This window comes from Erythrolamprus reginae, chromosome 2 (assembly GCF_031021105.1).
Source record: "Erythrolamprus reginae isolate rEryReg1 chromosome 2, rEryReg1.hap1, whole genome shotgun sequence".
Classification (NCBI taxonomy): domain Eukaryota; kingdom Metazoa; phylum Chordata; class Lepidosauria; order Squamata; family Dipsadidae; genus Erythrolamprus; species Erythrolamprus reginae.
The window spans coordinates 73684520-73828698 of record NC_091951.1 but is presented as its reverse complement, the minus strand read 5'-3'; the positions used below and the strand labels follow the sequence as shown (position 1 = coordinate 73828698).

At 39.7% G+C, this 144179-nt stretch overlaps 3 protein-coding genes across 11 annotated transcripts; 1 reads left to right on the top strand and 2 right to left on the bottom strand.

Annotated features, from left to right (window-relative positions):
* Positions 1 to 13751: 13751 nt before the first annotated feature.
* On the bottom strand, positions 13752 to 43359 carry KLF15 (KLF transcription factor 15). 5 transcript variants are annotated; one of them, XR_011557947.1, is made up of 4 exons: positions 42993 to 43352; positions 28208 to 29299; positions 25832 to 25947; positions 13752 to 17546 (listed from the first exon to the last, which is right to left on the bottom strand). XR_011557947.1 is itself a non-coding variant. In XM_070738356.1 (3 exons), exons 2-3 carry the CDS (start codon positions 29242 to 29244, stop codon positions 17378 to 17380), a joined length of 1206 nt encoding a protein of 401 aa, XP_070594457.1. In that variant the 5' UTR covers positions 29245 to 29299; positions 42993 to 43359; the 3' UTR covers positions 13752 to 17377. The 5 variants fall into 5 exon arrangements, 3 of the variants coding, with proteins under 3 accessions (XP_070594457.1, XP_070594456.1, XP_070594458.1); XR_011557948.1 differs by having other exon boundaries at positions 17471 to 17546; positions 25819 to 25947; XM_070738356.1 differs by lacking the exon at positions 25832 to 25947 and having other exon boundaries at positions 42993 to 43359.
* A 40317-nt stretch (positions 43360 to 83676) lies between these two features.
* On the top strand, positions 83677 to 118376 carry CFAP100 (cilia and flagella associated protein 100). Of its 4 annotated transcripts, none has more exons than XM_070738350.1 (17): positions 83677 to 84045; positions 87430 to 87530; positions 90752 to 90903; positions 92866 to 92949; positions 95425 to 95531; positions 97293 to 97485; positions 99090 to 99157; positions 101034 to 101197; positions 104361 to 104441; positions 106239 to 106408; positions 107457 to 107658; positions 108566 to 108632; positions 109963 to 110114; positions 111177 to 111312; positions 112340 to 112542; positions 114130 to 114223; positions 116277 to 118376. In XM_070738350.1, exons 3-17 carry the CDS (start codon positions 90837 to 90839, stop codon positions 116388 to 116390), a joined length of 1902 nt encoding a protein of 633 aa, XP_070594451.1. In that variant the 5' UTR covers positions 83677 to 84045; positions 87430 to 87530; positions 90752 to 90836; the 3' UTR covers positions 116391 to 118376. The 4 variants fall into 4 exon arrangements, with proteins under 4 accessions (XP_070594451.1, XP_070594454.1, XP_070594455.1 ...); XM_070738352.1 differs by having other exon boundaries at positions 83682 to 84063; XM_070738353.1 differs by lacking the exon at positions 87430 to 87530.
* Positions 116765 to 138958, bottom strand: ZXDC (ZXD family zinc finger C). Of its 2 annotated transcripts, XM_070738348.1 has the most exons (10): positions 137735 to 138954; positions 133387 to 133539; positions 133036 to 133114; positions 132597 to 132727; positions 131712 to 131882; positions 129245 to 129930; positions 127497 to 127581; positions 123853 to 124007; positions 119622 to 119723; positions 116765 to 119301 (listed from the first exon to the last, which is right to left on the bottom strand). In XM_070738348.1, exons 1-10 carry the CDS (start codon positions 138894 to 138896, stop codon positions 119215 to 119217), a joined length of 2811 nt encoding a protein of 936 aa, XP_070594449.1. In that variant the 5' UTR covers positions 138897 to 138954; the 3' UTR covers positions 116765 to 119214. The 2 variants fall into 2 exon arrangements, with proteins under 2 accessions (XP_070594449.1, XP_070594450.1); XM_070738349.1 differs by lacking the exons at positions 116765 to 119301; positions 119622 to 119723 and adding an exon at positions 119938 to 120029 and having other exon boundaries at positions 137735 to 138958.
* Positions 138959 to 144179: the final 5221 nt, after the last annotated feature.

Here is a 144179-nt window from a genome sequence, read left to right as displayed (position 1 = left end):
CTTTCAAGTCTTTCAAGATAATGGTGTCATTGTGGTATTTGTTATTTGCAAGCTGGTATAGAAAACACAGCTGTCAACAAGAGATTTTTATATTCCAAAATCTAAGAGTTATGCAAAGGAATGTTCTGCCCACTGAACACATGTTCATCTCAGATGCCAGTAAAATAATGTCCAAGATTTTGCAATTCAAGCTTCAACAATAGATACAACAAGAAGTGCCAGACATGCAAACTGCATTCTAAAGAGGCAAATGGCAATAGCACGTAGATTTATATACCACTTCATAGTGCTTTACAGCCCACTCTAAGTGGTTTACAGAATCAGCCTATTGCCCCCAACAATCTGATTGATTGATTGATTGATTGATTGATTTTGTCCAATACACAATGAGGGTTTTAGTGGGTATACACATAGTAAAATACATAATGAAGGTTATAGAGGATATACTCACGGTAAAATATATCTAAGAAAGAATAAAAGAGAAGATATAGGAATAAAACATATCAATGAAAGAATAGAAGAAGAGATATAGGAATAGAAGAAAGGTATAGGAGATATAGGAGAGCAATAGGACAGGGGAAAGAAGGCACATGACCTCTTAGGAATCTGGAGAGGTCAACCGTGGATAATCTAAGGGTAAAGTGTTGGGGGTTTGGGGATGACACTATGGAGTCTGGTGATGAGTTCCACGCTTCGACAACTCGGTTACTGAAGTCATATTTTTTACAGTCAAGTTTGGAGCGGTTAATATTAACTTTAAATCTGTTGTGTGCTCTTGTGTTGTTGTGGTTGAAGCTGAAGTAGTCGCCGACAGGCAGGACGTTGCAGCATATGATCTTGTGGGCAATACTTAGATCATGTTTAAGGTTTCTTAGTTCTAAGCTTTCTAGGCCCAGGATTGTTAGTCTATTTTTGTAGGGTATTCTGTTTCAAGTGGAGGAATGAAGGGCTCTTCTGGTGAAGGATCTTTGGACATTTTCAAGGGTGTTAATGTCTGAGATGCGATATGGGTTCCAAACAGATGAGATGTATTCGAGGATGGTAGCTTGATAGTCTCGTGTCGCAGAATAGACTGATTTGCTTGAAATCTGGGCTATTTTACACTGGATTTTACACTGGGTCCAAATTTTACCCACTTCGTAAGGGTGGAAGGCTGAGTCAACCTTGAGCCGCTCAGAATTAAACTGCTGGAGGGAGCAGTCTGTTAGCCCTGTAGTACTGCATTTTAACCAGGATCACATTGATTACATCCAAAGGAAAGGGAACCCCAGAAAGATGTCTGGTTCCACTTTATTGATTATAGTACAGCTTTTGACAGAAAAAATCCCTTAAAAGCATGGATGTACCAGGCTACCTCACTTGCCTAGTGAGGTAATGCCAATGATTAAGAAATATTTGTTAAAATATAATGCAGAGCAACTAAATGTTCAATATACGATCACCTTACAAGTAGTCCTTAATTACAACCATTTGTTTAGTGTCCGTTCAAAGTTACAACTGCACTGAAAAAAGTGACTTATGACTGTTTTTCACAATTATGATTGTTGCAGCGTTCCCATGGTCACATGATCAAAATTCGGATGCTTGGTAATTTGTCCATATTTATTATGTCTGCAGTGTAATTTGGATCATGCAAGCTTCCACGGACCATGTGATCAGAAGATATCGCTCTGATAGTTAGAAATGAGGACATTAGAACTGTAACATCTGAATCCTTGGCCTCAAATCTTTCAACAAAAGAGGAAGCATATATTTCAACAAAACAGAAAGGTATTATTTTATGTATTTGGTGTTAACATATCTAAGTTTGACTCTATTACCATATTTTGTGATAATCGGTTCCCTCAACCTTTTGTCAAGGTATACCTAAATTACAGAATTACAAGTCACCATGTGGATTTCAACATGAATATCAAACTCATTCCTGTAGCATTTAAGAGCATCATTGATCTTTCAAATGACTATTAATGAACCCAATTCTAGACCTTCCTACTGTCTTCTCCACTGTCTTCTCGTAAGCCTTATATTTTTAACCTAAAGTACAATTGACTGTACTTTTCACCTTACTTACAAGATAAATACTTTGGCCAGTTTTATAGCCATTTGCATTCTGTCACTAAATTACTTATCTCTCCAAAGAAAGTGGGTTTTAATTACACACAATTTACATTATAACAAATCTGTGTTGGTGGGTTGCAATCTCCAAACTGTACAGTCAGATTGGCTTATCTGCTCTGCAAGGCCAAAGTTAAAAACAGTTCAAAGGTCATCCTACCAGTGCAACAGTATTGCAATTATCAGAAAGTGTGGATATCATAGCGGTTTAGCAATTTAGGATGGCGAAAGTGAGCTGGTTAATTGCAACATAAATCACTGCAATCAGAAAAGATTTATAGTCAAAACAATTGGGTCAGAGAAGTTGAAGTAGAAGCTAAGGGATGTTGCTTTCTATACATTTAGCTAGATAATGTATTTCTGTTAATATCTGCCTGACACTTTAGATGAGGTGGCTTTCAGAAATGAGAGTCCCAGCTGTGCTGCCAGGGCAAATTTCTGACTCCTTTTATGCCGTATAAACAAAATGGGTTTCCCATATAAGGGGGTGAAGACAATAATCTTGATATACTGACACCAATCCCAGCAATTGCTACTCTTATGTAAAGCATACTCCATCATCTTCCTCTGTTATCCCCAATAAGAAGCAAGATTGATGCTCAACATAAGCATGGCTTATGTTAGGTAAAACAAAATAGTGCTCCTGAGTGGGTAACTGATGCACTAATCCAATAAACCTGCCAAAAAACAAAAATACTTCCAACTCATTGAATGGATAGTGTGAATTTTAACACAGCTTGTTTTATCTGAGAAGTCTGAATCAAATGAATAAGTGAACCAGTGCTGCCTGAATAAAGACTGTTTCTCAAGTTTTAGAAGTGGGAAGCCTATAATATCTAGACCCGTTTGTTTGTTTGTTTGTTGGTTTGTTGGTTGGTTGGTTAGTTGGTTGGTTGGTTGGTTGGTTGGTTGGTTGGTTGGTTGGTTGGTTGGTTGGTTGGTTGGTTTGCTTGCTTGTTTCTTTGTTTGTTTGTTTCATTGATCGATTGATCGATTGATTTTTATGCTGCCCAACGCCCTAGGACAGTGATGGCGAACCTATGGCACAGGTGCTACAGGTGGCACATAGAGCCATATCTGCTGGCACGTGAGCCTTCCCCAATCTCAGCTCCAACGTGCATGTGTGTGCCGGCCACCTGATTTTTAGCTCACACAGAGGATCTAGGAGGATGTTTTTGGATTCCAGAGAGCCTTCAGGGGGAAGGTGGTTTTACCCTCTCCAGCTCCAGGAAGTGAAACATGAGCCTACTAGGCCCACCAGAAGTTGGAAAACAAGCCGTTTCCAGCCTCCAGAGGGCCTCAGGTGGAAAGCTGTTTTCACCCTCCTCAGGCATTGAATTATGGGTGTGGGCACTCGCGCATGCGCAATAACACGTGCATAAGCTCTTTCGGCATCTGAGGAAGAAAATGTTCACCATCACTGCCCTAGGAACTCTGTAATACAGACCTAGTTGCCTACATTAATGGATGACTGCTTACTTGCTAGATGTAGTGAATTAATTACTCTCGTCTTTTCAAAATGTGTTTTTGAGGATTTCCAATTATTTATTGCAGAGACAGAAATCTGGAAATGATGGGTAAAATGGAGAAGGGAGCTTATTCAGATGACCAAATATTGCCATCACAAATCATGTTCTTCAATGGCATTTATTTTCTTTTTCCTCCTCTTCTTGCATCCAGGCTCACAAAGGAGATATTCTGAATTCAGTATTGTAATTGCTGCCTGGTAAATGATACCGTTGACAACACTGTTCCTGACAGAACCTGAGCAGACCTTATATTCAGTGAAAGGCTACCAAAATTTTTACTACCACACTCTAGGCGTGGCTTATGCAGGATGCCCTGCATTTTCTTTCAACATCTTTCAGTGCAAATTGGGTGCTCTGGGGTGGAGCTCCATTTTTGCTACCCCACTGCGTACCCCCACGTCCAGGCAGCAGCCCACCCTTGCTGGCTGAGGAACTCTGGGAGTTGGAGTCCACAAGTCTTAAAGTGGCCAAGGTTGGAGACCCCTGCCTTAGGTCTTAGGCATAGTTGTGTTGAGAACATAGATTAACTGGTGATGGTCTGTTGACAGATCTCTGTTAGTTTCTTAGTTGGGTTTATCCTTGGTGACTTTTTTCCTAATATTCTTCCTATTGTTCTAACAAATGCCTAGAGTTGCATTTGCAAGATGGACAGCTGGACAGTATAAATTAATGATATATATGTATATACATTGCAGGAAAAGATGGGCTTTCAAGGATTTGATTTGATAGGAGAGTGGCATCACGTTCCTGCTGTAGAAGTGAGTAGAATGTAGGATTTTATTTGATTCTTTTTATTATAATTTATAAAAATGTATGAATATTTTTACAATTACAATGGCAATAATTTAACAAAATTCATACAGACCTTGAATGCTTCTTTGTTAAAAGATTAAGTTGAATTTAACTCAATTGGTGGTACTGCTTAGACATATATACGTATACATATACATATACATATGCATATACATATAACCTGCTGGAAAAATTGGAGTTATTAAATTCAGTCATTGTGATAATGTAAAAATTGCCTACCAGAATCTGCATTTTTTTCCTGCAGAATGGGACCACATACAAATTCAACCGATTGTAAGAGGGAGGATGTAAAGGTGGCTCATTTGATCATTTCAACTCTCACTCACAAATTAACCTTGAAGTGACCAGGAAAAGGTCATCAATAGACTTAAAAACTGTCCATTTAAGGATACATGATCATTTAAAATATATATTTTGTTAAGCTTGGCAGAACAGTTTCAAAAATTTTCGGTGGTGATTGTTGCTGAGGGAGGGAGGTAGAATTGTTATTCTAGAATTGGGTGATTAACAGATCACAAGTAGTTTTGATGGTTTTTAATTTTTTTTATATATAAAATTGCATTTACTAACAGCAGGACTGCCTATTACAGAAAACATTTTCCCTTGACCTGGTGTGCTTCCCTAGTAATTTATCATGCAATTCCTCAGCCCATTTTTTTGAGCGGGAAAGACCTATGGTAGCCAGGTTATGTTTATGACAAGTTGTGTTCCCTCACATATGCCTCTGGGGAATGAAAAATAGCAAAAATAGCAACTCCAAATCCAGAGGTATTTGTGGCAGAATTCTTTTAGATCCTCATTCCTTTGCATGCAACTCATGTTTGGCCTTTTCTTAACTCCCATCCCTTCTTTTCCTGTTTCCCTTTTTCTCCCCACTCTTTCCCCAATCCAAAAGTCTTTAAACTCATCGTGTAAGGCAGTCCAAAGCTATTCCAAGTCAGGCCGGAGGTGAAACTGCAGTCAATTTGCATGATTTATATTGAGCCTAGCATTTGAGTAGAGGGGTTATTTTGGTCCACAGCACATACAGATCCATTTGTGTATTTTCTCCACTTGTAAGTGACAGAGAACCAAGTGTAGCAATTGGCACGAATCCCAGCTGCTGGGTCTTTTTCTGTTTCCAGTGCACAACGCATACTTTCTGCAGACTGAACTGGTAGACCTGTGTTTGCCACTCCTTGGCACAATAATATTTGCAGAGCATTTGCCCTCCCTTACTGCCATTGGGGACCCAACCATCTCTCTGTTTTCCATGCCGTGAGCCCGGGGACACACTGTCCGTGGAAAAATAGGCCTCATTAAAGAGACCAGGATGCAAAAACAAGGCGATTACCTGACTTCCTTTTACAGGATATTGGAAAAAAGACCAGCTTCAAACCAGCCATCATACACTGAGTGTTTATGTCTCTCTTACATTTTGCTACAGGATGGTTTATTATATGCGTGGCATCCATTCGACATGTTTGCCTGATATTGTAGTTAGTATTCAGTGCCTTAGCCAAATGTTCACCACCTCATTACATAAAATGATTTTCAAAAGCAGTAATAGCAATCTGCTTATTGAAACTGATGAAGATCTTAGAATAATGTCCTGGGGAGACAGATTTGCTGTGCCTGTGCCTTCTCCATAAAAGAGCAATGGATTATGTTTATTTATTTAGTTCAATTGGTTAGCTTCTGCCCATTACTCATGCAGTCAGGAATGCCTTTATTTAATGCCACGTGTGACTTGGGTCATAGCTTACCTCTGAATACTTTTAAAGCACCAACTCTAAAAGGTGGCTACTTAGTTTAGTGGCTACCAGAGAAGCTAGTGGAGACTCTGTATTTTGTACATGGGCTGCAAAAATCCAAATGGTCACTTGATGGCAGCAAATATCTGTTTCCTACACAGAGTGGTCTTAATGAAGTGGCATTGCCATCAGCCCTTGGCCAGTGAAGATGACATCAGGATATTCTGAAAAAACAAGAGTTTTCTTAAACCTGGGAGAAAGACAAACTCAATAGTGGCAACCTATCCTAAGTGCAACAGTTGGATGGGGAACTTGGAACAGTCTTTGGCATGTCATCTACTTCATCTTGTCAAGTATGTCTCAGCAGTCATTTTAGATATATCCAAAATATATATCACCTAATGTACAACTGCAATTTAACTTATTTTAGCCATGTGATTGATTGATTCAACACCATTTATTTAGCTGCCCAGTTTAAATGACTCCAAGCAATATTCAAGACCATAATACAGTGGTACCTCTACTTAAGAACTTACGGTAATTCATTCCATGACCAGATTCTTAAGTAGAAAAATTTGTAAGAAGAAGCAATTTTTTCCATAGGAATCAATGTAAAAGCAAATAATGTGTGCGATTGGGGAAACCACAGAGGCCCTGTTTCCTCCCAGGAGATTCCTAGAGAGGCCCCACAGAGGCTTCTCCCTGCCTTTTCTGGTTACAGTTTCGGAGGGTTGGGTTTGTAAGTGGAAAATGGTTCTTGAGAAGAGGCAAAAAAAATCTTGAACACCTGATTCTTATCTAGAAAAGTTCGTAAGTTGAGGCATTCTTAGGTAGAGATACCACTATATAAAATTCAAAAACTCCAAACACATAACCAGAAACTAGCTTAATTAAATGCTCATTTAATTAGGCTGCAACTCTAAACACTGTAAGAAGTAATGCTAAATGAGAATAAGGCACATTCCTGAATAAATTTGCATAAGATTGAGCTTGGGATCAATAACTAATTACAACTGCTGGAACATTTTGTTTCTAGAGGTGGAGTGAATTTGAGATCATGAGAACTGAGAACTCATTACATAAGAGCTATTCTGAAATGTTTTCTGGCTTTGAGGGCATCTTAACAAGAGTAATAGAAAAGGTAACTTTCACAGAGATGACAAAACTGTGTATTATGCTAATCAATGCATTTCTGTTAATGTTTCACCTGAAGAAATAACGTCGGAGTAGAAATAACAAAGTATGTGCTTTTTTCAAACACGTTTCCCTTTCCTTTTTGTGCTTCAATATGTCCACTCAGAAATCTTACTAAAATTAAGCTACTCCTGACGCTATTGTATGTCAAATTGCCCTTAGCCATTTTGCCTGAGATTCCCTAGGACAGGTCATTAGGAATCTAAGAAGTAAAGATTTAGAAAGTTCCATGATCTTTCATGTAAAAAAAAGGCTTTCCTGCATGTGATCTGTCCTTCAAGGCAATGGTAACAAATTGAAACTCAAGGAACAAATTGGTTCCCAAACGCCTTTTTTTTTTTGCAAGCCATTGTGCCCCACAACATGAGCTACTAAAATTCAGCTGCAGAACACCAAGTAACAGCAGTATTTTTTACAGTAGTGGTTCTCAACCTGGGGGTTGGGATCCCTTTGGGGGTCGAACGGCCGTTTCACAGGGGTTGCCTAAGACCATGGGAAAAGACAAATTTCCCATGGTGTTAGGAACTGAATTCTGGTGCCTTGGAACATATTTTTACAATCCGACCAATCAGGTGTTTACAATGGCGGTTCCCTCTGACCTTCCTGCCAATCAGCTTAAAGCTCTGTTGGGAGAATTGGTGCTACACTTATGGTTGGGGGTCACCACAACATGAAGAACTGTATTAAGCGCTCTTGACATTAAATAGGTTGAGAACCACTGGTTTACAGCTATTTTATTGTCTACAATGGGCTTAATACAGTACAATAATAACCACTGCCACCTAAAGTTAGGGAAATAATAAGAATACGGTAATCTGGAAAATTCAATCCTGTAGAACCTTCCATTGAAAAAGCCAGGAAGAGTCTTCTCAGAAATCAAATGGACTTATTAAAATTTAGATAATACCATCCTGTTTACATTCACTATAAAAAAAGGCTTGTTGAATTTAACCATCTAGCAAGCATATGCAATATAAATTTCAATCATTGGTATCATACCATGAAGTATTGGCTCACTTGACGTAAAACATGTGTACTTCTGACAATGTTGGAGTGTATCATCTTAAAAAAAACATCAAGGGTTCAGCTTACATAACTCAGCAAAGGGTCACAGTAATCATTAACTTTGCCCTCTTCCAGTTCACTTTGTTCTCAAGTCACCTGTTTGCTTGGATTAAACATATAGCAGGATGTTAGAGAAGGAAAAACATTTTGCAGCTGTAGCATTCTTTGATAGTGCATGGGATTCAGAGAGAAGGAGACCAAGAGGACAGCTATTCCAGAAAAAGCTGCTTTAAAGGGGGCAAAGTTCCACCATCTTTCATTTAAATAGCCCCAGGGCAATACAGTAATATATTCACCACTATAGTGTCATGGTTGCAAGGTATCTGAAAGTGGTACAGATTAATGAACTAAAAATGTAACAGGAAAATTTATCCATAAAGGAAATGTCCTCAGTATCTCATTAACACTTATTTAATAAAGTATTTCTAGTCAAGCCATGGATATTAATTCCCAATGAAAGTTCCTGTCACTGTCATTTATGGCCAATTTATAACATCAGCGGAATGATTCATCTTTGTTGAATTCCCTTTCAAGGAGAAAGGAGGTGGCACATAGCACATGTAAAATTACAGTGGCAGATACAATACTAATGTTGGGGGTTTTTTCTATGACTTCAGTATCTTTTTTTAAAATAAAACATGTGACTCACCTCTCTTTGCTTATCATATTATCCAGGAATAGATACAGAATTTGATTCTCTTGATTATTTCAAACAGCCCTTAATCATACCATGTTGCATCCTTTTGATAAGTTATCATGCTCATTTCATACATTAAAAAGTACTAAGGAGTGGTATCATGATTGTCACAGTAAAATCCACAATCCTCCAAATGACTTCAAATACTCACTCGTATTATCACACATCTCCCCAATAGGCTGGACTGAAATTAATTAATCAGAAACATAAGAATCCAGGAACTTCTGATTATTATAGAAAAAAACTAAGAAACCATTCTGAAAGAATTCTAATTATTGCTGTGAATGGAATGAGAATCCTATTTATAATGAAATCAAAGTTGTTATTTTTGTGCCCATTCTTTCTGCTGTGCAAGCTACACTACAGGTTGCACATCACTTTATTTTTGGCAAAAAGGCTGGTTTCCATTTGTCCTTCATTTTGTTAACTGGCAAATCTAGTATTGATTTGTTTTCTTCTGATTGTGTGAGAACTCACCAATATGACAACCAATAATATCAAAGGATCTACTTTAATCAGTCAAAATCCCACATATGGCTGGCACTATATTGGGAAAGGGTTTTATAGATAGAAACTTCCAAAGTTGGTGACCATGATTTTGATTTAATTTCTTTCAAAGAAATAAGTTCTTAATTGACTCCAATTGTAATAAGCGTTCATCAAATATATTTTTTAAACACATGCAGATAAATGTTCTCTTCATAGTTCCAATTATTTTTGTTCTGCTATTTCTTCCATAAACACGTTCTTGAATCAGCAATTCTCAGTCAGTTGTGACTTGCTAAGATATACATTTTATAGGGAGAATATACATGTTCTAATTATGTGGCTCTGGGCATCTTACACAGGAGGGTTCTGGATTTTGCTACTGCTGGTTCACTCAGGTACACACTGCATGGATGGGTGCCATGCGCCATGCAAGTAGAGGTGCAGTACTAAAAAAAAGCTTCTGCACATGTACAGAAGCAAAAAACAAGATGGTGCCGCTGAGAGAACCGCTTAGGATGTGGCAGGCCTGGATCGCTTCTGGTTCCGGTGACCCAAGCCACCATATTATTAATGGTTCTATATAAAACAGCCTGAACTGGTATCAACTTATCTCTGGCATCTTACATGTTTAAACAACAATAAATGAAATTCAAATAACGCAATAAAGGCAGCACATTCATTGGCTGCTACTATTGTTTCTATCCAATTGCCTCTATCCATCTTAACTGTTGTGGCAGGAAGCACATGCACTGGGTATCATCAGCTAAGCAGTGTGGACTGGAGGGAAAGATTTTTCTTCTACAGTCCCCAACCTTTAGAACATCAGTATCTGGAACATCATCACCGAAATTACACAGAAGCAATAGGTGGAGTGATAAGTCTGGCACCAACATGTGGAGAGTTTTATCTCTCGTGTTCTTTTTTTTTCACTTAGTCCAATGTGCTTGAAGTGAAGTGAAAATTAAAACGGTGACAGCGAAGGAATCCCAGAGAAGCGTATTTTTCATGTGGCCACTCATATGACTATCACAGATGGGGAAAAGACACACTATCTTGCTGGTAATCTGTTCAGAACAAGACTGTAAGGGGAAAACTAATTCACTCAGGAGGAGTTGTCTGAGTAATTTCTTTGGGCTAAGGGATTTGTTTGTCTAACACGCTACTCTCCATGACCCAATTAAGCAGGCCATGTAAACAAGAGCAATGAATAATGGCTTCCATGTGATTCAGCAATTTAAAAACTTTTCTTTCAGAACCAATACTGATTTACAAGCACCCTCCAGATAAAGCGTTTTATCAAGGCTTTAACAGTCTGATATAGGATTAAAATCACCTTGGTTGTTTTCATAAGAACACCTTAAAGCACTGTAATATCAACATTAGAAATTAATTTCATTATCCAATTATTAGCATTTAGATTTATGTATGGCTTCACGGTGCATTACAGCCCTCTCTAAGCGGTTTACACAGAGTAAGCATATTGCCCCCAACAATCTGGGTTCTCATTTTACTGACTTTGGAAGGATGGAAGGCTGAGTCAACCTTAAGCCTACTGAGATTCGATCTGCCAAACTGCTGTCAGTCGGTGATCAGAAGAAGTAGCTTGCAGTACTGCACTCTAACCAACTGTTATTAATTAGTATTAATAACAGTTCCAGTAATAATAATGTTGCTTTTAATCTACCAACAATTGACATTCTCTGGAGAGATTATAAAACTACCAAATCAGAAAAATAATCAAACATACATAGTAGAACTGTAGAAAAAACAATTGCTACCAACCTGTCTCCCATTGAGGAAGTGTATACTGCATGAGTCAAAAAGAGGCTTGTGAAAATATTTACAGATCTGGACATAAACTGTTTCAACTCTTACCCTCAAAAGGACGCTACTGCTATAACTACTATTATTAATCTTCTCATTGTTCCTATCACTCATGTACTCCCACTAATAACTATATGACTGTAACTTTGTTGCTTGTATTCGTACAATTTATATTGATTGTTTCCTAATATGATTTGATTGCTTACCTATCATTAAATGTTGTACCCCATGATTCTTGATGAATGTATCTTTTTTATGTACACTGAGAGCATGTGCACCAAGACAAATTCCTTGTGTGTCCAATCATACTTGGCCAATAAAATTTTATTCTATTCTGTTCTGTTCTATTCTATTCTATTCTATTCTATTCTCTATTCTATTCTATTCTGTATTCTATATTCTATTCTATTTTACTCTATTCTGTATTCTATTCTATTCTATTTCTATTTCTTTTTAAAAAAAATATTTTAATTGAATTTTCAAAAAGACAAACAAAGACATACAACACTAAACATTTAAGGAGCTACCATTGCTCCGCTTGTTGTAGAAGTCTAACTAATACAAAAATATAAAAAAGTATAAAAAATCCTAACTGTAATCAGATCAAAGCAGAAATACCACACATGTAAGTTACATTCTTGTGAGATTTAACTCTATATTTTTAGTATTAAACTTATTAATTAAATTTCTTTCTATTTTAAAATATTCTATGCTTATACAAAAGAAAAAGAAAAAGAAAGATTATTAGTAATACTATTTACTATTTCATTCTATATTATAATTAATTATTAATACCATTTTTAAAATTCCACCAATCGTATACTTTGTTCCATATTTTATAATATTCTGTTTCAGTTTGATTATTTAAACGTTTAGTCATCATATCTAGTTCTGCACATTCTATAATTTTTTTTAATACTTCTATTTCTATTTCTATTGGGAAGTATGCATCATATATTCCTAGGAAATATGTAACACAGGAAATATGGAAAATGTTGAAAGGCTTTTATCCCAGTATGGTATGGGTGCTTAAAATTAAAAACTATAAAAATACTAGTGGAAAAAATATTAATGAGTTAATGCACTAAAACACCATCTGTATGGGCTCCAGGGATGTATTACCCATTTCTATGTGAGGAATCACAATTAAGAAGACCTTTTCCTTTGTAGGCCCCTGACACATCTGATTAGCTGAGGTCTCCATATCAAAAATCCAGACAGATATTTTGGAAAGATGCTGCTGCTTAAAATATTCTGATGCTCAGCATGTCCAATTTTAAAAATCAAAATGAACTCTTTATTTATGTCTCATCTTTATTATTTGTATAAATTACTCAATGTGGCAAACATACCTAATGCATCTTCAATGCTCCTTTAAGGCTCAGAAACTGACTGACAAATTGACCAAATTGGCATGTGATTAATTATAAGCAAACTTTATAGCTTTATTTTATTCAAGTTCTATGGCCACCCATCTCAAACAAAGGACCAAATACAACCCGCAGAGCAGCGATGTTACATGTGTCCAAGATCCAACATCATTGACTACTTATGCACTTGCATTCTACATCAGTTGAAGCTTCAAAATGCTCTTCATGGGCAGCCCCATAGAAAATGCATTGTAGTAATCCAGATGAGAGGGCATGGATACATGAGTGGCTATGAACAGTCTCCAAATTGTGCATTGGGTCTATTTGGGGCAATGCCATTCCATCCAGGACTACAGGGGGGAACCTTGTAACCCGAAAGCCCAAAGCTACCATATTCAGTCTTGCTAGGGTTGAGACGAAGCCCATTGCATCCCATCCAGACTTCTATAGCCGCCAGGCCTGGGGACAGGATATTGACAGCTAAACACTTAGTTCAAAAAGGTGAACTAATGGTACTTTCCAAACAGTTTTCAAAGTTACCTGGACTCTTGAAAGATTGCTTATTATAAGGCTTTTAGAAAGCTTTAATATGCCAAAAGGTAGTTAAGAACATTTAGTAATGAGCAGAAATTTTGTGGGGGGAAAGAACTTTGAATCTCATTAAGGATTCAGTGATTGATATGATCATGGAAGTAACATTTAGGGTAGCTTCTCATTAAAGTCTCAAGGAAGCATAAATGAAATTAGGAAGGAAAAGGAAAACTCATTAAAGTCATGTATATTATAAGTTCAGTTTTAGTCTTGGATCTACCAACCATAGGATATGAGTGTTGCCAATTACTTACTAAATTATTACCAGCCAACTATGATTGATTAAAAATTTCCAATTTATGAGTAGAAACCAAAAATTAATGTAACATTATTTGTAAAATTTAAAATTTCTTTTTTATTGTCAAAGTAAATATATTTTATGAAGAACAAAAGAAAAAATATACAGAATTGTAACTTATGTACACTGGCTTTAAAGATATTATTTTGACTCTAATTTACATCATCTTTGTGTTTTTAAAAGATATTTTATATAGATATGCAATATGTACAATTTTATTTACATACATTCATAGGATGTGAGATAAAAACCAGTCAATAGGAGAGACATTCACATATAGTATACAAATTTCCAGAGGACCAAAGGAATGCATTCCTAGCATAAAGAATTGGAACTATTGTTCTTAAATGACAACATAGTCTCTGTTTTGACCTACTCAACAACCAGAATTGCAGTGTTTTGATTCCTGTTTGGTTAACATAAAAAGATAGGGCGTGATGCTAAAATTTATTGCTACTGGGCCCCTCTGAAAGCAGAGAACTGCTCATAGTTAATCCTGCCCCATTGCTTTCAGTGAGGTTCAACCATGGCTACATTTGCTCAAATATGCTGTGAACATGACAGCTATGACTCAACATTTAGTTTTGCGATTGAATTGACACATAGGGGCTTTGAATGATTATCTAAAGCTAAAACAGAAGAAAAGGCTTAATTAAAAGTAATCCAAATTAAAACGTTGCACAAATACCACCACAAAGTCCTTAACTGATTTGTTGTGCATGTTGTGTGATCATAGCCTACCCTTTAAAAATATCCAATAACCCTACTTACTCTATTCTCATTCTCTAGAAATATCCTAAAATCAGTAGAGTACGAAATATATATATATAAGGAAATGTTGTCTAACGTATTTTTCCTGCTTCATCAGATTATCTGTATGTTGTGTATATTCCCTTAAAAAACATTAAAGGCCCCATGCTAGTTGGCTGGAACACCCAATGCTCCAGTTACATTGCTCTCTGAATAGCGGCCCATAGCAATTGAGTACCACTTACTGCTCAAATCTCTCAAAGTGCTTTCATAAAACATTCACTAAGTCAGAAGTCTTTCCTTCTCAGCCACTGGGAATATGGATTAGGTTCAGCATTGTAAACAAGGGCAAATTGGCTCAGCAGGGTTTTTTTTCACCCTTAGGTCTGTGAAGATGCTATACAAGCTGAGGCAAAAGGATTGGCACAGTTAGAAACTAAGGGTAACATTCCAGAAGAGGTCGCATAGATATTTTTTCTGCAGGAATGATAGTTGATTAAGGCTGCTCGCCTACCCAAAGTCAATGGCACAGCAAGAAATTGACACCAGATTTCATGCAGCTATCCCATTCTCCTGCAGCACAATCACGGGGGAGTGGGGACAAAACACACTATTCTGCTCAAGGATGAATTGAAGAATAATGGCAAGCATCATTCCTGGAGAAGAGGGGGCATGACCCCTTTCCACTATTTAATAAAGCAACAGAGGGTGGCCATCTTCTAAGGCCAGGAGCACCTTTGTCATTTTGAACCACATCATAGTTAGAAAACGGTCATTGTGCAGGAAGATTTTCCTGCTCATACAATGATTTTCAAAAGAGGAGATGGCCAATCACATTTAACAATATTCAAGACTGGGGAAATGGCTTTCCACTACCACTAACTCACGCTTCCTGAATATTCTCCATCTCCTCAGCTTATCCAATTTTCCCCCTAAGAGCACCTTCAAGTTCATATAAGATTATGAGGCATTCTTGCATATGGCTTCCCTTGGTGGGGAATTTTTTTTTAAAAAAAATATCAAGTTGAGTAGAGAGTCTGGAACAATAGCCATCACATTCCCTACTTCTGAAAGTAGCACCATAGCCGTGTGATAGTTGGTAGTGTGATAGTTGGAACTTCGTAGAAAAACTTCATTCATTTCCTCCCCAGCACTGGTTCGCCATATGCATACGCACACATGCAAATCCCTGGCCTATCAGATCAATAGCCTACCCTGGCTTCTTATAGGAACAGATTGTCCATGGCTGGATTTTGGCACTATGACATATAGTGCAAGATTGATGTGCTCTACCAGTGAAGAACCTAAAGAAAATCCCTAGATAAATGATTTAATACATTGAATAGATAAATATTTGGCCTTCTTAACTGCTGTGGTGGATAATTCTATTCATCTTTGGTATATGTCTTTAATTATGCAAGCTTAACTGTTTAAGACCTTGGGGAAAATATTATCAGATTCTAGTTACTAAATGTGAGAGAATTGCTTTAGCTTGGTCTTCTCCAACTTGATTGTGATGTTTGGGGAATTCTGCAAGATAAATCCACTTGTCCAAGTTGAAGAAAGCCAATTTTAGCCCCTTCTGTGATTATGAATCTCAATAGTGCAAAATAGAGAACTGGGCAACAGGATACTTCTCTGAAATTTTCCATAGTTTTTATACAACCTAAAGAAGGCTTGTGCCTAAATTGTGGGGCAACTCATGCAAAGACATTATCTCTGGGCTGAATGACAAAAGGTTATATATCGGAGACAGAGGTAATTGGGTGAAAAGGCATGGATGTCTTATCCTAATTTATTTATTTTCTCCAGCCATGTGAGATGTAACAGGAATTTTATTTATTTTATTTATTGATTGATTGATTGATTGATTGGATTTATATGCCGCCCCTCTCCGAAAACTCGGGGCGGTTATTTTTATACTAATCTTTACATGGGACTAAGAACAAGGGACAGTGAAATCTGCCAGTTCCATTGAAACATATTCTCAAGAGGGAGATCTGGTAAGTCTCCAAATGGCAGCAACTAATAGGCTCAGATATGGAAACAATTAGGGCCCTGGTTCCCAACATGGTGTCCACGCCCTCACAGGGAGACAATATCATTGGGGGCAATTGGAACCTTGTTTAAACTTAGTTAAAGGCCTTTAGGCTTCCTCTGCATGAGTAGTTCACTTTTTGAATAATAAGAATTATATGTCATGGGAGGGGAAGGCTTCAGGATTTTAGAGATGCTTAGGTGGGGCATGGCCAAAGACTGGGAACCACTGATTTAGAGGTTATTCATACTAGAACGATCATTCCATACACTGGTTTATTGCTTAGTCTAATCAAAGACCCATCTATTGTCAATCCCTTCTTGCTATACGCACATATTGCTGACATGTTTCTACTGTTCATTTGAGAGCACCTATGAAGATCTAGCTAATGAACGCAACACCAAATCATTGCATCAACAAAAATGAACTTAAGAAAATTGAAGTGGACTTCTCCGCCATTTCAAAAGCAAATCGCTCTTTCCAAAGCAGGCAAATAGATCAACTTAATAATATTAATAATTCATTTTTTAAATTAAAAAAAACCTCATGATGAATAGCCCTGTACATGAGCAAAAGCGCTCAGGAATGCCAGAACTGTAATTAACTAGCAGCAAGTTGTCCATATATTATCATGAGGTTGGAGCTCAACTGACTGAAAATGAAATGCTGTAATTCCCAAAAAGAAGCGGCAGCAACAAAAAGAATTAGGGGAAAAAATAGCAAAGTTGCTGAATGATGGTGAGGGAGGAAGGCACGTGTGATGTCCTAATGGCAGAGGTTACATGGAGAGAAATAAATTATCACAAGAAAAGAACCTATGTTGCTTGTGGCAGTTCTTAGAGGCATCGTGGGAAGGACTGGACTGGACAAATCAATTGACTGAGCGCACCGAGCGGCTGCTTCGCGGAAATCGATGGACTTTGACATGCTTGGATAGATGGTCACTTCGTGCAAACTTCTTCTCACACACAGGGCACTGATACGGTTTCACTCCAGAGTGGGAACGCCGATGTCGAGAAAGTTCATCTGATCGTGAGAACCTGGAAGCAAATAAGAAAAGATTATCAATGTGACGCCTTCACCTTTAGATGGTCATCAATGTACAGTATATAAAAACAGAACCAAGAATACTTAATATTGTGATCATTCCTTCAAAGACAGACTCCTGAAGAATATTTCTTTTTTCTTTTTCTTTCTTTCTATGGCCTTGTAATCCATTGTATCATGGTGGGGTCAGGGTTACTGAATGCAGCTGAGAATTTACTGGTTGGATTCCTTTCCTGACGCCTATGCAGAGTTCGCAGCAGATATTTACTCTTTGCGCTCCGATAGAGAAACATCTCACACTGCCTAAGATTGAACTCTCAGTCTTCTAAGTGTGAGGCAAGGGTCTTCATCACTAGACCATCACCCCACTCTGCTGAAGAATACTTCAATACTGCCAAATAGATTGTTTTTATTCATTAGGACATTTTTTGGAAGGTACTCAGGGAGACAATTGCCCCAAGATCCATATATGAAAAAAAAAGTCATCCAAACAATGGTTCAATACCTGAAACATTTTCATTCCAAAGTGAGTTATTTCAGAATCTTGGATTATTTCCACCCTCCTGTTTACTGGCCATGGCTTTCAATATACACACCAAAACACAAAGACAGAATGGCAATTATAAGAGATGCTATGAAAAGTGGCTGGGCAGAGGCAGATTTCAAATTAATATTATACTACTCATGTATTAATAAACCCCTATTATTCATACATTATAGACCAGTGATGGCGAACGTATGGCACGGGTGCCACAAGTGGCACGTGGGGCCATATCTGCTGGCATGCGAGCTGCTGTCCTAGCTCAACTCCAACGTGCATTTGTGTGCTGTCCAGCTGATTTTTGGCTCACACAGAGACTCTGGGAGGGCGTTTTTAACTTCCAGAGAGCTTCCGGGGTGTGGGGAGCATTTCTACTCTCTCCGGGTTCCAGGAAAGCCTTTGGAGCCTGGGAAGGGTGAAATATGAACCTACTGGGTCCACTAGTAGTTGGGAAATAGGCCATTTCTGGCCTCCAGAATCCTCCGGGTAATGGGGGAAGCTGTTTTTGCCCTCCCCAGGGCAAAAACAGCATGCACAATAGCATATACCCACACTCTTTCAGCACCCGAGGAAAAAAAGATTCGCCATCATTGTTATAGACTATAAAGCAGCGATTGTCCACAAGCTTTTTAGTATACATTTGCTCCCACCTCCCCAAACAGTAACAGGACAATCTATTTTTTGGAAATATGGTTGAGGCTTCCCTGTCAGTTATGTTTGACTCTAGACATGGTGCTCATTTCCATTTCTTAACCAAGGGAGCCAGCATTGCCTGAAGACATTTTCCATGGTCATGAGAAAAAATACCAACAATTATATGACATTTTAATTTCTTATCTCTATTTTTTAGGGAATTTAAAAGAATTACTCCTGTTAAATAGAGTTCTTGTCTATAGTTTCTCTGATATTTATCTTGGAGAAGGGAGGGAGAAGGTTCAGGGTATGTGCTATCTGGTCCATGAAAAGGAACATGAGTTAATATGATAAAAATATATTTTGTATCATAGCTAAGCCTTCAGTTGATCAGGTAACAACATTGCTATGTTGGCCTTCAGTTTGCTTGAAAAGATCAGTTTACTATAACTACAGAAATAAATTTGCAGCTCCTGATGTGCTTGCAACATGTACCCACCCAAACATTAAACATAAAATAAAAATCCTTCAGATTATTATATAATGCTATCTGAAGACAGATGTGGGCAATGTGTTTTATAAACTGATTTTTCCCCATTTAGATTTGATTGGGTAGTAATATACAAACATTATCTTTCATTTATGGAAACTTATAGGGACTCCAAATATTATCACCTCCCATTTTTAACCCTCCCATGTTTCATGTTAGACAACTTTGCAGCACAAGCTTTTCAATAGTAGCAGCAGGAGGTCAGAAGCAAAGAATTTAGTGCTATTAAATATGCTAATTAGAGATTAGTTTGAAATTTGCCTTGACTCTCTGAGCTACTCTTCTCAGAAGACGCTGGTGTCATTTTTCTAGGAAGTAATCAATTTCAGATCTGTGAATCAATCTAAAAAGGGTTTTGTGCATCTCTTGGATCAACTCCAAGGCATTTGACTTAGCTGGAAAGTCAATTATTTCTCCTAAAGATATTCAGCTAGCAGAGCTGCACTAGGGCAAAGAATCTAATGTCTAAAGAAAATATAAACCCTACTACTAAGAGAGTTTTTATTATTATGTTAGTTGCTACTGGCAGAGTTAACTGCCAGAAAGTCCACTGTTCTCCATTAACACAATTTAAGAACAACTGAAAGAGCACAATTAACATGAACATTTCTTACAGATATCTTATAGGGCAGTAGTAACAAATAGTGGTAGAACAGATTCTATGCTGCATCTGAACGTAAGATCTCTCCCAGAATAATTTTGGAAGGAGTTCCAAATGTTTATTATTTTTAATTCAACTTTCCTATGAAATTGAACAGGACTCTCATAGACATATATCTAATCTTCTGAAGGAATCGCTGATGTCTTTGAAGATCCAACGACTGTTGCATTCTATAAATTTGCAAACATTGGCTCCTCAAATATCAAGGAAGTGAAATTAAGACTTAACTTCATAGGCGAAATACGATTCATAGAACTGAGTTTAGGTATGTGAACTGCAATGAATTCCAAGCTGAATTTTTGAAAATAGAATCCATATATTGTTAATTCTGTCATTTTCAGTACCTCCAATCTTCTACCCATTTACTTATCTTTTGCATTTTATATTCCCCTAGTGTTGTTTGTTTGTGTGTGTCTGGGAATAACACCAGTTGGATCCTTTTAAAAAAATTATATGGGGAAAGAAATCACAGGATATTGTTTCTCTGGAAAGGAGGGTTTTTTTTCATATAACTGCTGTTTAAGAATGGTACAATTTTACAATTACAAAAACTATGGTTTGATAGGTTTTACTTTCTTTTAATTGAATTTAATGGTTGTTTTTAATGTAGTATTAATTGGATTTATATTATTGTTCTGTTTTTGTATATGCTGTGAGCCACCCCGAGTCCTCGGAGAGGGGCGGCATACAAAACCAACCAACCAACCAAACAAACAAACAAACAAACAAACAAACAAATATCAATGCAATTAAAAATTAATCAGGGCTCGCAAAGGAGTTAGCTTAAACAACGCTTTGCCCAGAATAACTAACCATGATATGCAATGTTTTACTACCTTGTAAGCTTTCCCAAGAAATTGAGGCCTTTGAACTATGGTGCTGAAGAAGACTCCTGTGAGTCCCTTGGACAGCAAGGTGATCAAACCGATGATCAAACCTGGAGGAGATTAACCCTGGCTGTTCTTTAGAAGGCCAGATCCTAAAGATGAAACTCAAATACGTTGGCCACCAAATGAGAAGGAATTACTCACTGGAGAAGGGCCTAGTGCTGGGAAAGATTGTGGTGCTGCTAAGAAAAGGAAAGCATACGCACAAAGACTCAAAGACATAAATCCTTCCATTCCCTAACAAAGCTGCTAACAGATGCCTTGCCTGGCTCAAGATTTAAATAAGAAAAGCTAGGCTCTTCAGAAAAGCAGAGACAAAGGGCCTTTTGTACTTTTGTACTTTTCAGAGTGTTTCTTGTTCTAGTAGCAATGAGATGTTGAAGAACTCTGAGCTCCAAAACACATCAGGAAATGGATTCATCAATCTCGCACCTATCTGTTTCAGATTTCCTTCATTCTTTTTCAGCTTTGGGTTACCCTGGGCTTGCTCAGTGGGGGTGAGAAAGAAAGTGGGGCTGATATTAAGCCCAGAGAATGGTGATAAGAGCAGGTAAGGCACAAAGAGAATTGGAGGTAGTACAGTCCAAATTCATTTCAGAAGCAGGAATATCTAATGCAGCCAACTATGCTGCCTTGGGAATTCTGGGAATTGAAGTCCGAGGTTGCTATGGTGGGTAAATACTGAACTTGTCTCTTCCATCTATCTATTTGCTCCTCCTGCTTTTTTTTCATCTCATACTTCTGAAAAAATGGGTACTGAGGTAAAGGAGCCTCAGTGCCAGGCTGAGGTATGCTAACATCTATCAAGCTTTTTAAACTGTTTTTTTCTTAATCTTTTATGATGTTTTAAAATGCATTTTACATCTATCTATCTATCTATCTATCTATCTATCTATCAATCTATCATCTATCTATCTATCATCTATCTATCATCTATTTATCTATCTATCTATCATCTATCTATCTATCTATCTATCATCTATCTATCTATCATCTATGTATCTATCTATCTATCTATCTATCTATCTAGATAGATAGATGATAGATAGATGATTGATAGATAGATAGATAGATGATAGATAGATAGATGATAGATGATAGATGATAGATAGATAGATAGATAGATAGATGATAGATAGATAGATGATAGATAGATAGATGATAGATAGATAGATAGATAGATAGATAGATAGATAGATAGATAGATGATAGATGATAGATAGATAGATAGATAGATAGATAGATAGATAGATGATAGATAGATAGATAGATAGATAGATAGATAGATAGATAGATGATAGATAGATAGATAGATAGATGATAGATAGATAGATAGATAGATAGATAGATAGATGATAGATAGATAGATAGATAGATAGATGATAGATAGATGATAGATAGATAGATAGATAGATAGATAGATAGATAGATAGATAGATAGATAGATAGATAGATAGATAGATGATAGATAGATGATAGATAGATAGATGATAGATAGATAGATAGATAGATAGATAGATAGATAGATAGATAGATAGATAGATGATAGATAGATGATAGATAGATGATAGATAGATAGATAGATAGATAGATGATAGATAGATAGATGATAGATAGATGATAGATAGATGATAGATAGATAGATAGATAGATAGATGATAGATAGATAGATAGATAGATAGATGATAGATAGATAGATAGATAGATAGATAGATAGATAGATAGATAGATAGATAGATAGATAGATAGATAGATAGATAGATAAGATGATTGATAGATAGATAGATTATAGATAGATAGATAGATAGATAGATAGATAGATAGATAGATAGATAGATAGATAGATAGATAGATGATAGGCTGTCTTTCAATTCTTTTTCTAGAACCTATACTGCTGTTTGGTTAAGGGCTCACTTGATGCTGGAACCCACAGACTACCAATTCTGGAAAAGATAATAGGTTACTTTTTTTAAGAAACCTTGGGAATGGGAATAAGAATTTAATTCTGGTGCAGTATCCTTGTAGAAGAGCTGTAGCTCTGATTATGAGCAATTAAAATATAAGTTTCTGAAGACTGTACGTATGTAATATCAGACTGTATATATGTAATATCAGAAATATTGGCCAGTCAGTACAACAGTAGGATATTATAATTTGGTATGTTATCAGTTATAATTTTTGACTATAATGTGTCCAACCACACTGGAAGAAAACCAGGTTGTGCAAAGCTGCTATAGACGATGCAAAACTAAATGGAGCAATGATAAAGGTAGTCCTTGATTTATGACCACAACAGAGCCCAAAATTTATGTAGCTAAGCAAAGACAGTTGTTTAGAATGGAATGGAATGGAATGGAATGGAATAGAAAAGAAAAATATGATTGGACATACAAGGAATTTGTTTTGCATATGCTCTAAGTATACATAAAAGAAAAGATTCATTTGTCAAGAATCATGAGGTACAACATTTAATGATAATCCGGGTACAAATAAACAATCAAATCCTATTAGGAACCAGTCAATATAAATTGTAGGGATACAAGCAGCAAATTTACAGTCATTTGTGGGAGGAGATGGGTGATAGGAACGATGAGAAGATTAATAGTAGCACAGACTTAGCAAATATTTGACAGTGTTGAGAGAATTATTTGTTTAGCAGAGTGATGGCTTTTGGGGAAAAAGCTCTTTTTGCGTCTAGTTGTCTTGATGTACAGCGCTCTATAGCATCGTTTTTGAGGGGTAGGAGTTGAAACAATTTATGTCCAGGATGTGAGGGGGGTCTATAAATATTTTCCTAGCCTGCTTTTTCAAAAAGTGAATTTTGCCCCTTTTTATGAACTTTCTTACCGCGTTTGCTAAGTGAATCATGAAGTTGTTAAGTTAGTAATACATTCATTAAATGAACCTGGATTCCTCATTGACATTTATTTATCTATCTATCTATCTATCTATCTATCTATCTATCTATCTATCTATCTACCTACCTATCTATTTTATTGGATTTGTATGCCGCCCCTCTCTGAGGACTCGTTACTTATCAAAAGGTTGCCCAGTGACCTTGAGATACTGCAACCATCGTCAGAAACATGAGTCACTTGCCAAGCATCTGAATTCTTGATCATGGGGATTCTGCAATAGTCATTAAGTGTGAAAAATGGTTCTAAGTCACTTTTTTCTGTGCTAGTGTAACTTTGAACGGTCACTAAATGAATTGCTGTAGATCAAGGACTACCTGCATTGATCATTAATAAGAGAAAGGAATTATGAAACCAAACAATTAAAAAACAACAACAAGCTGGCTATATTTTGTCTATGTATTTGATTTTCAAACAAGAAAAATAAAGCACGAACTTTTCATTCTTCTTAGCATTTCTGTTTGTTTTCAAAGATAAACACTTTGAGTAAACAGCCAGCTTCTATACAGACCTCTGCTCTGGACCTTCCCCCCCCCCTTTTTCCTGAACTCCAGGTCATTGCTCCTACTATACTACACTTACTATCCCCAACCAGAAATGCTAATTCTTCTATAGTGAAACTAATAACGGTTTTGTGGGCTCTGATATATATATGCTTCTTGTGAGGCATTTTTCAAGCCTCCCAATACTCTTAAATGCATTTACTTGGGGAAAAAATGTCTACTTAACCTGACATAAAGAAGAAGAAAAAAAGGTAGAAAAATACCAGAAGCATTTTTTAAAATCTGGAAAAAAACAAGAGGCTTCAGATATATTTGTTCCAGTCTTAAGAGGTCTCTCTCTCTCTTGAAGTAAACATAACCTGCTGATAAGAAAGAAAGCTCTGTAATTCTGAGCTCTGTCAACTTGACAGTCTGACTTTGATGTTCAAGAAGAACATTCAATTGATGTTGGGAAAGGAGAGATCTGCCCCCAAAGGGAGGAACATTTGAAAGAAAAATTGCAGCAATTTCCCTTCTTTTGTATGGCAACAAATTCTAGAGGCAAACATATGCATTATGATCAGGACAACACTCAAATTCATGTGAGATTAGATTGGAGGCATATGACTTTCTTGAGTGCATTTGTTCAGCAGGAACGAAAAACTTGGAGAAACATCTAAGATTATCTTCTTGACAATGGCAGCTTTACCCTATGTATCACTTAATCCCCAACATTTTGGGCAACGACCAGTTTCATGGAGAGAGGCTTTTCCAAAGACCAGGGTAGGGAGGGTATGGTTTCACATGCTTCCTGCATCTTGCACATACAGTGGTACTTCTACCTAAGAATGCCTCTACTTACAAACTTTTCTACATAAGAACTGAGTGTTCAAGATTTTTTTGCCTCTTCTCAAGAACCATTTTCCACTTACAAACCCGAGCCTCCGAAACTGTAACCGGAAAAGGCAGGGATAAGCCTCTGTGGGGCCTCTCTAGGAATCTCCTGGGAGGAAACAGGGCCAGAAAAGGTGGGGTGAAGCCTCCATGGGGCCTCTCTAGGAATCTCCTGGGAGGATACAGGGCCTCCAGCCTCCCTGTGGCTTCCCCAATCGCACACATTATTTGCTTTTACATTGATTCCTATGGGAAAAATTGCTTCTTATTACAAACTTTTCTACTTAAGAACTTGGTCACGGAATGAATTAAGTTCGTAAGGAGAGGCACCACTGTACATGGATTGGACTTTGTTTGTTTGCACAGCCCAATTTCTGGCATGCTGCAGACCAAGAGTTGGGGACCACAGATTTAATCCTTAACTTAAAACCAATTTTTAAATCACTTGGTTGATTCGTGTATTTTAACAAGTGGAACCACTAAATATAATGTGGAAGAAGAAAAAGCCTTGAACAGAAGGAAGAGCTGCAACCAAGGTAACAATCAGATGAAACAATTCTGAGTCTGGACCAGAATTATAATTGTGAGAAAGCATCTTAGAGAAGGCTCTCTATCATTCTCAGAAAAATAAAGGAAGGGGGAAGAAAGTCCGTTCAGATTTGAAAGATTCTGTTACTATAATCTTATAATAAAAGTAAGTACTTGCATGCATGACCTTGGGCTTCCTGATCTGGTCTATCTTGGATGGATGACACTATCCTTCTGGCAGGCTTCCATCACATCAATCATGCACTTCAGCTATATTTGTTGAAGCAAGAATGGAGAGATGCTCTGGGAGCGATACAGAAGAGTAAAGTGAAGCAGGGAATGTGTACCAAAGGTGTTATTTTCAAGAGGCAACTGGACTTTCTGGTTTTTCTTTGAAGACATTTCGCTTCTCATCCAAGAAGCTTCTTCTGAGGGCGGTTGTTTAAACTATTAAGCCATATTTTAGGGCTTACATATAATTTTCCACCTTTCCCATCTCAAAATGGTGGGACGCTATGGCACAATTTTTGGCAATTTTGCTGAACAAATTGTTGAGGGCCAGACTGAAAGGCCTCAGGGCTACATTCAGCATCGAGACCTCAGTTTGCTCAACTCTGCACTAATCCAGCATTCTAACACACATTCAAAATATCTGGAAAATGGTCCTATTTAGGCCCTTGGTATGACGGAAGCCCACCATAAGGATAGTGCCATCCATCCTATTTAGGGCCCTTTTTACTCAACTGCCCCATTTACTCAACTGCCTTGTTCGGAGAGTCAGGGAAACAGTCTACTATGCCTGCTATTAAATATTTTGCACACCCTGCTATACAAAGAATTGGAAGCAACAACAACAAAAAAGTTCATGGGGAAATTCATATTTTGAAATGTTCTTTGGGGAGACCTTAAATGTGTCCCCAACCTCCAAGCTGGGGGCAGGAGATTGTTGTGCCCCACGGCAAATGAGTATCTTTGACATAAGGAATGAAAACAAAGTGAAACACCCAACAGATAACTTTCAGCACTTTTGACGAGATAACCTCATGTATTCTTCTTTCTGGGAATTTAAATTCTGTCTGTCTGTCTGTCTATCTATCTAATTTATATCCTGCTTTTATTATTTTTTACAACTAACTCAAGGTAGCAAACATACTTAATAATCCTCCTTCCTATTTTTCCCAAAACAACAACTTTGCAAGTTGGGTTGGGTTGAGAGAGAGAGTGATTTGCCCAAGGTCACCCTGTTGGCTTTCATGGCTAAAGTGGGACTTGAACTCACAATCTCCTGGCTTCTAGCCTAGTACTTTAAGCAGATCCCTCAGCCATTTAAGATTCAGTAGGCCTCTGCCTCTGTGTGGATACTCAAGAGGCAATGGTTGCCCAGGAAGATACAGGGTGATATTCCAGAATAGCCCGCTTCCCCATTGACTTACTTACTTACTTACTTACTTACTTACTTACTTACTTACTTACTTACTTACTTACTTACTTACTTACTTACTTACTTAAATTTGTATGCCGCCCCTCTCCGTAGACTTGGACTTTGCTTGTCAGAAGGTTGCCAAAAGTGATCACATGACTTTAGGACATTGCAACCATTGTCAGAAACACAAGTCAAGATGCCAAGCATCTGAATTTTTGATCATGGGGATTCTGCAACAGTCATTAAGTGTGAAAACCGGTTCTGGGTCACTTTTTTCTGTGCTATTGTAACTTCACTAAATGAATTGCTGTAGATCAAGGCATTGGTCATTAACAAAAGGAAGGAATTACCAATGAAACCAAACAATTAAAAACAACAACAACCCAAGCTGGCTATATTTTGTGTATGTATTTGATTTTCAAACAAGAAAAATAAAGCACAAACTTTTCATTCTTCTTAGCAGTTCTGTTTGTTTTCAAAGATACACAATTTGAGTAAATAGCCACCCTATATATAGAGTTCTGCTCTGGACCTTCCCCTTTTTTTGTTTGAATTCCAAATCATTGCTCTTGGAATCCACTTACTATCCCCAACCAGAAATGCTAATGCTTCTATACTGAAACCAGTAATGGTTAGTGGACTCTGGTATATATATTCTTCTTGTGATACATTTTTCAAGCTTCCTGATAATCTTAAATGCATTTACTTGGGGGGAAAATATCTACTCAATCTGACATAAAAAAGAAAGGAAGGGAGAAAAATGCCAGAAGCATTTTTAAACATCTGGAAAAAAAAACAAGAGGCTTTAGATATATTTGTTCCAGTCTTAGGAGGTCAAAAATGGACAAATGCACTGTTATATAAATACAGGGGTTTTTTCCTTGTGAATTACCAAATTTTAAAGGAACAAGCTCTAATGATTGATTTTAATATATAGGGTTTTTAGCTTGTAGTTTTTAACTGATTAGATTTATTTATGCACATTGTTTTATATTGTATCTTGTGAGCTGCCCTGAGTCTTCGGAGAAGGGCGGTATACAAATCTAATTAATAAATAAATAAAATAAACAATTACTTTGTTCATTAGATGTGCAGTAGAATTTATGAATCAGATTCAGCCACCAAATTGACAGTACTAACCTCCATCCACAGCCTGGCCAGGTACATGCAAAGGGTTTTTCCCCTGTGTGCCTTCGTAGATGGGCTTTCAAATGGCTGCTTTTAGTGTACATCTTGGTACAGCCAGGAAAAGTACATTTGTGCATTTTAATGAGTTCTGCTGCAGGATTCTTTTGAAACTTTTGACCCATGATGACTCCAGTTTGACCCTGGATTGTACCTCCTGGACCAAGAGGTTTTGCAGCTATCGGAACAGGAGCTATGCGGACAAATTTGGAAGATGAGTTCAAGTTGGAGGATTGAACAAGTTGTGGCACCAGTGCAAACGTTTGCCCTTGGATGTTGACCAAGAGCTGTGCAATTTTAATGTTTTCTTGCACTGATCCTTGTGAACTAGGGCTCACATCTGGTGGTTGCTTAACTTGAACTGGCTGGATCTGGAACATGACTGGTATTCCTCCATCAACCGACACTGCTCCATTAGAGCTGCCTTCCATTGCACCATGTGATTGTTCATTTTTACTGTCTTTTAAAGTAACACTTGGTACCATCTGGTCTTTTTGCTGTATGGAAGCTACAGTGATTTGGCTGCAAGCTCTCATGTCTTTGGTCTCACTCTTAGGTCCTTCTTTGAGATCAATCTCCATGTTTTCTTCCAAAAACTCCTCTATCTCCTCAAGGGTAGGCTGGAATGGTCCGGAATCTTCCATCTCCACTGTGAATTCTGGTATTCTAAAATTCTCCTCCTTCACAATGGGCTGAAGTCTCCTTTTATCCCACCAAGAAGCATGGCCATTCCCCAGAGATGCCTGGGACAGCAAGTAGTCCAAGATATTGTCCTGATTCTCAGCACTTGATGAACTCCCGTAACTGGAGCCCAGAACCTGTGAATCTGGGCTCGAACAAGAACAAAAACTCGAGGAATCACTGTCATCTTCAGAGACCGGGGAAGGCAGCATTTGGTATGACCTCCCAACAGCTGTCATGTCCCGAAAATATCCAATCGAGGGCCTGGTGGATGAGAAAGATTCATCCGCAGGAAGCAAGTGATCCACCATTCCTGGATAATCTCTTCACACGTGTCCCACCAGCATGTACCAAACGAGTGAAAACCTGAATGTGGGAAACACAAACATTGACAATCGGAAACCAGAAATAACTATTCACTTCAACGCGCTGAAACCCTATAGCTTGATTTGGAATGCTTTCGGAGTGGCAACACAAGTTGCTACATGTTTTGATCTAGTTTGTATCACCCAAGAGGATTTCTTGGGTGCTTAAAAGCTTTCTTTAAGATTGCGCCGCATGCTTGCAAAATAATTATCTCCCCAAACCATTTCATAACTGTACGCTGACGACTGTAGATTTATAACAGCTTTCTTTTCAAACGTTTGCTGACAAAAAGATAAAGAGTTCTATATTTTGTCATTAATTCTACAAATAAAGTAAAACAATACGTGGGGGGAGGGGTTCTCGCATCCCTGATTTTTTTTAGAAAATAGAGCATTTATCCCTAGGATACAGTTTTGTCTCCTCTGCAATTTTTATTCTTTCACATATACAAATATAGGCTAATTACCGAACTTGCGGAGAGGGGCGGCATATAAATCCAATAAATCTAATCTAAAAGCAAGGTTCAGAATTGCAGAAGCTAAAAATATTGGCTGGTCTTCTACAGCAAATATACCATGGCAATTTTCCTTCCTTAGATTAATAAATCAAGCTTTTAGCATTAATATCTTCAGTGCTGGTCCTTATAAGGTATTGAACTAAGCAGGATTCCAAGCACTCGGTTACCATATTTCTAGAAATGGGATCCATTTTTGTGCCATGCCGGCTTCCCTCTCCGATAAATAATTAAAGTTATGGACCAAAAATATACATTCTTTTTTTTAAATTCTCCTTTGCAACATTTGGACTACAAGATCACTGTTAAATAGCGCTGCCCAACTATCTGCATTACTGAATATTTATCATTTACAAACACTGCCTTAGAATGATCAAAACCACTTTCTATTTCTAAATTTGGTTTAAAATTAGTCCTTCATTCAGGTTTTGGATTTCGAAGCCTTGCAACCAATCCAGTCGGCTGAGTGCTGCCATCCATCAATTCATTCAACTTCAGCATCTCTACAAAGCCTAGCATTCAAGGGAGAGAGAAAAAAATCACTCACAGACATCCATTCTACTCATCAAAGCAGAATTCACACAGGCATTTGTTACGTTCAGATGGAAGCATAAGCTGAACATGTCTCCAGCCAACCCTTGTCCACGTTTTCATCCCAGTCAACTTTGAACTGGTTGAACAAAGGATTTTATGAACATGTTTTTATGGAAGTTGTGATGGTTATAGAGGCACGTTATTGAGTCTGTATTTGCAAGGCATGCAGGCCATAGGTGCTGCCATTTTGTTTTTTGTTTCTGTGCATGCGCAAAAGCTGTTTTAAGCAACGCGCAGATAGGTGCACCCATGTACCACGTCACTCAGTGACTGGCAGTAGAGAAAAACAGAACCCACCTCTGATACAGGAAGACAGACATAGAAACATAGAAGATTGACAGCAGAAAAAGACCTCATGGTCCATCTAGTCTGCCCTTATATTATATTTTATGTATTTTATCTTAGGATAGATGGATGTTTATCCCAGGCATTTAAATTCAGTTACTGTGGATTTACCAACCACGTCTGCTAGATGTTTGTTCCAAGAATCTACTATTTTTTCAGTAAAACAATATTTTCTCACGTTGCTTCTAATCTTGCCCCCAACTAACCTCAGATTGTGCCCCCTTGTTCTTGTGTTCACTTTCCTATTAAAAACACTTCTCTCCTGAACCTTATTTAACCCTTTAACATATTTAAATGTTTCGATCGTGTGTCCCCCTTTCCCTTCTGCCCTCCAGACTATACAGATTGTGTTCATGAAGTCTTTCCTGATAAGTTTTATGCTTAAGACCTTCTGCCATTTTTATATCCCAACTTTGGACCCATTCAATTTTATCCATATCTTTTTTTAGGTGAGGTCTCCAGAACTGAACACTATTCCAAATGTGGTCTTACCAGCGTTCTATACAGCGGGATCACAATCTCCCTTTTCCTGAAGAGTTAAGAGAAGTTGCATTGTAATAAAAAGAACTTGTAGTCTATCCTAACAGAAACAGCCACAATCTTGTCCAAAGAAGGGGATGATACACATAAATGATACAATTTATTCTGCATACTGAACTTCCCATCTTTGATTCATCCCACTTGAAGGAAATACATACATACATAAATGAGTGATTTAGCAAGAGGTATTTTTCACTTATTCCATCAGGCCCCATCTGTTAACATTCCATGGGACATCCAACAGAGTACAAGTACATTTCTCTGAGATAGAGTTTTTTGAATGATCTGGAGTTTGGAAGAAAAAGCACTAACTGGCCTGCCATTGCCCACTTTAAACACAAATGCCAGGCTTGTTTAATAGACAACATTTATGTTGTCTGTTAAACATGTTGTTATGTTGTAAGACGCCCCGAGTCTTCGGAGAGGAGCGGCATATACATTTAATAAATAATAATAATAATAATAATAATAATAATAATAATAATAATAATGTGCTCACATATATAGAATAGCAGGAGATTCCAACAAAAGTTAGAGCCCATGTTGTGTGACTAGGCCAGAAAAGTTTTGAACAGCAAAATTAATTCCTCACAACACTGATGTTATGCTGGATGGAGAATTCTGGAAGTTGAAGTCCACAAGTCTTAAAGTTGCCAAGTTTGAAGACCTCTGGTTTACAGACAAAGCAAGCCAGTTACATTGGCAGCGAATACTTCAAAATGTTCTCCTTGGTTCCACAAACATTATCTCATAATCCTAGATGTGTTTCACTCAGACAGAAGTCTTTTGGGACCCATTCCCAGTGTATGTAGATTGGATTGCAGCTTTAACCCATTTATTTAATAAACTTAATTAACCTAAGCTTTAGTTAAATCACTACTATGGTAATATCTGCATGTTCAGAACTAGGATAATATTTGTATATTTGTTTGATGCTGGTTAATTGGCATTCCCATTACACTGCATCTGATAATAATCAATTTGAGCCTCTTTTAAAAATCTACATTAAATTTATATTTAATCGAATAATTCATTCTTTGACAAGTAGATGACTAAGTAGGCAAGTATTGCATCAGTTTATAAAAACTGGTACTTGAATTTACTCAAGAAAGAAAAAGCCAAGTCTACCAATACTCTGTGAACAAGCCCACAAATTGGACATACTAATATTTTTCTCCCTCTGGAAAACTTGATTTGTGTAAAATGGGGAAAAAAAGCCACAATGATTGCAAATGATAGAACTGGAACGCATTTGGTTTCGGTTTTCTGTGCCGTTGTTTTCTGACCATTTCTGGTCAGTTCAAGATGAAACTATGTTCTTCCAATACTTTGCGCTCACTGGCTATTCTGGAAACATGATATTTAGCCAAACAAATTGGAACTTGGGAAGAGATGTGTTCTCTGCTTTTAGTTAAAGTGATTTATTTATTAATTGGATTTGTATGCCGCCCCTCTCCGAGGACTCAGAGTGAATTAAGTGAACATTTAAGTAAATCCAGAGAGACCCAAGTTCAAATCATACCAGAAAGCTATTCTAGCCCATCCACAAAGAGCCCAGAAAATTGATTTGTTCTTTCTTTTAGAAAAGGTAGAACTTTTTTACTTGGGCAGCAGGGAGAGGGAGTAGCATTTTTACCTTTTTAAAACTGCAAGTTTCTGGACTGGAATTGTATGTAATATCCTGATGCTTTTAGACTGTGCTTTTAAAAATTATGTAATTATTATTTATTGAGTAAATTCTTTCTGAACATTCCAGTAGTACGCTACACAGAGTAGCCAAAAATAAAATTAAAATAATTAAACAGAAAATACACTCTAAACTATAATAAAGTAAAATATATTGGATTTCTTCCTTTTTATATTATCATTAATTCCATTTCTGTAGGGGACACAATATTTATAAACGAATAAGTAACTATTATTCAGCACACTCACATCCAAGGTTAGAAGTGCCATTCAGCCTCTTCGTGGAGCAGATGTGATGTCATGAAAAGATAAATAATTGCTTATTAGTGATGAAGGATGCTGGTGAGATTTTAGTTTTGTTAGATTTTCACTTTGACCATTGGGGAATGATATGTAGCTCTGCTCAAGGGAATAAACTAACTTTGGTTCTTGGAGATAACTTGGAGAGTTTTGTGGGTATATGAAGTGAAACATTACATATATTTTTCAGCTTATCCATTGAGTAGGCTATTCCAGAATTTGTAGTGACAAAATTGGAATAGGGCAAGCTAAACCAAAATCCCCATACGTTTAGGGAATCTATAACTGGGCAATATTTTCCCAACTTTAAACTCTTCAGCTCCAAATATTTAAATAAGGCATCGGAGGTGGGTTTGGACTGGTTTGGACTGGTTCTATAGAACTGGTAGTAACTTGGCAGCCTGGGTCACTGGAACTGGCAGCGACCCAGGCCTGCCACACCTCCAAGTCTGTTCTCTTGGTGGGGGCATATGCGCCAATTTGTTTTTTGCATATATTTTTAGCAATGCACGAGCACACAGCGCATCCCTGAGTGAACCAGTAGTTAAGAAAACAGGAACCCATCCCTGGAAACAATGGCCCTTCCAAGCTGCCATGCAACCAATGAAGAGTTGTACATTGGAGTATCTATGCCCTTAAAAAATGCAGAGCTCAGCAGAAGAGTAGAGAAAACAAAAAGATAGAAAGTTTCTTTGTAAAATTTTAAGCTTCCTCAACTGGATGCCTCCAGACGTTTTGCCTTACACTGGTTGGCATGTCCAACACATCTGGAGAAATTCTAGCTGGAGAAGGAGTTCCCTTCTCTCATTAAAAATAGAATCAAGAAGGATAGGGAAGTTCTGTGTTTCTGTAGAATGTGATATTAGCAAGTTATATGAAAGGGCACATGGAATACTAGCCGAGTCTCTGAATGAAAAGTATGCTTTCTAATTAAAGCTCAGCTATTCTTCATCTTTCATTTACCATATCAGTGGGAGCCCCCAGGACTATCTTGCTCTAGAAACACGAACTTAGGATAAACATACTACCCTATGATGCAGAGTTTAGTAAAAAGATTCCGAGCTTTAAGCCCATTTCCCTTTCCCATCAAAGCAGTTATTCAATGCAGGTTCAATTCTGGATACTGTGGGAATGCAAATGCAAGTTATATGTAAACTGTGAAAAGGTAAATAGATGACTTTGTGTATCTTGGTACTACTGTTTACTAAAACTATTTTAAAAAACCAGTAAATTTTAAGGCATGTAAATGCTGAAGGAAAAGCTGTGAATAAATGTATGATCTGTTGCAAAGCACAAATGCTTGTTTGAAAAAGAAATGGAGGTGGTTGTGTATAGGAGGGTAACTCCGCTTAGTTTGTAAGATGGATGTGAGAATTCAGAATGTCAGAAAAAAATTAAAAGTAATCTGAAGACAATGAAAGTGGGATATCAAAGAGGTGTGTGTGTAGTAAAGCAAGAAGACATAGGATCAAGAATGAAGGGGTAAATGAACACCAGAAATCAGTGGCCAATAGTAAAGAAATATGTTGGGGTTGTTTGTCATATAAGGAAAATGTACAATGGTCAATTGAAAAATATGAAGAAAAAGTCAATGGAGATAAAGGGAGAGACCAAGAAAATTGTGGTTGTATGGGGTTGATAATATTCTCAGAAACAGTGAACCAAGGAGGTCAAAGACATAAAGCAACATACAAAATGCTGCATAGATTCAGAAACCCAAATGGTTTCCATGGATAGAAACATAAGAGGTAGTACGTAAGAGTATTGGTGTAAAATAGATTTAGCTGTTTGTTTTTCTGTTTCTTATCTATGGTTTTAATATTTGTCTTATTATTTCTTATTCCTTCATTGCACTTTCCATGATTTTTACTAGAAAAAGGAACAATACAATGACTATGCTTATACAGTTTCTTATTAAAGTGAGCAAATTTCTTCCTTGATTTGAAATTCTCCAAACCTAATAAGAGATAATATTACAATTCCAGGCATAGGAGAGAATCTATATTTTCATTTACTGAAATCTGCCCTCTTGCCAATTGAAACTAGTTCTGGTTTAATAGAGAATAGATTCCTCTGCTGTCACTGAAAAGGAGCCATGTCTAAGGAAAAATTCATTTTCCTACTTGTCATAGTCTTCGAAGTTTCTCCTGGGCTGTTATCCTATGTTGCTTTTTCACCAACCTTAAGACAAGCTTAGGAAGACAAACGTTACCCTATTCCAAAGAACAGTTGTCAGTTTAGGTCAGCAACTAAATATTAAAAGGACAGGAATTGTATTGCTGCATTTTGGACTCGACATTCAGAGAAGAATGTAGAAAGCTATGCAAAAACTGATCTGCTTGTCATTCTAGGAGGAGCTGGGAGCATTACAAGGGAATGCTATGTCACTGCAAGCATCATTAGCTTATTTGGTGTTTTTTAAGCAGCTGTGGATATGCTGACAACTGCATTCTAGAGCTGCCAACATCTCTTTTCTCTTTGATGCAAAACAATCCCATAAATCTCTGCTTTCCTGACAGGACCAATTGCCCAGATATAATGTGTAGATACTTGTTTACATTTGGTATAACCCGGAGTGGAGCGCAAGCGTATGTACTTTCTACTTTGGTCTTTGCCCAAATTCACTGGAATGCTGTGGCTCAGAAATTCCAAGAAACTTAGAACATAATATACCATTGCCACTGTTTTTATACAAGGAAAACATTAATCCAGAAGCTAGTATGCTCCAGCAGTCAGTGTTGGTTTGGAGAAATTTGAGCTCCACTCTCTTTAACCGAAAGGTAACCTTCCCCATTCTGATTCATTTTTCTCTCGATCCAGAATTATTTATTTTATGTATTTATAATCCCGGTTTCATTATCTTAAAAAATAACTCAAGGCAGCAAGCATGTCTAATACTCCTTCCTCTTCCTATTTCCCCCACAGCAAAAATCCTGTGAGGTGAATTGGGTTGAGAGAGAGAGAGACTGAACCTAAGTTATACACCTATCTTTCATGCCTAAAGTGGGACTGGAGCTCACAATCTCCTTTTTACCTCAGAAGGAGACAAGTCACCACAGCCAACTTGCCGCAAACAACTCACCACTGCCAGCTCCCCAGCTTTCCATGGCCAACTCACCACAGGCCAACTCGCCGTGGTCAACTTGCCGTGGGACAACTAATGGTGGGATACATCAACAATTGTATTTAATTATTTTAAAATTTTGACGTTCACATTTCAATTGGTCCTCCTTTCTTTAATGGGATGATTCTGTCATTTCTTTTGTATTATGTAACTTTTGTCCTGCAGCAAGTTGTCCCATGACAAGTTGGCCATAGCAAATTGTCTTTGTAGCGAGTTGGCAGTGGTGAGTTGGCTGTTAAAACAAAAAAGTCAATGATGCTTACTAGAAATTATAGGCTCTGTGGGCCCAGTCCCACAAACAAAACTAGGTTAAAGAGGGTAGCATTGATTAGTGTTCCTCCTGGCACTGATACACATGTGCCATGCAGGCACCCAACCATCAGCACATTAGGCTGCCTGAAAATGGGTCCTATTCGTGTACAGAGGTATACTTATAAGGGACTTATTTATAGAGGCAATTCTGGACCTATCAGAATTCCTTTTAAATATGCCAGGAGTGCACAGTCTCAATTTATTTGTATACTTAGCCGGTGACAAAGGGGAGAGCTAATGGAGGTTCCAATCAATGATTTCTGCATTCTTGGAATAGATGAACTATGTCTGATGCTTAAAAGCAGTCAAAAGGAATAAGAAGCAATGCAACATACAAACACAATTGCATATGCATTACTTATTATTATATTATCATATAGAGACACTGAGTAAAGTATTATGTCCTCCACAATTAATCCTTGGTGCTTTAGATTGGGAGTAATTGTCCTCCACAATTAATCATTGGTGCTTTAATCATTGTTTCCCAACCTTGGCAACTTGAAGATACCTGGACTTCAACTCCCAGAATTCCCCAGCCAGCATTCTCTGGCTGGGGAATTCTGGGAGTTGAAGTCCAAATATCTTCAAGTTGCCAAGGTTGGGGAACACTGCTTTAGATTCTATTGAAGTCCCTCCCTAGGTGTGCACACACCACAGAGGCTGAGTGTATGAACATAATGTACTTCTCAGACTTCTCTGAATGTACAGGTAGTCCTTGACTTACAACAGTTCGTTTAGGAACCATTCAAAGTTGCAACAACACTGAAAAAAGTGACTTATGACCATTTTTTTCACACTTACAACTGTTGCAGCATCCCCATGGTCATCTGATCAAGATTCAGATGCTTGGCCACTGATTCGTATTTATGACGGTTGCAGTGTTCTGAGGTCACGTGATCCCCTTTTGCGACCTTCTGACAGGCAAAGTCAACAGAGGAGCCAGATTCACTTAACAACCGTGTTATTAACTTAACAAATGCAGTGACTCACTTAACAACCGTGGCAAGAAAGGTTGTAAAATGAGGCAAAATTCACTTAAATGAATTTTAATGTCTCACTTAACCACATCAATTTTGGGTTCAATTGTGGTCATAAGTCAAGGACTAGTGGCACAAACCTGCTCACTCTGTTCTCATTTCTTTTCCTTTTACAACGTGAAGTACTTTCCTCTGGATTATCTCCACATTGTAAGGTTTGATGGCTCTGCCAAAAAGAAAAACCTCGAGATGACAGTCTAGAATACAAAACAAAAGAGGAACTCAGATCTAACCCACAAAAATGAAGCCAGAGCATATAACTCTATGTATTTTGAGCAAGGCATACAACAATCCAGTGTTAGGTACTGATGTATCCCAAGGCAGGGCAAGAAATCTTTGAATGCTCTGGTGTGATCAATAACCCATATATGGCAAAGCGAAGGAGAAATTGTGACATGCTCAAATTCATTCACTGAAGTATGTGGTTATCCAGAGATTTCAACCACAGTCTGTGTGACCCAAAACATTCCAGAAACAACTTGGGCACTGTTCAACTTGGTGAGTATCATATGAACATTTTAAAAAGATGCATCCGAATCTGAATCATACAGTACGCCCTGCTGTTCATGCTAGGTCAAGAATGAATGAATGAATGAATGAATGAATGAATGAATGAATGAATGAAATGTATACTGTGTAGTATCTCCTATTAAAAGCCTTTGCTGTCTTTCCTTAGGGCAGTGTAAATGTATAGCTGCAAGAAAGGCATTCCAACTTAGGAAAGGCTCAGGTCTTTCAGAACTGTTGGTTATTATGACCTATAAAGCCCTACATGGCATTGGACCAGAATATCTTCGGGACCACCTTCTGCTGCACGAATCCCAGCGACCAATTATGTCCCACAGAGTTGGCCTTCTCCGGGTTCCATCGACTAAACAATGCCATCTGGCGGGACCCAGGGGAAGAGCCTTCTCTGCAGTGGCCCCGGCCCTCTGGAATCAACTCTCCCCAGAGATTAGGACTGCCCCCACCCCCCTTGCCTTTCGAAAGCTCCTAAAAACCCACCTATGTCACCAGGCATGGAGAAACTGATACACCCCTTAGCTACTATGTTTTTTTTATGTATGGTTCATTAGGTTGTGTGGTTGTTTTTTATAAGAAGGGTTTAAAATTGCTTTTAACATTAGATTTGTACATTGTGTTTTGCTGTTGTGAGCCGCTCCGAGTCCTCGGAGAGGGGTGGCATACAAAACTAATAAATTAAATTAAATTAAATTAACTGTTAATTTTGGCTGGTCCTCTGTTTTATAGCAGGGGTCCCCAGCCCCGAGGCCGTGGACTGATACCAGTCCATTGCCTGTTAGGAACCAGGTCGCACAGCTGGAGGTGAGCAGTAGGTGAGGGAAACTGTGAACACAAAGGGTCTAGGTTTCTCCCTCTTCCTCCCTCCTCCCCGGTCTGTGGAAAAACTGTCTTCCACAAAACCTGCCCCTGGTGCCAAAACAAAATTAGGGACTGCTGCTTCACAAAAACTAACATTTAGTAGCATCAGGTGATAATTTCTGAATATTAATTAATCACGCCATGCATCCCATGAAATGAACTCATGGAATGCCCTTTAATAAAATGTATTGCTGCAATTTTTTTTAAAAAGGCTACTACACCCCAGTTTTCCCTACCACAGACTAATGTGGTTCTTCTATCTACAATCTCTACATAAGGGTGCATCTCTCTATAACACGATAACAATTGGACATGATGCCATCTGCTTAATTTTTTTCCAGGGAGAATTATTTTAATTATTCTCAGGGCCATTGAAAACACAGTAAGGCCTCTTAGAAGCTTTCAATATTAAAAGATAGATTCCCACCTTTTTTTTTGTCCCTCTGCAAGCGCTATCTCAGTCCCTTTACTGCTCACCGCAGGTCATTTCCTAAGCTTATTGCATTATTTTGCACTTTGTAATTTACAGCACATAACCTGTCACACTTGGCTGGATGGGCAGTAAGGTAGGAGTTCTGATTCTTAAAGCAAAAGAGCCACAAGGACACACCAATTCAAGTTCAAAGCAGTTGTCAAGCTTCTTTTAATAATTTTCAGGATGCCCTAGCTTTATCTATACTTCTGCTAGGAATGGGACATGGGTGGGAAGCAAGGGACTGAGATCCTTTTCCTTGCCTGACATTAATGCTTGAAAATATATTTATTTATTTTATTTTTATTTATTTATTTGTCAAACAATTATAGGGTGATAATTTGTACATATAAAACATTAGATAAGTAATGATAAAAAGAAGACAATCGGACAGGGACGGTAGGCACAATGGTGCGCTTGTGCGCTTATAATAAAGGAATATCCATTCCTTTATTATTTTCTGAGGATTATTGCTTTATGGTAGCAACATTTATAAGCTTTAATCTGCAGCTCTGGCAAAACTACTTGAGGTTTGGTCATTCATGTTGGTCACACAAATGTGCAGAATCTGTCTATATGCTCATCAATCCAGTTGGCAATGGAGGAAAGCTCTGAGATTCAAGAAAAGAAGGGGGAAGAGATGGAGGACAGCCCTATGAAATTACATTGCAGTTTAGGCAAATGGTTTTTTTTTAAACGGGCTTTAGCTTTACACAGCAGGTATTAAAGAAAGGGACTGTACTCAGCTTCCGTGGTGCTATTCTCTCTCCTCCACTCCCTTCCTTTGGCCTCTGAAGTTTGATATGACCGAAAGTAACCCAGCAGCCATCTCTCTCTCTCTCTCTCTCTCTCTCTCTCTCTCTCTCTCTCTCTCTCTCTCTCTCCCTCCCTCCCTCCTCTCTCTTTTTCAGCATTATCACAACAGACAGAACGGAACAGAAGAAAACACACAACTGCCTCCTCCTCCTCCTTCTGCTCTAGGTTACTTTCTCACTATTACCATCCAAAAGGAGTCCGGTACATACACACACACAAACGCATACACACCACTCTAGACTGCAGAAAATATGACTTTAGCAATAGAGTGATCAACGCCTGGAATGCACTACCTGACTTTGTGGTTTCTTCCCCAGACCCCAAAATCTTTAACCTCAGATTGTGTACAGTTTCTAAGAGGTTTGTAAGGGGTGTGCATAAGCACACCATTGTGCCTACCGTCCCTGTCCTTCTGTGTCCTATTGTCTTTTTTTATCATTATTTTCTACTTATGTTACACTTATACAAATTACAATCCTATACTTGTTTGACTAAATCAATCAATCCTTTTGGGAAAAAAATACTAAATGTTTCTGTTGCAGCCATTGGAAACATCATGGCATCTCCAAAGGTAGAAATGATGTAAGTCACAAAGTTTCCACAGCAGGGGGAAAAAATGTTGCAAGGAACAAGGGGAAATCTTCCTGCAATTCAGAACAAGAACACCTTGAGTGCTCTCTGGCCAGGTGCAAAGACACCTTGTCCAAACTGCTGCCTTCTGAATATGCAATATTACATCTCATTCCAATCCTTAGCCAATGGCCATACTGACCTAGGTGGAGATACAAACTGGTATGTGGAGAGGCGGGACGGGAGAAGATCAATGGAGAGGGGGACAAAAATAAGTATTTTTGCACCCTGGCAACATTTGTGGAAAATAATAGGAGTTGGATTTTCCCCTTACACTTTTGAAAGCTGTCTCTCTTGACATGAGGAAAAATAAATGGGTGGTTGTCAGATGTTATTGCATAGTACTGTATATACAACTTTCTCTTTCATGCATGCACACTTCCAAAGTATAGGAAACAATCCTATACTTTATCCAGAAAATTTACACCCACACCCACAAAAAAAAGGACTTTTGGGAGAATAACTGGATGATTGGATACACCCAAGTCCTCAAACAGGACTTGAGGCATGCTGTCTGGTAAAGAGATAACTTTTAACAATTAGAATTCTATTATTAGCTCCCCCCCAAAAAATGATTTCTTTTTTTTCCTGGTCGAGTGGGCAGTGTTGATGGCAGATTGAAAACTTTCAAATCCCATAGCAGGTCTTATCAAAGAGACCTTCCCATCTAACTCTGCAGTGCTACTATCAATTGCTACAAATCCATCCCTTTAAACACGACAATGTCACAACTAGTTAGTACCTTCTGAAGATTTTACACAGCAATTTCTGGGGGGGGGTTTATGGTCTGCACGGGCCAACCTTCCTCAATGAAGACATCCAACGGATACCTTCACTTCCCATCATTTTTAGCAGCCCTGTCTTGGCAGGAATGATGGGAGATGTAGTCAAAGCCCTTTCCTACAGCTTCCATGTTCAGCACTACCAAAAGCACCGATTAATCCCTCTCCTGCACGCCGCCTGCAGCCTGCGTTTCTGCTAGCTCTCCAAGGGGATATTGAAGAAAAGCGGGGGGGGGGGGGGGGGTTTAAAAAAAAAAGGAGAGCAGCCCAGCATTGACATCTGAGCTGCTTTTAAGGGAATCCCAAAGCCAGGGAGCATTCGCGCGCACACAAAAAGCCCAAAGCGGGCAGATCTGAGGGACCTCGGTCAGGTGGCATTGAAAACCGCCCTTCTCACGTCCAGAAGAAATGGAAAAGTACCTGCTGCCTCTTTTATTTGCTGCCGAAGGGGAGGCGACAAGTCGCCGCCGCCCCGAGCCCCGGCACAGCGACTCCCAGAGTTTGACTCCCGCCGTGACCAAAACGAGTTCTCTCCTCTCCAAAGCTCTGCCTGAACATACGGTGGGATTTTTTTTTAATGTTTTGCTCATTCTTGGCCGATCTGATCGATCGGAGAGCCATCCCGAGCGCGGATCGTGTCCTTCAGAGTAAGGGGGGGGAGAAGGGGAGCCCCTCCGTAATATCTCCCCTCTCCACCTTCTCCCTCTTCCCCTTCTTTACGACCCACAACTTTGCGCGCGGGGAACGCCGTTTTTGGCCTCCACGTCCTGGATTTTCGCCCGTCCTTCTTCCGTCCGCTCGTTTACCATCCCGAAAACCAGAGTCCTGCTCCCCCCCCCAACACACACACACACACACACACACACACCAGAAGCTGGCTAAGCGATCTAAGCACCCGGGAGATCAGCGAGCGGCTCGCTCCCTTCCCGTGTAATGCGCGGCTTGCACACAGGGCGCACACGCGCGCACACGCACACGCGGGTCTGATCCCTTCACTACGGACGGCCGCTTCTTTTTTCTCCCTCGCCTCTTTCTTCTCCTCCTTTTTCTGCTTCTTCTTCCCCCTTTGCGGGTTCCTCTTCTTCCCTCGTCCCCCCCGCCTCCCTCCTCTTCCCGTTGCGCGAAGAGGCGGGCATCGTCCGCCTTTTTCCTCCTTACCTGAACTTCTCCTCGGTTTCTCGACCGCCCCGCGCCCGGGAATGCGGGCGAGCCTGGAAAGCCGGAAGCGGGGGGGGAAGAAAGACCCCCCCCCTCTCGCCGAACTTTTAAAAGACCCCCGAAGCGACGGAGGAAAAAAGATCCCGAGCGGCAGCTGATCCTCCTGGCGTTTAAAGAGGTGAGGGAAAAAATGCAGCTATTTTATTTTTTTTAAAAAAAAACAACCACCCGACGTTTCCCCCCCAAAGGTTGACAGGATGCTCAACGTCGTCCCAGTGGCCAACAGAGGAAGGGGAGTCCCGCCGTGCGGCCAGCAATCCAGAGGGTGATGTGTCCTTTAGCTCTCCTCGCGTAGTACTATATCCCCATCACATGACTGCCGGGGAGGTGATCACAGCAAAAGCAGGGGAAGGCTTGAAGGAGGCTCGACCCAAACTGGAGCTCTGATTGGCTACGGAGAAGTCAAGGGGCGGGGATAGAGAGATATAATTGTGGGTTTTTTTCCTACCCCGGTCGTCAATGGAAGCCTCTGGCACGCTGGCGCTCTCTTGCCAGCCCGCTCTCAGCCCGTGGTGGCTTTCTTTTCCCGTGCTGTTCCTGAGCCGCGAACGAAAAGATTTCTGCTTTCTCGCGAGGTGGAAATCTCACAGCCTTCTATTCAAGATTCCCTTCCCCTCTCCCCCACCCCTTGATGGGCAGTTCTGACCATGGTTGGTCCTTGCTTGGGGCTTTTCAAGGATGCCTTTCCTGTGAGTGGTGACACCCTGTTCGTGAAGTTGGGCCCTAGAAATCAGTTAACAATAGCATAATTAATTAATTATGCAATTAATTATGCAATTAATTAACTAATTAATTATGCAATTAATTGACTGATTAATTATGCAATTAATTGACTAGTTAACAAGACTGTGAAAATATTTGCTGACCCTTCACATCCAGGACATAAATTGTTTCAACTCCTACCCTCAAATCCTCACTGCACACCAAGACAACTGGACACAAGAACAGGTCCCCCCCCCCAGCGCCATCACTCTTCTAAACAAATAATTCCCTCAATACTGTCAAACTATTTACTAAGTCTGCACTACTATTACTACTAGTTTTTTCTCATTGTTCCTATCACCCATCTCCTCCCACTTATGACTGTATGACTATAACTTGTTGCTTTTATCCTTAAGATTTTTATTAATATTGATTGTTTCCTCATTGCTTATTTGACCCCTATGACAATCATTAAGTGCTGTACCTCATGATTCTTGACAAATGTATCTTTTCTTTTATGTACACTGAGAGCTTATGCTCCAAGACAAATTCCTTGTGTGTCCAATCACACTTGGCAAATAAAGAATTCTATTCTATTCTACTATTCATTTAAATATATACCGCTTCACAGTGCTTTACAGCCCTCTCTAAGCAGTTTACAGAGAGTCAGCATATTACCCCCAACAATCTGGGTCCTCATTTTGCTGATCTTGGAAGGATGGAAGGCTGAGTCAACCTTGAGCCTACTGAGATTCGATCTGCCAAACTGCTGGCAGCCAGTGATCAGCAGAAGTAGCTTGCAGTACTGCACTCTAACCACTGTGCCACCAAGGCTCATATTTGGGGTTGTTGCTGCTTTGCCATCCTTCCCGCTGTATAGCAAACTCCCTATTTGGACTCCTTGGTTCAGTTTCTGAGCTGTCTCAGGGGTGGCTTCCTCCCAGTTTGGACCAGATTGCCTGAAACCGTTAGCAACCCACTGGTGACCCAACAATGGCGTCACGGATCCGGTTCAGTTGGCGCTTGTCCATCTTTAGAGGGGGGGATTTTTGATGACTTTTTCCGTGCTTGGATGGCTTCTCCTCTTCCGCTGCTTGAAAAAGAGCCCTCCTGCCCCCTCAGCCCCAGTTTAATACTAACCTTTTATTTCTTTGCCCCAAACACAGCTGATCACCTCCTCAGCTGTGTTTCTGGCTGAATCCTGCTACCGAGTGTGCGCGGATGTGTAATCACACAAGGGGATGTGCATACATGGGTGGGTGAAGCAAGCACCACCGCGCGAAACATCGCAATGTGAACCAAAGGTGAAGGTTAGCCCTTGGCTGGCTATAGAGTTGGGCTGGCTGTAGAGTTTCCTAGAACTCTATGGTTCTGGAGGACTTTACTCTGGCTTCCCTAGAATTAGGGTGAAGTGGCTTGGAAGTTCATGGCTTCCATGACAGCTAAGAATCCACACCATTCAGGACATTTTCCAGTTCTAGTGTTCCTGTCAAGAGCAATGGCCATGTGATTAAAAATTGGGAGAGCTGTCCAACCATTGTCATGCTTGATTTCTATAGCATTCTTTAGAGCTGCTATCTACTGCAGGGAGGCTGGGCCCATTAGAGTGGTTTTCCCCTGGCAACTACTGCTCTTGATGATGTCTACGGGGAACTGGGAGTTGTCCCTGTTGGTCTGTTGCACAGACCTTTGAAACCTTGGTTGCCACTTGGAATAAGGGGGTAGCTGTGGCCTAGGATAGAATTGTGCTAATGCATTCTCTCTATTTTGGTGAAGCCTGACACTGGAGTATGGAGGCACTGGATGAGATAAAACAAAAGAAGAGACATCTAAGTACAGTATTGTATTGGCAGTTCTGTGTTAGCAAAAACTTCAGAAGAGAAAGATTTAGGGGTAGTGATTTCTGACAGTCTCAAAATGGGTGAACAGTGCGGTCAGGCGGTAGGGAAAGCAAATAGGATGCTTGGCTGCATAGCTAGAGGTATAACAAGCACAGAGAGGGAGATTGTGATCCCGCTGTATAGAGCGCTGGTGAGACTACATTTGGAATACAGTACTGTGTTCAGTTCTGGAGACCTCACCTACAAAAAGATATTGATAAAATTGAACAGGTCCAAAGACGGGCTACGAAAATGGTGGAAGGTCTTATGCATAAAATCTATGAGGAAAGACTTTCTGATCTGATCTGATAAATCTGTAGAGTCTGGAGATAGAAAAGAAAGGGGGACATGATCAAAACATATAAATATGTTAAAGGGTTAAATAAGGTTCAGGAGGGAAGTGTTTTTAATATGAAAGTGAACACAAGAACAAGGGGGCACAATCTGAAGTTAGTTGGGGGAAAGATCAGAAGCAACGTGAGAAAATATTGTTTTACTGAAAGAGTAGTAGATGCTTGGAACAAACATCCAGCAGACGTGGTTGGTAAATCCACAGTAACTGAATTTAAATGCCTGGGATAAACATCCATCCATCCTAAGATAAAATACATAAAATATAATATAAGGGCAGACTAGATGGACCATGAGGTCTTTTTCTGCCGTCAATCTTCTATATTTCTATGTTAAGCATTGCTGGTGTTCAACAAAGGGCAAATTTATAGAATTTGTAGTCATTAGAGCCTACTTCCAACCTCATTGCATCCTCAACCTGCTGCTCCACAGCCCTGTTTTGTTTGGTTAAAGGGGGTGTGAAGAATCTCTTAAACCTTGTGTGCAGAGGAATTTGCACACCTTCTGCTGGATAAAGTCACTCAGATTTGTTCCAGAATGGACACTGCACTTGTCAAAGGCCCAGAGGAGCTGCATGGGTTGAGCCAGATTCATGGGTTGAGCCAGGTCTTTCCCAGTTATTTGGAAATTATTTGAACCTGTAGAACCTGAAAAAGTGGACAGAACTCAAGCCACCTACTCTTTAGATTCCTCATGACTGTGTGTGTGTGTGTGTGTGTGTGTGTGTGTGTGTGTGTGTGTGTGCGTGTTATGGTAAATTCTTTATGATTCTGGCAATTCTTTGGGTGGTGCAGTTATTCCTTTACCTCCTAAAGAGGCCTTGGTTTGCCCCTTCCTCAAGAAGACCTCACTAGATTCTTCTATACTGAGCAATCTCACCTCCCTCTTTCTAGTGGAAAATGTTAGAGAAGGTGGTAACATAATAGCTTCAGAAGGACCTGGCTGAAATGGATGCATGAATCCCAGTGACTGATTAGGTCCCACAGAGTTGGCCTACTCTGGGCCCTGTCGGCCAGACAATGTCGTCTTGTGGGGCCTAGGGGAAGAGCCTTCTCTGTGGCGACCCCAGCCCTCTGGAATCAGCTCCCTCCAGAGATTGCAAGAGTCTTAAGACTCATTTATGTCGCCAGGCATGGGGCAATTAGATCAAACCCCCACCCCATTTACAAAATGTGATGTTGGTTGTGAATGAATTGGCTGACTGATTTTAATATATATGGTATTTTATAGTAATTTTTAATTAATTAGATTTGTTGTCGTATTGTTTTTGTATCTTGTGAGCCACCCCGAGTCTTCAGAGAAGGGTGGCATACAAATCTAATATATTATTATTATTGTTGTTGCTGCTGCTGTTGTTGTTGTTGTTATTATTATTATTATTATTATTATTATTATTATCCGTCAGGATTCAGACCCAGATGTGAGATGGAAATGGCATTTGTTCTCCTTTTGGATTCCCACCAATGAGATAGGACTGTGCATCCATCCTTTACCTTACGTGACTTCTTGGTGGCTTTTCACACTATCAATCATGGTACTCATTTAGATCAGTTTAGAGGGCTATGGGTGGGTAGAACAATGTTGTGCTGGCTAGGCTCTTCAGGATAACAGGCTCTCCAATTGGCGATGATTGATAGGAGAGTCCTGTCCTCAATCCCTATTATGTTGGGTGCCTCAGAGTTCACAACAGAAATTTGGGGCTCAATTGTGGTCATAGAGCCTCGGTGGCGCAGTGGTTAGAGTGCAGTACCGCAAGGTACTTCTGCTGACCACCGGCTGCCAGCAGTTTGGCAGATTGAATCTCAGTAGAGATAATAGATAAATAAATAAATAAATAAATAAATAAATAAATAAATAAATAAATAAATAAATAAATAAATAAATAAATAAATAAATAAATAAGGACCCAGATTGTTGGGGGCGTATGCTTACTATCTGTAAACCGCTTAGAGAGGGCTGTAAAGCACTGTGGAGTGGTATATAAATCCAAATGCTATTGGTATTGCTAGAAGTCAAGGACTGCCTTTATTCAAGTTTGAGAGGACATACTGTATTTATTCATAAGCTTCTGACTGCTCCTCCTCTCCACCATCCTTTACATAGCATGCTATGGTAAACAAAGTGACTGAGATATCACAAAGTTAGGCAACCTCGTGCTTCAGCAGCTTTGGACGACAACTGCCATAATCTTTATCATTGGCCATACAGATTACATTTGTTAGAGATTGTCATCTAAGGCAGTGTTTCCCAACCTTGGCAACTTGAAGATATTTGGACTTCAACTCCCAGAATTCCCCAGCCAGCATCCGGGTATCTACGAGACCGCCTTCTGCCGCACGAATCCCAGCGACCAGTTAGGTCCCACCGAGTGGGCCTTCTCCGGGTCCCGTCAACAAAACAATGTCGTTTGGCGGGGCCCAGGGCAAAAGCCTTCTCTGTGGTGGCCCCGGCCCTCTGGAATCAACTCCCCCCGGAGATTAGAATTGCCCCCATCCTCCTTGCCTTTCGTAAGCTCCTTAAAACCCACCTCTGCCGTCAGGCATGGGGGAACTGAGATATTCTTTCCCCCTAGGCCTTTACAATTTATGCATGGTATGTTTGTTTGTATGGATGTATGGATGTTTAGTTTACAGTAAGGGTTTTTAGTTGTTTTTAGTATTGGATTTACATGATGTTTTTTATTACTGTTGTTAGCCGCTCCGAGTCTACGGAGAGGGGCGGCATACAAATCCAATAAATTAAATAAATAAATAAAGTCCAAATATCTTCAAGTTGCCAAGGTTGGGAAACACTGATCTAAGGTGCTAAGAACAGTGTTTCTTAAATGCTACTTTCCCCTAGAACTGGAAACAATTGTTCCATTTTATTCTACTTCTCTTTGGTTAACAGCCCACTCGCATCTCCCAATACTGTGTCCAGTTCAAGGGTCCACTTTTTAAAAAGAGTCCAAGAAACCGAAACCACAAAATATTGTCCAGAGGACTATTTCTCCATGTAACACTGAAACAACACCCAAAATCTTTTTTTTCATTGCCTTTGCCCTCATGGTGTTGCCTTCATCTGAAGCCCAGCACACACCTGAGGCAAATTTAAGATACATTCTGCTGTTCTGATCTTAAAATAGCATTTTCCTTTTTATCCCACTTTCCCAGCTATTCTGTTGGTGCCGCAGTCTGGTGACTTCTAGCATGAAGGTCAATCTAGCTCCTATTTAGGTTAGTGCAGGCAGCCCCTTTCCCCATTTGGTTAATTGAGCAAAAACCCTAAGAAAGTTTTGACATATGTCTAAAATAAACTTGCCAGTCTATCTATCCTTTAAATTCCATATTCTCCTCAGCCCTAACTCCATCCCACATTAAAAGGGGTGCTTCATCACTGAAGCTTTTAACTGCATTTTTCTGCTCGCAACAGAATACTGTACCTTACTCCACCAGACTTGAAATTCTGGGCTTAGACAACTTAGAACTATGCCACCTTCGGTCCGACCTAATTGTAGTTCATAAAATTATCTGCTACAACGTCCTACCTGTCAATGACTACTTCAGCTTCAACCACAACAATCCATGAGCACACAACAAACTCAAAGTGTGCTGCTCAAGACTTGATTGCAGAAAATACAGCAACAGAGTGGTCATTATCTGGAATGCACTAGATTTCATCCCCAAAATATTAACCTTATACTGTCTACTGTTGACTACTCATTCCTAAGAGGTTTGCAAGGGGCATGCCTACCGTCCCTGTCCAAATGTTCCCTTTTATTTGTACCCATTTTATATATTCAAATAATGTTATACTTATGTATATTATAAAATATGTACTGTAAATAAATAAATAAAATAATAAAATAATAAAATAATAAAATAATAAAATAATAAAATAATAAAATAATAAAATAATAAAATAATAAAATAAAATAAAATAAAATAATAAAATAAAATAAAATAAAATAAAATAAAATAAAATAAAATAAAATAAAATAAAATAAAATAAAATGAAATGAAATGAAATGAAATGAAATGAAATGAAATGAAATGAAATGAAATGATGAAATAATGAAATGAAATGAAATGAAATTAAATTTAAAAATAAAATAAATGAAATAAATAAATAAAATAAAATAAAATAAAATAAAGTAAAATAAAATAAATAAAATAAAATAAAATAAAATAAAAAAAATTAAATAAAATAAAATAAAAAAAAAAAAATAAAATAAAATAAAATAAAATAAAATAAAATAAAATAAAATAAAATAAAAAAATATAAAATAATAAAATAAAATAAAATAAAATAAAATAAAATAAAATAAAATAAAATAAAATAAAATAAAATAAAATAAAATAAAATAAAATAAAATAAAATAAAATAAAATAAAATAAAATAAAATAAAATAAAATAAAATAAAATAAAATAAAATAAAATAAAATAAAATAAAATAAAATAAAATAAAATAAAATAAAATAAAATAAAATAAAATAAAATAAAATAAAATAAAATAAAATAAAATAAAATAAATACAAACTGGACAGCCACTTCTCTGGATCTTGGACTACAAGACCTCCAGGGTTCCTTCCAACTCTGTTAGTCTGAGTAATAGAATTGCTGCCAGTGTTGACAACTTATAGGAAGAGAACAAAACGAAATCCTTAAAATTCATCAATCTCATGCAGGAAAGGGACTGGCAACAGGGAAAGCAAATTTCATATCCATCAGAAAAGGGTGGATAGCTCTGAAGCATAGTTCGTTGAAGGAGTTGACACGTGGAATTTGAGAAGATGGAGGGAGCAAATGGTAGCACTTCTCAAATATCTGAAAAGTTGTCACACGAGAGGAGAAGACTTACTTTCCTGCCTTCAGAATGCACGGCATGGAATAAAGGGTTTAGATACAAGAAATTCCAATCGAACAACAGAAAAAAACCCTTTGAGAGTGGAACCCAGAGAGGTGGTAACCTTCTATGTAGATGTTCAGCAGAGGTTACGCTGCCATCTATTGGGGATGCTTTAATCTCAAAAGCCAGCATACACCTATACATAGCTTAAAACTAGACAAGTGTTCAAAATGTCAATATTTAAAAAATCTTGAGTATCTTCCTGAATCCTAGGGTTGTAAGCTACAAACACAATAATCTGGATGTCCTCAAGTAACTGGATATTTGCAGGGTTGGAAAGATATAGAAGCCCAGGCATTGCCTTTGAATGTTACCTAAACTTGCCTAATTGTGATAAGATCAAATATAGATAGATTACTTGTAATATTCGGGTGGGGGAGAAGAGCAACTTTGTTTTATTATCCTCACTACAGATTTTATGATGTTTTTATGAACCTAGCCAGCAGATCTTCATAAATATGAAAACATAGGTGTGCCTACTGAAGGAATACGCATTATGTGGATAAATTTCAACCATAGGCAACAGTGTCATTCTAAATTTTCCTATTTTTATATAAAGAATAAGATACTTTTATTATTGGAATAAAGAAATGCAAAGGAAAAGCCTTGAATAGTAACAGCTGACTAGCACAAAAAGAAACTACTGTACTACTGAGCATGAAGAAGACATACATAAAAACATTGTGGAAATATTGTTAGTAATATGTTCTCACTATCTTTTTCATTTTCTTCCCAAACTGCTGAATGCAAACTGTCTGTCTGTCTGTCTGTCTGTCTGTCTGTCTGTCTGTCTGTCTGTCTGTCTCTCTCTCTCTCTCTCTCTCTCTCTCTCTCTCCCTCTCTCTCTTTCTCTCTCTCTCTCTCTTTGTGTGTATGTATGCCTTTGTATTTATTAAAGAACATATAGAAATTAACAGAAACTGATACCAAATAAAGAGAATAAAGAAAGATAAAGAAAAAGTATTGAAGTTTCCCTTTTCTTCTGTAGCAAATACAAGCATGTTTACAATTACAGTATATCTTTCTCTTATGCTTATTAAAAGGCACATCATAATTAGGTGCATGTTTTACTATTTCATGCAAAATGTCTGCAATGGATTCCCAGTCAGCCATAAATGTACATATAGTCTTTTTCCAATGAAATCAGTTAATTTAGCCACCTATGCAGGTTTCATCATTTTCAACACCATTCTTCCGTTGTGGGTAGCATCCAATCTTTCCATTTTTGAGCACATAATGTGCAATTGTCATAGACAAAAACAAAACTCCATAACTTTTTTCAAATTGTCTGTCCACTAGCAACTTATTTATTTATTTATTAGATTTGTATGCCGCCCCTCTCCAAGGACTCGGAGTGGCTTCCAACAACAATACAATTTTACAAACTGGTTTCACTTGTACTATAATCTTTAAAAATCATCTGAATTAATGCATCTGTATTAAAAAAATTAATCTTTTTTAACAGGTCCATTCAGCACCACCTCTTACTTTCCAATCTCACAAAATTTTAAAACATGCTCTCTCAGGACTCCTCCCACTTCACTAAACTGGGTATAGGCGTAGGCAGTGCATGTTGCATCCAGCCAGGGGTGGGCTGCTGCCCGGATGGGGTGGGGGAACGCAGGGGGTAACAAAAATGGAGCTCCACCCCAAAGTACTCAATTTGCACTGAAAGATGTTGAAAGAAAATGCAGGGCATCCTGCATAAGCCACGCCCACAGTGCAGTAGTAAAAATTTTGGTAGCCCTTCACTGCATCCAGCCCAGGAGTTTGACAGCCCTGCTGTAAAGGGAAGCATGTTGGCTTACTCTACGATGCCCCTGCTTAAAATATACTGAGGAATCTTCTGCCCTCTGGAGAATTCCTCAAGAAGGATTAGCCAATCCAGATAAAATATAAAAACGTGCATACACTGAAAGCCTACTAAAGGAAATTAGGTCCAATGACTCGCTTGTGAATCTCTCATGTCATAAAAAGAGTAAAACCTTTAAGTCACAAGTTGTAGCTGGTTAATGTTGCTATCATGGTAATATTTTGGAGCTCTTCAATTTAGTATTAATTTGATTCTGACATTGGTTTCCTCTTTATGGAAATGTATTCCTAAAAGATTTTATTATTCTATTTTTTTTAGGACTAGCAGCTTCAAAGGCAATAGAATCATTGATCCATTTATTCGTTATCCAATAATTGAAATCACTGAGCAGATGAAAACATGCCTTCAAACGTTAAAATGTTCTAAAAATAACATAAAAAGCAGATAATGCCAAATATATAAATCCATGTTTAATTGTATGCTCTATGATTCCATAGTGAGTGCATCAGAAAGAAAACATCAAAGCAAGATAGATGCACTGGCTCGAAATTGTTGCTACCATGTAATAAATTTTGCTCAAAAAAAAAAAGCATTAGGGCTAATTTTCTGGTTAAGTCTTATTTTCAGGGAAACATGGTAATTGTTACTGCACAGAAGCAAATATTCCAACATCTCAAGCCTGAATGGTGTTTCAAGAACAGCAAATGAATATAATTGTTACTCTCTGCTAATAAAGCAGACAAAATCTCATTGTTCCAATTAAAGGTCATTTGTTTATTTATTTAATGAGTTTATAGTTAATCATCTATCCAATGAAAGTCGGGGTAGCAAAGCAAACAGAATAAAAACAAAAGCATTCCACAAAATCCAACAAAAGAAAAACAAACACTATCTAATATGCTAGACCTTCCATAACCAACATTGCAGCCTCAGTAACTGGGATAAAACCAGTACAGCTTCCCAAAAAACCACTAAAGCTATCCTTGGGGAGAGTCTGTTCCAGGGGTGAAATTCCACTTTTTTCCTACCAGTTCTGTGGGTGTGGCTTGTGGGGTGTGGCAAAGGAAGGACACTGCAAAATCCCCATTCCCACCCCACTCCTGGGGGAAGGATATTGCAAAATCTCCATTCCCACCCCATTCTGGGGTCAGTCAGAGGTGGCATTTGCCAGTTCTCCAAAGTACCACTATTACTACTAGTTTTTTCTCATCATTCCTATCACCCATTTCCTCCCACTTATGATTGCATGACTGTAATTTGTTGCTTGTATCCTTAAGATCTTTATTAATATTGATTGTTTCTTCATTGCTTATTTGACCCCTATGACAATCATTAAGTGTTGTACCTCATAATTCTGGACAAATATATATTTTCTGTTATGTACACTGAGAGCATATTCACCAAAGACAAATTCCTTCTATGTCTGATCACTCTTGGGCAATAAAGAATTCTATTCTATTCTATATTCTATATTCTATATTCTATATTCTATATTCTATATTCTATATTCTATATTCTATATTCTATATTCTATATTCTATATTCTATATTCTATATTCTATATTCTATATTCTATATTCTATATTCTATATTCTATATTCTATATTCTATATTCTATATTCTATATTCTATATTCTATATTCTATATTCTATATTCTATATTCTATATTCTATATTCTATATTCTATATTCTATATTCTATATTCTATATTCTATATTCTATATTCTATATTCTATATTCTATATTCTATATTCTATATTATTATTATTATTATTATTATTATTATTATTATTATTATTATTATTATACTTGTATGCCATCCCTCTCCGAAGACTCAGGGCAGCTCACAATGTAACAGTAGTACAGTACATTACAAATCTAATAATACATTTAAAAGGTCAATTAAAAACATTAATATAAAATAGTCCATATCATAAAATCACAACTATGCACTCGCACACACTCAATCTGGTTAATCATACTGCAAAGCTCAGATCCTACCCTACCCTACCCTACTTTACCCTATCCTATCCTATCCTATTCTATTGAAAATTTCCACTACCGGTTCCCCAAACTACTCAAAATTTCCACTACTGGTTTTCCGGAACTTGTCAGCACCTGCTGAACTTCACCCCAGTCTGTTCCATAGATCAGATGCAATGGTGGTGATGGTGTAGCTCATTAGCAACATAAGCACTGGAATCCATTCTAAGGGAAGAATACAGTTCAGCTTCAGTTTGAAAGCCCCACTTAGTTTTACAGCCTCGTAAACAAATAAATGACAAGCACGAGGGGGGAACTAATTTCTCTAGAAATCTTCCCAATTGAGCAATTCAGTGAATGTTCCTAGTTTCTCTTTTGCAAAGGGGGGAGGGGGGCAAGAGAGGCAATTCCATTCCCAGGTTGCTTTTGAATGTCAAGATTCTTTTGATAGTGTTGTTGGTATCAATGTCTTGCTTTGAAGGGGGAGGTGCATTACCAATGTTGTTTTGTGTTCCACAAAAGCCCAGGTAAAAAAAGGGATTGGGAAGCAAGAACTCACATGAGTTTTAATGACTCTTGTAATGATCCCATGACAGTCAGGTCCATACGTTGGCAAGGGTGAAATAAGAGGTCAACATTGGCTCATGTGAGATGCTTTAAATAACAAAAGTCAGCCTTGCAAAAAGTGTTCAAACTCCACTTCTGCTCAAATTGAAAATCAGCAATACAAAGATCTTACCTCTTTAATGCTACCCACTAACCCAACCTCAGCATTATTCATATGGGCTGTGACGAGGTAAAAGCTATCAGCAAGATATTTTTCCGGTGAAAGCATATATGCTTTTTCTATTATTTTCCTTTTATTTAGCAAGAATGTGCAGTGCTTCAAAGCCAGAAGCTTGAGCTATTAATGAAAATGTTTGGATCCCATTTCTACGCAGACTGCTGGGCTGTTTTGTTAATTTGCAGTCCTTGAACATTACCAGATAAGAACTCCAAGTCCTCTTAATGCTACAGGAGTATTGACACAATGAAGAATGTTTATCTCTACCGCTATATTGCAATACAAGGTAGAAACAGTGACAGCAAACCAAGAGTTCATCATTAATTGCTGAAGATATTTTTCAAGGGCATTCAACCAACATGGCTGTGATGTTTTCGATTTTTAGCAGTTTTGTAAATTACAGGTTACTGGTTCTTAGTAAAATGTACTGAGTGGAGATCTAAAATTCTATGTTAAAGAATATATTATCATTTCCTAAAAGGGTCTGAAAAGGAGGGTTTTTGGTGCTTTCCTAAAGGAAGACAAGAATGGAGCCAATCAACCTTTCAGGAAAGGATGATATTCCAGAAATTGGGAGCAGTGAAAGAGAAGGTCCAGCTCTGGGATTCTGTTTAAATGGTGATTCTAAATCATGCCTACCCTTCCTGATCTTATAGATGGCAGAAATAATTAGATAAATGTGGTCCCACAAATAACAGACTTATGATGCCATACTGCATGTTGATGAATGACAACCCATCAGCCTCATCTAGTTAAATAAGAGTGGGACATCAAGCTTAAGCTCCCAAACAACACAGAGAAATCCAATTAAGTCCAATCTTTTATCGCTTACACTTAATGGACAAAATCTTGCCAGACTAAGGCTATAATCATCTTAACGAGATCTCTTCTGAGAAATTCTGGAATGTGGCTACCCTAAACATCTTTCCTTTCTTCTCCCATCCAGCCTCGGACTGAGAGGTCTTTTAATCTAGGTTTCTCTTTGATGAGATTTACTGCCTCCTTGGGAAAACACTGTGTTATCAAAACTCCTAGAAACAGAAGGTTTAAAGCAGAAAAAGACCTCATGGTCCATCTAGTCTGCCCTTATACTAACTCCTCTCTGTTGTGAGTGCTCCTTGTCCACCTCTATTGCAAGGGAAAAAAGTAGATCTTTGAGGCATTCCTCATGACAAAGCAGGACTCCAAACCCACCCATCAATACTGATTGAAATCAGTTCCAGAAAAAGGAGAATGTGCCTCCCACTCCCAATCTCCTACACCAGGGGTAGGCAAAGTTGGCTCTTCTATGACATGTGGACTTCCAATCCCAGAATTCCTGAGCTAGCATGATTGGCTCAGGAATTCTGGGAGTTGAAGTCCACAAATCATAGAAGAGCCAACGTTGCCTACACCAACCCTCAAGGCTGCTAAATTGTCCAGAATGATCAATATTTTTCTTGGTTCTACGACCAGATCCGAGTCCTCACTGGAAGTGGTCCAAATAATCTGCTTCTGAATATGCTTCCTAAAAAGGTTTGGCTGGAATCAGGATCCTCATCAACTGATTTCTCCTGAACCCATTCCTAATTGATTGCTAGTTGAGTCAGTACTTACCAAATTCTAAAGTTGATCATCTGCTGAATCAGTATCATGTGATACTTGATACTATCTCTTCAAACTTTGTGTCTTAAGTGAGAGAGAGAGGAGAACTTGAAAGGTGGAATTTTTATGGAAAGTAAATTAGCCACTGTAATGGTTCGCAATGGAAATTCACTCATAATAACTCACATAAAGATAAAATTTGACACCACCCTAATCTCAATCAAAACCAAATGACACTCCTATTTCCAATTTGGCATCAAAAGGAGGTTCGCTGCAGCAGTGATCGGTGGGCTGGCGAGATAGTTATGGAGTTTTTCCTTCTTTGCAGTGGTTTTCCAAATAAACAAATCAAATAAACATGCAAAACCCATAAGACTTCAAAACAAGGAGAGAAGGCCACTTGAAGCATGAAGAACAGAATACTATCAAAAACATCTGCATCACTTCTAGAGAAGTAGGAAGGTAATTGGTGACCCTACTCTAAATAAATATATATGCATCTGCTAAGGGGACTCTGTTGCTTCTCATTTTTAAATGACTGTAGTTCAAAAAATCAGCTACTGTGTGTTCTGGTGTCTCTGTTGGTTGAACCTAAGGCAGTGATGTGAACCTATTGTACGGGTGCCACAGTTGGCACACGGAGCCATATCTGCTGGCCTGCAAGCCATTGCCCTAGCTCAGCTCCAGCGTGCATGTGTGTGCCGGCCAGGTGACTTTTGGCTCACACAGAGGCTCTGGGAGGGCGTTTTTGGCTTCCAGAGAGCCTCCTGGGAGATGGGAGGCATTTTTACCCTTCCCCAGGCTCCAAGGAAGCCTTTGGAGCCTGGGGAGGGTGCCCATCAGAAGTTGGGAAACAGGCCATTTCCAGCTTCCAGAGGGCCTCCTCAGGCATTGAATTATGGGTGGGGGCACTCACACATGCACGATAGCATATGTGCACACTCTTTTGGCACCTAAGAAAAAAAGGTTCGCCATCATTGGCCTATGGCATTGTAACAAATGAAGATAATTATTTATGTTTGGCTGCAATTTCCTTGTACTTATTCATCGCTCAACATCACAACCCCATTGGGCTCACACTCACCACAGCCCTAAGATGTAGAGTTTATTCAAACAGAAGAAAACAATCCAGTTGGACCCATCCTGAGAGTCTTCTCCAAGTTGACTTCCTTGTCACTGGTAGATTTACAAATGTCCTTCTTAGCTAGCAGAGCCAAAGATGGGAAAACTTGGGGTTGTTATCCACTCTTCCCTATATATAATAATTCAACTGGTTTTCTTCCTGCCCAGCTAATTGCTCTTTCAATGGTCACTCTCTTCTTCTCTCTACACTGATATTAAGATAGGAGCCACTAATATGATAAGAGCCATGGTGGCATAGTGGTTAGAGTGCAGTATTGCATGCCATCTCTGTCCCCAGTCTGGTGTTCAATCCTGATGGGGCTCTAGGTTGACTAATCCTTCAATCCTTCTGAGATCAATAAAATGAGCTAGATTGTTGGAGTTAATGTGCAAATAATGCTTACATTGCAAACTGCCCAGAGAGTTCTGTAAAGCACTATGGGGTAGTATATGTCTTAAGTGTTATTGTTAGTCGCTCTACATTCACACACATCCATCCAACTCTCTAGTGCCATATTTATTCACTTGCAGTTCTAACCCCCTCCACTGGCTTTCTATCCTCATTTCCCAAGCACATAATGGCCTAGCCTTTCCATGCTTTTGACACATCTCTTCCTGTCACTTTTTTATTATTATTATTATTATTATTATTATTATTATTATTATTATTATTATTATTATTATTATTTATTTGATTTGTATGCCGCCCCTCTCCGAAGACTCGGGGCGGCATACAAATCCACTGATATTACTTTTACTGATTTTGATGCATAAGCTATATTAATTACATAGTGGGAAATTAAAATGGAATTGTCAAGGTATCCTAGCTCTGAACATTCCAAAAATAATGAAAGACAATGAATATCAGCAGGCACTAAACCAAGAACACAACAGTTTCAGGTTGAACGATTCATCAAGGAACCGAGATCTTCATTTGTTTGGGGATAGTAAATAAGGATTTTACGCATTAAACTCTGAAATAGACAGGTAGCCAATGCAGGTTGTTTCAGCGCTGGTTAATAGGGACTTCAAAAACTCAAGAATTGCCTTCTTTCTCCAAATAGCAGTAGCGGAAATTTTAAATAGTTCGGAGAACTGTGACTGGCCCCATCCACATGTATTCTCTGGCTCCCGAATCCCAGGTGATTGGGAAGAAATTGGGATTTTGCATTAACCTTCCCCTGGGGAGGGAATAGAGATTTTACAGTATCCGTTCCCCTGCCGTGCCCACCAAGCCACACCCACAGAACCGGTAGTAAAAAAAATATTGAAACCCACCACTGTGTCCCGTATATGCCACACAAAACTCTTTGCAATTGATCCCAAAATGGTAACTCTGTAGGAAAACCAAGCAGCTGAAAGAAGGAGGCATATAGAGTAATTTCTTTTAGAGAGAAAAACACAGAGAGAGACTTATATTTATTGCAATTGGTTGAGAGAGCCAAGAGGCTGGGCTGGAAGAATCTTACCCTTCAAAAGCAACAATGCATTGTGGCACTGCATTCTTGGAAATTTATTTATTTATTCATTCATTCATTCATTCATTCATTCATTCATTCATTCATTTATTTATTTATTTATTTATTTATTTATTTATTTATTTATTTATTTATTAAATTTGTATGCCGCCCCTCTCTGTAGACTCGGGGCGGCTCACAGCAGTGATAGAAACAATGTACAATACAAATCTAATAATACGAAGTTAAAAACCCATAATTAAAAAACATGCACACAACACACCATACATAAATTATATAGGCCTGGGGAAGATATTTCAATTCCCCCATGCCTGACGGCAGAGGTGGGTTTTCAGAAGTTTACGAAAGGCAAGGAGGGTGGGGGCAATTCTGATCTCTGGGGGGAGTTGGTTCCAGAAGGCCAGGGCCACCACAGAGAAGGCTCTTCTCCTGGGTCCCGTCAAGTGACATTGTTTAGTCGATGGGACCCGGAGAAGGCCCACTCTGTGGGACCTAACTGATCGCTGGGATTCATGCGGCAGAAGGCGGTCCTGGAGATATTCTGGTCCGATGCCATGAAGGGCTTTATAGGTCATGACCAACACTTTGAATTGTGACCGGAAACTGATTGGCAACCAAGGCAGACTGCGGAGTGTTGGTGAAACATGGGCATACTTGGGAAAGCCCATGATTGGTCTCGCAGCTGCATTCTGCACGATCTGAAGTTTCCGAACACTTTTCAGAGGTAGCCCCATGTAGAGAGTGTTACAGTAGTCGAGCCTCGAGGTGATGAGGGCATGAGTGACTGTGAGCATTGAGTCTGGGTCCAGATTATATACCCAGTATGAAATTGTCTTGGATCCTGGACAAGACGGATAATGCCTACGAGTCAATATTTTCCAGACCTGGGCCAGAACATAGATGAATGCTGCAAAAGACTTGTAGTCTGCTACAAGTCATAATAAAACACATAACTAAAGAGCAAGATCACCACCCCACCAAAAACACTGCAAGCTGTGCTGCAAGGCAATTCTATTTTTCTTGCTCCAGCTTGCCCAAAGGATGATTCATTCCTACACCTCTCTTCATCTAGAATGGGAGCCTTCAAGCCTTCCTTTTTCTCCTTGATAATGAAAACTGGTAGTAGAACATACAGGAAAACTACTTTGTACGAAAGTTGGATTCAAGCTTTACTTTGGGCAAAGGCAAACAGATCAGTTACCAGGAAGATTATTTTATTATTATTATTTATTGGATTTGTATGCTGCCCCTCTCCGCAGACTCGGGGCGGCTAACAACAATGATAAAAAACAACATGTAACAATCCAATTTAATAAAACAACTAAAAACCCTTATTATAAAAACCAAACATACACACAAACATACCATACATAACTTGATGCTAAATAGATGCAGGTAAAGGCTGGATAACCTAAGGAGAGGTTCATTGAGTTCCTAAATTGTGAAAAGGATTGAAGGTTGAACTAGCCTCTATCCAGCTAATATATCCTAAAACTTTGTCACCCTAAACAATCCTTCTTCTCCATTATCACCTTATTTAGTGATAATATTGTTAAGGAGGCCTTCTAGCAGTGTTCTTAGATACTTGATTAAGCTTTTTTGTAGTGTGGCTCCACACTACAAAAAATGCATTGAAACTCTGGAAAAAGTACAGAACAGAGCAACCAGAATGATAAAGGGACTGAAACCAAAACATATGAGGAAAGGTTGCAGGAACTGGGCATAGATTGTCTACCGAAGAGGAGGGCCGGGGGGACATGATAGCAATCTACAAATACTTGAGGGGTTGCCACATAGAGAAGAGGGTCACACTGTTTTCAAGGGTACCAGAGGGCCAGACCAGAAGCAACAGATGGAAGCTGACCAAGGAAAGATTCAACCTGGAAATAAGGAAGAGCTTTCTGACAGTGAGAGCGATCAACAGGTGGAATGGCCTGCCTGCGGAAGTTGTGAACGCCCCAACACTGGAGACCTTCAAGAAGAGATTGGACTGCCATATGTCTGGGATGGTATAGAGTCCCCTGAACTAGCAGGAAGTTGGACTAGAAGACCCACAGGGTCCCTTCCAACACAATGAATGAATGAATGAATGAATGAATGAATGAATGAATGAATGAATGAATGAATGAATAAATAATAAGCAAGCAAGCTCTGGTACTATGATTCCTAAACTCAACAATACACAAGTATGTCTTTTTTCTACATGTTGTTTTCCTTCCGTATTCATCACTGAAGCAAAGAACATAATTAAAAAATATTAACATCTTTAAAGCATATTGCATTTCTAATAGTTTTCTACCATCTGAAAAATGTTATATACCATTTGTTAAATGTTGCTAGGAACTTAATTTAAGTTTGCTTTTGATGTTCAGCTATTTTAATTTACTATTATGAATCATGTAGCATTTTATCCAATGCCTGGGTGATTCATTTTAAGCATCCATCTTGAGCACTATCAAAACTTACATTTTATTTTTCAGGATCATGCTGTGTTATTCAGAAGAATAAAAGGTGAGACTCAAATAATTGGAGTGTACATCAGTTCTTATTATTCTTAGAGACACTTGGCAATTTTCTGTTGACTACAGAAATTTCTGATTTGGTAAAATCTCTCTCTCTAGCACATCTTTCCTTTTGGTAACCCATTAACCATGCTGTGCAGAGATCAAACTCTCCTAATTGCGATTTTGGCCATTCAGTGACAGTAGCTGCAATCTCACCTGGAAACCTTACCACTGCTGGTGTTGAAATGATATACAGGGAGGAGATTGCAGGCTTTGACGTCATTCCAACAGCATGAAGTTCAGCTGTTTGCCCAAAATGGGATTGCAAGTACATTACTTGAAAAACAGAATGGTTGCACAACAACAGAAGACTAGATCAGACATAAAATGATTTTGAACACACAGCTATGGCAACCTCAATAAAGGAGATGCAAAATGATGAATTACATGATTGGATTGCTTATTTGTATCCAGACTATCGTTAAGTGTTGTACCTTATGATTCTTGGTGAACTTATCTTTTCTTTTATGTACGTTGAGAGCATATGCACCAAGACAAATTCCTTGTGGGTCCAATCACACTTGGCCAATAAAATGCTATTCTATTCTATTCTATTCTATATTTTTATTTTATTCTATATTCTATATTTCATTCTATTCTACATATAGCAATAGCATAGCATTTAGACTTATATACCCCTTCACAGTGTTTTACAGCCCTCTCTAAGCAGTTTCCAGAGAGTCAGCATATTGCCCCCAACAATCTGGGTCCTCATTTTACCAACCTTGGAAGGATGGAAGGCTGAGTCAACCTTGAGCCTATTGAGATTCAGTCTACCAAACTGCTGGCAGCCAGTAATCAGCAAAAGTAGCTTGCAGTACCGCACGCTAACCACTGCACCATGGAGGCTTACAGCAATATTGCATTGCTGGCCAAAGATATCCAGAAATATTACCAATTCTCAGAATGAAATGTGTACCTGGGAAAAGGTTAGTTTTAGATATTTTCCCCCTGTAGGCAAGTTTGGTGGATCTGAGTGGGACTTACCCTTTAAGTGGATAGGTATAGGATTGTACTACTTTATAGTAAAAGGTAATTGCAAACTCAGCAGCTGAGTTTGCAAGTGGCCCTAAATTCTCAGGGATTAATTCCTAACATAGCTTCTAATTGGGCCACAGGAGAAAAAAAGAGAATCCAGTATACTAGTAATTATAAACTGATCTGCAGAAATAAGTAGGAGCCAGGCAAGTGTTGTCATCAATAATTCCTTTGATATTGCAATCAAAGATGCAATCAGGAAAACTAAAGACAAGTTAGGAAATTCGTTTCAAGGTGTGTTTGAATCTAAGTGTCAGTAAAGAAGGGCAGATTGAAAGATAACTCCGGATAACAAGCACAAATATAAAAACCTAACCAACGGATGTGTCGATTCACAATGTAATCTGCCTGAAGTTGAAGGAAATAATCTCCCCATCCTACAAGGTCCTCCATATGTCATCGGAATGGAGCTCCCATCAGCTGTCTCTTTTTTTTTGCCATGCTGGCTAGATTTGATAAGAAATGGCATTTAGCAATATACTGAGAACCAGACATCGCATACAACTCCAATTCAAAGGGGTAGAGTGATCACTGCCACTATTTCTTTTAGATATCAGCTCAGTAAAGTGGAAGAGTTTGGGTATCCAATAACCAGCGATGAGCTATGAGCCAGAACGCTAAATTGCACTCGCCGCAGCGGCTCATAAGTTCTTGCAGGACCAGTGTGATTTTGCTGCTGCACCTGTGGAGGTAGCAAAATCGTGCACAGAGCCACAGGTAAAATCTTGCCAAAACATGGGCACAATTTTGCTATCTACACAGGTGCAGCAGCAAAATCTCTCTGGTCCCGCAAGAACGTACGAGCCGCAGTAGCAAATCCAATTTAGCATTCCACTCGTAGCCCATCGCTGCCAATAACCTAAGGCCAAATAGCTTCCCCAGAGCAACACAAAACACAGCAAGGATCATTCCTTTGAAAAGCTACCTTTGAAGAGTGTTTGGAGACTGCAGATAATACATAATGCAGCTGCACGAGCAATCGTGGGCCTTCCGAGATATGCCCATGTCTCTACAGCACTCCATGTGCTGCACTGGTTGATAATTGGTCTCCGAACACAATAAGTGTTGGTTATAACCTATAAAGCACTTCATGGCATGGGACCAGATTACTTAAAGGGCCATCTTCTGCCTCATACATCCCAGCGGAGGGTTGGCCTTCTCCAGGTCCCCTCAGTCAGACAATGTCATCTGGGGGGTCTAGGGGAAGAGCCTTTGGAATGAGCTCCCCCCAGAGATTCATACTGCCCGCCCTCTCCCTGCCTTCCACAAAGCTTTGAAGACCCACCTCTGCCAGCAGGCTTGGGGCCATTGAAATTTTGACATCTTGCCCCGCCCAATGAATGAATGTTTGATGAGTGAATTTGTTTGTTTAGTTTTAACTGTAGGGTTTTTAGAATACTGCTTTTATGTAGATTTCTAACATGCTGTAAGGTGTTCTGAGTCTCAGGAGAAGGGCGGCATAGAAATCAGATAGATATAGATAGATAGATAGATAGATAGATAGATAGATAGATAGATAGATAGATAGATAGATAGATAGATAGATAGATAGATATGATAGATAGATAGATAGATAGATAGATAGATAGATAGATAGATAGATAGATAGATAGATAGATAGATATGGTAGGTAGGTAGGTAGGTAGGTAGGTAGGTAGATAGATAGATAGATAGATAGATAGATAGCTAGATAGATAGATAGATAGATAGATAGATAGATAGATGATAGATAGATAGATAGATAGATAGATAGATAGATAGATAGATAGATAGATAGATAGATAGATATGGTAGATAGATACGGTAGATAGATAGATAGATAGATAGATAGATAGATAGATAGATAGATAGATAGATAGATAGATAGATATGGTTGGTAGATAGATAGATAGATAGATAGATAGATAGATAGATAGATAGATAGATAGATAGATAGATAGATAGATAGATAGATAGATATGGTAGATAGATAGATAGATAGATAGATAGATAGATAGATAGATAGATAGATAGATAGATAGATAGATAGATAGATAGATAGATAGATACGGTAGATAGATACGGTAGATAGATACGGTAGATAGATACGGTAGATAGATAGATAGATAGATAGATAGATAGATAGATAGATAGATAGATAGATAGAGAGAGAGAGAGAGAGAGAGAGAGAGAGAGAGAGAGAGAGACAGACAGACAGACAGACAGACAGACAGACAGACAGACAGACAGACACACACCTTCCTTCTACCAAGAAGTCCCATTTTGAAGAATGCTAAATTAAAGGGGTGAAACTAGAGGTGTCCTTCTTTCAGACTAGGAATATTTAAGTATCTGCCTCCCTTCAGCAAAGCAATCAACTCCACTGGTAGCTTATTTCCATCAGTACAGCTGCAAGACAAGAACAGCCGCAGCAGCCTTTCTATTAATAGCCTGATCAGGTGTCAGCTAAAATGTTTGTGCTCTCTATGGATTGTAAAGCCACAACAAGGGGTGGAGCCCTTTAGTGCAGCTTAATGAAGCAGTGTCCTCCTAGCTGAATACACCTGGGAAAGAACACCTTCTGGCTCTGTGCCCAGAGTTTCTGCCTAGTTCTCAGAAAGCCAAGCAGATTGTTGAGCAAATGCCATTAGAGATCAAGGAACATTTCAGGTAGTTGATTATCACCTTTTAAAAATAGGGTGACTATATTAGGCAACATATCCAAAGGACAGTGAAACAGATCTTCCTTTGCCTCTGTATTTTGTTTAGCCATTGCTGTTGTACAGGGGTGGGTTCTAATTTTTTTTTTGCTACCACTCTGCAGGTGTGGCTTATTTTGTGGGCATGGTTTGATGGTCATGTGACTGAGTAGGCGTGGCCAACCTGACATCACTCACACTCACGCCATGCCCTCAGTCACATGTCCCTGACCTAGCCACGCCCATAGAACCTGTAAAAATTAATATTTTGCCAGCTGGGAGGCTAGCAAAGAAGCCTCGCTTTCCCTGGCTGTTTCCACCAGCGGGCAGATGTGCGTGCCTGCACCAGATTTGGCTTTTGCACATGCACAGGAAGCGAAATCTCATGCAAGGATGCTCACATGCGAGATTTCACCGATTTTTGGTGTATTTTTGCTTTGCACAAGATTTCACCAATTTTTGGGACTTTTTTGCTTCTGCGCACGCAGAAATCACCCAAAATCAGCAAAATTGCAAGCGCGAGAGCATCCTCAGGTGAGATTTCACTTCTTGCACAACTACATTTTTGCTAGCAAACTATAGAGAGGCCCGTACCAGTAGGAACCCAATATTGGTCTTATCTTATATGTCTTTCTCTACTCCTGATCAAAGCAACCGCTCCCCACCCATTCATTCAGGAGAATGCTTCAATTTTTTTACAAATAGGATTTCCCCAACATGGAGCTTCCTTTAAACAGTCTAAAATGTATCATAGGCCTTCTCCATTTTAGAACCTATTATTGCTGGTCATTTTTTTCAGGAAATTATAATTCTTATTTTTTAAAAATAAATAAATAAAGGATTGTACTGTTGCTCAAAATCTCTGCATCAATTTTAAGGAGATTTCACAATGTATCCCCACCAGCAGTGGGCTACGAGCCGGAACGCTAAATTGTGCTTGCCGCCGCGGCTCATAAGTGCTTGTGGGGCCAGTGTGATTTTGCTCCTGCACCTATGGAGGTAGCAAAATCGCTCATGGAGCTGTAGATGCACCCGTGTTTTGACGAGGATTTTTTTTGCTTCCGTGCATGCCGAAACATGGGGACACCTGTGATTCTGTGCGCAATTTTGCTACCTCCACAGGTACAGCAGCAAAATCACGCTGGCCCCACAAGAACTTATGAGCCATGGCGGCAAGCATAATTTAGTATTCTGGCTTGTAGCCCATCGCTGATCCCCACCCAATACAGAAATCCAGCATGCAATTTCATCTCCTTCTAAAAAAACATTATAGCTGATCTCTTTTTATAAACCTCATGCTTGATCTGGACAGAGAGCTCAATTTTAGGATTCTGCAGTGCTCCATATTCAAAGGCAAAAATGTGTTTGGAGTGAGCAATGATGTGAACACTTGCTATGTTCATGCGCCAACATTCTTCAGAGCCCTTGAATCTGAAGCGCTTTAACAGCCCTGTAAATTGCACTGCTTCTGGAGTAATCCACACAGAATGATACTTTTCCCCCAGCACTGGTCATGAACTTTAAATTAGTCTGGATAAACTTTGCATACCCTCTACAAGGTGGGTGGGCTCAGTTACAGCATGCACCAATGGAAGATCTGAAGGACCAGGCTGTGGACAAATTGTTCTGGAGTAAATCTATGTGTTTGCTAAGAACTGACATCAATTTGATGATTCAATATAAAAATCAACTGTCAACCACTTCAGAACTATCTATCTATCTATCTATCTATCTATCTATCTATCTATCTATCTATCTATCTATCTATCTATCTATCTGACTTCTATGCTGCCCTTCTCTTCAGACTCAAGGCAGCTCACAACAAGAAAAATACAAAACATCTAGAAATCTAAATCTAAAAAACATCCTAAAATACCAATTTCTTAAAACCAGTTGCTCACATTCACCCAATCATACATATAAATTCATTCATCAACCAGGGCTAGATGTTAAACTTAGTGGCCCCAAGTCTGTTGGCAGAGGTGGGGACGGTATGAATATCTTGATTCCATAGGGCCGGGGCCATCACAGAGAAGGCTCTTCCCCTAGGCCCTACCAGGCAACATTGTCTAGGTGAATCTGCTACTGAATCTACTGTGTTATTCCAACTTTAATTGCTCTCTCTCTCTCTCTCTCTCTCTCTCTCTGTGTATGTGTGTGTGTGTGCTTGATTTCACTATGTCCTGGCTATTTGTTGGGAAACAAAGAACAGAAAACTTACCATCCATTTTTTGTCAGAATAGCAATATCACTTAGCCTTCAGCACTTTATATACTGTTTACAGAATCAGTATATTGCCCCCAAACAATCTGGGTCCTTATTTTACTGACTTCAGAAGGAGTCAGTAAGGCTGAGTCAACCTTGAGCCTGGTGAGAATTGAACTGCTGAACTGCAGGCAGCCAGTTTAGCCCAGGTCCATTCCATCCACCTCCATGCATGCGTACCCCTGTGCTGCCCTGCAGATGCACACAACCCCCACCAGTGCTCGCGCATGCACATAGGCCTCACTGAAGCCTGAGATGTTGAAAATATGGCCGAATGGGCAAACTGGAAGTTCAGAAAATCGAACATCCGGTTTGCTCATTGTGCTGTTTTTCTCACTCCAGGGAAGCTTCCTGAAGCCCCAGAGTGCAAAAAACAGCACACCAGAAAACTGGAAGTCCATTAGGGATCGCACAGCAATCGCCCCAGTTATTCCATACATGCGTCTTGGCTGTTCCAAGCTGCCCTGTTTTTTTAAAACAAAAATGTTGTGGGGAGTTTAATTCTCGGAGAGGGGCAGCATAAAAATCTAACAAATTATTATTACTTGTTGTTGTTGTTGTTGTTGTTGTTATTATTATTATTATTATTATTATTATTATTATTATTATTATTATTATTAAAGGCAAGGAATTAAGCCAAGGGGAGGCGGAGGAGATGAGTTGAAAGAAAGTGGAGACAGGCTGGGCAAAATTAGAGCATACCAAGTGAGGAGAAGCAGAGGGGGGACCCCGCTCTCCTCTCTTTCTCCCCCTTTTTTCTCCCAGAACTTTTTTGGCGCGATAGGCTACGGGTTCCTTTGCACATGCCCAATAATGAGAGAGAGAGAAAGAGAGAGATCAGCGCGTTATAGAAGTACCCGAGCACACACCTCTCCGGCATTGGAGGGAAAAGAATAGGGAAACGGCTTTCTTTGAGGTGAAGCCCCAGCCTAACACCATACTAACGCTGAGGTAAAGTTCTGTAGAAATTTTTTAGTCGTCCGTTCATCTCTCTCCCCCCCAATCCCGGTAATCGTGTCCCGCTTTACTGAATTTATCATCTGGTTACGTTAGTTTTTCCAAACTTCTGGTATGCCTGTTGGGTGGTGTTTTGCACTCTGGGACTTCAGGGCTTCCCCAAGGCTGAAAATCAGCTGGCTAGCATGCGCATGGACGCTGGAGCTGACATAGGGCAATGCCTTGTGTGCCCTCCGATATGGCTCCACGTGCCACCTGTAGCATGCGTACCATAGGCTCACCATCATGGCTATAGGAAATAAGGTGCTGGAATAAAGCCCTTCATGGCACCGGACCAGATTATGTCCGGGACTGCCTTCTGCCGCACGAATCCCAGCGACCGGTTAGGTCCCACAGAGTTGGCCTTCTCCGAGTCCCGTCAACTAAACAATGTTGTAGGCGGGACCCAGGGGAAGAGCCTTCTCTGTGGTGGCCCCGGCCCTCTGGAACAAACTCCCCCCAGAGATTAGAATTGCTCCCACCCTCCTCGCCTTTCGTAAGCTCCTTAAAACCCACCTCTGCCGTCAGGCATGGGGGGACTGAGATATTCTTTCCCCCTAGGCCTCTACAATTTATGCATGGTATGTTTGTATGTATGTTTGGTTTTATAAATAAGGGTTTTTTAGTTGTTTTAGTATTGGATTGTTACCTGCTGTTTTTATCACTGTTGTTAGCCGCCCCAAGTCCACGGAGAGGGGCGGTATACAAATCCAATAAATAGATAGATAGATAGATAGATAGATAGATGGATGGATGGATGGATGGATGGATGGATGGATGGATGGATGGATGGATGGATGGATGATAGACAGACAGACAGACAGACAGACAGACAGACAGACAGACAGACAGACAGACAGACAGACAGACAAATAAAGCCTATTTCTGATCCAGAAATTTTTTTATGTTTTATTTATTTATTTTTAAAGGTGAGGTGATAACAGCACAGAGCATGATTTACAATTGTTTTTGGCCATGCTCAAGTCCAATTCTGAACCTTAGCAGTGACATTATTCAACTATGTCTTTTTAAAAAATAAATCTGCTCCACCTAAGGTCTCATAAGACCTAATTTGACAAAGGAGAAGAGATTTCTTTCAAAAGATATCTCTGACAAAAGCACCCCACTCTCTCTCAAACTGTATGGGGTTATTTTAGGACCCTTCTAGAATTGGAAGAAGAAAAAGAAGATGTCCTCTATGTTATCACTCCATATATTAAAGAGGTCATCATCCCTAATAACAGCTAATCTCATCACTATGTAGGGCACTGACCTGTGGTACAAAAAGTGGATGGGAAAACTCAGGGAAAGCAACCGAGATGCAATATTGACACAAGTGGCCTTTTAACTGCAAAACAGCCTCCAGGATCTGCTGACATCCTGGTTCACGGAATTCTGTGAAGCTGTGACCTTGGAGAGATAAAACTATGGATCGTTGAGCTGGATCCTTTCAGTTTGAGTGTTGATTGGAATCAAACCAAAGAGCTTAGAACTTCCAGAGAAAGAAAGCCAAAACTTTTATTTTTGGTCATTGGAATTTCCCAATAATCTGAGAAAACCTGGTCTGATCAGGTTCCAGGTCTCTTAACAGTTATTTGATCTGTAAAAGTTAGCAGCATGCTGCATCAATATGCAAATGTATTATTATCTGCAGATATTTGGACACTGGGGCTGAATAATTGTAACTGGGAGTGTTTCCTGAAAAAATATATATATATATATATATATGGCTAGCTATGGGTATGGCTAGCTGATGAGGCCAAAATAAGGCCGAAATAGATCTATCCTAGTCTCCCTTAATTTTCAAATTCAGCAAAAAAAAACATGTGACATATATATATATATATATATATATATATATATATATGTATGTATGTATGTATATGTGTGTGTATATATATATATATATATATATAGTGGTTTTTTTATGTTGGATCACCCTGGTATATTTTAAGGAACGTCACAGCTCCTTTTTTGCCTCTAGGCCCAACCCAGGACCACTACAAGGCAGTTAATATATTTTATAGCCGACAACTATATTCTGTATGTGTTAAATGTTTTTAGCTGGAATTTTAAAATTAAGGGAGACTAGGATGGTCCCATTTCGGCCTTGTTCTGGCCTCATCAGCTAGCCACACCCTTTCCTTTACTGGGATTCGATCTGGTGAACTCTGCCTTCTAAAGCAGAGAACTAGCAGTTAGAGCTATCAAATTATATATATATATATATATATATATATATATATATATATATATATATATATATATATATATATATATATATAATTAAGCTATTTTTCTCCAGGTCCTCCTCCCTAATGGCCATTTTCTGAAATGGAACTTTGCAGCACTGCTTTCTACATGGCTACATTCATAGAAATATAGAAGATTGACAGCAGAAAAAGACCTCATGATCCATCTAGTCTGCCCTTATACTATTTCCTATATTTTATCATAGAATAGATATATGTTTATCCCAGGCATGGTTAAATTCAGTTATTTACCATGTCTGCTGAAATTTTGTTCCAAGCATCTACTACTCTTTCAGAAAAATAATATTTTCTCACATTGCTTCCGATCTTTCCCCCAACTAACTTCAGATTGTGTCCCCTTGTTCTTGTGTTCACTTTCCTATTAAAAACACTTCCCTCCTGGACCTTATTTAAGCCTTTAATATATTTAACATGTTTCGATCATGTCCCCACTTTTCCTTCTGTCCTCCAGACTATACAGATTGAGTTCATTAAGTCTTTCCTGATACGTTTTATGCTTAAGACCTTCCACCATTCTTGTAGCCCGTCTTTGGATCCATTCAATTTTGTCAATATCTTTTTGTAGGTGAGGTTTCCAGAACTGAACACAGTATTCCAAATGTGATCTCACCAGCGCTCTATACAGCGGGATCACAATCTCCCTCTTCCTGCTTGCTATACCTCTAGCTATGCAGCCAAGCATTCTACATGCAGCATGTGTACATCTAGTCTAATGAAAAGAAGGACTAGCAGTGACATGATACCAGTGTTCCAATATCTCAGGGGTTGCCACAAAAGAAGAGAGAGTCAAGCTATTCTCTAAAGCACCTGAAGTCAAGGAAAGGAAGCAATGGGTGGAATTGGAAAGTAATCAAGGAGAGAAGCAACCTAGAACTAAGGAAAAATTTCCTGACAGTTAAAACAATCAGTGGAATAACTTGTTTCCTAAATGTTATGAATGGATGTTCGAACACTGGGGGGGTTTAAGCAAGTCATTTGCCTGAAATGGTATAGGGCAGAGGTGTGTTCCTGCTGGTTTGGAACGGTTCTATAGAACTGGTAGCCGGAATTTCCCTCTGCTCGCCAAATTGGCAGAAATGGCTAGCTGGACACGCCCCTGACATGCCGCCCCTGACATGCCACCATTTTGTTTTTTGCTCCTACACATGCACAGCTTCTTTTTTTTTGCTTTTGCACATGCACAGAAAGCTGTGTTTTTAGCACTGCACATGTGCATGCACCCTCGTGGCATGTGAGGAAGTGAATCATCAGTGAGGATAGGATCAGGATTTGAACCTGGGGAGTCTACCTATAAGGCAGTAGCTTTAACCTCTAGACCACAAATTCTCCTCCTCTCAGCTTGTACCAGGGAAGAGTTATATGGGGGTTTTTTCTGTCGAATCGAATTCTGTTTTCATTCTTCATTGGCTTCAGTTCCTGAGTTCCTGTGTCACACATTCCTGTGCCTAGGCAGTAGCTTTCGAACGCAACTCGGAAACTGATTGCTGGTGGGAAGGTGTTTGGGTGGGGGTTTTTCTTTTTTTGGATGGTTGATTGCCTCTTTTGTATAGTATATAGATATTGTTTACATCTGTGTTTCTATTGATGGCTAATCTGTCAGAATTCCAGGCTTCTAGAAATTCCCTAATGTTTTTGGACTTGGTTTGGTCTAGGATGGTCACAGTTTCCCAATTAAAACTAAGGTTAAGTCTGTCCAGAGGTTATGAAATTAAAGTTTTCATCGTGCCTTCTGACTGCTAGTTGGTGTTCATGTCATTCTGCTAGTTTTCTGCCTGTCTGTCTTATATAGTAGCTGAGTCGATTGAGAAGGGTGGCATAGAAATCTAATTAAATAAATAAAATAAATAAATTACACTCTTTTTCTCTTTTAATATTAGATTTGTTCCACTGTAACATTGTTTTATTATTGTTGTGAGCCGCCCCGAGTCTTCGGAGAAGGGCGGCGTACAAATCTAATAAATTATTATTATTATTGTTGTTGTTGTTGTTGTTGTTGTTATTGTTATATGTTGTAGATGACTTCTGTCTTTTTCTTCGGGAGTCGCTGGGTCTTATAGCAGAATTGGTCTTGCCATTTGCAGTCTGGAGAATAATAATATCCAGAGAAGCTGTGTTGTAAACCAGTCTATGGACCAATCTGTAGCCTTCCAATGTGTTGAGGCTGATACTTTGGGACCAACCAAGACAGATGCATTGAACTCACTTGAAAATTTACACACTTAGTACATGGCTGTAGCCAGCCTATATCTACTGCTCTGTCCGAAGGAAGAAACTTTCTACAGCAGTAAATTAAAGTGCCATGGCATTCAGTGGCAGCATTGCCTGTATAGGTATGCACTTTTTAATAAATTACCTTATAGCTCAAATTAACTTGACCCGGCTTGAACCTCATAGGAATGAAAGAGCTCCAAGCAACCTCCAGAATGGACACCTAAGTTTAGATGAGCGCATTTGGTAGCCTTTTCAGCTTAGTTTGCTCCTTGCTTATTTTAACTCCCAAGGAATTGGGCTGGAAAAATAAACTTTGCAAGGTTCACTTGTACAGTTTAATAATGGTTGTTTTCAGCTGAAAAATGCCATTGGGAAAAGAAGGGAATAAAGAACAAGACCTAGGAAAAGGTGAAATAGTTATATAGTAGATAAGACTTCATCAATTTAATACCCTCCAGATCTGTTCGTTGGAGCAGTTTTAAAATTTCTCACACTTGTGGCCTTTGGCTGCAGTTTTATATTAAGGGGCAGCCAAAGACCACAATTGACAAAGCAGTGAGGTCACCAAAGTGGGCAGAGGTGGAGTGGGTTCAGATTTGTTTTGGAAGGGGGTCTTTTGAGCATAATCAAAGGGCTCCCTACTTGTTGTTTGTTTATTTCTCTCTCTCTCTCTCTCTTTCCTTCTTTCTTTCCTTCCTTCCTTCCTTCCTTTCCTTCCATCCTCTCTCCCTCCCTCTCTCTCCACTTTGTAATAAGTTAGGATGGAAGGAATCCAGGTCCTTTAAAATCACTATTCCTTGAAGGTCAGAACTCTGAAAATTGCAAGCACCTTAGGTAATTCAAAGTGCTGAGAGTGAACAATTTAGAAATGGTCATACTTGAATGGAACCTAATGTGCAAGTACTATTTAACTCTTTTAATATTTTTATCCCACTTCATTAGCTCAAAAGGGGAACTCTTTTGTCATATGCATTTACCAAGATCTCATCATTTTTAAGTCCCATTAATTTCAGTGGAGCTGTTCAATAGATGTTTGAATGTGAAACCATCCAATTTATTTACCCGACCCTATATATTTACTGATCATACACCAGAGGCTTAAAACCCAACCTGGCTTACAATGACAAATGTGCATTTTCCATTTGTAAACAGAAAAACTGTTTCTTCCTACAGGACAAAAAACAATGGTTGGAAACTAATCAAAGAGAGAAACAGATTAAGGAGAAGCTTCCTAACAGTGAGGACAATTATCCAATGGAATAGCTTGCCTTCAAAAATTATTATTATTATTATTATTATTATTATTATTATTATTATTATTATTATTAATTAGATTTATTAATTAGATATTATTTATTAGATTTGTATGCCGCCCCTCTCTGCAGACTTGTGGGTGCTTCATCATTGGAGGTTTTTAAGAAGAGGCTAGACGGTCACATTTTATCTGAAATGTTACAGGTTCTCCTACTTGAGCAGGGGGCTGGACTAGAAGACCTCCAAGGTCCCTTCCAGCCCATTCTATTATATTCTGTAAGATCGTACCAGCACCAGAAAGTAGCAATTTTTACCATTTCTCCCTTCTTCTCTATAGTCCCATGATTAATCCACCAGGGCCTTATTATTTATTATTTATTATTTGTTTATTTGTTTGTTTTGTCAAGTACCTATTGGTGATGTACAAAGATATAACAATGTTTATTGTCTACATGGGGCTACCTTTGAAAAGTGTTCGGAAACTTCAGATCGTGCAGAATGCAGCTGCGAGAGCAATCATGGGCTTTCCCAAATATGCCCATGTCACACCAACACTCCGCAGTCTGCATTGGTTGCCGATCAGTTTCCGGTCACAATTCAAAGTGTTGGTTATGACCTATAAAGCCCTTCATGGCACCGGACCAGAATATCTCCGGGACCGCCTTCTGCCGCACGAATCCCAGCGGCCAGTTAGGTCCCACAGAGTGGGTCTTCTCCGGGTCCCGTCAACGAAACAATGCCACTTGGCGGAGCCCAGGTGAAGAGCCTTCTCTGTGGCGGCCCCGGCCCTCTGGAACCAACTCCCCCCAGAGATTAGAACTGCCCCTACCCTCCTTGCCTTTCGTAAGCTACTCAAAACCCACCTCTGCCGCCAGGCATGGGGAAATTAAGACTTCTTTCCCCCCCCCTAGGCTGATACAACTGTATGTATGGTATGTTTGTACGTATGTTGGTTTTATACATTTAGGGGTTTTAAGTTAGTTTTTAGTATTGGATTTTTTACTGTATATTGTTCATGTATATTGTTCATGACTGTTGTTCGCCGCCCCGAGTTTTCGGAGAGGGGCGGCATATAAATCCAATAAATTGAATTGAATTGAATTGAATTTATATACATGATACTAGTAAGAGAGAAACATTACAACGGGATGGTAGGCATGCTGGTGTACTTATGCCCACCCCTTACTGACCTCTTAGGAATTGGGTGAGGTCAACAGTGGATAGTCTAAGGGTAAAGTTTTGGAGGTTAGGGGATGATATTACAGAGCCGGGTAGTGAGTTCCATGCATTAACTACTCAGTTACTAAAGTCGTATTTCCTGCAGTCAAGTTTAGAGCGGTTTACTTTAAGTTTGTATCTGTTGTGTGCTTGTGTATTGTCGTGGTTGAAGCTGAAGTAGTCATTGACAGGAAGGATGTTGTAGCAGATGATTTTATGGGCTATGCTTAGGTTGTATTTAAGGCGACATAGTTCTATGCTTTCTAAACCTAGGATTGTAAGTCTAGTTGCGTAGGGTATTCTGTTGCGAGTGGAGGAGTGGATTCTAGTAAAGTATCTTTGGACATTTTCTAGAGGGTTTATGTCCATTTTCTACACTGTTTATATAGCTCAAGTTACTCTTGAACTATATTTTAGGAAGACACAAGCTGCAAAGGGAAGAGGGGAGCAACTAAAATTACCCAGTAGGACCACTGGTGGGAGCATCCTGTGAGTTGGATTGTGGTCAGAGGGAGCTTAGAGTAATAAGAGAAAGCAAACTTGCGAGGCTTCTATAAAGCAACAGAGTAGGATGTAGAGAAAATTATCAGCTGTAAAACAGCTTCTCACTTTCACTTATACATACATAATTGAAAAGGTATCAAAGAATCCTGACCATAAATTCTGTGACATGCATGCACACAAAGAGAAAAAAAATACACACCAATAGTTAAACATGTTTTATCTGTTTTGGTCCTAGAAAGAAAATAAATCCCAATGTGCAACGACACCCTGTGGCAGATCTGGGAAATGCATGTCTTAAGAATGGAAAATTTCTCTGAAATCGTTACTAGACTTTTTCATAACAAAACAATGCAATGAGAAGCCCTTCTTGCATCATACTGCTGCTCACATTTTAAGGATATAGAATGAAAACAATGCCAGCCTACCAAAAGCATGGCTTTTGACCTGAAGTCTGGAGGATCAGGTGCCAGCAGAAAAATGATGTGCTTTTCTTGGACACAATAGAATCTCTCATAATCACAGCTGGTTTTTCTGATTTTATAACCATTTATGACAATTTTCTTGCTTATTACTTTATACTGCATAATTCCTAGCTTAATATTTAATTGGGCCAAAATTAAACTTAATAATACAGGTATAGATATGATTTAGCCCTTGAAAGTCAATTTATTCTTTCACTGAACTGCCACGGGCCCTTTTGTAAATGGTAATGGCACTTTTATACTGATATACTTACAATAGCTTACAGAGTCAGCATATTGCCCCCAACAATCTGGGTCCTCGTTTTACTGACCTCGGAAGGATGGAAATCTGAGTCAACCTTGAGCCTGGTGAGATTTGAACTGCCAAATTGCAGGCAGGCAGCAGAAGTACCCTGCAGTACTGCATTCTAACCACTGTGCCACTGTGGCTTTTTAAAGATAAAGTTAAATAGATGCAAAAATGCTTGCAGGTTTTTTAAAAGAATAATGAAGCCCCCATAATGAACTTTAAAAAGAGGCATGCACTCACTTGCATAAAAATAATAGCTAAAATAAGTGAATTCAATGGCATGTCTAAGATTCCAATCATAAGCAAGGCCATTCAGTCAAATGTAGCTACATTTCCTTTTCAAATTATCATCTTACATCTCCTATGATCTTTGCAATCAGCCACATACACAGGGATGGGGGGAATGCATTGGGGTAGTGAAAATGGAGCTCCACCCCAGAGCATCCAATTTGCACTGAAAGATGTTGAAAGCATAAGCTACGCCCACAGTGTGGTAGTAAAACTTTTGGTAGCCTTCACTGCACATACAAGTCTGTATGAAGCTACTGCACACATGTCTGTATGAAGCTACAGCATTAAGGCAACTATGTCTAATGGCTGCAATTGTAGATGCAAAAATAAGGTATGATTAACAACATGAGATAGAAACATAGAAACATAGAAGATTGATGGCAGAAAAAGACCTCATGGTCCATCTAGTCTGCCCTTTTACATTGGTCAGTTAGACTGACCTGAGAAGAAATGTCAGTTTGGAATAATGATGAAGTCAAATGTTGACTTGCTGTCTCCCAAAACCAAGAGATTAAATAGGTTAAAAAAAAGGATTAAGAGCTATGGCAAGACTTGCATTCATGTGCAATATTGGATTTTGTTCTTTTTAATTACCTTATGTGTCTGAATAATTACAGGGATAATTAAGTTAGTTCACCTTTGTTTGTGTAAACAGATTCATTTTTAAAAAAATCCTAAATGGAAGGCAGAAAATCTGTGGTTTTTCATGGTTTATGAGCAGGAACATTCAGATTAAGGATCCTTGCAAAGAATGGGGCATCTTTCCATTCAGCCTTTGGCAGGACATAAGAGGCACCAACCTTAGACAGACAGGTGGGAAGTACACCAGCCTTTCCAAAGGCACCTGTCATTCCTCATAAATGTAGTACATAGCCTGTAATTAAGGTCTGTCATGTGAGCTAATGAACCTATTAACTTCTGTCAAATGAATTTTGCTTACAGAATACAGTACTGTGGAAAATTAACCGAATAGCTCTAAACTCTAAGAATCAAGTTATAAAAGGAGTTCTGCACTCTTACTTGGACAGCCAAGTGACTGCCTAATTTAAATACATATTTTGTTAGCAAAGTATGGGGGATGGTCGGATCCAAACAGCATTTAATAATAGCAGTTAGACCTATATACAGCTTCACAGTACAATGGTACCTCTACTTACGAACTTAATTCGTTCCGTGACCAAGTTCTTAAGTAGAAACGTTTGTAAGAAGAAGCAATTTTTCCCCTTGGAATCAATGTAAAAGCAAATAATGCGTGCGATTGGGGAAACCACATGTGGGTAGAGGTCCTGTTTCCTCCCAGGAGATTCCTAGAGAGGCCCCACAGAGGCTTCTTCCTGCCTTTTCCGGCCCTGTTTCCTCCTAGGAGATTCCTAGAGAGGTCCCACAGAGGCTTCTCCCCACCTTTTCCGGCCCTTTTTCCTCCCAAGAGATTCCTAGAGAGGCCCCACAGAGGCTTCTCCCCGCCATTTCCGGCCCTGTTTCCTCCCAGGAGATTTCTAGAGAAGCCCCATGGAGGCTTCTCCCTGCCTTTTCCAGTTACAGTTTCAGAGGCTCAGGTTTGTAAGTGGAAAATGGTTCTTGAGAAGAGGCAAAAAAATCTTGAACACCCGGTTCTTATCTAGAAAAGTTCGTAAGTAGAGGCGTTCTTAGGTAGAGGTATCACTGTATTTTTCTGACCCCTCCGCACATGCGCAAAGGCTTTTGTATAGGTGCAGAGGGTGAAAAAGCACGTGCTTCCGAACCAGTAAGGAAGGTAAATATATTTCACCACTGGTTTCCTTCAGTTATCTACTTCTATAGCTCTTCACATTCATTTCTACCATTCTGCATATTACTGTACAGCAAAAAAAATGGAAATAATATGCTAATGTTTTTCTCGCTCTGTTATTAGAACAGTGTTTTTCAACCTGGGCAACTTTAAGATGTGTAGAATTCATCTCCCAGAATTCCCTACTCAGCAATTATGTCTGTTTGCTGTTATCTTTACTGGTGTTTTGTTGTTGTTCCTTATAAGTGCCTATTGCCTCTAATTAGATTTATTGTCTGAGCTGGTAAACGTATTTGTATCTTGTCAAATGAATTTCATTTAACTATGTAGCAAAAAGCAGACTTTTCTGGATGGGAAAAGTGATGCTTATACTATGTTCAACATCTGTATATCCTATATATATGTAAAATTTGAACGTCTGCTCTGGAAATTCCAATTTATGACAAAAAACATACCCTTGGAAGAATATACTTATCTCTATTTGTAGGGTTTTCTCCAGCCAAACAGATGTTTGGCATATTACTGGGGGGTTTTTCTTTGACACATTCATTCTTTCTTGCTTTGCTTCATTAAGTGCTTCTTACTGACTCCAACACTGAAATGATTGGCACTAAGGGAAAAGAGTGTTTTCGGATACATAAATAAACGTGTGTGTGTGTAAGAGAATGAGCGTAGACAAGCATTATAAATAATGCCTAATCTCAATGTTGAAATAAATAATTGAATAAATGCAGATAGCCCTCAATTTACAACAGTTTTAGTGACCATTCAAAGTTACAATGGCCCTGTGATTTGTGCCTGTTTTTCACAGTTGCTACCTTTGCCGCATCTCCAAAAATCAAATTTCAGATGCTTGACAACTGATTCATATTTATGACAGTTGCAAGTGTTCCCAAAGTCATGTGATCACCTTTTGAGACCTTCTGACAAGCAAAGTCAATGGGGAGGCCAGATTCACTCAACAACTAGGTTGCTAATTTATAAATTGCAGTGATTCCCTTAACAACTGTGGCAAGCAACTCACTTAACAACAGAAATATAGGGCTCAACTGTGGCCGTAAGTTGAGGACTATATTACAAATGCATGCTTTCTATGAGATGTTGCTCAGTGCTAAAGGGGGTGAGTAGTGTGGTCGGGCGGTAGGAAAAGCAAGTAGAATGCTTGGCTGCATAGCTAGAGGTATAACAAGCAGGAAGAGGGAGATTGTGATCCCGCTGTATAGAGCGCTGGTGAGACCACATTTGGAATACTGTGTTCAGTTCTGGAGACCTCACCTACAAAAAGATATTGACAAAATTGAACAGGTCCAAAGAATGGTGGAAGGTCTTAAGCATAAAACGTATCAGGAAAGACTTAATGAACTCAATCTGTATAGTCTGGAGGACAGAAGGAAAAGTGGGGACATAATCGAAACATTTAAATATGTTAAAGGGTTAAATAAGGTTCAGGAGGGAAGTGTTTTTAATAGGAAAGTGAACACAAGAACAATGGGACACAATCTGAAGTTAGTTGGGGGAATGATCAAAAGCAACATAAGAAAATATTATTTTACTGAAAGAGTAGTAGGTCCTTGGAACAAACTTCCAGCAGACATGGTTGGTAAATCCACAGTAACTGAATTTAAACATGCCTGGGATAAACAGATATCCATCCTGAGATAAAATACAGGAAATAGTATAATGACAGACTAGATGGATCATGAGGTCTTTTTCTGCCCTCAGTCTTCTATGTTTCTATTCCAAGACTGCTGAAGAACTGTTAAGGATGCCGTGGCAAGCAAAGTAATTTTAGATTCTTAACTAACTGTACAGTATTAGGTGTCTCTCCATATGGTATTAGCAGTGGTGGGCTCCTACGGGTACAGTCAGGTACGCAATACCGGTAGCAAATGTTTGGTCAGGTACACAGTACTGGGTTCAAAATTTTGATTTTTCTTTTCCCTTTTTTTCCCTTCTGGGCATGTTTTTCCTATCACATTAAATGAGGTTGAATGTATAAAATGTTAGAAGAACTGTGTGTGCGTGTGTGCATATACACTTTATATAGTAGATAATCAGGGGTGGGCTACTGCCCGGATGGGGGGGAACGCAGTGAAGTAGCGAAATTGGAGCTCCACCCCAGAACACCCAATTTGCACTGAAAGATCTTGAAACAAAATGCATAAGCCACGCCCACAGTGTGATAGTAAAAGTTTTGGTAGCCCATCACTGGCAGGGGTTCCTACTTACTGCCGTTACTGGTGCGATGCGGGCGCAGCTCTGGGTGACCGGCCTGCGTGCAGGCGCATCCCGGAGAGATTTTGCTTCTGCGCATGCACAGGAAGCAAAATCTTGTGAGAAGACACATCTGTGTGTGAGATTTTAGTGATTTTTTTTTGCTTCTGTGCATGCACGGAAGCAAAAAAATTGCCAAAATCTCATGCATGCAAATCCTGCAAATACTCTTGCAGGATTTTGCTCCCTATGCATGCACAGAAGCAAAATCTCTCCAGGATGCACTTGTCTACCCGCCAGTTACCCGGAGCTACGCGTGCATTACCGGTTTTATTATTGATGTGCAGTTGGCTTGTACCAGCTAGCAACCCAATATGGTATAAGTATTGTTGCAATGGGAACTCTTTGGACCTGAAATACAGGACTTCATTTACTTCAAAATGTGGTCAGGAAGCCCTGGTTCATTTGGATGGGATTTGCTGGATGGCAGCCTGTTCTTGTGCCTCAAACTGAGCTCCCTTCATTGTCATGTGAAAATTTTACGTATGTATTTATTTATTTATTAACTATTTTATTTTATTTTTATTTGTTTGCTTGTTTGTTTGATTTCTATACCACCCTTCTCGAAGCGACTCAGGGTTGACATCTGTTATAGAAACCATCCAATTATTTCCCACAAAACAACAGAATTTATTGTATTAATTTATTTGTTTGTCAAACATGTGCAAGAGAGCAAGTATAGGTTTAAACATAAACATAACCAAAGTACAGATAAATGAGGACAATAGGATAGTAAGACAGGGATGGTAGGCACAGGTAGGCACAACGGTGCAGTTATGCACACTCCTTACAGACCTCTTAGGAAGGGGATGAGGTCGAAAGTTGGCAGTCTAAGATTAAAGTTTTGGGGATTTGGTGAAGAAACCACAGAGTCGGGTAGTGAATTCTAGACATTGATCACTGTTGCTGAAGTTATTGTATTTTCTGCAGTTGAGTTTGCAGTGGTTTATCCAAACTGCTGGCCCTCCCTATCTCCTGCAGCCATTAACATTTTATGTAATTGAAGAGTATAAAAAGGTGCCTTGCTTTTTACAATATTCTCCCCTGACTGATCACACATTTTTCTGGGACTACCTTATTCATTTATTTATGAGATTTGTACCAACTCAGGGTGGCTAACAACAATGTGAAAACAAGAAAACATTTTTTTTTAAAGCCCTTAATTTTTAAAACATTCATCCATTCAGCAGGGACTAGATGGATCCATCCGTTCACTGACTCCAGACCTACTTTGTTTCATTTAGTTTTCCAAATTTCGTTTCCAGATTGTTAGAACCTGTGGGTGCTTCATCCTGGAGGTTTTTTAAATAGAATATAATTTTTTTTTAATTGGCCCAGTATGATTGGACACACAAGGAATTTGTCTTGGTGCACATGCTCTCAGCGTACATAAAAGAAAAAGATCCATTTGTCAAGAATCATGAGGTACAACACTTAATGATTGTCATAGGGGTCAAATAAGCAATGAAGAAACAATCAATATTAATAAAAAAATCTCAGGATACAAGCAACAAGTTACAGCCATACAGTCCTAAGTGGAAGAAAATGGGTGATAGGAATGATGAGAAAAAACTTGTAGAAATAGGAGTGCAGACTTAGTAAAAGATGTGGCAGTGTTGAGGGAATTCTTTGTTTAGTAGAGGGGAAAAACTGTTCTTGTGTCCAGTTGTCTTGGTGTGCAAAAGAAGAGACTACTGGGCAGTCACTTGTCTATAACGATATAGGGGTCTCCTGCTTGAGCAGGGGAGGGTTGGACTAGAAGACCTCGAAGGCCCCCTTCCAATCTGTCTCCCGATTCTGATTTGGGCGCCAGGCGCTCGATTCCAGCTCCCCGCAATCCCCTCGTCCTCGAACCCTCCTTCTTTTCATTGTGACGTCAGCGCCTCCTGGCAACAGGAGAAAATGGTTCCCCCGGCAACGTAAACAAGAACGTGGAACAATGGAAGAGGCGGAATGCCGAGCGCGCTAGAACCTGCCTCTTGTCCGAAAGCGCTGCGGCTCTTGGAGTTAAATGGGCCGAACCGACTCTTCGCAGAAACCTGGCTCGCCGCGGAAAAGAAACTTCAGTAAACTGAATTTGCGCTTTCCTTCTACAGAGTCCTACTTTAAAAAAAAAATCCAATCGGGAGAGAATTCAAGCTGCGCGCGAAATGCTTTCTTAAACTTCCAGCGTTGAGGAAAACCTAGGTCGTCGAAAAGCAGGAAAAATCTACCGAGGAAGAAGAAGAAGAAGAAAATCTCAATATTGAAATTAAGCTCCTATGTCTATGGAGTAAGCTTACCCAGCAAACATACTTACTTGGTATGTAATTCCAAGCAAGTATGTATGTAACTATTACTAGTAGTAGTTTTTTCTCACCATTCCTATCACCCATTTCCTTCCACTTGTGACTGTATGACTGTAACTTGTTGCTTGTATTCTTATTAATATTGTTTCCTCATTGCTTATTTGATCGCCTATGGCAATCATTAGGTGTTGTACCTCATGATTTTTGAGAAACGTATCTTTTTTTAATGTACACTGAGAGCATATGCACCAAAGACAAATTCCTTGTGTATCCAATCACACTTGGCCACTAAAGAATTCTATTCTATTTTCTATTCTATGCTACTCTACTCTATTCATCTTCTATTTCTATCACAAGGTTTAAAATCTATTTTTACTACATTCTCTCCTCTCTCTTTCTTCCCCCTTCTTCCCAATTGATTTATATTTTTGGACTTTCAAATGCAATGTAACCATTCAAGCACTCTTTTTTTTGTACTTTGGTTTTCTGTTTATAACCATTTTTGGGAGAGAGAAACAGGATTTTATTATTTTATTTATTTATTTATTATTTAGATTTGTATGCCGCCCCTCTCCGAAGACTCGGGGCGGCTCACAACAAGATAGAACAAATCATAAATAATCCAAATAACTTTAAAATATTTAAAGATTTAAAAGAACCCCATATACTAACAGACACACACACAAGCATACCATGTATAAATTGAACATGCCCGGGGGAGGTGTTTCAATTCCCCCATGCCTGACGGCAAAGGTGGGTTTTAAGGAGTTTACGGAAGGCAGGAAGAGTAGGGGCAGTTCTAATCTCTGGGGGGAGTTGGTTCCAGAGAAGGATGGTAGCTTGAGGCTGGATTTGAACATCAGCAGGTTCATATTAAACAGGCTGTTAAACAGTAATCCAGCCCCAGCTCTTGCAGTGATGGCAGGCTTCAAGTTAAAAAAAAAAGTTGGCTTCAGCTTGAAATGGAGTCGACATTGGAATTATTAGGCTGGTTTCCTCCCCATTCCCCTTTAAAGGCAGCTCTCAACTTGCTTCCTTCAGGATGATGATGAGATGCTTTCAACCTTCATAGAATAGAATGGAATGGAATGGAATGGAATAGAATAGAATTTTATGAACCTTGAGCCTGGTGAGATTTGAACTGCCAAATGGCAGGCAGACGGTGATCAGCAGAAGTAGAGAGTTTTACAGCACTCTCTGGTGGTTTATGACATAAGCATGATTTGCATATTCTTTCCCCCACCCTCGGCAATCTGGATCCTCAAAGGAGGCAAGGCTGGGTTAACCTTGAGCTCCATCAGGATCGAACTCCAGGCTATGGGCAAGAGTTTGCCAGCAACACTGTATTTTAACCGCTGGGCCACCAGGGTTTTGATCACATGACCATGGGAATACTGCAATAATGATTAGTGCAAGAACCAGTCACAAGTGCCTTTTTTCAATGCAGTTTTAACCTTGAACAGTTGCTCAATGAATGAAAGTAAAATAAGGACTGACGGTAGTTTACATCAGGTGTCTCCAATATTTTGGATCTCGGGGACCACCAAATTCATAATTTTAAATCCCATGGACCACTGAGTGGGGGAGCTCACCTGCCCTTCGAGCCTATCTATCTCTTTTCGCGAGGCCTGAGAGAAAATGCCTGGTCCAGGCACACAGCCTGGAAACCTCTTTTGTGCTCCTTCTCTCAAAAGAAGCTTGATCAATCTGAGTGAAGGAAAATGAAGATGGGCAGACTGATGGTGATTTGCTGATATTTATGTATGTATGTACTGTATGTACTGTATGTACGTATGTGTGTATGTATTTGTTTGTTTTTGTTTGTTTGTTTGTTTATTTATTTATTTATTTGATTTTTATGCCACCCTTCTCCTTAGACTCAGGGTGGCTTACAACATGTTAGTAACATGTTAGACGTTGGTGGGAAAGTCGGTTCCATATTCCAGAGCTGTAGCTGTAGTCCCTTCCTTCCCACTCCTCCCCTCCTTTCCCTCCTTCCTTTTTCTTTCCTTTCCATTCCTTTCCTCCCCTCCCCTTCCTTTCCTTTCCATCTTTCCTTTTCCTTCTCCCTTTCTCTCCTCTCCTCTCCTTTCCTGCACCTGGGTGGATGAACTGCTCTGGGATGACCAAAGGGACAGTCCTGTGACTACTACAGCTCTGGAATATGAGACCAGCCCATGGTGGAGCTGGAAATCTCCACCTTAGGGGTAACAAGTACAATGGACAACTTTGCAGGTGGTGCAATGTGCAAAAAGGAGCACTCACTAGCCGGAGTGAGGTGGTGGTGTTGCTGCAGTGGGAGGGCGACCCAAGCAGGCCCAAACGGCAGTGGCTATGGCTGGAAGGTGCAGGGGCAAAGCGCTGCTTGCATTTCTGCAGCATCAGCATTCCGAACTTCACCGTGGTATATTTGTGCCAGCTGGTGGCACCAAGACAGTCCTCGTCTGCGCTGCTTGGGGCTTGGAGCGGTAAACTGAGTCTGGCAAGCACTACAGCAGAGAGAAACAGCCAGAATCAACCCTAGCTTTGCTATCCATTGTGAACACTAGATCGCCCCCCCGCCCCTGCAAACACTCATTTCTCATGGAGCCTGGCCAAAGTTTTCCATGCCACTTCTTGAGAGATGAGAGTTTTCTGGGGCTCGATCCAGCATCCAGGCTGGCTATAAAAGAAGCGTTCATTCTTGGCCACATTTGAGATCTCTAGTTGCAATAGACAGCAAAGCTGGGGTTGACCCTAGGTGTTTCTCTCCACTAACAGGTGGCCAGGCTAACTGAGCCAGGGTGGTACAGTGGTTAGAGTGCAGTACTGCAAGCTACTTCAGCTAACTGCTAGGTGTAGTTCTACAGTTCAAATCTCATCACTGGCTCAAGGTTGACTGAGCCCTTCCATCTTTCCGAGGTGGGTAAAATGAAGACCCAGATTGTTGTGGGCAATATGCTGATTCTATAAACCGCTTAGAGAGAGCTGTAAAAGTACTATAAAGCAGTATATAAATCTAAATGAAATTGCTATTGCCTAAATGACAGTATCCTGCCCCTGGGAGTCAAAGCGCTGAATCACAAGCAGCATTGGAAACTTTGGCTGGACTCCTCTAGAGAAATGCAAAGATTTGTCTGTGGACCATTAAAATTTTCTCATGGGCCACCAGTGATCCATGGACCACCAGTTGGTGATCACTGGTTTAGATAATTCTGAGAAATGAGACCTGCTACTCCTAAAATGAATGAATACAGTATGGAGGCTTTAGGGCTTCAAAAACCATTTCAGCAAGCAGAGAGTAGTTTTCTCAATACTTGTACCAAAGTCAAGCCATTGAATCAAGATGACTTCATGGACATAGCCATGCAGTTTTCTACGCATCAGCATGAAATTGTTTGCCATCCTTTTTTTTACAGGATCCTTTTCCTCAACTTCCCAGTCTACCCTACAGCCTTAGATTTTCCTGGTGGTTTCTTCTCCAAGGATCAGACAAGCCCTGCTTAACTTCTAGGTTGAGGTAAGGTGGATCAAGGTAAAGGTTACCATGCCAAGGCAAAGGTTACCTTGTCCAATTCTGTCCAACTTTAGGGTACAGTGCAGGGGTGGGCTACTTACCTTCCCCACTGGTTCACATTGCAAGGGAAGTGCATGTTTTGCGTGCATGTGTCATTTCCAGAAATGACCCTCAGTGCATGTGCCTTTGCACATGTGCAGAGGGTTTTTTTTTTTGCAATCTGCAACAATTGGAGGACTGGTTCGGGAATGTGAACTGCTGGCCTTTGCTGCTGGTTCAGTAAGCAGCACCAAATTTCCGATACTGGTTCTAAAGAACCGGCAGCAACCCACCACTGGTACAGTGCTCTTCTCCATTTCTTGGCTGAAGGAGACAGCTTTGTCCAAAGACATTTTCCATGATCATGTACCCCAAATGGCTATACAGCAAAAGTGCACGGAATGCTATTGCCTTTCCACTGAATTGGTGCCTATTTCTCTACTCGCATTTGCATGCTTTCAAATGCTAGGTGGGCAGAAGCTGGGGCAAGAACGGGAACTCTACCCATTCAGCCTTGAACCTGAATTCAGGTCTCGAACCTTCGCTGTCAGTTTTCCAGCTGATAAACTCAGTATCTTTAAGCACTAAGCCATCACACCCCATCATCTACTGATGTTCTTTACAGTACAGTGGTACCTCATGATACGAACTTAATTGGTTCCAGGAGAAGGTTCGTAAGGTGAAAAGTTTGTAAGACGAAATAATGTTTCCCATAGGAATCAATGTAAAAGCAAATAATGCGTGCAAATCCTTCAGGAAAATCCCAAACTTTAGAAGGGAGGCAAACAGAGGGCAGGGAGGAGCAGCTAAAGGGGGCGGGTGGAAGAAGCAAGGCTAGGCTAAAGGGTGAGTATGAAGGAAGAAAGGCAAGGGGGGCACCCCTCCCTTTTCTTTCTTCAAAAGACACTTTCAGTGCCTCTGCAAGCACGCTGTTCTCTCCAAAGTCTTTCCCCCTCCAAGCCGCCCCTCCCTTTTCTTTCTTTAAAAGACACCCTTTGCTGTTCTCTCCAAAGTCTTTCCCCCTCCAAGCCGCCCCTCCCTTTTCTTTCTTCAAAAAAGGGGGGGGAAAGAAACCCCTTCATCCCAGCAGCAGCGGCTTGGGTTCGTAAGGTGAAAATAGTTCGGAAGAAGAGGCAAAAAAATCTTAAACACCGGGTTCGTATCTTGAAAACTTCATTAGAAGAGGCGTTCGTAAGATGAGGTACCACTGTACTTCAAGTTAATTTGTTAGAAGGTTCTGAAATGAGTGTGTTTGAGGTGACATACACCTCAAAGTATCACTGAGAAAACACCTCACAGAATTGGTAACCATTAAGGTTATAGTGATCCTTCCTTCTATGGGTGGATGAGTGTTAACATTTGGGCAACAATTTCCAGCTGCAGATTTCCAGATCCCTTTAAAGCAAGCAAGCTATTTAAAATTGTGGTGGTAAAGATGATTTCTACATATCTTTTCTTTGGATTAGCACCATATTATTGGCCCCCATGCCTATTTTATATGCACGTTTCCCCCTTTTTAAATTTTGTTTTTGCTTTAAAATGGGGAAAGGACATGTCATCCTTTCTGTGGAAAAAAAGTCTTTGGATTTAATAGGCTATGACAATAGTGATACAAAGATAAGGAGTAATTCAGGTTTTTCTATGGTGGGAAAAAACTGAACCTGCACAAAATTCCTTTCTTCTACATGTCATGAAATTGTAGAACATTATTACTGGAAGGAGAATTACAAATCATTCAGACTATTCTACAAAGCACTTGAGGGTAGAACAAGAAGCAATGGGTGGAAACTGATCAAGGAGAGAAGCAACTTAGAACTAAGGAGAAATTTCCTGACAGTTAGAACACTTAATCAGTGGAACAACTTGCCTCCAGAACTTGTGATTGCTCCAACACTGGAAGTTTTTAAGAAGATGTTGGATAATCATCTGTCTGAAATAGTGTCGGGTTTACAGTATTTTATTTATTTTATTTATTTATTTATTGGATTTGTATGCCGCCCCTCTCCGGAGACTCGGGACGGCTAACAGCAATAATAAGACAGCGTATAACAATAATGCAATACTAAAAACAATTAAAAACCCATTATAATAAAAAACCAAACATACATAGAGAGGTACCATGCATAAAATTGTAAAGGCCTAGGGGGAAAGGGTATCTCAATTCCCCCATGCCTGGCGGCAGAGGTGGGTTTTAAGTAGCTTACGAAAGGCAAGGAGGGTGGGGGCAATCTCTGGGGGGAGTTGGTTCCAGAGGGCTGGGGCCGCCACAGCGAAGGCTCTTCCCCTGGGTCCCGCCAAGCGGCATTGTTTAGTTGACGGGACCCGGAGAAGACCCACTCTGTGGGACCTAACTGGTCGCTGGGATTCATGCAGCAGAAGGCGGTCCTTGAGATAATCTGGTCTGGTGCCATGAAGGGCTTTATAGGTCATAACCAATACTTTGAATTGTGACCGGAAACTGATCGGCAACCAATGCAGATTGCAGAGTGTTGGTGTAACATGGGTTTCCTACCTAAGCAGAGGGTTGGACTAGAAAACCTCCAAGGTCCTTTCCAACTCTGTTCTATTCTATTCTATTCTATTCTACTCTACTCTACCCTACACTACTCTACTGTACTCTACTCTACTCTAGCCTGCCCTACCCTACCTACCCTATCCTATTCTGATAACATCTTTCTGAAGAAACAGGAGTGACATTCAAATTTCCCCCCTATTGGTTCTGTGGGCATGGCTTGGTAGGGTGTGTTATGTGACTGAGAGGGTGTGGCCAACTTGACACCACTCATGGCAAAGTGGGGCAGTGGCATCCCACCAAGCCACATCCACAGAACTAACAGAAAAGTTTGGCTAAGTCTTCTAGCATTCAATTTGGCTGCTTCTTGCCTCCTCCTCATGTTTACTCTGTGTGTGTGAGCCCGAGAAGGAATGAATGGGCGGGACAGGGCTAATCAGTGGTACAATTTAGCGGTTCTCTAAACTGCGCATAATTGCTGCCACCGGTTCTACAGAACCAATCCAAACCTGCTGAAGTCCACCCTGCTCAAGAACAAAACGGATGTCCTGTGAAACAAAGCCCACCATCATTTGCAACTGTTTACCCCAGTCCCAATTTTAGTTAATGGGAGAGTTCTTTAAAATCTTTATTACCGTTTAACAAAGGATTCCTTATACACATCTCTTCATAGGCCAAGGTCCAGTGTTGCATCTCAGGACAACGGTTCACCAGGTGGGAATTTGTCAGCCTTCTTGTTAAGCTAAAACATTCTCAAGATGTCTGGAGTCTCATTTGCCCCTTCAAGTCCATCTACTGGCTCAGTGGACTCTGAAGATATCTACAGTAAGGCTCCTTTTTTTAAATTTCCTAGAATTTAATGCGTCCTTCTTTTTACAGTTGTAAAATTCATGTTATAGTGTGTGCAGCTTCTGAAGCAGAATACAGACTTATCCTTATTGTGTATGTAATATAGATTGTTCCCTTTGAAACAGCTGACTTCATTGATAGTCGGTTTCTTTGGAATTTAATACCTGGAGCATAAACTTATCCCTGGTTGAAGTGAATACTTTTTGCAGGTCAATTAAAAAAAATCTGTATGGTTATACTCAGAGGCACTAGGTTGTTTATTGAGAATTTATGTTCAAATGACTGTGTGTGTAAGAGAGAGAGAGAGGGAGGGAGGGAGAGAAAGAAAGAAAGAAAAAGAGGGAGAGATTGTATTGTCAGGAAGACTGTTTTTTTCTTAATCTTAAGTATATTGGAAAGGAATGATATTAATGAATGTGACTCTGTTCCCAGTCATCATCATCTTCATTTAACGACCCCATAATCCTTTGTGAGGTACAGTCTGGGAAACTGAATGGAGCTGACGGAGTGTTTTAATGGCTGGATGCCCTTCCTGTCATCAATGTTGAATTTTGTACAGCAGATATATTCTCAGTGTGCCCACTGGGAATATCTGCCTCTACTTAGGATCGAACTCACAGCCTCCTGATTGTGAGATGAAAGCTCCACTTCTAGGCTACCGCACCACTCTTGACTCTGTTCCCAATGATATATAAAAAGTGCCCAAACAAATTATTTTTTTTTTATTTTTTTATTATTTAGATTTGTATGCCACCCTTCTCCGTGAACTCGGGGCGGCTCACAACAGGCATAAACAGATCATACAAATCCAAATAGATTCAAATACATTTAAATATTTTAAAAAGTTTAAAAAAGAACCCCGATATACTAACAAGCACACACACAAACATACCATACATAAATTGTACGTGCCCGGGGGAGATGTTTTAGTTCCCCCATGCCTGACGACAAAGGTGGGTTTTAAGAACTTTACGGAAGGCAGGGAGGGTAGGGGCAGTTCTAATCTCCGGGGGGAGTTGATTCCAGAGAGTCGGGGCCGCCACAGAGAAGGCTCTTCCCAGAGGCCAACCGGCATTGTTTAGTTGACGGGACCCGGAGAAAGCCCACTCTGTGGGACCTAATCAGTCGCTGGGATTCGTGCGGCAGGAGGCGGTCTCGGAGGTATTCTGGTCCAATGCCATGAAGGGCTTTAAAGGTCATAACCAACACTTTGAATTGTGACCGGAAATTGATCGGCAACCAATGCAGACTGTGGAGTGATGGCGAAACATGGGCATACCTAGGTAAGCCCATGACTGCTCTCGCAGCTGCATTCTGCACGATCTGAAGTTTCCGAACACTTTTCAAAGGTAGCCCCATGTAGAGAGCGTTACAGTAGTCGAATCTCAAGGTGATGAGGGCATGAGTGACTGTGAGCAATGAGCCCCGGTCCAGATAGGGCCGCAACTGGTGCACCAGGCGAACCTGGGCAAACGCCCCCCTCGCCACAGCTGAAAGATGGTTTTCTAATGTGAGCTGTGGATCGAGGAGGACGCCCAAGTTGTGGACCCTCTCCGAGGGGGTCAATAATTCCCCCCCCCCAGGGTAATGGACGGACAGATGGAATTGTCCTTGAGAGGCAGAACCCATAGCCACTCCGTCTTATCCGGGTTGAGTTTGAGTCTGTTGACACCCATCCAGGCCCCAACAGCCTCCAGACACCGGCACATCACTTCCACTGCTTCGTTGACTGGACATGGGGTGGAGATGTAAAGCTGGGTATCATCAGCGTACTGATGATACCTCACCCCATGCCCTCGGATGATCTCACCCATTAGTTTTCAGTCTTCAATCATTGAAGTATGGTAAGCGCTATGATGCTAACACGTCTTAGCAACTTTCCCTATAATATAACTTATTTCTGGATAACTAAATAAAGTTTGTTATTTATTGCATCAGAGTCACGGATATTATCTAAACAAACTGGAGATGTGTTTACAATACCCTCTTCTAAGTCCAGCTCTAGACCAAGCACCAAATCATGTAAGTCTCTCTTTTTAATTGTTTACTATCAGTTCCCAAATTCCATTATGCAAGTAATCATCAGTAGATCATTGAGGAATTTTAATACAATAGATCAATTTTTGGAATTACCGCACAACAGAGGAAGCTATTGCCATTTTAGCAACTTTAAGCAGATAATTACCATTCTTGCATGGTGACTCTCAGGACCAGAGAATCTTCCAAATCATGTAGAGTGAATGTATTTTGATGTTCTCTTGGGTCTGAAATCTAATTCATGAACATAAAAACCTTCCCTGTGTAATCCTCCCCATACCTTTGAAATTCTTGCCAGAGCATCTTGAAGTTAGACTGGAGAATAAAAGAAAGAAGAGATAAAAAGAAAGTTGTTTTCACAACCAAAGTTTATCGTGTGGCAAATAATAAATTGTCTTAATTTTAAATGAGGCTAAGTATAGATCTAGTCCTAATTTGGAAATAATTTGGACTAAATGCTTGAGATTCCATTAAAATGTGAACACAACACTACTGTATCCAAATCTCGTTTCTGATATGATATGTTGCAAGATTTCCCAAACGTTTTTTAACATGAAATGGGATAGCTCGCCACAGCCAATTTGCCATGGCCAATTTGCTGGGGACAATTCAGTGCTTTATTAATCATTTTAATCAGTTAATTTTACTATTGGTAATCACATTTCATTGAAATGGCTGTAACTCTTGTATTTCTGGATTGCCTTTATTTTATTATTATTGGCCACGGTTCTGTCTAAATGAATTTACCTTTTGTATTCATTGAATTGTCCTGCGATGAGTTGGCCATGGCAAACTGCCCAGTCATATATATCGCGTATTATATTTATATCAATATACCAGGGTGATCCGACATAAAAAACATATATATATATATGTTTTTTATGTCGGATCATATAGCCCCTCCCTGGTACAGAGCTGAAGGGATCAGGTCTGGTGGCTCAGCTGTTAATTCTCTGCTTTACAAGGCAGAAGCTCCCCAATCAAATCCCAGTAAGGGTGTGGCTAGCTGATGAGGCCAGAACAAGGCCGAAATGGTGCCATCCTAGTCTCCCTTAATTTTAAAAAAATTTCAGCAAAAAACATGTGATATATATATATATATATAATACAGTGGTACCTCGAGATACGAGTTTAATTCGTTCCGGACCTGGGCTCTTAAGTCGAGCAGCTCTTATCTCGAACGACTTTTCCCCATAGGAATTAATGTAAATAATTTTAATTGGTTCCAGCCCTCAAAAAACTCACAAAGTTAGTCTAAATTATGCAGAAAGACATGTTTTTAATGAAGAAATGTACATGTACATATAAATGAATAATGAAGTTTCTTTCACTTAACTTGTAAACTTTCTTAAACTTTTAAATTTACATATGTTCAACTTCTCTGCCACCCAATCCTGTAGGACAGAGGTCCCCAACCCTTTTTGCACCAGGGACCGGCTTTAAGCGATCAAGAGAGGAATGGGTGAATGAATGGACGGAGGGTGGGAAGGAAGGAAGGAAAGAGGGAAGGGACAGGAACAGAGGAAGGAAGCAAGGAAACTTATGAAAGGGGAGAGTAAGAGAGGAATGAGTGAAGGGAGGGAGGGAGGGAAGAAGGTGGGAAGGAGAAAGAAAAGAAGAAATAGAGGAAGGGAAGGTAAAAGAGAGAAAGAAAAAGAGCAAGAAAGAAAGAAAGAAAGAAAGAAAGAAAGAAAGAAAGAAAGAAAGAAAGGGGGAAGGGACAGGAACAGAGGAAGGAAGCAAGGAAACTTATGAAAGGGGAGAGTAAGAGAGGAATGAGTGAAAGGAGGGAGGGAGGGAAGAAGGTGGGAAGGAGAAAGAAAAGAAGAAATAGAGGAAGGGAAGGTAAAAGAGAGAAAGAAAAAGAGCAAGAAAGAAAACTGCAAGCACCCCCCCGAGCCCCCCAGGCCGGCTGCAACCTTTTAAAACATGCGCGCCACTTCGCAGCTGTCTCCTGAAGCCGAACGCGGAAGTTAGCGTTTGGCTTCAGGAGACAGCTCCTTGGCGCTTGTATCTCGAATTTGGGCTTGTAAGTAGAACAAAAATATCTCTCCCCTCCCAGCTCTTATCTCGAGTTGCTCTTAAGTAGAGCAGCTCTTATGTCGGGGTTCCACTGTATACGATATACATAACTGGGCAGTTTACCATGGCCAATTCATACACACACACATATCTACTGGGCAAAAAAATAAAAGGAACACTCAAATGACACACCCTAGATATGAATGAATGAAATATTTTCATTGAATACTTGGAGTTATATTCTGTTGTTTAAGTGTTCCCTTTATTTAATGCTAGGGCAAGCAAAGCCAAGAGCACCACCCACCAACCTTCTTTCATTCTTTTTTTGCCTAATCGGGCCCACTTTGGTTATTCTTATTAATTTCCTTGTTATACTTGGAAGACATAATGTTGCTCAGCTATTGCTTTTCTAATATTTTTTGTTTGTTGGTTTTGCAGCTGCTCCTCGAAACACAGACTTGCTGTTGCAACAAAACCCATTCAGAATCCCTGCAGATATTGATATTTTTTTGCTGCGAGATAAACAGAAAGAAAAAGCCAGGATGGTATGTAGAAAATACAGGATGTTTCCAAAAGAAATTCTTCCCAGCCAGGGCCAGTCAGAATGCTGACAGTGTGATGTGCCCTCTTCCCACTGAACTGGTGTACTGCGTACTGTCTCATTGAATTAAGAGATTTCATAGCAGAAATAATGTCATTATCCATGCAATATTATTTTCACGAGTTAAGGAGAATCTCTGAGACATTTAGAAAAACTCTGTGTATTACAAAAGATACACCAATGTTTCTGTAAAAGTGTCAAAAGTGCAAGTGGGAATCGGATTAAAAAAAAAAAAAGCTACAGGTGATAAGAGGATTGAGTGTTCAGACAGCATAGATAGAGAGAATCTTCTTTCTCCTAAGATTGGAATCCACGACTAGCCAGTGAAAACAATTGGCTATGCTAGCTGGAGATTATAGTAACTGGAACTCAATCCAACTGGAGGGCAACTGGTTAAGGAAATCTGATCATTGTTTTCTTTATGTAGTCTTGCTCGGCACTTAGATTAAAGAAATGTGGAATAGCAGCATCAAAGCTACTTTCATAGTAAGTTCTGAGAGGAGGATGCTATACCCCATTTTTATAGAGAACCCCAGGTATGCAGTGCAGTGTAGGGTCTCTTGCTTGAGTAGGGGAGGTTGGACCAGAAACCCAACTTCCAACTCTTCCAACTCTGCTATTTTCTATATATAACTCAGTGATTGCGAACCTTTTTTGGCTCAGGTGCCAAAACAGGTGTGCGCACACACAATAGCATGCCATTGCGTGTCCACATCCATAGTAAATCCAGTAGGTGGGTGGGTGGGTGGGTGGGTAGATGGATGGATGGATAGATAGATAGAAAGATAGAAAGAAAGGTAGATGGGTAGGTGGGTGGGTGGGTGGGTGGGTGGATGGATAGATAGATAGATAGATAGATAGATAGATAGATAGATAGATAGATAGATAGATAGATAGATAGATAGATAGATGATAGATAGATAGAAAGAGATAGATAGATAGATAGATAGATAGATAGATAGATAGATAGATAGATAGATAGATAGATAGATAGATAGATAGATGATAGATAGATAGAGATAGATAGATAGATAGATAGATAGATAGATAGATAGATAGATAGATAGATAGATAGATAGATAGATAGATAGATAGAAAGGTAGGTAGGTAGGTAGGTAGGTAGGTACATACATAGAAAGAAAGAAGATAGATAGATAGATAGATAGATAGATAGATAGATAGATAGATAGATAGATAGATAGATAATGTTCTTCCCCTATGCTTGCACAAACCCCCACACTGCCCCCAGTGCATGCACACAACTCCCCACACTGCTACATAAGCGCACAGGCTTCTCTGAAACCTCTTAACTTCCGGTAGGCCTGTTGGGCCATTTTTTGCTGTCCCCAGGGTTCAGGAGGCTTTGCTAAAATCTGGGGAGAGCAAAACGGGCCAAAAATAAGGCTGAAAACCAGCTGACTAGCATGCACATGGGCCCTGGAGCTGATGCCTCGTGTACCCTCAGATATGGTTCTGCGTGCCACCTATGCACCTGTACCATGGATTCTCCATCACTGGTATAACTGATCTCGTGGAGTGAATAATTAGCTCCAGTGTTACAAAATACAATTCTATTTTTGACCTCCTGAGCAGCTGCATTTTCTTATACAGTCCTTTATGCTGGAGATAGAATTTTGCTGAGGCAGCCATCTTGTGAGGCCTCCGATAATGAAGGGAGCATTTTACCAACTCCTTCTTCCTTTAGGAGCGAGAGCGACGGAAGACTATGAAAGTCCACGAGAAGATGACTTACTCCACTCTGCAGAGTTCCAAGCAGACAGGATTCAAGAGAGCAATCGAAATGGAAGAAGAAGCTGAGGACAAGGAGTTACTAGCAGAAGCGGAACGACTCAAAAGTCTCAGAGAAAGCATGTCCTGGAAGATAGCAATTACTAAAGGTAGTTGAGGAAAGCATTCAGATCCTAATCTTACTTTATGTTAGATATAAGTGCAGGAAGAAGGGGACAGATGCAGTAGTAATTCAGCACCTTTTATTTCCCTAGCTCAGGGGTCAGCAACCTTAAAAACTCAAAGAGCCATTTGGACCTGTTTCCCAGAGAAAACAAAACACCGGGAGCCACAAAACCTGGGTGGGCGTGGCCAACTCAATGTCATTGTCACTGAGTCACATGACACACACACCCAGCTTTACTATCCAGGTTTTGTGGTTCTATGTTGTCTATGAGAAAATGGTATCTCTCTCTTTTCCCTCTCTCTCCATCATTATGTTCAGAAATGTTGAAGCTACCAATCCCACACCAACTTTAGTAAAATAGAATGCATTTTGCAAGCAAACCTATCCATAAATTGAAAAATATTTCACAAAAACAGGGGGGGGGGGCTCATTTCATCAGCAAAATAAACCAATAAGCATCATTTTTTTCAGTTCAATTTTCATATCATTATGTTCAGAAATGTGTATGCTTTACTTTAGTAAATTTGAACATATTTTGCAAGCTAAACTATCTATAAATTGAAAAAAAGTTCACAAATGAAGGGGGGGTCTGCCTTTTATAATTAAAAAAAAGCAATATGCATACTTTTTTCAGTTCAATTTTCATATCATTGTGTGCAGAAATTTTCAGACTACTTTCCAAGTGAAAAAAGTTTTCAAATTGACCAAACATAAGCACTTCAAATGAAGAATTTTCGGTCAGGGTGATCCAGGAACAGTACAAGTGTGACTTTTTTTTTCAGCAAGAAAGAAACCCCCCACCCCCCAAAAAAAATTCTCATAGAGAGAACCCCTGAAATGATGAAAAGTCATGAAATTTCAAGTTTCAGATATGCAGGGAAAAAGTTTTACAGGGCCTCAAACTTTGATTTCGGGTCTCACAGACCCGAACAGCACAGCAGGGTTTTAAAGGGGAAAGTACGGACTCTATTTTTATAGGATCAGCTTAAAATTCACTTTACATCTTGACCATAAATAGGAGTACAAGATGAATCATTTTTTCGTAAATCTCTTCCAAATGTTTCTAAAACACTCTGTAATATAAATGAGTTTCACTAGAGCTTGGATGTTTCGGATGGGCTTTTATCATATGCCATAGGGTCATAGCATATGGAAGAAGTTTTTTATGGGCACCAAATTCTACAAAAGCCTGCTGTTCCCAGAAATGGTATCTGCTGCTGTAATGCACGATAGTCAGCTGCACACCTAAAACCTCCCTGATAAGAAGATGGCGCTGTTATTTATAAATGCTCCGAAAATAAGATTAAATGAAACAAATAGAGCAAAGATAAATAGAAGAGATGAAGAGCAGTTTCACATAGAAGCGAAACACTTTTAGTAATGGAACAGGCCAGTTTCTAAATACGGGGTTGATAAAATTGTTGGCTGCAAGGGTCTCTCAACCAGCTCAAATCAATGGAAAAAGAATTTGGAAGTTCTGCTAAAAACATTGTCCTCTCACTTCACTGTGACGTGTTGCATTTGGATGTTGCGGCTTGCATGGGTGCACCCTTTTCTTTCCTCCTTTCTTCTTTCTTTTCCCTCCAGATCAGGTTGTAGAGAGAGAGACCATGCATGACTACATCGATCAGAAACGGCAGATGTTCTTGCTACAGGTATTTCATTTTGTTCTAGTGGTGTTGCCTGCTTGGGCTAGTGAAGGGGAGCTTGGGATCTGTACTGGGGAAAGCTGGGATCAAGTCGGGTTTTTTGGCCATCAAATTCACTGGAGGGCCTTGGGGAAAGCTACTCTTTCTAACCAAATTGTTGCGAGGATAATATGAGAGGAACCAGCACCAGTCTGATTAATAATAATAATAATAATAATAATAATAATAATAATAATAATAATAATAATAATAGAAACTAGTGAAATACGAAGATCTAAAAATCGAATTGCAATGACTGGCATAAGCCGGTGAAAGTGGTCCCAGTGGTACTTGGCACGCTGGGCGCAGTACCAAAGGATCTCAGCGGACATTTGAAAACCATTGGAATTGACAAAATCTCCATCTGTCAATTGCAAAAGGCCACTTTACTGGGATCGGCAAACATAATTCGCTGCTACATCACGCAGTCCTAGGTGCTTGGGAAGCGCCCGACTGGTGATGAAATAAGAAATCCAGCATAGTGATCTCGTTTGCTGTGTTGTACTGACATAATAATAATAATAACAACAACAACAGCAGCAGCAGCAAAATAACAATAACAATAACAATAATTTATTAGGTATGTATGCCGCCTCTCTCCGAGGAATGCTTTGAAAAGGGGAAGCATTAAATGAAGGGGCTTCATTGCAACTCAATGCAACTTTTAGCATGAGGAATCATTTCGGTAAATTGCCTGGTGGAAGATGGTAGACGGCTTATGCCCATGATGGCAAACCTATGGCAGGAGTGTCAGAGGTGGCAAGCAGAGCCCTCTCTGTGGGCACACGCACCATTGCTAGCTGCTGTTCTGGCTTCCAGCATGTATGCATGCCGGCCAGCTGGTCTTCATGCACGCTGGAGCATCAGAAACCCAAAGACCAGGTGGGCGGCATGTGCTTGCTGGTCTTTGGGTTTCTGGTGCTTCGGCATGCTCTTGGACGCATACACATTCATTCCAGTTTGGGCATTATGAAATTCTGTGTCACCTATCTCTCGTAAATGGTCGTTATCTGTTACAGGTCTTTAACAGTTTATCTGTTAAAAAGAGAAAGATAGAAATCATTGAACAGTTTGGGAGTAATAGCAAAGATGGGTAGAAGAGATTTATTTATTTTATTTATTTATTCTATGCCACCCAATCCCAAAGGACCCAGGGCGGCTTACAACAATATAAAGATATAAATACAATAAAAAAGAAGTCAAATATGGGAAATCTAAAACTGTAAACCCCAGTTAAAACCCATAACTCAATCAATCCAGGCAACACACATGCATACCATTCAATGTAATTTGACCATGGCAGGTGTCATGGCCTGCCAGCAAAGCCAGGTCTTCATAGTCTTTTGGAAGGCCAGTAGGTTAGGAGCAGTACGGGCATCATGGGGGAGTTGGTTTCATAGAGCTGGGGCAGCCACACATTTGTTTGTTTCTTTGTTTGTTCGTTTATTCGTTCATTTATTTATTTGATTTTTTTATGCCACCCTTCTCCTTAGACTCAGGGTGGCTTACAACATGTTAGCAGTAGCACTTTTTTTAACAGAGCCAGCATATTGCTCCTCATTTAACCCATCTCAGAAGGATGGAAGGCTGAGTCAACCTAGTTGATGGAACCTGGAGGAGGCCGACCCTGTGTGATCTTATTGGTCTCTGGGAGTTATGCAGCAGGAGACGGTCCCGTAGATAGTCTGGCCCTAAGATGAAGTGCAGTTCCACATAGAAGCAGAATTTTTTTAGCAATGGAACAGCCAGTTTCCAAATTATGGAGGCGGTAGAATTGTCCATGGACTGAAAAGAGACATTTACTGGGCCTCCCTTTCTCAATCATTTTTGGCTTACATTTCAGTACGCTGTAACTGTGAAAAAAGATGAAATTCAGAAACTGGAAAATCTGGCAGTGGAAGAAGAAGCAAAGCTGGAGAAGGCTGAGGAAGACTTGGAAAAGGACGCTGCCATGTTTGACGAGTTCCTGAAAGAGAATGACAGAAACTCTGTCCAAGCTTTGAAAATGTAACACTGAAACCACAGGATCTATACTGTAGCATTCGTAGACATTCTCAAGTTCTGGGGAAGTTCTACAGTTTTCAGAAGGAGGCACAAAATCTGCCACTAAGTATTGCAGGAGATTCCTAAGAACATTTCTGCAATCATATTGAAGGGCACTTGATATTTTGGGGGGGAAATCTCCCAGGGCTATAGGGGGAATGGTAGGGTATGATATCAGAGAGGGAGAAATTGCAATGTTGGTTTTGTTTTCTTTTTCCTGATACCTTTTGTAGGCAGTGTTCTCTCTAATCTTTTTGGGGGGTGGGCGGAAAAGTATAGTGTCTGAGCGGCAGTCCCTTTGGGACTGGGCGGCACAGAAATAATAATAAAATTTCCCTCTTGGCTTCTGGGCAGGTTTGGAAAACTCTGAGTTGTTGATGATTTTTAAGTGAGCGATTGCTCACTGCTCAGCTTAGAGGGAACTATGTTTGTAGGATTAAAATTTAGAATAGAATAGAATAGAATTCTTTATTGGCCAAGTGTGATTGGACAAACAATGGATTTGTTTTTGGTGCATATGCTCCCAGTGTACATAAAAGAAAAGATATATTTGTCAAGAATCATTGAACAAAATATACTGCTCAAAAAAATAATAAAGGAACACTTAAAGAACACAATATAACTAAATCAAACTTCTGTGAAATCAAACTGTCCACTTAGGAACCAACAATGATTGACTATAAATTTCACTTGTCAGCACATTCAACTTCGTACAGAACGAAGTATTCAATGAGAATATTTCATTCATTCAGATCTAGGATGTGTTCTTTGAGTGTTCCCTTTATTTTTTGAGCAATCTATAATAGGCACTATTAGGCAGCTAAAGGTTGAAATTATCTGACACATCTTTTTATAACTGGTCTGAAAGGGGTAGTCAGAGATGCTTGGTGAACTAAAAGAGTGGCTTAAGTGATGCTCACCTTCTATCTTAAGACTGAAGAATAAATAATTTCCAGAAATGACATTCTGATTTTCTAGTTTCAACAAAACACAGCAGCTGAGAGAGGGGTGGTGGTCTCTGCAACTTCAGATTACTGTAGAGGGTCAAATCACCGAGCATGAGTTGATTTATTTATCACTGAGCATGAGTTGATTTATTTCTATACTATTCTTTTTTTTTGTTTAACAAACACAAGAAAACCCAACTACAGTGGTACCTCGAGATACGAGTTTAATTCGTTCCGGACCTGGGCTCTTAAGTCGAGCAGCTCTTATCTCGAACGACTTTTCCCCATAGGAATTAATGTAAATAATTTTAATTGGTTCCAGCCCTCAAAAAACTCACAAAGTTAGTCTAAATTATGCAGAAAGACATGTTTTTAATAAAGAAATGTACATGTACATATAAATGAATAATGAAGTTTCTTTCACTTAACTTGTAAACTTTCTTAAACTTTTAAATTTACATATGTTCAACTTCTCTGCCACCCAATCCTGTAGGACAGAGGTCCCCAACCCTTTTTGCACCAGGGACCGGCTTTAAGCGATCAAGAGAGGAATGGGTGAATGAATGGACGGAGGGTGGGAAGGAAGGAAGGAAAGAGGGAAGGGACAGGAACAGAGGAAGGAAGCAAGGAAACTTATGAAAGGGGAGAGTAAGAGAGGAATGAGTGAAGGGAGGGAGGGAGGGAAGAAGGTGGGAAGGAGAAAGAAAAGAAGAAATAGAGGAAGGGAAGGTAAAAGAGAGAAAGAAAAAGAGCAAGAAAGAAAGAAAGAAAGGGGGAAGGGACAGGAACAGAGGAAGGAAGCAAGGAAACTTATGAAAGGGGAGAGTAAGAGAGGAATGAGTGAAGGGAGGGAGGGAGGGAAGAAGGTGGGAAGGAGAAAGAAAAGAAGAAATAGAGGAAGGGAAGGTAAAAGAGAGAAAGAAAAAGAGCAAGAAAGAAAGCTGCAAGCACCCCCCCCCCCGAGCCCCCCAGGCCGGCTGCAACCTTTTAAAACACGCGCGCCGCTTCGCAACTGTCTCCTGAAGCCGAACGCGGAAGTTAGCGTTTGGCTTCAGGAGACAGCTCCTTGGCGCTTGTATCTCGAATTTGGGCTTGTAAGTAGAACAAAAATATCTCTCCCCTCCCAGCTCTTATCTCGAGTTGCTCTTAAGTAGAGCAGCTCTTATGTCGGGGTTCCACTGTACTGATATTTTCAGAGTTACAAAACTGCTAGGTAATCCTGAAGCTAGTTAGCTAGATGTCTTCCACTTCCCACCCAGACTAGCAGAAGGTTTTCCGCAATTAAAAAAAAAGAGAGAGCTCATATTGAAGTTCTAGAATGGAATCTGTGTTGACAGTTTAGGAGAGCTACCTTCTCTGTTCTCTAACTAACATATAGGCTGTCCACTCCCCACCTTAAAGAGAGTGTTTATCAGACAGAAGTCAATTAAAAGGTCCAAAAGAAATTCACAGGTAGATGAACGTTGCAGTAAAGCACTATGACGTGCTACATAAGTCTAAGTGCTATGGCTAATATGATCCCACCACAGTTGACCATGATAAAGAGGGCCAGCCTTATGTCATCTAATGTGTCAAACCATCTTGACTTGAAAATCATCACATTCTACATATTCCTCAGCCAAATTAGAGACAAGAAGGAAAGGACAGGGGGAAGGAGAGGAATGGAACAACACCAGGAAGAAATTTATATCTCCCTAACCATTGGGATGCGGTGGCTCAGTGGCTCAGTAGCTAAGACGCTGAGCTTGTCGATCAGAAAGGTCGGCAGTTCAGTGGTTCGAATCCCTAGCGCCGTGTAACGGACTGAGCTCCCATTACTTGTCCCAGCTTCTGCCAACCTAGCAGTTCGAAAGCATGTAAAAATGTAAGTAGAAAAATAGGGACCGCCTTTGGTGGGAAGGTAACAGTGTTCTGTGTGAATCTGGCTTTTAGTCATGCTGCCAACGTGACCATGGGGATGTCTTCAGACAACCCTCGCTCTTCAGCTTTGAAACTGAGATGAGCACTGCCCCCAAGAGTCAGGAACGACTAGCACATATGTGCAAGGGGAACCTTTACTTTAACCATTGCCTCTGATTTTTCATGGTGGCCTAAAACTTTGAGATCTCCCTTAATACTGACATCACTTATGTCCAGTCATGCTGTGCAGATCATTTCTGTCTTTATTTCTTCTTTCTTAGTGCTGAAAAAGAAACCAAAGCAAAACTGGAGAAAATAATTGAGATCCGAGAATTGACCGCGCAAATGATGAACATCCAAAGGTAGCAGTTACAGAAGATATAATCCAGGGTATATTTTCCTTCCTCCCTGTTTCCCTTTCCTGGATGTCCCAATGCAGTTAAAAGTACACTAGTTGTATAAATCTTTATGACATGCTAAATGTTTATGCTTGATAAATATTAATTATATGCCTCAGTTATGAATAAGAAGATTTTATAGGTTTCCTTTTGTTTCTCTCTGAGAAGATGGAAATAAATACTTGATTGGAATGTATTAAAATTAAAAATTAAAATTGCTATTGTTCTTCTAATTCAATATTAGAATGAATTGGACTTGTTTCAGGAATTATTTTAAAATAAAGCACTCCCCTGAAAAACTAATGGTGTTTTTGCTCCAAATGTTGCGGCCTGGAAAGGTTCAATTATATTGATCAGTTGATCAAAATCAATTAACATTTCATTTTTAAAAAATGGACTTCCTTGAATTAAGTTTGACCTTGCATGATTACATAGATACAGGAATGTTGTCTTCTTGGCAAGAATGTGAAAATAGTTTTCCATTATGCTTTCCAGAATGGATTTTTTTTTTTTACTACTGCTCTGGGAATTGACAATCACCAGTTGACGATACATTTTAAATAGCCATTCTAAGCACTTGCCGATTCTGATCTTGATGACTTGCTAGGACAAATTTCATTTAGCCTTGTCTGAACCCCATTTTTAGAGGCAGAAGAAAAGAGAGTCAATGGAGTTTTTGTTTGTTTGTTTGTTGGTTGGTTGGTTGGTTGGTTGGTTGGTTGGTTGGTTGGTTGATTTCATTTGTATGCCGCCCCTCTCTGAAGACTCAGAGAAACAAATCTAATATTAAAAGTCTAAATAACAATTTAACATTAAAAGCTTAAAAACCCCATTATTTAAAAAGCATACACACAAACATACCATACATAAAACTACATAGGCAAGGGGAGATGTCTCAATTCCCCCATGCCTGACAGCAGAGGTGGGTTTTAAGAAGTTTATGAAAGGCAAGGAGGGTGGGGGCAATCGGAGTCAAGGTCCGCCCGGATCCGAGCGACTTTATCAGCGAAAAATGTGTTAAAGTCCTCGGCACTACTCTGCAAGGGCTCCCCAACTCCCCCCTGATTAAGAAGGGAGCGGGTCACCCTAAACAGAGCGGCCGGGCGAGATTCCGTTGATGCAATCAAGGCGGCATGATCTTGCCGCCTTGAGCGCCACTTTGTAAGTCTTAATATCAGCTCTTACAAGTGTTCGATCGGATTCGGACTTACTCTTCCTCCATCGCTTCTCTAGACAGTCATGTCAGAGGGATCCCAGCATTATGGTAACAATATAGGGCCATAAAATAAATGGCATCAGGAAAGAGATAGCTCTCTTGACGGACCAGATTCTTCTCATGACCAACCCACAAAGACAATCACACATAAGTATGCCATATGCTTTTTATGAAGATGTCCTAACTTCAGGCAATGCAAAAATGTTGTTTATCTTCTACCAATAGCATTCAGAGTAAAATTAAGGGATATTTTAGGGATATTCATCCATCCATCCATCCATCCATCCACCCATCCATTTATTGTAGATGTTATCTTCTTGCAGTTTCACTTCCCAGTACTCTTACTGTCTCTTGGTGTCTTATCCAGCATTCTCTAGGTCTGAAAAAAAATTATGGCTAACAATTTATTTTTCCTGGGAATATGTACTTGGGGTGAAGAGCTTTGTACCCAATATCTATCCCAATTTTCTACAGCAGTGTCCTTTGGAAGTACCACAGAGTAATCTCCATTTGCTCTTGATGCAATGACTGTTTCTTTTCTTCAGTGAGATAGCCCGGTTTGAGGACACTTTGCAGGAATATGTGGTGTTCAAGGATTTCCTCTACCAACTATCTCCCAGAGAATGGTGGGAAGATCATGAAAGACGGCGGATGAAAAGAAAGGCATATAAACTCAATTCTGAAAATAAAGAGGAAAAATCACTACAGTCAAAAGGTAAGCACTACCATAATCCCAAGACTGTGTGTGATTCTCAGATCTGCACAGAAATAACAGTAGATCTTCAGAAGCGGTTGCTGAACATCACCCATCTTCAGAAGAAACCAACCAGAAGCAAAGCCACATGATATAATTACAGAAAATAAAAATAATAGTAGAGAACTTCCAATTTAAACAGGTAAATTCTACTATCTTTTCAAAATAATTGGTGTTAAAGGTGCTTCCATTCATGGCTTTTTCCATTTTTTAAATTATTCGGTTCTTCAATTGTTTTAAACAAATGCATTATTGATAATGCTAAAAATTGTTATATCTAGAGCATGACAAACTTAATACTCTTGAAATCTTAGCTTACAACCCCAAACATCCACAAAAATACATATTAAGGAATTTGTCAGGCCTTAAACCAAGACTGACATGTGAGGATTCATCCAAGCTGAGTTCTTTATTGTTTCATAAAATCGTACCATAACCGAGCACTGTGCTATCTGTACCTACAATGTACTCTTTTAACTATTATCAAGGGACTTGTCTTGTCTTTCTTTCTTCTCACATAATATGTGAACTTGATTGCCTCTTACTTCTCTGGAATGCACTCCCTCACTCCTGGAAATCCATCTCCTTATACTACATTAAAATTTGCCTTTAAAATATGTATTTCAGAGGACGTATTCACAGAGGTGTAAATAGAGAGACGGGTGTTCTCTTTCCTTTTGGCTGCATTAGAACCAAACTTTTAGTCATGAAAGTGTAAGGGGCATGCATAAGTGCACTTTTGTGCCTACCATTCCTGTCCTAATGTCTTTTTATCTTTTCTATCTCTACTCTATACTTATATTATGTTAAACATACTACAATAAAATGCTATATCTGTATGACAAATAAAATAAATAAAATGAATAAATAAAATAAAATAAACAAATGCTCCCATCCCTCTTTCTGTCATGGCTTACCAATAATAGTCTTTTCCTCCCCTTTCTCTCCCCACCTTAAATAGTAACATTCAAATGGGGATCACACAATTAATAGGCTTTTCTGTATTCAGGTTCAGGGAAGGACATTCAAGAACTTCAAGACAAAGGTCGACGTCGAACATTAAGCATAACAAAACATTCTAGTTTTGAAGTGACTAACCCGGAACCTCCCACTTCTAGATCGCCAAGCCAAATTTTGTCTAGAAGAGAATCTTACAAAGTAAACCGAGTAGCATCTAGGCAGGCTCTAAAGTCTCAACAAAGCAGAAAGCCGTAAGTATGTCGGGGAAGTGAGTTGGGAGAGAGACAGGGAGGAACCAAAAATCACCAAAATTGGGTATTGAATCTCACAGGAAAATATCATTGTATGCTATCTAACAGCAGCAGCTCTTTCAAATTATGCCTTTATTTTGGCCTCTCAAATGAGAATAAATGCAAAGATGTAGGATGTGTGGAGCACTATATATACAGTAAATGTTGGTTGCTTGTACAAGTCAAGCGTTGTATATATTGCCAATTTATATGACATCAGGGTTTTGGGGTTTTTTTCAAACGGAAGTGCTTCTGTGATGAAAGAATTTGCTGGTGACATCACCATTGCCTGGGAGATGCCAAGTTGAGGGCTCCTTTCAGGTCCCTGTGAATTGTCCACTGAAGTGGTACCTATTAATCATTGCCCACTTTGAAACTGCTGGGTTGGCAGGAGCTGGAGCATGTGACAGGAGCTCATCCTCGCTGCAGGAGCAGTGGGTCTTCAACGCGGACATGCCAATTGTCAGCCCAGCATTCTAACCTCATGAGCCACCAAACTCCATGATGATGTCAGTTTACATCAATTTACAACTGACTGCATTTTCAATGCTCTTTACTCTTCCACTCTTCAGAATTATGTATCCTCTGTTGTACAAATAGTTCTCTGCTTTTCCAATGGGATTTCCCTTCTATATTCCCATTTTGAAAATTTCCCATAAAATGTCACACTTCAAAATGGAAGCATGCAGGAGAGAAGGTAGTCCAACCATTAACTGAAAGGAAAACGGTAGTAGCATGTAGATGAATTTAGCAAATTTTGCAAAAGCTAAGGAAGAGTAAATAGAATAGGAGAGAATTCTTTATTGGCCAAGTGTGACTGGACACACAAGGAATTTGTAAACAACTGACTCAAGAATAATCTCTACAGGAGTGTACAGATTGCCGCATCAGAAGAAAAATTAAGTCCAGAATTATCCGATGAAGATGATGATGAGGTCAGTAATTCAATTTTTAAGCATATAACTGCAGCTCAGCAATTAATTGTACATTTTTAAGCTGGAATTCTTAAGGTGAAATAGTATTGAAAATTTTTAGTAGCTTAAAAGGTACTGAAATGCAGGACAATCACTCCATTAAACATTAGAATTTTCCTCTTGAATTTTGATGGCACAATCCTGACACTGTGGAAAATGTGGTTGGGCTTTATACAGATTATGAGTTGCCCACCCTGCTCAAGGTAATCACATGTGGATTATTTATTCAATAATCTACTGAAATAGTTTGAAAGAAAAAGCTCAGGGAACTCTGTCATTAAATAGAGAGGTCAAATGGATTTCAGAGGCCTATCTTAGTATGTAACTTCTAATAGAAAAGTGAACACAAGAACAAGGGGACACAATCTGAAGTTAGTTGGGGGAAAGATCAAAAGCAACATGGGAAAATATTATTTTACTGAAAGAGTAGTAGATCCTTGGAACAAACTTCCAGCAGACATGGTAGATAAATCCACAGTAACTGAATTTAAACATGCCTGGGATAAACATATATCAATCCTAAGATAAAATACAGAAAATAGTATAAGGGCAGACTAGATGGACCATGAGGTCTTTTTCTGCCATCAGTCTTCTATGTTTCTATGTTTCTATACAGTACTTCCTTAGCTGAATGGGGTGTATTTATTGAAGTACAGTACCAAGATATCACAATAGACAGCAACAGAGGATAACTAGGTAGATAGCTAAATAGAGATAGTAGATATTTTATTTATTTTTTATTAAATTTATCTGCTGCCCATCTCACGGTTGAGATGATCATTTCTCCACAGCACTGATAAAAAGTTAGATTATAGCAATCTTAGTGGAAAGAAAATGGTGAAAGAGAGAAAAACAATTATTTCTCTCTTTCGCCATTTTCTTTCCACTAAGATTATCTATAATTTAACTTTTTATCAGTGCTATGGAGAAAGGATTAGCACAGTTTATTCAGGATAAAGTTTGTTTTCCCTCTCAATCTGTACATTTGATTAACTATATGGGAACTCCTTCGGGGGTGGGTTCTACTTACCGTACCTACTGGTTTTGATTGTGATGGAAGTGTGCATCACATCGCACAAAAGACCCGGAAATGATCCCCTGCGCAAAAACCTGCGCTGTGGGTTTCTTCCAAGCTATGGCAACTGGAGGGCTGGTTCGGGAGCGTGGAACGCTGGTCATCACTACCGATTCAGTGACCGGCAGTAAATTTCCACCACTGGTTCTAAAGAACAAGTCCAAACTGGCAGCAATTCACCGCTGAACTACTTCTTGTTAATACTTTCCTTGGCAGATACCTGAATTATTCTTTACAGATCCACAGCAGCTGCTGGAGGTTTTCACAGAGCTGGAAGAACAGAACTTGTCTCTGATTCAGAATTCTCAGGAGACAGAGGAAACTTTGGATGAGCTGAGACACACATTGGATAACACACGTAATAAAATGTAAGCAGTTACAAATGATTGCCTATAATAATTTCTTGCAACACAAGGATGTTTTCTGTTTCTTTCCAAACATGAGAACTCTGTACCCTCCAACAACATGGCATTGGTTTTTCTTCCCCGCTGTTAAAAAATGTCCTTCCCTATATCTCCCTCCAGCCCTAGACATAGTAGCATCTATTGGGAGATACCAAAATGGAAGAGATATTTGTAAGGTTGGCAAACAAGTTCTTCCATTTCACTTTTGAGAATGAAGGATCAGGAGATGTCGAGACACATCATTCATCTTTTTCTGCCAGCTGCTTTATTGCATACATAAATGCAGCCTTGCATATTAAAATATTTTAAATAGTTCAGATTGCCACAAATGTTGGGAGTATCAGCTTTAGTTAAAACGTGCACATGCTGATTTAGACGATAAAACATTGCTAGCAGTAATTATGATTTAAATATTATTACACAACATCTTAGCATAGAGAGCCAGTTTGGTGGGGAGGCTGAGGTGCTGGTTTAGAAGCCAGGAGACTGTAAGTTCTAGTCCCACCTTAGGCATGAAAGCTACCTGGGTGGTCTTGGGCCAGTAATTCTCTCTCAGCCCAACTCATTTTAAAGAGTGGGTGGTCTTAGGCAGGTGGAGTGTTCCCTCAGTAGCCCACCTCCCTTGGTCTTCCCCAACTTGAAATACCTCATGTGCACTTAACAAGCCTCACATTCGATTAACAAATGTGTGGGCGAAAGGAGGGAGCGATCCTGTTCAATGTACAAGATTCACTCCCACGAATCCTCCAGTTACGAATGTAATGAGCAGTCTCCACTACATTCGTAACTCAAGGATTACCTGTATAGAGGGGCTAGGAAAATTCAGGACCTGGGAGTTGAAAAATCATGATCTTGCCAGTGGAAAGCTGCTCTCTTACAGCTCCAAAGAAGATGCTTGAAAAACTGGCTTAACCAAGTAAGAACTGAACAGGTATTAAATTAGCTCATCTTTCCAAGTAATTGCATGGTATAAAATTACTCATGTCGAACACTTCCCAAAAATGACTCCATTTTTTCCTGGCTTAGGGATCGTGAAATAGAACAACTCAAACTGCTTGCTATAACTCTGCAAGCCAACATTGTTAAAGAGGAGGAGACGGCAGCAGACCTGGAACTTAAAGCACGCGTCTTTTCTTTTGGAGAGTACAAAGCCGAAGTTCAGGTATGTATAAGATCAAGTCAATTGATAAAGCTTGAACCTGAAGATTAGAAGGTACATACAGAGCCACTGAATGATGCAGATGGGAGATGGTTACTTTTCCTCCAAAGGGAAGGATCATAAGACCTGCTCCACAGTCCACAAGATAACTTAGATTCTCTATTCCAGTGATGGCGAACCTTTTTTTCCTTGGGTGCCGAAAGATCATGCATGTGTGCTATCATGCATGCACGAGTGCCCACACCCATAATTCAATGCCTGGGAGGGTAAAAACAGATTCCACCACCCCCTGGAGGTCCTCTGGAGGCTGGAAGAGGCCTGTTTCCCAGCTTCTGGTGGGCCCAGTAGGCTCGTGTTTCCCTCTCCCCAGGCTCCAAAGGTAAAAATGCCCTCTCCCATTACCTTGGAGGCTCGATGGAAGCCAAAAATGACATCCCAGAGCCTATGTGCGAGCCAAAAATCAGCTGGCCGGCATACACATGCACGTTGAAGCTGAGCTAGGGCAACAGCTTGTGTGCCAGCAGATATGGCTCCGCGTGCCCCCTGTGGCACCCATGCTATAGGTTCACCATCACTGCTCTATTCTGATGTTAGAAACAGTGCTGTGATCTTGTAAAAGGCTAAACTGATACTGGAAATCTCCACCTCATGCCATTTCCGACATTCTCCACCCAGATCCCAAGAAAAAGGTAAAAAGGAGACCTGGTGAAGATTTAGGTGGCATGCTGTTGAAGTCACAACCTTGTTGAAGAAAACAGATCAGATCTGAGCACATCTTAAGCATTTGCATAGCATGTACATGCAATGCTTTGCAATGCTTTACCCTCTGTAGCTCTTCCCATTTGGAGGTTCAAATTCTTTGTATAATAGTTCTTTCCTGCTATCAAGAGCCCCTGTCGTAGCTAGGTTTCTTAAAGACAGTTCAGATGGGAGGAATTTTGAGTTATTAATATAACTGAAAGCTGATGTCAGAGTCCCAATATCTAGATTTCTGAGGCCTGAAAGTTCACTACTGATTCTTAATTGGCAGGACAAAATGTTGGTGAGTTTGCATCGAAAGGTGTTGGAAGTCTATCGTCGCTGCATTGGGGAGAATGAGGCAAACCTGGGCACCTTGCAGATGCTTACTGTTATAGAACATCAGTTAGATGACTTGCTAGAATGCCTTGAGAGGGTGCCATCAGGAAAGATAGAACAAGCTGAGAAAGCCAAAGAGAAAGAGCGAAGGATGAGGTAAGACGAAAACCCTATTCAAGAGTTGGCTCCAATATGCCTTCAACAGAATGATTACATCCCTCCACCTCCTTCTCTGCATCTTCTAGTTAACCTTATTGATGCTATTATTTTTGTTGCCATCAAAACTGCTGTGTAAGCATGGTAAGAGCATCAAAGAGCCCTGGTAGTGCAATGATTACAATGCAGTACTCACTGTTCACTCCAGTTCAATTCTGAATGGCTCAAGGTTGACTCAGCCTTCCATCCTTCCGAGATTGATAAAATGAGGACCCAGATGGTTGGGGGCAATATACTGACTCCATAAACCACTTTACAGCACTATGAAGCGGTACACAGGGGTACCTCTACTTACAAACTTAATTTGTTCCGTGACCAGGTTCTTAAGTAGAAAGGCTTGATTCCCATAGGAATCAATATAAAAGCAAATAATGTGTGCAATTGCGGAAACCACAGGGAGGGTGGAGGCCCCGTTTCCTCCTAGGAGATTCCTAGAGAGGCCCCACGGAGGCTTCTCCCTGCCTTTTCCTGGCCCTGTTTCCTCCCAGGAGATTCCTAGAGAGGCCCCATAGAAGCTTCTCCCTGCCTTTTCTGATTAGTTTCGGAGGCTTGGGTTTGTAAGTGGAAAATGGTTCTTGAGAATAGGCAAAAAAATCTTGAACACTCGGTTCTCATCTAGAAAAGTTCATAAGTAGAGGCGTTCTTAGGTAGAGGTACCACTGTATGAGACTGTGCTATTGTTATTGCTATCAAATGAACTTAATAGTATGACATGGATTAATCTTGTGTTCTTACATGCATAGAAATATCTGGCTTTACAAGTATCATTTGGATGCTTGCTTTTTGTCAATCATACAGGTTTAATAAGGACACGGGAAACTAAGTTTAAACTGCACCAGTGCTTGCAATAGATTATGATAGAAGTAATAAAATGAAGTGTCAGAAAAGCTCCATTTTGCAAAGTACATACTACAGATATTTTGTCAATATACCAGTCCCAGAATCAGCTGAGACAATGAATCAGATAGCATTAACCCTTTTGGAGCCAGTTCTTTATCCTTGATGAGGCTTTCAGTGTAGCCAGTAGCAGGTTCCTACTGGTGCAGTTGACACCATCGCATCGCTAGTGAAAATTGAGCTGCGTATGCAGCTGTCTCTGGCGTGTGAGCATACACGCATCTGAGTGAGATTTTGCTTCTGTGCGTGCGCAGGAAGCAAAATCTCATGAAGGGACACCCACGAGAGATATTTCAGTATTTTTTTTTCTTCCGCGCATGCACAGAAGCAAGAAAAATGCCCAAATCTCAAGTGTGCACTTCCTCGCAAAATTTTGCTTCCTGCACACGCGCAGAAGCAAAATATCACTCATACGCACACGTAGGCATGCCAGAGACACAGAGCTGCATGCTCAGCACACCGGTAGCAGCTGGAGCAGCAACCCCAGCCTGGACGTAACATTATGCGAAGAGCAAAATTATTTGTGGATCCAATGCTCTATATGACACAAGCCAGTAGAATTCTCAAAGATAATTTCGGGCTTATGTGACTTGCAATTGTGACGTTTAACGTGCTCTTTTATTTGGCCAGGATGAGAGAAGAAAAGATCAGGCAGCAGAGACAATTGCAGGAAGAGAGGCTGCAGCGGGCCTTGGCAAGAGCGCAAGCTGACGTTAAGAAAAAGGTAGGTTTATCTCCCGAGCATCCGCTGTTGCATCCTTTTGTGATTTCAGTTGCTCAGACTGTTTTATCAATTCTTCCATCCAAAGCCTTTTGTAATTCCAGTTCAGAACTGTCTATACATGAAGTACCAATAAAGGAGAATATTTGTAGCTCAAGGTTAAAATGAGGGGTCCTTGGTGCTGTTTTGCTTGTTTTCTTGCAGATGTTTCATTACCCAAACGATGTAACTTCATCACTAGCACTGATACCACCTGGGTAATGAAATGTCTGCAAGAAAACAAGCGAAACAGAGAGCACCAAGGACCCCTTATGTCTCCACATGATCAAGAATACGGTCTAACTGGGTTCAATAATTACATTTGTGCCTTGTTTCTAAGACTATACCTTGCAAGCCCAAAGGAATTTTTGGTTAGTAAATAGCAACATATTTTTCGGAGTATAAGATGCGCCTTTGGGTAAAAGAAGGTAAAAATGTGAGTGGGTCTTATACATCGAATGTAGCCCCACCCACCCTTTGACATCCCCACCCTTTGGCCTCTGCTTCCCAGCAATTTACCTCCTTCAAGCAAACAGAACAGAGCTGTTAAGCCAAGCAATTATCAGCTTCCTGACTCTCAGCTGACTAAGGCTGTAAGGCAAATGAAATTGAAACTAAAGTGCAGCTTTAGCTGCAAAGAGGCAGATTTTTATTTTGTTGTGCTAATCAATTGCTGAATCTGGATGCGAGGTCAGTAATGACTTACAGAATGTTCAAATTATTAGACTTATTTTTAAAGACTGCTTTATTATTGTTCTAGACAACTTAACAAAATGAAGAATGCTTGGTGGTATTGTATCTTCTTTTAAATAATAGAGAATAATGTATAGTTTCCAGAAAGCCACATCAGTTTTAAAGATCTGTAAAAGTATAATCTGAAATTAACAATATCCTGTTTTAGTATTAAGATAAGGCAGCTGAGTTAAACCCTGACTTAGTCATGTTTGGAGTAGCATTAATATGTACATTTTAATAATGTACATTTCTCCAATTCTTTGCTATTTCTATGGGTCAGGTACACATGCACAGAAATACACAGCAAACAGTGTATACTATCTGTACTGTTTGCCACTTACTGTTTGGCAATTACTGGAAGGCAAAAGCATTTTCCCCCTATTTCTTCCCCCCCCAAACCCCCCCCCCCCTAAAGTGGTTTTATATTCAGGTGCGTCTTATAATCCAAAAATACAGTAAATAGTAAGGATAAATATTACTATGACAACTTATAATAAGAGTTTTAGTGGTGCAGTAGTTAGAGCCTGCAGTATTGCAGGCTAACTCTGCTTACTACCAAGAGTTCAATTCTGACTAGCTCAAGGTTGACTCAGCCTTCCACCCTTTATCAGTAAAATGAAGACACAGATTGGTGGGGACAATACTGAGTTGAGGAAGTTGTTCATGTTCTAAATCATTGGGATTGACCACAGTAGATTAAAAGAAAACCAATCCTGTAAATGGGGACAATTTTAAAACAGAGATGGCTGAGTGGGAAAAAAAATGGCATAGTAATTCAACTGATTTTAAAGTACCGTTTTTGGAGTATAAGACACGCATTAGTTTTTGGGGAGGAAAATAAGAAAAAGGCTGATTGGTGGGTGGATCAGCCTCCCGGAATACCCCCAACCAGCTGTTCCCAGAGGTGAATTTTAGCAACAGGTTCATTGGGTTTTTTTCTGCCTCTGAAACCTCCATATAAGACACTTCCAGATTTTCACCCATGTGTGTGTGTGTGTGTGTGTTATACTCCAAAAAGTACAGTAAGTATTGACTATTCATTGCTGGAAGAAGCAATGTTTCTTTCCATTATACTCATATTGCGTGGAATAATGAGAAGGGAAGAAGCATAGCTAGAAAACTCTTTGGGGAAGGAAGAATAAAACTGTACTCAGGAAAAAAAAGGTGGTCTGGTTGGGCCTCCTTTTGCTGATGTATGCTTAGTGCAAATTGAATTTATTTGCATTATTTCAATATAAGATGTGCAGAGTTGTTCTTAAGTGTCCCTCTTATCATATTTTAGACTGGCAGAAGATTAATCTATCGTTCTGAGCCTCCCGCTCTCAAGGAGAAAGAAGACGAGAATCAGGTGCTGATCGATAAAGAAAAAGAAGAGCTGCTCTATTACTTCACTTAGCAGCTGAAAGGTGCAAGACATTATGAAGCATACCGCAAATGACAAACTAATAAGAAAATGTTTCAACAAACACTCTGTAAATTTGGGGAGAAAGCTACTCTATCCTAAGTATAGTACATACAGTGGGTAAAAATAGATGACATCTTTTCATAGTTGTAAAATCATTTTTTTCCTCAGGAAATTAACTTAGTGATAGAAAACATCTACCAAAGTGATAACAGACTAAAGTCTTGCAGCTAGGAAAATAAATATACCAGTGAAGAGTACAAATTCCTTTTTTTTTTTTATAAAAACCAATCTTCATTATCGGATTCAAATTTTTTTGTAATTAAGCAGATTGTATGTACATAACAAAAATAAAGTTGAAATTAAGAAACTGGACATATTAATTTTATTAGTCCTTTTAACTCCGTGATTATAAATATCCATTGCCAGCAATGGACTTTGCCAGAATAAATCTAATGCTTGCTCTCAAGCCATTAGGAATTTACAATGAATTAAAACTGAATATATAAATTTCATAAAATAACACAGTTGTCTGTCCACAGAAGCAATTACTTATTCTTCAATAAGCAAGACCTCATAAAGCAGAAGCACCACAACAAATGGACACAATTCACATTCTTACCAAGTTAGAGATCCTCTTTGGGTTAAAAAGAACAGAGTCTGCCCCATCCATGCTTTAAATAAAATGTAGGCCACACCTACTGTGGAAACCACAAAATGTTTTGGATTTTTTTGCTCAAAGAAAATGTATGAGGAATGAAGAGGTTTCTTATGGTCCAACCACTTCATCTAAATCTACTTCTGTGTCTTTATAAGAGACAGATGTGCTTGCACTGCAATTTATAGAGGATCACTATCACAGTAAGAGTGTGAACTATTCCATTGAGTTTTTGAGGTGACAATTGTTTAGGACAAAATGCACCCATTTCTCTTTAAAACTGAACCTTGGTGATAAAAACATGTTTGAAAAGTAAGCAATTTCTTCACTTTTTCACAGAGAGGTTTTATATCAGAAATAAAAACAATTTGTTTTGATAATGTAAATGTATAGTAATAGGTCACGATAGTCAGGTAAACATTTTACAGTCAATAAAAAATACCCACTCAAGATTTTTTTTTCTAAAAAACATCCACAAAATGAAATTCTGAATTAATGTAATCTGTATAAAATGCTTCTAAACTACATTCTTCTGAAAATGAAGTTCAAAAGGCACAGGCATCAATTAGTATATTTCTATTTATGGGTAAACCTTCTTAATTTGGAATAATCTATTGCGAATAATCCAAGACAGAAATTATCCATGGTTTAATAAACACAGTAGAAAATAGCATTTCCAAAGCCATTCCAGACATATCTTCTTGGTATATAGTATGAAGGGATACCAGGTTCAAGAATCTCCCTTCAGATTTCAACAACACTAGGAAATTTATTTCCTAAGGCTGCTGTCTTCCAAAGCATAGATACCCACATGATGCACAGTAATTAATAGTTTAAGGACCAGAGAAAGCTGTTGATCAGACTTCTCCTTTGTCAGTGCCACTAGAGATGTTGCAGAGGTAATAGGGAAAGGCTACTTTTACTTAAGCATGAGTTCCAAGAATACAAATTTAGTATGTGATGGAAGAAGGGTCAATTTAGAGATATTTGTGGCTCACTCCTGATATATTTAAAACAATTAACCTTTAATTTTCTTCTAACTGTAAATAAATAAGCAACATTTCAAACTGTTCCTTTGTAGGTTATCTCTGTATAAAAAAAACAACAATGTTCTCACAACTTTTTAACTAAGTTGTACATATGTATAATTTTAATGCCATGTGGCATATCATGAATAAAATGTTTTAAGTTCCAGACTTAAATTATTTTGTAAAACACTGACATCTTATTTCTCTGCTGAGCTGAAAGCTTAGTATTTTCTTACAAGTCTGCATGAATTAATTCCATTATCTATAATAAAAGATGGGTGTTTTAAAAGCATATATATTTAAGGATGTTATTTTTCATTTTGATCAAGAGGTTACTTTTATATGTACTGATACCAGCTGTAAGCGGTTTCTTCAGCCAGATTGTCTGTATGTAAATAATAAGCAGAACATCATCTTAACATTAATTTGGGAGTAAATTCTACTGAAATCAGCAAAACTATTTTTGACTAAAAACGCACCATGATAGGTATATGTAATAAAGGTGGCTTTGTACAAATTGGCAACACTGTTTTATATTACTGTAAACATAACCAAAGTGATAAGAAATAACATGTGCCAGGCAGCTTTCTCAAGTTCAATGTAAAATGTTAGAGATAGCAAGAGCAAGAAATCATATTGCTCTACTAATTCAATTTTTACTATCCCTGAGTATGATGCTGTTTTAATGCTCTGATCTCTTTAAAATAAGTTTGCAAAAATAAAATGGTCTTTCTGCTTATTCCTTCATTTTAACCCAAAATTTAATTAGGGATTCATTTCAAGAAAAAAAGTGCTATGCTTAGTTGTTATCTACTATTTTAAGAATTATTATTTCTTAATTATTCTTAAAATTATTGTGGGCTATCACCATTGCACTCTAATGCAGGACTCTTAATTCCACCATATGTATCTTTTCCTGACTCTAAGACAGAACATATCAAGATCATCAATTGCCTTATTAAATAAAATTTACTGAACAAGAGTTTTGTTGCACGATAACCATCAAGTATCCCCACTGCACTGGTGGCCATGCTTCCATTGTTCACTTTTTTCCTTTAAAAGCAGGAACAGACTCTTATTTCTCAGGATGCTTCTGTGTCTGAATGTTCTAATGCTTCTGTTTCCAACACAATCATTCAAGGTCTTGTAGATTAATGGTGCTTCCTGTAAACTGGGAATTATCAGAATTGGCATCTTCTTCAGCAGAATTCTGTGGCTCCTGTTTAATTCAAGATGTTAAAGAAATGTTCAGAATTTCACAATTTGCAATTAACTACATTCCTTAGATTACACAAACATGGCAGTCCTCAAAATCTATTAACTTTGTTTATAGCAATAAACTACTCATAGTTCTAAACAGGTAAAACTCTCACTGAAAAGCATGCAACGTGTTTCTATTATTTTCTTCTCTTTTACCTTGTCTTAAAAGACAATCAAAGAATGAATCTTATTGTAAATTTAAAGTAGTGGTTAATTTTATTATAATGAAATCACCCGAAACTGCATTTTATCCAAATTTGAAACTGAAAAGTTTTGTACCTGAAGAATATGAACAGGTAAATCTACTGTCAGCTGAGAGTGTGAGGAAGACGATTGAGAACTGAGCTGGAAGGGTAGATCTCCTTCTCCTGGAGAATCATCCTAGCAACAAAGGAGACATCTCAATCACCAACTGGTAATTCTTTACAAACATGTGGATGTGTTTTGAAGCAGTTAACGCCTATACAGTATATACAAAACACTTCAATAACTTCAATTAGGAGCCCCATACACTTTCACTTAGGCAGCCTAATTTATATAATCTAACACTGACTTAATACACACATATTAATAAAATCTATTGTCATTTTGTTAAAGGAAGACCACTCCATCTTTGTTTGCAGAATAACCATAGCCAAATTGATTTTAGTGTTGTCCATTTGGTGATACCCATCCATGGCGTTATATCTGAGATTGCCAGAATGAAAAATAAAGTGCATAACCAGTTTGGTGTAGTGATTAAAATGATGGGCTACCAACCAGTATATGTGGTACATTGCTCAACAGCAGTAAATGTGAAAAGGATCTTGGAGTCCTAGTGAACAACCATTTAAATATGAGCCAGCAGTGTGCAGCAGTTGCCAAAAAAAGCCAACACAGTTCTAGGCTGCATTAACAGGGATAAAATCAAGATCACGTGAAGCGTTAATACCACTTTATAAGGCCTTGGTAAGGCCACACTTGGAATACTGCATTCAGTTTTGGTCGTCATGATGAAAAAAGGATATTGAGACTAGAAAAAGTGCAGAGAAGAGCAACAAAGATGATTAGGGGATTGGTGGCTAAAACATATTAAGAACCAGTGGCAGGAACTGGGCATGGCTACTTTAATGAAAAGAAGAACCAGGGGAGACATGATAGCAGTTTTCCAGTATCTCAGGGGTTGACACAAAGGAGTCAACCTATTCTCCAAAGCACCTGAGGGTAGAACAAGAAGCAATAGTGGAAACTAAACAAGGAGAGAAGTAACTTAGAAGTAAGGAGAAATTTCCTGACAGTCAGAAAAATCAGTGGAACAGCTTGCCTCCAGAAGTTGTGAATGCCCCAACAGTGGAAGTTTTTAAGTAGTGTAGGGTTTCTTGCCTAAGCAGAGGATTGGACTAGAAGACCTTGAAGGTCCCTTCCAACTCTGTTGTTGTTGTTGTTATAACCAGAGTTCTAGGCCTGCCTTAGGCGTGAATATAAGCTGGGTAACTTGGGTCAGTTACTATCTCACAACCAAATTATCTCAGGATTGTTGATGTGAGCAAAATAAAAACTGTTCCAAGTAATGCTCTCTCTATAGCATTTCCCCCACTTATTCCCATTAATGGGAATAAGGAGATCGCTGACCATTTCAATAGCTACTTCTGTTCAGTTTTCTCAAGACACCTTACAAAATAATACTATAGAGGGATATAGCATTGCTTCCAGCTGTACGGATTCAGCTCCAGTGATCTTAGAAGCCGATGTCTTAGAAGAACTTGAACGATTAAAGATAAATAAGGCAATGGGTCCAGATGGCATCCACCCGAGTTCTTAAAGAACTCAGATCTGTCATTGCTACCCCCCTGACTGATTTGTTTAACCAATCCCTGTTAACAGGAGAAGTTCCTGAGGATTGGAGAATGGCCAGCGTTGTGCCTATCCACAAGAAGGACAGTAGAGAAGAAGCTGGTAACTACAGGCCAGTTAGCTTGACATCAATTGTAGTTAAAATGATGGAGACTCTACTCAAAAAGAGGATAAATCAGCACCTAAAAAACAAAAACTTATTGGACCCAAATCAGCATGGCTTTACTGAAGGCAAATCATGTCAGACTAATCTCATTGATTTCTTTGGCTATGTCACAAAGGTGTTGGATGAAGGTGGTGCCGTGGATATTGCCTACCTGGACTTCAGCAAAGCCTTTGATACAGTTCCACATAAAGAGCTGATAGACAAATTAGTGAAGATTGGACTTAATCCCTGGATAGTTCAATGGATTTGCAGCTGGCTGAAGCGTAGACATCAGAGAGTTATTGTTAATGGCGAGTATTCTGAGCAGAGTCAGGTTACAAGCGGTGTGCCACAAGGGTCTGTTTTGGGTCCTATTCTTTTTAATATGTTTGTGAGTGACATAGGGGAAGGTTTGATAGGGAAGGTTTGCCTATTTGCCGATGACTCTAAAGTGTGCAATAGGGTTGATATTCCTGGAGGCGTCTGTAATATGGTAAATGATTTAGCTTTACTAGATTAAAGCAATGGTCAAAGCAATGGAAACTGCAGTTTAATGTTTCCAAATGTAAAATAATGCACTTGGGGAAAAGGAATCCTCAATCTGAGTATTGTATTGGCAGTTCTGTGTTAGCAAATACTTCAGAAGAAAAGGATTTAGGGGTAGTGATTTCTGACAGTCTCAAAATGGGTGAGCAGTGCAGTCAGGCGGTAGGGAAAGCAAGTAGGATGCTTGGCTGCATAGCTAGAGGTATAACAAGCAGGAAGAGGGAGATTGTGATCCCGCTGTATAGAGCGCTGGTGAGACCCCATTTGGAATACTGTGTTCAGTTCTGGAGACCTCACCTACAAAAAGATATTGACAAAATTGAACGGGTCCAAAGACGGGCTACAAGAATGGTGGAAGGTCTTAAGCATAAAACGTATCAGGAAAGACTTAATGAACTCAATCTGTATAGTCTGGAGGACAGAAGGAAAAGGGGGGACATGATCGAAACATTTAAATATATTAAAGGGTTAAATAAGGTCCAGGAGGGAAGTGTTTTTAATAGGAAAGTGAACGCAAGAACAAGGGGACACAATCTGAAGTTAGTTGAGGGAAAGATCAAAAGCAACATGAGAAAATATTATTTTTCTGAAAGAGTAGTAGATCCTTGGAACAAACTTCCAGCAGACGTGGTAGATAAATCCACAGTAACTGAATTTAAACATGCCTGGGATAAACATATATCCATCCTAAGATAAAATACAGAAAATAGTATAAGGGCAGACTAGATGGACCATGAGGTCTTTTTCTGCCGTCAGTCTTCTATGTTTCTATGTTTCTATAGTCCCTACTTAATAATAATAATTTAGACCAGTAAATCTTTCACTAAGTGACAGGGCTGTTAAGCAAAACTTCATGCGAATGACACTTATGATTTTACTATTGGCTTCTCCATTCTGCTTCTCAGATGCTGGTTTTGAAGCAACCTGAACTTATGTCCGGAGGATGCTGATCGTAAGTGCAAGGACTTCTCATAAAGTTACTTTTTCAGTGCTTTTGTAATTTCAAACATCACCAAGCATAGCAGTTGTTAAGCAAGTTGTATTGCAAATGGTATCTTAATTTCTACTTTTAGCATTCTAGGCAGTTCCTGTAATCTATATCAGGAGTCTCCAACCTTAGCAACTTTAAGCCTGATGGATTTCAACTCCCAGCCAGCTTTGAGGAATTCTGGGAATTGAAGTCCTTCAGGCTTAAAACTGCCAAAGTTGGAGATTCCTGATCTATATGATGCCATGTTAATAAAGTGCTACAAGTCCTCATAAGATCCTTTGCAACGGAAGATTCAGATCATTGTGATACTGATTGGCTTGGTTTGAATTTTAATTTGTATCGGTCTGCTGTTTTGGAACTTTGAACCCCATGTGTTAGCAATGCCAGTGCTCAATTTCACCTATGATTTTTCTTCTCTGAATAGAAAGTGCTTCTCTGATGAAAAAGTGACTCATTCCAGCCCATTTAAGTTTGCCGTTTCCTATAATGTCAATATTGGATATCAAAATTTCTAATGTGACATGAAATATGTCTTGGTTCATGGTTCTAACACTCTAGTAGTATTAGTGCAGCAGTGTACCAGGGAAACTTTTAGTAGCACATCTCTTCACTAGTAAAGAAATAGCCACTTAGTTGAATAGCACAAAATTGTGCTTGAATCAACTGCCAAAAACAGCTGTTTATATTTTTCTATTATTTATTACCAGCATTCTTCAAAGAAATAATAGCAAAAAGTTATTTCTGAAGCAAAAGGATAGCAAAACTGATTATGTGATTAAAAAATCAAGATGGAAATTTTAGACCTGTGATTTTTTAAAAAATCATTGGAAATTAAAACTTTGCAACTGTTTTCTGAGCAGAATTTGGTTTGCTGCACCAAATCATAATATACTTGCTCTATCTAGCTATCTACACAAACTTATTGTATTACAAAGTTCGGGGGGGGGGGGAGAACAACATATTATTTTTCTATAAGTTAAATTGCCAATTGTTACCTGAAGCAACTGGATTTGAACAAACTGTGTGCCAGCCGAAGAATCTCTTACTGTTAGATTTCCATTAGGCAAAATACTGTTGCATAACCGATTTCCATGACTAAAACAGTTAACTTTATCATTTTTGCTTTTTCTTATAGTGGAATCAGTTGAGTCTGAAATAAAGAGGTGGCATTTGTAAATATAAAGCTGCATTCTGAATTAAGTTTCATGACATATCTGAAAATACTTCTCCTCAGCATCTTTCAATGCAAGATACATTCTTACCATGTATGGAACAAATAATTTAAGCACTGTTCTTAAGCATATTAACAATTGAAGCTACATAGAAATTGTTCACAAAAAGAGAAGAAAGGGCAATTTCCAAAACTATTCATTCCATGGTTACTTTCATCTTCTAAAAATTTATTGCTAAGAGCTGGGAGGTCTTTCAGAATAGGAGGAACAATTATATATACTCTTATATGTTCACTTGCCTTGGAAAGGAAGAATTATAAAAATTATCTAATCTAAAAATGCAAACAGTGCTGTTTCTGTCTTGTATCAAGGTCTGAAACCTGACTAAAAAGAGCCAGACAATCAATTTCAACCAATATCCTCTGGAATTGAAACTCCACCATCTTCTAAGCCATCTTCCCTAAAAAAGGAAGGTGGAAGATTGGATGAAAATTGTCCACAATGGTGGGGCACATTAATGGCTTCTGGTACACGACAGAGGGTACACTAGTGCCTATTTAAAAGCTGTAAACACCACCTCCCTTCCATCAAGGATGAATTAATCATTACTCCAGCCACCCACATGAGCAGCCAGGAGGGACATGGATCTAGCTCACAGGTATTTAGAGCACAAAGGAAGGACCCTGCCCACTTCCTCCGGTCCAACAAGGTAAAACTGGCCCAGATAATGGGCTAAGCCTGTTCCCTGGGCATCTCCATAGGACTTGAACCAGGCTTGGCATCCAACTGATCCAGATCCAGGCAATTTTATTTATCAGTTAAACATAAAGTTGCTCTGCATGGCTCTGATTGTCAGACCTGCCCCAGTTTGATCCCTTAGGGAAGTAAAACTCTCGATTCCATTTGAAGTGAAAATATACTTTTATTAAGAGGTGCTTGATTGCAGCAGTCAAGGGGTATTTAAAATTCCTGCATGCCAATTCAAAAATAAAAACCCTGGTTTCCCCTAGCCTTCCCCCCCCCCCCCAGGGTCTGCCAGGCCTAGCCAATCCAGCACACCACGTTTTGAGGTGTTTGGGCTGGTGAAATTCCACACTCAGTGCAAACGGCCTTGATGATGTCAGTGCACTAGCACGAACCAGCTTCCAAACCACTCTGCTCTTCCTCAACTGCCAATCCCCCCTCCCTATTTCCCAAAATAAAGGTATACAGATTTATTGCCCATGTGTTTCCCCCTCTCTTTCCCAACTGATGACAGAACACCAGCAAGGCCCAAGCAGAAGTTCCTTTTCAGCTGCCTCATGTCTGTGAACCATAGGGAGCAAGAGGCCAAAACAGTTTGAATGGGCACAATCCTGAACAAGGCTCTGGCCACCTTCCTATTGAAATAGCTGCCAGAGCGTGTGCAGGTCATCAAATATTATTCTCGGCTCCCTTGTAATAGCCATAAAGAAGACTGGAAGTGGCTCTTTAACTTTCTTTTTCTTTTGCTGTATAGTTGTTATCATTTTTTCTACTATACTTTTTCTCTTGCTTTATCTTTTCATTATGTAAAAACTCTTGTTAAAATTATACACATATATACAGGAGAGAGTATGAGTTGTTCTGAGCAAGAATTCTAAATAATGTAGTCTATAGCACTCCCAATCCCCAAAATCACGCTGTAAATAGTGGTTCAGTATATATTTCAGCAAGTAGTTTGTTGTGCATGAATGTGTTTAATGGTGTTTTTCAGGGGTATGATAGGTAATATTGTGCTAATCAAGAGTTGCTTAATTGTTTCAACTTCAAGATCTAGTATATATTTATATGCTGCAGATGAAACGTATCTCACGAAACTAAAAAATGTCCTTTACAGCCAAGATAAATGTTCCAATAGGAGCTTCAAAATTGGTGTAACTGTCAGCCATCTAAAGGCTTGCCATTTCTTAATAAATGTAGATTTAGATCATGTTAAAAAATTTAAGTTATAATTGCCACATTATTTAACCTGGCTGGGCTGGGTGGGAGGAGCTTTTTAGTCCTAGCAATAGCCTGAATAAGTTCCTGCAGTTTTCTTGGCAAGATCTTTTGGAAGTTCTTTGCCCTTGCCTCCTTTTAGGACTGAGAAAGAACGACTGGCACAAAGTCACCCAGCTGGTTTTGGGCATAAGGCAGAACTAGAAGTCATGGTCTCCTAGTTTTTAGCCTAATGCCTTCATCAGTATAGCAAACTGACTCTCTATTCAACTTAATGTTCTAAATTTAACGATGATATACTATCCTTAGATCCAGTTTGATGTATACACAATACAGTGGTACCTCAAGATACGAACCCCTCGTCTTACGAACAACTCGTGATACGAACCCGGGGTTCAGAAAAAAATTGCCTCTTCTTACGAACTTTCTTCGAGTTACGAACCGGCGTTCGGAGACTGCTGGGAAGCCGCGCGGCTGTTTTAAAAGGTGACAGCCGGGCGGCGGGGCTTCCCAGCAGCCTCCCGAACGCCGGTTCGTAACTCGAAAAAAGTTCGTAAGAAGAGGCAAAAATTTTCTGAACCCCAGGTTCGGTTCGGGAGGTTGCTGGGAAGCCCCCCAGCCCGGCTGTCACCTTTTAAAACAGCCGCGCGGCTTCCCAGCTGTCTCCGAACGCCAAACGCGGAAGTTCGGGTTCGGCGTTTGGCTTCGGGAGACAGCTGGGAAGCCGCGCGGCTGTTTTAAAAGGTCACAGCCGGGCTGGGGGGCTTCCCAGCACCCCCCCGAACCCCAAACTTTTGCCGAACTTCCGGGTTCGGGGTGTGCTGGGAAGCCCCCCAGCCCGGCTGTGACCTTTTAAAACAGCCGCGCGGCTTCCCAGCTGTCTCCGAACGCTGAACGCGGAAGTTCGGGTTTGGCGTTCGGCTTCGGGAGACAGCTGGGAAGCCGCGCGGCTGTTTTAAAAGGTGACAGCCGGGCTGGGGGGCTTCCCAGCACCCCCCTCCGAACCCCGAACTTTTGCCGAACTTCCGGGTTCGGGGTTCGGGAGGTTGGTGGGAAGCCCCCCAGGCCGGCTGTCACCTTTTAAAACAGCCGCGCAGCTTCCCAGCTGTCTCCCGAAGCCAAACGCCGAACCCGAACTTCCGCGTTCGGCGTTCGGAGACAGCTGGGAAGCCGCGCGGCTGTTTTAAAAGGTGACAGCCGGGCTGGGGGGCTTCCCACCAACCTCCCGAACCCCGAACTTTTGCCGAACTTCCGGGTTCGGGAGGTTGCTAGGAAGCCCCCCAGCCCGGCTGTCACCTTTTAAAATAGCCACGCAGCTTCCCAGCAGTCGCCGAACGCCGTTTTTTTGCGGGAGGTTTTTTTGGTTGCACAGATTAATTGACTTTACATTGTTTCCTATGGGAAACAATGTTTCGTCTTACGAACCTTTCGTCTTACGAACCTCCCCCTGGAACCCATTAGGTTCGTAAGACGAGGTATGACTCTATACTGAAATAATTAATACTCACCTACGTCATTCCCATTTCCCTTTTGTTTTCTTTTTTTGGCAAGCTGAATAGCTCGATAATCTGTTCTTGCAGACCCACCACTCTCCTGATGAGATAAAAAGTTTTGTTTAGATCACTAAATCCAGGTACTTAGATATGCAGCTTTTCATTATGAATTCCATTTTTCCCTAATAACATGTATGATTCCCTAACAGCTTCCTTGCTTATATTGAATTCTGTGTAGCAATTGTCCTGTTAAGTCCACAGGAAAGGAGTCCCAGTTTATTTTGCTGTGCTAAACGTTGCCGACTAGAGGCAGAGCTCATCTTCGTTTCAAGGCTGTTGATCCAGCACTGTCTGAAGATGTTTCTGCAGTCACGTGGCCAACATGTTGTCATAGAATGCTGCTTCCTCCCCACCAAAGTGGTACCTATTTATCCACTTGCATTTGAATATTTTTGAACTGCTAGATGGGCAGGAGCTAGGTGAAGATGGGCTCTCACCCTGTTGCACAATGCTTGGATTTCAAACTCGGGTTGTTGGCTTTCCAGCTGACAAGCCCAGCATATTAACCACTGAGCCATTGCAACACCCCATCTATGGTTAAGTCCATAGATAAAATAAATTACCCTTCCTTTGGAAAACATCAACATCTGTCAACAAAAAAACCCTGCAGAACAGAAAAGAGACATTCTACTGTATAAGCTATCTCTGCATGCAGTCCTGAATATATGTCAGTATGTATTTCAATAACATAAGTCATGCTATCAAAGACATATTTCAATAGCATGAGAGAGAAAACAAAGTCTAACAAGGACAAAATTTTAAGAAATGTCTTTTCTGTAAGTGTGAAATACAGTATACTTTATGCTGTATATGTACAATATAATCACTATACTATGTCACTCAATCCCAAAACACTACCTAGTTTTAAATATTTACAATGGTTTGAGAAGGAAGTAAATACAGTGGTACCTCTACCTAAGGACGCCTCTACTTAAGAACTTTTCTAGATAAAACCCGAGACTGGAAAAAATTCCCAGGAAATTTGAGAGCGGCACAAAGGCCCGGCGAGTTTCCTGCCATTCCTCCTTCAATCCCAGCCATCTCGGGCTTTTCTGGGCTGCCAGAGGAGCCTTTTGGTGGCACGTAAGGAGGCTTTGGCAGTCCAGAGCGAACGGAGCATTTTCCTTTCTCTGGGCGCTTGGAGAGGGAATAAACCACTTCGCTGTGGTGACTCCCTCGTGCTGCCTCCCATACACCCGGTGTGAGGTTGCCTCCCGGAGCGTCTGGGCAAAAGGGGGCGCTCACCTCACCTTCCTTTGGCAGCGACTGTCCTCCTCCTCTTCTTCCTCCTCCTTCTCCCACCCAAATTCTGAGCTTTTATTTCTTTCCTAATGGGTTTGCATGCATTATTTGCTTTTACATTGATTCCTATGAGAAAAATTGTTTCTACTTAAGAACGTTTCTACTTAAGAATCTGGTCACGGAACGAATTACGTTCTTAAGTAGAGGTACCACTGTAAAACTAAACTTTAGTTCTAAGTTTCTGCTAGAAAAAGACTATCCTCTTTCATTTAATATGATGCACAAAATGTAAAAGCATTGAATCCCTCATAGGCAGAAACAATTTATGTCACTTACATTGACTTTACTCGGGGCAGACATTCCATAACCTTTTTTGATCTGGTAGAGGATGATACACAATGACAACATCCTCAAAACCACAATACTAATAAAAATTAGTTACTTAAAGAGTTATTGCATACCAGAATAGAGCTGCCAGTCACCGTGCTTAGATCAGTTTCTTTTTGTGCACTGTAACTTCCTGAAGGATTGGAGAACACATATTGAGTGACCACTTTGCTGCCTTCTTGTTGCTCCACAACATCCAGGCTAGGAAGCAAAGTTTGCTCTGCTTTATTTGGAGCTAATAATTCAGCTGCATTGTTTCCACCAAGGCTGCTGGAAGGGGATAAAGTGGCTGTGTCTATTGACAGGTTATTGCCGGAAGTCAAACCAGGCAAGTCTTGACTGGAACTTCGCGCTGACGAAGATGCTAATGAGCCTAAGGCTTCTGCATTGACCGTCTGTACTTCATCCAAATTTAAAGTGCTTTGCTGTAAAACGGTGGTGGTGGTTCCCAATAAAAGAGAGCTATCCAGGCTGTGTGGAATGTCACTACTAGCCACCAAAATCAGTGGATCAACTGTCTGGGCAAGGGAATTGCTATTGACAGACAGACTGCCTCCAAGCGTGGAGCCTACTGAAGCAACATCTATAGTAAGGATTCCAGAGTTTATCAGAGCCATATCAGCTGAAATTGCAGAGGAGTTCCCAGATACACTAGAAAAAAGGGACACCAGATCTACATTGCTGAGGTCACTTTGTCCTGAATTAGCAAGTTCGTTGCTAGGTGTGAGGGAACCAATGGTTTCCATCTGATTTAATAGATCTGAAACAAAACAAAGCATGTTTATAAGATTACCTAGTTAGTATGATAGGTATCCTACAAATCTTGTCTCCTTCCTCCAATTTGGCTATATTTCCTCATTCCAAGAATTTCCCCTTTTTCTATCAAAGCAGCCAACATTACCTTCTTTAAATTTAGACGAAAACAGTATTGTATTTATCAAATTATGACCACAATTGAGCCCAAAATTTACATTGTTAAATGAAAAAATTGTTAAATGAGTTTTGCCCCCATTTTATGACTTTTCTCACCATGTTTGTTAAGTGAATCATTGCAATTCTTAAATTAGTAACATGGTTGTTAAATTAATCTGGTTTCCACACTGACTTTGCTTGTCAGAAGGTTGCAAAGGGGGATCACATGCCTCTAAAACACTGCAAGAATCAAAATGTAAATCATGTAACCATGGAGATGCTGCAATGGTCATAAGTGTGAAAAATGGTCCTAAGCCACTTTTTTTCAGTGTCGAGGACTACCTGCAGTGCCAGAACTCAATGCTACTATGCCTTGGTAATGTAATTTTGTTAGGATTTCAGATAATCTCTACTTCCTGCTAGCACATATTCAGAACTTAATAATATGCTATGCAATCCCCAGCAAAATGGAGGGTACGAAGTGTGATTTTCACAGAACTAGCAGTGCCAGCAGTATTTACTGAAGGTGTGAAGGGAGGCATTATGGTGTAAGCTCCATCCTTAAGTACGGGTGTTATAATATCTCACTACATATAAAAGAGCAGATCTGTGCAGCATTATGGCACAAGCCCCACCCCTCCTGAATCTGCTTTTTGCTAGACAGACATCTTAGGGCAAAATGCAACAGTGCTTCTGTCATTCTCAGTTTGCTAATCTTTGCTGAACCAAACAGAAAAGCAAGTCACATTGAATACTAGAATTTCTACATGAATTATTTGAAAGTCATTTTAAATAATAAAGAAAGTATCTGCAGTAGTATCAACTGAGAAAACCTTTGAGCAATACCCAAAACAAACAGTTGTTTCACTGCCGATGCTTAAGTGACCCATTTAATTTCCATTCATTTTTATGTTTCTCTTAATATATCAACTTCTTGCTCCGATTGAACAAAATGACATAATCACTTTTGCCCAAAAATGCTTTTTTCAAGAGGCAACTGGACTTTCAGGTTTTTCTTTGAAGATATTTTGCTTCTCAACGAAGAATCTTCTTCAGCTCTGACAGGATAGGGGGAATAGAAAGATTTATATTCCTTGCAGACAGCTGGTCCATCTGCAAGGAATGTAAATCCTTCCATTCCCTTCCATCCAGTCAGAGCTCAAGAAGCTTTTTGGAAGAGAAGTGAAATGTCTTCAAAGAAAAACAAGTAAGTCCAGTTGCCTCTTGAAAAGGCACCTTTGGGACAACCACAACCCAGATAACTGAGAATCTCCAGACATAATCATCATTACCTGTCTGCCTATGAAAGTGCACACATAATATTTCACCAAACAATACAATCTTTTTAAAATTCATGTCTCTTTAAATAATCAAAGAGGAGCACTTACTCATCCTTGGGTAACTCACTCTTCAATTTTGAACAATCTGCTAAGCTAATCAATAGTAAACATTATTTTTAATGTTTATACATATATCAAGCATTTACAAAATAACAAAAGTTATACGGACCCAAATAATTAGTTTTTGAATGAAGAAGTCTTTTCTTTTTGCAAGATCTTAGATATAACACTTTCTATGCATTATTCAAATCCCCAGATAACTCAAGTCTTCTAAGGTAGCAAATCATACCTGCACTAAAGTTGTGTTGCTTGACCATATGTGTTTTCATACTATGTTTTGAATTGAATAATTTGCTACAACTGGATACTGGGCAACGCATCTTCAATGAGTCCACATCTTGAAGGTGTTTTTTGGAATGAATATACAGACTACTGCGTGCTGAGAACTTTGCACAACAACCTGAAATATACAACAACTGAATCATATGAATATATTTACTTATAGATTTAAACATCTATTTAAAAAGTTTCCTATCAGATGGTAGGCAGCACAATTTCTCACAATCCCTTACTCCTAGGCCTCAGTGTTTTTATTCCTTATATGTTTTTTCTTTCAATTTTCAATGATTTATAAAGCCCCAGAAAGGTGACAAAGCTAAGAAACTGCTAAGGGGAGAAAAACATTTTGAATTGATTGCTGTACTGTCACATCCTTAGAGAGGAGCAATAAGATAGAACTAAGCAAAGAGTTATACTGACAGTGATAGAAAAATACTGACCACCTTTGAAAGGTGATCTTAAAAATCTTAGAACAAATGTGATATCAGCTTCAAAATCTTGTGAGAACCAAATTAACTAAAAAAACCGCACTATTCGACTATGGTTTTATTTATCTAGGCAGTAGAAGCTTTCAATATAATACAGAATTTAAATCTACATCCTGCATACTCTCCAATTTTATTTTTTTACTGGTGGATTTCTATAACTAATTTTTTTTTTTTAAATTGAGGCATGTTTTTAAAAGAAAAATTTATTTAGCCCATTCTTCACAATTATGTTCTAATTTGAACATATTTTCTTCCCTATCATGGGATTCAGTAGCAATCCTTCTAATTTGGGCTTTTATACATATTATCAATCTATGCAGAAATAGAACCAAGTGTTTGAGTAATACCTTCCACAGGGCATTCAAATGGTTTTGTACCAAGATGAGTTATACTATGGCCTTTCAAATGTTCTGCTCTTGTAAAAGATTTTCCACAACCTTCTACAGAGCATGTGAATCTCCTGTCATCTTCATGTTTCCTACAAAAGTAATTAAACTGATGTTAACATCAAGCACTTTATACACAGAACTCAGAAAATCATATATCAATAGATTGAAGTCTGATAAATTTGTAAAGCCTATTATTAGACTTAACCCAAAAAATGTTTTAATTAAGCAGACTGCCTTCACTCAACTTAAAAAAAGTCTATTTATGTTAGGAACAATTCAAGTTCATTTTCAATTACTGAACTTATAGGTTCTGTAACTTAAACTGCAGGTTCTCTAAAATTTTGTATACAATATGTGTATGGCAATGATTTTCAGTATAATCCGTTGGAATATTTACCTTTTATGTCTTAATAGCTTAGACATACTAGTGAAGGACCAACCACAGCCTTCAAAGTCACAAATGAAAGGTCTTTCTCCTGGGTGGGGGTGGGGGAGGAATAAAAAGGTATACAAAAATTTCAGATACAAAAACTAGCACACTTCTTTTCAAAAAATCGTAATCTTATTAGTATTAGTTTTCATTAGCTGCTCTTCATTGATGATTTTATCTTTACAAATTCTTTACAAGATACAATTAAACCCTTGCCTATAAACAGATGATCAGTTTTTAAGGATAGCATACATCCAATCAACATAATTGTTCTTTAATCCAACCAAATGCACACTTTAACAGTACCCTTGTTCACACCTGTGTGACTTCTCATGTGGATTTTCAGTCGGCAAGCTTTGTCATATTGCTTGTTACAGCCTGGGAAGGAGCAGGAAAACAATTCTTGTTCCCTGAAGTGGACGCGATTATGAGAAAATAATGCACTCACTGTTATGAAGGTCCTCTCACAACCTGGAGGGGGAAAAAGAACAGTTAACCATGTTCCACAGGAAAGCAAAAATGAATAAAACAAACAGCTTCAATAGTTCAAAAAAATACATTACAAATAAATAAAAACATAATTTTCAAAAGCAGATTATTGCCAGACACCATATGCTGCTAAAAGCCAATAAAAATGTTTTCATGTTCAATTTCTATATCTTCCAGCTAAGTTTTTGAAAATAGAATACCAGCAGACTTCTTCTGCTCTACAACATAATAATCTATTATTTGACTTCCATTTTATCATAATATGGCCAAGGTATCTAGAAATAATAGAAGATGAGATCCAGTATTTGCAGAGAACTACAATGAGAAAGGATGCCAATTTTTTTAACCAATTCCCATTAGATGTTCCTCCTGATAACCTATATAACAGTGATGGCAAACCTTTTTTCCCTCGGGTGCCAAAAGAGCATGGGTGCACGCTATCGCATATGGGCAAGTACCCACACCCATAATTCAATGCCTGGTGAGGGCGAAAACAGCTTCCCCCCCCCCCACGGGCCCCCCACTGGAGGCCAGAAATGGCATGTTTTCCCAATTCTAGTAGGCCCAATGGCTCATCCTTCAACCTCCCTGGGCTCCACAGGCTTCACTGGAGATGGGGGAGGGTAAAATCACCCTCCCCCACCCCCCTGGAGGCCAAAAACATCCTCCCAGAGCCTCTGTGCCAGCCAAAAATCAGTTGGCCAAAACACACATGCCCATTGGAGCTGAGCGAGGGCAATAGCTCATGTGCCAGCAGATATGGCTCCGCGTGCCACCTGTGGCACCCATGCTATAGGTTCACTATCACTGCTATATAATGTTAAACTAAAAATTAGTTTTGCAACAAAAATTGCAAAGAATAATAAATTCACATGATCTTAAAATCATCCTGCTTAAGCACTTGCAGGCCCTAGGGTTACAATGACAACCAGAACTGCTGGTCGCTAAGCGATGCAATCACAGGACATCATCCTTTACTACTACATCACTTACCAATGGTCCTGGCTGCTGTCATAACTCAAAGACTACCTGTGCTCAACTATGGATTAAAGTTCAATAAGTGTATACTTCTAACACTTTTAAGGGTTCATTTCCTAACCTTTCTCTTTTTAATTTCAATTTTTTAAAATGTTTAAATAGCAATAGCATTTAGCAACAACATTTAGACTTATACTGTATATTGCTGATAGTAAAAGCTGTCAACCAGGAGAATAGGCTCTGCTTCATGTAGCAATAGCACTTAGACTTATACAGTATACCACTTTGCAGTGCTTTACAGCAGAGGTCCCCAACCTTTTTTGCACCAGGGACCGGCTTTCAGCTAGACCAGTTTTCCATGGCCCGGTGGGGGGGGGGAGCTAGCTGTCAGCGGCGCCGTAAAAGGGGCGATCAAGAGAGGAATGGGTGAATGAATGGACGGAGGGTGGGAAGGAAGGAAGGAAAGAGGGAAGGTACAGGAACAGAAGAAGGGTGCAAAGAAGCAAAGAAAGGTGTGAAAGGGGAGAGTAAGAGAGGAAGGAGTGAAAGAAGGGAATGAGGGAGGAAAGAAGGGAGGAAGGAAAAGGAAAGCAAGAAATGGAGGGAGGAAAGGAAGGGAGGAAAGGAAGGAAGGAAGGAAGAAAGAAGGAAAGAGGGAAGGGACAGGAACAGAGGAAGGAAGCAAGGAAACTTATGAAAGGGGAGAGTAAGAGAGGAAGGACTGGAGGGAGGGAGGGAAGAAGGTAGGAAGGAGAAAGAAAAGAAATAGAGGAAGGAAAGGTAAAAGAGAGAAAGAAAAAGAGCAAGAAAGAAAGAAAGAAAGAAAGAAAGAAAGAAAGAAAGAAAGAAAGAAAGAAAGAAAGGCAACTTCAAAGAAAGGCTCACTGAGCATCTCTCACTCTCTCTCTTTCTATCCCTCTTTCTTTCTTTCTCTTCCTTTCTCTCTCTCCTCTTCCTTTATCTCCTCTTTCTCTCCCCCCTCTCTCCCCCTTTCCCTCTCTCTTTCTCTCTCCCTCTCTTGCTATCTCTCCCCCCTTTCCCTCTCTTTCTCCCTCTCTTTCTCTCTCTCCCCCCTCTCTCTTTCTCTCTCTCTCCCCCTCTTTCTCTCTCTTCTTCTCACTTTCTCTCTCTTGTTTTCTTTCTGTCTCTTTTGCTTTCTCTCTCTCTCACTCTTTCTCTCTTGTTTTGTTTCTCACGCTCTTTCTCTCTCTTGTTCTCTCTCTCTTGCTATCTCTTTCTCTCCCCCCCCTTTCTCTCACTCTCTCTTTCTCACTTTCTCTCTATCTTGCTGTCTGTTGCTTTCACTCACTCTCGTTCTCTCTCCGTTCTTCTCAGCGGTGACGCGCGCACGCCCTGCCCGCCTCACATTTGCCGAGAGGACTTTCGCCCCGGGCTCTCAGCAAGGGGGTTTGCATGAGAGGCGGGGCCGGCGGAAGGTGATATTCAATGTCGGGGGCGCACGGGCGGTTTTGCGCGCGCTCCCTATCTCCCTGCTAGCCCACTCGGAATACGTATTCAAAATAAGAAAAGCCTTTGCCGGCGAAGGCTTTTCTTATTTTGAATACAGTATTCCGAGTGGGCTAGCAGGGAGATAGGGAGCGCGCGCAAAACCGCCCGTGCGCCCCCGACATTGAATATCACCTTCCGCCGGCCCCGCCTCTCATGCAGCCCCCTTGCTGAGAGCCCGGGGCGAAAGTCCTCTCGGCAAATGTGAGGCGGGCAGGGCGTGCGTTCCGGGTGCGGGAGGAGCTGCGGTGAAAGGCAGGAGGTGGCAGAGGAGCAGAGGGGGCAAATCGGGCGGGCGGTGGGCAGCGCGGAAAGGCCGAGGGGGCCCTGGCGCCGCGGACCGGCTGAAAACCCCCAACGGCCCGGGCCCGGTCCGCGGACCGGCGGTTGGAGACCCCTGCTTTACAGCCCTCTCTTAACAGTTTAGAATCAGCAATATTGCCCCCAACAATCTGAGTCCTCATTTTACCCATCTTGGAAGGCTGAGTAAACCTGGTGGGTTTTGAACTGCCAAAATTGCAGTCAGCAGAAGTAGCATGCACTACTGCACTCTAACCACTGTGCCACCAGAGTTCTTTATCACAGATTGTTAATTTTATATTATATATTAATTATAGTAACACATTGAAATCTGCAATACAATGATCCTGATTTGCTATTTTACAACAAAGTATGGCATCAAGGAGCATTTTTGTTTTTGACATTACCTGGAACACACACATTTTGCCAAACTGGAAAATCTGTCAGTAACTAGACTACAGTCCTATTTAAAATAGTTTTCCTCAGGGCCAAAAAGATTCAGATTATTATAAGATTTGGGAACAATGGTATCAATGGGGTTGAACATAGAAAAAAGAAAAATAATAGCTTTAAAAAAGGATCATGATATGTAAATATAAATGTATTTGTAATTTAAAAAAAAGATTTAAGTGTAATTTGTTTACCTTTAAAGCAAAAATAGAACTATATATGGTTGTAGAATTGCTCCAAACCATTGTAACTATTATTTTAAAGAAAAGATTTGAAAATTAATGAACTTTTATTAACAAATATATATATTATTGTCATTGTACGTATATACACAGGATACCCATACACTGAAATTCACATAATGCCTAGACCAGTCCCAACACATATAACAATCCAAAAAAACATGCCCCACCCACCACAAATATTATTATTTTGTAGTTTATTATTTAATATATTTAATATATTTATTATTTAGTATATTTAGTAATTTATTTATTGGATTTATATGTTGCTCCCTCCGAGGACTAAATATTATTATTATTATTATTATTATTATTATTATTATTATTATTATTATTGAGGGGAAAGGGAAGGCTATTTTATTTTGCTTTTTTATTAAAATAATAAAAAGTATTTTTTTATTTTAATAAAATATTTATTTATTTATTGGATTTATATGCGCCCCCCAGGACATAATAATAATAATAATAATAATAATAATAATAATAATAATAATAAATATTATTATTTAGTCCTCGGAGGGGGGCAGCTTATAAATCCAATAAATAAATAATTTATTAAAATAAAATAAATACTTTTTATTATTTTAATAAAAAACTAAATAAAACAGTCTTCCCTTTCTCCCCAATCATTGGCAGAAACGCCACCCATGAGCAGTTTTGCCCAAACCAACCAAGAGTCCGAGTCGCTGACCAGAATTTACCTGGATACTCGCAACGGTAAGGCCGGTCCGGCTCCAGGTGGCTCCGCCGCTGATGCGCCCCGAGCCGGGAGGCGCTGGAGAAGCGCTGCCCGCAAGCCTCGCACTTGAGCCTGGCTTCTTCCTCGTGAGCCCTGCCGTGAGCCCGAAGGTTGTAGATGGTGGTGAAGCGCTTCGTGCAGCCCGGCGCCGAGCAGGCGAAGGGCCGCGCCTTGTCGTGGGAATGCAGGTGGCGCCGCAGTTTGTAGGCCGTGGCGAAAGCCCAGGAGCAGCCGGGGATCGGGCAGCTGAAGGGACGCGCCGCCCGGCCTGAGCCAACCGAGGGAGCCGCCGCTATTGCTGAGGCCGCGGTCTCTCCGCCCGCCTCCTGCCCGGCGCCGGTTGGGCTCCCTCCGCGCGCCGACAGTTGATGCAGCCGCAGGAGCTGCTTGCGGGAAAAGGTCTCGGCACGAGGGCAGGAAGCCGCCGGAGCCCGCGAAGAGGCAGCCGGGTTTTGAGCGTCGTCGCTGCTGCTGGGCTGAGCCGGAGCGGGCAGCGGGGTGGCTGCCGGCGCCAGTCCTCCGAAGCTGAGCGTCCCATTTTCGAAGCGCACCAGCAGGCTCTGGTTGTTGATGGTCAGCGTGCCCGAAAAGGAGGAATTCCCCTGCCCGCCGCCTTCCTCTTGCGACGAGACGCCATCCGAGAGCAGCGGCAGCGGCGCCGAGGCCTGGCCTTCTCCGCCCGGCTTGCCCTCCGCACGCTGCCGCTGCGCCGCCGGCGGGGAATCCTGAGAGGAGCCTCCTCGCGAGGGGCTCCCTGAGGCTCCGCCCCGCACCAAGTTAAGCACCAGCAGCAAAGCGTCGCTTTCCGGCGGCTGCCCGGGGCCTCCGGCCGGCAGGGACAAGGCGGGCCCGCTGCCCGAGTTAGCCGGTCCCGGCGGAGGCAGCGGCGGGGGCGGCGGCGGAGGCAGCTGCTGAGGCGGCTCCGGCGGCTTCCCTTCAAGGAGCAGCAGCACCGGGAATGTCACGTCCACGCCCCAGGCCCCCGCCGCCGAATCGCGAGGCTGAGGAGGTCGGCGGACAGGCCCTGAGGGGGCAGCGCCGTCGTCCGCACCGGCGCCATGTTGTTGGGCGGCGGGCTCGGGCTGGGCCGCCTCCGCGGCGGCAGGCAGCCCCTGCGTTTCCATCTTGGGGGTCCCTGTAGCAGCGGCTGAAACCGGAGCCGCGGGGCGGAGCCCGGCCGGAAAGAGCGATCGGAGAAACCCGGAGCTCGGAGCACAAAGGAGCGGAGTCGATCCTTCGCGGCCGGCTGTAAAACCAGGAAGCGGTGTAGTTCTGCGTGAAACCAGAGGATGAGCTCAGAAGAAGTGGGGAGGGCATCCTGAAAGATTGAAAGCGTAGCTTAAAAACTGAAGGAATAAATCCCGCTTAGTATGGGATTTTACACTCCTAGGTAAATTCACAAATTTTTGTTGTGAGCCGCCCTGAGTCCCTAGGGAGTTGGGCAGCATAGAAATAATAACAATATAATATAATATAATAATATAATATACTGTAATATAATATAATATGCTGGCTCTGTTAAAAAGTGCTATTGCTACCATGTTGTAAGCCGCCCTGAGTCTAAAGAGAAGGGCCGCATAAAAATCAAATAAAAATTTAAAAATAATATAATATAACACAATATAATATAAATGGGGATTTCATTTCATTTATTATTCATGTTGCTTGCATCTTTCAACTAGCATATTGTTTTTATTTGTTTCCTTGAAAGTTTTGATAACTTATTAGAAACCATGACTATCACTAAGTTGTATCTTTTTATTCATGATGAATGTATTTTATAATAATAAATAAATAAATTTTATTCTCCTTTTGTACCCTGAGAGCATATACACCAAAGACAAATTCCTTGTGTGTCCAATTTATTCTAAAAAAAATTGCAATAATTTTTATTGATTTTCACATTTTCGTATCTTAACATTTCCAAGCAGATCTACATATGTATATATACATTGGTATTAATGTTAATTTGTATATATATTACATTGTTTTTCCTTGTTGGTCTTCCTTTTTTTAATCCATTCGTACCATTTAGTCCAAATATTATGATATTCAGAATCTTTTTGACCATTCCGTTCCATTGTTAATCTGTCCATCTCAGGACAATCATAGATTTTTTTGATAATTTCCTTCTCCAAAGATGTATGGGGATCAACTCTGGGTTGCACGTAAATAATTATTGCCGCTGTTCCTATGTGTAAAATTAAATACAGTACTTAATATTTTTGAGTATTGTTTTTAACAATTCCTAACAGAAAAAGTTCAGAGGTATATTCTACTCTTCTCTACTCTACTCTATTCCATTCCCATAGATAGATTAACAGAGTTGGAAGGAACCTGGTAGGTCATCTAGTCCAACCCCTGCCAAGCAGGACATCATAATCATTAACATATAGCAATGACTAGCATGTAACTTGTGTTAGATTTACTGGGCGCCCACTCAATACTGTATCTCTAACATTGCTAACAATAGACCTCATAAATAAAACTTCAATTTGTGTAAATGGTGTTTTCCCTTTGTTCACTTCTGCCAGAACTGTGGAACAATCCTCAAAACTTCATCTGGTAGGTAAACTGATTGGGATTGTGAAATAATGTCAGAGACCTCTGAGTTCTTGGTCCTTTACTCTCGGATGTTTCATTACTGATTTGTTAGATTGATTAGATTTATAGTCTGCCCTTCTCCTTGTGGACTCAGGGCAGAATTTTATTACCAATTTTTTATTTATTTATTTATTTATTTATTTATTTATTTATTTATTTATTTATTACGTAATTTTATGGAATTTATTACAGAATTTTGTTACTGAAACTTCCATCTAAAAATACCTTCGTAAATTTAATCTCCTGTAAAATGACTTTCCTTCATCACAACCTTTATGGACCATTCCCATGTGATTGAAATTAATGTTTCCAAGCCAGTTGTTATGACTTTCCAAAAGATTTGTGCTTGCCGGGGTTTGCTTTGCCTCGAACAAAGCACCTACCTGTGTGTCAGAATCATGCCGTTTATTCTGAAGTATGGTAAATATTTTAATGGTGCTGGGCTGTTTTAAATTTAATGCTAATGTCTGGGTGGGGGGGTTGTAACATAGTTTTCAGTGTATACTTTGTTTAGTGGTGTTTAGTCTGATAGGTCCCTTTAGGGAGGTAACTCAAACCAAAAATAAAGAGTAACTGCTGTAGGAGTAAGAGGAGAAGTCAGGAGAGAGGATTTACCTCCCTGTAGTACAGAGGTCTTCAAACTTGTCAACTTTAAGTCTTGTGGATTTCCAGCTCCCAGAATTTTCCAGCCACACCAGCTGGCTGGAGAATTCCAGGAGTTGAAGTTCACAAGTCTTAAAGTTGACAAGTTTGGGGGGCCCTGCCAGTGTAGCAGTTAACAGAGTGGTTTCCAAACATGATGTGAATTCTTCAGTTTACCTCTCCAATTTAATATGTTGAGGATGGAGAGTAAAAGTGGAAAGGCTAAAAAGTTGGAGAAGAATAATTAGATAGGGGAAACAATAAGTGCCATGTTGGGTGGAGATTGAAAAAAAGGGTTGCTGTGTGAGCTAAACTTATTTACTTATCTATTTTACACTGCATTCAGATGTACTGTAAACCGTTCACTGTGGTGCACATATTTCAAAATACGGAAGTATGGAAAAAATAGCAAGCTGGATGTTTGAGCAAGTGAAGCAAGTGGCAATGAAATCTGGTTCCAGAGGGAACCATCCTTAAATGGGTGGGCAGCCATGGACAGCCATCCTTAAACTTCCAAATTGTAATGGAAGACGAGATTGGTGGCATATAAATTTAATAAGTCAGTCGGTCAGAGTATCCTATATGAAGAGAACTATCAATGTATCTTCTAGGAAAGAAGATAGCATGCATTGTTTATATTGAAGGAAAGCTGCTGCTTTAGTTATTACCTACTTAAAGTTGTTGACATGTTTTATCTATTACCAATTCTCTTTCCACCTTATAGAACTGGGTGCAGATGACTCTGAGGCTGGACTCACACTTTGTGTTTTAATTAACCAACCTTTTTGACTAGATTATAGTTTGCACACTAAACCATAAGTCATTATGTACAAATAGAATAGAACAGAACAGAATAGAATAGAATTCTTTATTGGCCAAGTATGATTGAATATGCAAGGAATTTGTCTTTGGTGCATATGCTCTCAGTGACATAAAAGAAAATATATATTTGTCAAGAATCATGAAGTACAACACTTTATGCTTGTCACAGGTCAAGTATGCAATCAGGAAACAATATTATAAATCATAAGGATACAAGCAACAGGTTACACTCATACAGTCGTAAGTGGGGAGGTGATGGGTGATAGGAATGATGAAAAAAACTAATTGTAATAGTAATGCAGCCTTAGTGAATAGTTTGAGAGTGGTGAGGAAATTATTTGTTTAGCAGAGCAATGACGTTCAGGAAAAACTGTTCTTGTGTTTAGTTGTCTTGGTGTGCACTGCTCTATAGCAATTTTTTGAGGGTAGGAATTGAAATAATTTATGTCCAGGATGCAAGAGGTCCATAAGTATTTTCACAGCCTTCCTTTTGACTCATACAGTATACAGGTCCTCAATGGAAGGCAGGTTGGCAGCAATTGTTTTTTGTGCTGTTCTGATTATCCTCTGAAGTCTGTGTCTTTTTGGTTTGCAGAACCAAATCAGACAGTTATAGAGGTGCAGATGACAGACTGAATGATTCCTCTGTAGAACTGTATCAGCAGCTACTTGGGAAGTTTGAGCTTCCTGAGTTGGCACAGAAAGAACATTCTTTGTTGTGCTTTTTTGATGACTTTTTTGATGTTAAGTGACCATTTTAAGTCTTGAGATATGATGGAACCTAGAAATTTGAAGGTCTCTACTGTTGATACTGTGTTGTCTAGTATTGTAAGAGGTGGGAGGCTGAAAGGATTTCTCCTAAAGTCTACCACCATTTCTATGGTTTTGAATGTGTTCAGTTCTAGATTGTTCTGGTTGCACCACAAGATTAGTTATTCAACCTTCCATCTGTATGCAGACTCATCTGGATGGATCGTTGGGATGCAATCAATGGTATACAGAGAGAAGTGAAATGGGCCTTGAGAGTACACAGCAAATCAGTCTAGCTACCAAATTCAGTGTAACTAAGGTTTCTGGGCTACCTTGCACTAATCAGGTTGGAGATTACCAGTACACCAGTTCCTAATCAAAGACCAAGTTTGTGTCTTATTTAAAAATGATAAAAGGTCTGGCAATTAACTCAGCACATAGAAAAAGAAATATGGATCCAGAAGTGCCATTAAGTTGGATACCTGTTCCTTTGGGGGAAAGATAATGACAAGTGGAGCTGGAAGATCTCCCACTTACAAAGAAGGAAAGCAGATCTCAAATTAGTTGAGACTATTAACAATTCTACAGAGAATTCATAAAGAGGTTATATAATATTCCCAGGGAGATGAGTTAATGAAGCATGGCAGAAAAAGGTGCACTGACTTTCTGAGAAAAATTAGCCAGAGGGAGTAGAAGGAATTGCATTCTGAATCTTTCACATGAAGATAATGTGCCAATTTATGCCTGTCCAGATGATATCTATATAACAAAATGAAAGTATCAAAGCCAAATTTGATAATACGTGTTCTGCCGGCGTGTTTCAACTGTCCATAATTACAGGGTAATTAGTCCAGGAAGACACACACCACATGATAAAAGGAAAACCCAAAGGTTTTTATAAACAGAAAAAACAGAAACAGCTCCCTTTTTAAATGTCAAAGGGATTTTCTGGTACACACAAGGCACAGGTTAAATTGCTGTGTCCAATTGCTCATCCAATAACTGGGAAATTGAGTCCAATTCTAAAGTCCAGAGAGTCCACACACAATCTTGAACAGCAAAAACCACGATCTTGACGAAACTATGAATCGGATAAACTGCCATGAGGCTAAAACACCAGGCTGCACTTTTATCTGTAGCACTAATTACAGCAGCCCCACCCAACCACAGGTGGCCTCATTTTCTCTTGTAATAATCCTTCAGTTGTTGTCTCCTATACATCACTCTACGCATGCATGGATGTGTCATTAATTCTTGTTTAGAATCCAAGGATGATACAGATGATTGATCTCCTCCTGGGCTGTCTGCCAAACTCCCCTCTTCCCTGTCACTCATGCTTCGTTGGTCAGAGGAGGCTTCATCGGCAAATTCCATTGGAAACAGGCCGGCGGCATGTGGATATTTCCCCCCACATCCACCTGCACATTCCTTGGGGCAGGAGCTGGGCCAGAGCTAACCACAACAATACGTATATATAGAATTATGTAGAACTAGCCAGGATCTAGTGTAGGCTTTCACAGATTGTATCTTTGGGGCATCTTCAATTATAGTTGCTAGTGAAACATCAGGAAATTTGCTATCTATGTCAC

Bases quoted from the DNA above. Each gene is read 5' to 3' on its own strand.
- KLF15 (XM_070738356.1), bottom strand. From the start codon at position 29,244: ATGGTGGATCACTTGCTTCCTGCGGATGAATCTTTCTCATCCACCAGG. The intron at 17,547-28,207 runs GTTAGTACTGTC...ATTTGCTTCCAG, and splicing joins TGGCCAGGCTGTGGATGGAG to GTTCTCACGATCAGATGAAC.
- CFAP100 (XM_070738353.1), top strand. From the start codon at position 90,837: ATGTCTGGAGTCTCATTTGCCCCTTCAAGTCCATCTACTGGCTCAGTG. The intron at 106,409-107,456 runs GTAAGCACTACC...TTCTGTATTCAG, and splicing joins AAAATCACTACAGTCAAAAG to GTTCAGGGAAGGACATTCAA. The intron at 114,224-116,276 runs GTAGGTTTATCT...ATCATATTTTAG, and splicing joins AAGCTGACGTTAAGAAAAAG to ACTGGCAGAAGATTAATCTA.
- ZXDC (XM_070738348.1), bottom strand. From the start codon at position 138,896: ATGGAAACGCAGGGGCTGCCTGCCGCCGCGGAGGCGGCCCAGCCCGAG. The intron at 133,540-137,734 runs GTAAATTCTGGT...TTCCCCCTCCAG, and splicing joins TTACCGTTGCGAGTATCCAG to GTTGTGAGAGGACCTTCATA. The intron at 131,883-132,596 runs GTATTACTCAAA...TGTATATTTCAG, and splicing joins ATTTGAATGCCCTGTGGAAG to GTTGTTGTGCAAAGTTCTCA.